Here is a 136,693-nt window from a genome sequence, read left to right as displayed (position 1 = left end):
GATTTAAGAGGACCAATATCAAGGATAAAACCTTCCCCTAGATACCCATCAGATTTTAATTCTGAAGAAAGAACAGAAACCAAGACAGCTGGAAAATTTCCTTCCTCTTCTAGCCAGGTTTTCAGCACGGCCATTTGCAGCTGGGTCCCTGTAGCCCTTCCTGGTGCACACCCCAGGGCCAGGTTGCTGTGATACCTGCAGCCAGGCAGGGACACCCTAAAAGGTAGGACATGGGCTCCCTGTCCCCAGAAAACCACACAAACCTGTTGCCTTGGAACCCATTCAATGCTGTGCCCTGCTTTCCCTGACCCCAGCTGCTGCCCTCCTGCCCCAGGGGAACCATCCACACCCCCTCAGCTCCATGGGGCAGTGAGGAGCTGCGCTTCAACAGACAGGGTTTCAACAGCAGAGGCTGAGGGGAGAGGAAGCAAGTCCAAAGGCAAGCAAACCTAAGCGGTGTATTGCTGACAAAGGGTGCACCTACACTACCATGTGCTCCTGCAGTGTGGGGTCACCCTCTGGCTTTACTTTACTGAGCAGGAGCTTCACTCAGCTGTAAATCCCTGGGACAGACACAGAGTAATTATTATCTGCTGTATATGTACCTGTCACCAGGATCAAATCAGCATCTATTTCACCTGGGAAGTGCAAAACCCCCTTACCAACCCTGCTGGCTGCATACAGCCCTGCATTGCTCCCATTGAACTGTTAGAAAGATTTTCAGGGAAGTCTGATGAGATCCAGGGCAATAACAGGTTATTTTATCAGTGAACTTCACCTGAGGATTTTAGAGTATTTTACATCACCTCTTGTCAGCTTGACAAACTCCTTTAAATGGTCCCCTCATGCCAAAGGTGGGGATGGAGATGACAGAGAGTCAGGGGGTGGCTGTTTTAGGGCAGCAAGGGAGACACTGGGTATCAGGCTTTAACTTCTGTACATAGCCCTGCTGGCATGGGAGCATGGCCCCACTTGGGGCCAGACCCAGCCCCTGTCCTGGGGAATAGCTGGCATCATTCTCAGTGTGTGCTTAGCAAGGTAATAGCGAAGAAAAGAGAGAAATTTCCCCAAGCCTGTTCCCAGCAGCATCTCTAGTGAATTCTACTTTTTTCACTACAGAAAGGGGAATAATCCAGGGAGGGAACATCACCTGTCCCCTGCTGCACAAAGCAGCACTGTGTGTGAGGGCTGAGCCTCTCAGCTCCTGCTGCCTCCACCAGCAGCACTGCTCAGTGAGCTCCTCACCTCAAACCCTGCCCTTCACCCTTATAAGATGTTGTTAGGTGTGTTCCCAGTTTCCCCTGGCCTCTGTAGTATCTGCTGCCTGTCAGTGACACTGTGGAAGAGGCTCACATCCTGAGGTCTCACCTCTCTTTTTCACAGCCATAAAAGGAAAAGCAAAATGTTTAAATTTGAATGCTTTGAAGTTTTGCAGAATAAACAAACTTCTTCATGAAGATTGCAATGGGAAAAAAATTCACAGAATCTTCATAAGCTGTAATAAACCTGGCATCTATTGCATTATCTGTGCATCCATGGCAAATAATACATTAAAGATCTGAAAACAAAGTGCTTGGGGACACCATGTAACTAAAAACCAGGGAATTAGTTTTGCCATCTTGGAAGGCAACCAAAGCATCCAAGGCACATGTAAAGATGAGATCAAAACCTACAGAGAGAGCTGCAGGACTGATAGAAGCATGGCATTAATGGAATTCACTTTAACGGCTCCTAAACTTGAAACTTTTTTTATATAATATATAATGAGAGCTGTTCTCATGCAGGATGCCCTTGGAGGCCTGAAGTGACTGTAAATGTGTACTTACTGAGTGTTATGGGCCGTCTGTGCTGTAGAGAAAAAGGGTGTGAAAAATGGAAATAGGTTTGGCACGGAGGCAGCTTTGGGCCATTTGTTTGTACTCTGTCTGAATTCCTTGCTGGCCTTGTTTCTAAATCATCATTATCACAGATCCCAAACAACTGAGGGATCTCCAATGGAAACATGTCAAGGCAGGCAATGTGTAAGGAAAACACCCTCATACATTAGGCAGATCTCTCCGGCATAACTTCTTCTAAACAAGTACTGGATGAAACTACAGCTCAAATGGATGGATTCAAATGCAGTTTCCAGCTACTTTTATAAACTTTCTTGGATAGCTAGTTAAATGAGATTTAGATAAGGCTAAGGCTCAAATGCATTGCTGTCAAGGGAAAACATCCACACATTATAAATTATTGACTTGGGGAGACATTGCTCACTTTTGTTCGGATAGTGTCTCAGCACATATCAAAATCCTGGCAAAAATTTTTCAGCTGGCCTGTGCTGTATAGAGGGTTTCACTCAACTACTGGGATCAAGCACCCTCGAGTACCCAGGGATGGTGGTATCTGCTGGAAGTCATTTGGGTAGGTCCCACCTCTTGTTAGCTGCTTGGGATGGAACGTCACACTGTTACTCTTCGCCTTCCAACTCCAGCCAAAGGATGCAGAAAGAGCTGAAGGAGGAGGAAGCAGCCTGTGCCACATGAGGGGTCTGAGGCAGTGACCTAACTATACCATTGAACATCCTATCCTGGAGCCTACTGATTAGTTCAGCCAGCAATTATTCCTTTTCCTCCAGTCCCTGTTTAAAACATCCTGGGCCAAATACTAAGACAGATGGAACCTGTTCTTGTCAGGGCTGAGCACATCTGCAGCACAGGGAGGAGAGCTATCAGTGACATTGGGAGCACCCTAACTGGCCTCACTTGCCCTCTGCCACATGTCCCTGTTCCTGGTGCTTTAGAGCTTGTTGCCCTCTCTGGTGAGGTGATGCATAGGGACTCTTGGTGCCCTGTGCTCCAGCCTTGGGGTCCAAAGAGAACAAGGGGAAGTTTTGGGAAACTCACCACTTCAGTCGTCTACTGACCCACTAATTTTTTTTTCTGGAAAAAAAAAATCAATAAATATTTTGCAAGACCTGGGACACAGAGATGATCAGGTCTGGAATCTGATCTGCAAGTTCTGAGCAGACATGTTTTTCATATTTAGGCGTAACTTCCCTCAAAGAGTCTGACTTACCTCTTGCCCCCTTATGAATGAGGACCCTTGAAGCCTCTTAATACGAAGTGGAGAGATGAAGCTGAGGAAAAAAAAAGATATTTAAGTAAGCAAAGGCTTTTTATTTTTAATGAAAGGCCCAAGTGTCCTAGTGGCAAACCTGCTGCTGGTGGGTGTCAGGGGGAGCCCAGCTGGTGGTGTGGGTGCTGCAGTCACCCCATCCCACCCTGTTGTCTGGGGTCAGTGGGGTCAGAGGGTGCCTGTGAGCCTGCAGGGCTGACTGTCCCTCATGTGGGCTCTCAGTGTGGGCTGGAATGCAGAAAAGGAGGCTTGTGCCCATGGCAGCTGCTCCCTGCATTGCCATGGCAACACATCTGTTTCCTCCATTTCCCCATTCCCTGCCAAGGGAGAGCCCCAGCCCTTCTGGCATCAACACAAGCCCAGGAGAAATCCAAGTCCCAACAAAACACCTTTTCACCGGTCCCTCACTCCCCAGGCCACAGCCCTTTCTTCAGTGACTGTAGAAGCCTTTACTCTGTCATAGACATAACATTCTCTTACAAAGAGTTTGCCTTGCTGCTGCAGCCCTGTTTTTGAAAAAGCACCATAACCCCTGAGCCCTTGGAGCATCAGGGCCAGCAGAACCTTAACACTCCTCCCCACCTTGGGTATCATCACACCTCCCAGGATGCAGCAGCCCCCTGCCCCATCACCTCACTTTTTTCAGGCCTGCAAGATTTTATTTGCCCCTCTCGGAGGCTTGATAAGCACTGAATTTTCTTTTCAGGTTTCCCACTAAAAAATCTTTTGCTTTGCAAAATTTATGGCAAAGCTCCACTTGCAGCAGGTACAAGCTCAAGCTCCTGTTGATGCACAAGTTGGTCACTCACCAAGTCCCAGCCTCACTTCTCTGAAGAAAACAACTACAAGTACTTGGGTGATCACAGGGGAGTGTAGGTTATGATGCTAAGGAAAGAGTCACAGAGCTCTGCAGGAGCTGTGAGCAGCACAGGTACCGTGGCAGAGCTGGACCTTTGATGCTTAAGGTGCCTGGATGCTGATGCTAGGACAAGGGAGGGATGAGCCCCTTGTGCAGCTGGTTCCCTATACCGGATGCTATCAGCAGCTTGGAAGCAGTAGCTCTCCACTTTCACAACCTCTGCAGAAATACTTGCTGGCAAAGGGAAAGCATGTGCTCTGCAGCTCCTCCGGCAGTTTATCAGGGTGTCCATGCCAAGCTCCTGGGAGAGGCTGCCTGGGCAGGAGGAACCAGCACTACCTGCTTGGCCAATCCAGCCCGGAACTGGCAGGACCACTTGGTTGCTCTTCCACTGCACAAGTGCCAGGCCTTGCAAAGCCATTTCCATCAGCTCAGAAAGCTACTTTTCTTGTCTATTCTACTAATTCATGCCCCTGATAGGCTAAGGGGTTTGAAACAAATGTCCACGCCCCTGGCTTTATAGAAGCTCTCAGTTCATTCAAGCCACAGGGGCAAACCCCTGCAAAGGTTAGGCTGTGTTCCCAGCGAGCATTGTAGCCACCATCTAGGAGCACAGCTGGGATGGTATTCATTTCCCATGTCTTACCACACTCAGAGTCCATTTGTGCATTCTGATGTGCTGCTGCAGACAGTGAAAAGGGTTGGCGTTTCCAAATTCACCCAGGTGGCACACTGAGACCCTGTGGTGAGGATGTAGCAATGGATTACTTATATTTAAAGAAAGCAAGAAATTCTGTCCCTTTGAGGCTGTCAGTCCTCCTCAGCACATCCAGCACAGAGATGCTGCAGTCAAGGGGGCAAATAAACTGCCTTATAGGTAGCATCACCTTAAAAACACAGGTGAGAAGCGCTCTGCTACTTCCAGCTCTTGCATCCAACCACAGTAATGCTTCCTCTCTTACTCTCCACCCCTGCAGTGCAGTGGATCATGTGCCTTGGGAGAGGGACAAATGAGTAAAAGAGGTCACAAGTCTCCTGAGCACTAATCCTGCCTGTATTTGCTCCTCCACTTCAGCTTCCCAAAGTCACTCTTTGCTGAGGGTATTACTATGCTCTGTGGTATTACTTTGTTTGCAACTTGTTCTGAACTTGTAAAAATCTCATCTAGCTCCGAGCTGTAGCCAGCAGTTTGCTCCTAAGGGTAACCTTGTGACTGTATTGAAGTTTTGTGCTGCTTTAACTACTTTCTCCTCTCTGCTCACAGCAAGGAAACAGGATGCTAGAGCTTTGCCAAAATATTTTACTAAATAAATAGAACTGCAGGCAGTCTCCACAAGCCAGTCCAACAGTGCCACATGACCCCAGCTGGCAAGAGACAAGGGTTACATTTAAATTCAGTTTTAATTCAGAAAAATATCAACACTTATTTACCACACTTCATAAAATTCATGTGACAAAATTCCTCTGACAGACAGTTTAGTAGCCCTCTTACTCCAGCTATGTGAAAAGCACAACAAACCAAGTCAGCCTCTGCTCTGGAGTATCATACCAGGCTGGCAGCAACACATGCACCAGTAAGTGACTCCGTGCTGAAATCTCTGGGTGCTCAGGGGTTCTTGGTGCATCTGGAAGTCCCAAATCCCCTTGCCACCTCCATCTGGTTCCTGGGAGACCTTACAGTTATCTGAAGTAGCTCAGGTCTGCCTTTTGTACAACCTAGATATTGCAGAGCTGTAATGGCACAAGGTCATGCATGTCCCATTTGGCCATTGAGAGAGGTTTGGAAGGAAGCACCATCTTGCCATTACCATTCTCAATGTCCATGCCACTGCCATCTCACCACAAGAAGGACACTGCTGGATGTGGTCCCCATACACACTGCTTTAGGTGCATCTTCATCAGCTTGGCAGCAGGGGAGAGGATGAACTGATAAAATCATTCTTGACAGTAGAACAGTTCAAGCCTGCCTGTAATGCAGGTGTTTTACTCCACACCCTTGGGATCACACACCTTGCCAGTGCTGCCCATGGTGGTATGTGGGAATCTAATCCACACCAAAAGCCACCAAACCCCACTGCCCATGATTAATTCACTCCTTGAGGGTACTGTATTTTTGAAAACAACTTCTCTGCCAGCAGAAGCTCCTTCAAATGTGTGCCTGGAGCCAGAGGACTGGAGTGAGGTCCTCATGCTGGTCTGGGCTTCCTTATGTGGAAGCTCTAGGACTGTGCTTACCACTCTCCTCCCTCCAATGGTACCAGAAGCACCAGAGAGAAGTAATTCTTGCTCCATCTTGGCAGGACAGTGCTGTCTTGGTATGGAACACCAAAACTGAAACACATTATTACTTACAACTTAAAGAAACAGAAATGAGGAAAATGTCCCATACCAAATGCAGGCAGCCCAACTGCCTTTGGAGCAATCTCCAAATCTCGTCAGGAGATTTATAGGGGAGTATGTCAGAGGCAAGGACTAACAGCATCATTTCCCTTGGCAGTGCAGGCACATGACAGGGGGGAGGAAGGAGCCCTCACACCCCTGCCTGTGGGCTGGCAGGGCTCCCAGAATCCCCCCAGTCCCTGGCAGAGCACAGGAACCGGAGCGGGGGAGCTGCTCCAGCGGGAATGGCTTTTATCCTGGCCATTTTGCTGGCTTTTGGAGAGAGGGAATGGAAGGAGGTGCACAGGAGGTGAGACCAAGCAGCTGTAAATCTTGTCAAGTATAGCAATGTTTTTTTAAGCACTTTTTTGATTTCCCTCCCAAGGGACCAAACCCAAAAGATGGTTATGTTTGATCTTTGGGTAACCCAGAAACAAAGTGTTTCCCAAACAAATAATCACATTGCAGTCTGACAATGGTCGTTATTACAAAAGAGCATTTTATTTCTGTTTTTTTCTGGGTGCACTATATTGCAACGTAACACTATGCAGGTCTATTATCATATTAAGAATCTTGCTACAGAATTAAGTTTGTCCATTTGGTCAAATTCAAAGTTTTTTCTTGGCATTCCTACAGGACTCGTCACCACTTAAGCACATGAATTATTGAAGTGCCAGAAATGTGATATAAGACTTGGCGCAGGCGCTTGCCAATCAGAATTTGCAAAAGTTGTTGGGCTGGCTGGATACACATGGTCAGCACAAATATCCATTCTAATTTTGACAAAGAGGGAGATGCACATCTCCAAATTTTGATCACAAAGTAGATTTGCTTGTCAGGCTCAATGTACTAAGAAGGTTGTTTTCTTACTTCTGATGCAATCTTTGTCATCTCTAATTCCGTTACCAAGGAAGATTTTTACTATTTTTGAGCAATAATGAAAAAATGCCTTGCTTAAATTCTGGAATTGTCATACTTGTTAGGCACCTGATTAATATAAGTAGTTACATAAACTCTTTGTATATATACAAACCATGCTAAAGTATTGTCCACAAAATGTCCATTCATTCTAAGTCAAACACTATTGGTCACAGAAAAGTCTAGTATGAATTGCAAGTGAATATACATATGAGCAGTACATGATTCACTGAGTAAATATGGCACTTTTACATATTTTCCTGGATGTCATAGAGAATTAGGAAACAATCTTCCCTCAACTGACTCATTTCTAGGTCACTGTAATATGGGTTTGGAAAATACACCCCAGACTAGACAGTAAGAAGTTTAGAAAAGTCAACAGTGCAGCTACCTGAGTTTGTTTCATTAAGAAATTAACAGTAATGTGATATTTTATCACCCACTGCAAGCCTGAGGGCTGTCTACTCAAAAAAGCCAAGCTGCCTAACCCTGCTATAGATAAAACAGCACAGCTCTTCAAGCATGGGGCTCAGCAAGATGATGAACTGACCTAGCACCTCCAAAGTGACTTGCTCCGCCTTGTCCTTGCACAGACCCCAGCTGCAGAGTGCTGTCCCCTTGTTACTCACACCCTAGTGTCCATCCAATCCTTTAGAGAGCTTGTTCAGCAGAAAATTAGTCCCTTTTTTAGACTGGCATAGTTTTCTGCTGGTTTAAAAAGTTGTTTTTTCCTGTGGAGGGATCAGACCAGCACCAGACCTGTAAAGGTACATGAGAAGCAGCTGGAATGTGTTGGCAGGAATAGGCAGCACGGGAGCAGGAAGGAGCTGCCCCTTTTTGGTGACAGTGAGCTGTCAGACTGAGGAAGCTGTCCCAGCTGACCAAACCCTTGGAGAAGATACAGTTATTAGCGTGAAAGTGCTTAGACCGGTATAGTTTATTCCTAGCAAAGTGAATAAAGATATGCCAGCACAAGGCACTTTATACTCATGTAACTGTGTCCGCATGAGGGGTTGCACTGGTATAATCAGTCACAAACAAAACCCCCACATCCCCTAAGTGATGTATTTACAAAACTGGCATAGAACAAGCCTCCAACCTTCAGTTATGAGGTGTGCATAACTTCCATTCAGAAATCAGGCCACAAACTACACATGAAACAACATTAGACACAAAATAAATTAGGGATTTAAAATGCTACATCTAGGAATATAAAGACTTTTTAAAAAAACTTTAAATGTAATCCCATATTTAAAATCTAAGTAAGAGAACTATACAGCTCCACCAATTACTTGGACATTTCAAACCGTTTACATTCATCAGGGACAACAGCACTTTGGTTTACATAATTAGGATAATATGAGCAATGAAATGTTTCTCTTCCTCACATAACATCACAGTGAAATACATTTAGAACATATATACTGCCAAGTTGTTCCAGTAAGTGCATTCCACACATAAGTAGGAGTAGCTCTTGCAACAGCTGTTCAGTTATATAGGTCTTCAACAGAACTAAATCAAACCCCTTTTAAAAAGCTTGATTTGATTCCTTCATGCCTGACCCGTTTTTGATTAATCCCATGGATCTTCTCCAGAACCCGTTTTTGATTAATCCCATGGATCTTCTCCAGAACATAGCCAAGTGCAAAAAATAAGTCTGACCTGGTACTGTGGCAACCCCACACACCAGATTGCATAGCACACCCTGGAGTAACGAGGAACTTCTCATTGGAGCTTGTCTCCCCATCTTTATAAGCCATACTCTTAAACCAACCGTTTGCTTTTGGGCCAAGCTCAAGAACTCAGATTAACTGCAGCTCAAGACACACAATGGCAGTTAGAAAACATTTAAGAGCAACCAATCTGAAAACTGTAAAATATTTTACATAACTTTAAACAATCAGCAACTCAACCTCTGCAATTTATGAACAGCATTGCCTCCTAGAGAAGTAAGGCCTTATTCCTAGATATTCTTGCAAAACGTTTATCCAGTGCCTGCATCTGACTCAAATAGGTATTGTTGGATAGGATGAAGAGATGTCCTCCCAGCAAAATATTTTACTACTTTTGATTAGCTTAAATTAGTTTGTGAGCAGCACATCCCTTTCAAACCTGACTAAGAGAAATCAAATGGGTGGATTAAATAAACAGCCAAACACGGCTTCAGAAGATAAAGTTCCCAAGCTGATGCACAAACATCAGAGATCACATTATTTCAAAATGCAGACTTCCAACTGTATGATTTCCAATTTAATTACTCTCCGGGAGATGAAAACATAACCTTCATCACTGTCCTTGGGTAGGCTGAGACTTGTGAGAAGTTAATGTATTCATTTAATCTCTTTTTTTGCAAATCTGCAAATGTTCCTGTGCTGGGCTTGGTTTTACGCTACCCAAGCTCAATTAAGGAGCATATTAGATGCTATTTCCTTGTCAGAAGCTTTACAAACTAAGTATGATTGCACTTTTTCTGGATTCCATTCCTAGAAGGTACCAAGCCATTTGGTGGGGAAGTGGGCTGAGGGGGCAGAGGGCACTTTCCCTCTAGCAGCACAGGGTGTTTAAGGGAGGATGGGGTTTTTCAAGACAGCATTTCATCTTGCTGAGTTGACGTCTCCAATACAGTGAGTTCATTGCACCCCTAACTAATTCAAGTTAGTAGGAAATGGGCAGCCACATCCCTTTGCACTGCTTGGAAAACCTTCAACATGAGTCACTTTGGTCCTGATTCCTCTGTGAACTGTGACCTTATTCTTCCTGCACCAGAGAGGAAATCGCAGTGAGTGCTTCCTGCTCAGTGCCGTGTGTGAATCAGCAGTCAGACTGAACTTGCCAAAAGGCCCTGAAGGAGTTTTGCATACTCCCTCATACCTGTTAAAATACATAAAGAACCCTTCTACTTGCTTTGGCCATCTGAGAAAACCATGTTGTAAGTAAAAAGGGATTGTCAGCCTAGATTTGATCTTGTTAGATGTTGAACACCTTCTACTGCCACTGAAGAAAAGAGGAAACAAGGCATTCAACACCTGCAGCACCACCTGTTGAAGACCATGTCCTAAGGGATTAACTCTAACCAGAAGACAATATAATCATCTATTACAAACTATGCAACCCAAAGCATACATCTTAAACACAGTTTCCCTGGTGGGATTAGGAAATGGAAAGCAAAACCAGCAGATAAAGTCATTTACTTTTACCAGGAAAAATTAAGTTACAGATACCCTTGTTTTCAGGGCAAAACAAACTTTAAAATATCTTAAAACAGTGAAAAAATATGAGAAAATTTTATTTAAAAATATATGTACTCCTTACTCCAAATTTGTTTGTACAGAAAGGATTTGAAAAAGAAAAAATAACGACAAATTAAATGCATATTCAGAGTATGCATTCTCTAGAGCGTTTTTGGTAGAACGGTTACTTCTGTTAAAACTGAGCAAGAAGTTATTCAGCTTTCATTTGCTCCCTGACATCAGAAGGCAAAGTTTCAAACAAGTTGTCCTCTACAATGAAACCAGTCCTCTTCAGAGCTCTACACTCACCGAGCTCAGGTGGGAGGATTTCAAAGTGATTGCCTTTAATATCCAAGTAGGAGAGCAATATCAAATTACCAATTTTAGGTGAAAGGACTGACAAGTTATTTTTCCCAATTTTAAGAGTCTTAAGTTTTTTGCAAAAGTATAGTTCATCTGGCACACTCTCCACTTTGTTGCAAGTAATGGAAAAGTATTGTAAACTCTGCAGAACTCCTATTTCAGGTGGGATAAAGCGGATGTCATTGTAAGACAAATCCAAATATCTGATTTTGTTGCATAGGAATAGGTGGGACGGAAGAACCTCTATTTTGTTATGGCTGAAGGAAAGCCGCTCTAGACTAGTGAGCTTCTTTATATGCTCTGGGATGTAGGTTATACTGTTGTACCACAGCTTTAGAATTGTCAGCTTTCGCAGATGTTGAAAACTTACTATTTCTTCAATGGACTTGAGGTTGTTTTCCTTTAGATCCAATTCCTGAAGACTGAGAAGGCTGAAGACTGCATGAGGTATGCGCTCTAAATCACAATGAACCAATTCCAACTGTGTCAGGTTGACCATCTTCTTCAGATTGTTGAGCATCACTAACTTAGTGCCATCATTATGGATACACAATTTTTGCAGGTGACTTGAAACATCAACTGCAGATTGTGGGATTTTGGACAAATTACTTTTTATGTGAAGAACTTTTAGGCTTTTAAGCTCCCGAAAAGACTCCAGTGTAATGTTTTTAGAAATATCGTGACTTAGGGAGCCAATCAAGTAGAGCTCTTCCAAATTTCTGAGGCCATACATCCAGTGTGGAAGTTCTCTGATGTCATCAAACTTGACGCTCAAGATCTTGAGATTCTCCTTCAGAAAAGCCAAGGCGGCACTGTGGATCTTCACGGAGCACTGGTGCAACGAGAGCTCCTGGAGATTGTCCAACTGTGCAATGGTTGCTGGTATCATTACATTATTAATTATTTCAAGTTTTAAAGACTGCAGCTCAGTAATTTCAAACACCGTGTCTGGTAGTCCAGAAAGCATGAAAAGCTGTAGCTCCAAATGGCTGTGGGAGTTTGTCTGTAGCCTCTGTCGCAGTTTATCTGCAGTCCACTCATTGTTTAGGTTTAGCTGTTTCAGCTTATTTTCACTGACTTCAGACAGGAAGACAGCAAAGCGCTTGGAGTAGAGAGGATCATACTGATCGATCATATGAAGCATAAAAGCAAAGTCATTCTTGACATCTGGGATATCATCAATTCCTGTCTCTTGCCGGACATACTCAAAAGAATATTCTTTCAGGGAACGGTAGAACAACCAGTACAGTGTATAAAGGCATGTCAGGCCATAGATGCTTACAAAGCACAGGTAGCAGTAAGAAAGTTTAGAGAACAGATGTGCCATCGTGTGATTACAGCAAAAATTCTTGTATCCTGTCATGTCTTCAATATCAACGTTACAGACTACTGTAAAATTAACTTCCGAGACAAGTGCTGTGTTGTAAGCAATAATAATAAGGAATTTAATTACCTTAAGTACAGTCTGGCGAACGTACATGACATAGAGTATATCACCCTCCTCAACATGCAGTCTAAATTTCTTCACCTTTTCAAACAGTGCTTTGGCCTGTTCACCTTCTTTTTTGTCTAATGCCCCAGGTGTTCCCTTATCCACAACTAACTTCTCAGGGATTGATTTTAAAGACTGTGTCTTGACCAAAGTGCCTTCAGTGCTTGGCTGAGTAGTATTAGACTTGTTAATGTTGTTCTTCCTGTTATCCTTCTCTTCAGAGTCTTCCCCTGACACTTCAGATAAAGCTCTTGTTGTCCAGGGAGAATCAAAACATTTCCCAAGTATTGAAATGAAGTGTTCAATTTTGGAGCTTGATCCAGGGAATTTGAACCAAAAGTTACTACACAGCATGAAGACCAGCGTGTGTATAAGGACAAGGTAAGGGAAGTACTTGGCATACCAGTGCAGAGCCCGTTCATAGCACACCTGATTTATAAAGCTGTACTGCTGAAGGTCCAAATCAGTCTTGAGTCCTTTCATTTCAACTGTAGCTGGAGGGGTGGATGGCTTTAGTGGTGGAAGGGGGGTAGTATCTGGGATTGCGTTAAACACATTTGAACTATTAGATTGGTTCTGGCAAGGCTGGACACGCTTTGGAAGGCATATTATCTTGTCTTGCATGACCTGGAACACACAAAAAGACATCTTTTGAACTGATGTTCAAACAATGGTGGCATCACCAATGGGTAGCTGTCCTTGGAGTTCCTCCAGCTGCCAGGCATTCCTCCCCACAGCCTGCTACTTGGCCGCACAGGCTCTGCTATTATTATTCTCAACAAGACACTTGTTCTATATGCCAAGAACTAGGCCACCCCTTTCTATCTATGATTAGCTTTCCATAATAAAAGGGAAAAAGAGGGCATTGAGACAATCCAGGAAAAGGAGAAGTGTGGGGAATGCTTCCAGAAAGACCAGGGATCTCCTGCACAGCTCTCCCCAGAGACAGACTGTTACTGCCATGTGTACTCACCCTGGCTACACTATGTTCAGAGACAGCTTAGGCTTGAAAGCAGCACAACTGCATTCATGTGGCTGTACTCTCACACTGTGATGATGTCTTATCACACCAAAAATGGCTGACAAAGGGCTAATTTGAGCATATCTGTGCTGGGACATTATTCATCTTCAGTCTTTATTAAGACAGATAAGGACAGTTCTTTGCTGGCATTTGTGTGTGCATAGACATAAATTTTATTTAGTTTCTCAAACATATACATAGAGTCCTCATAGACTCATAGAATGATCTGGGTTGAAAGGGACCTTAAAGATCATCTACTTCCAACACCCTGCCATGGGCAGGGACATCTTCCACTAGACCAGGTTGCTCAGAGCCACCTCCAGCCTGGCCTCAGACACTTCCAGGTATGGGGCATCCACAATTTCTCTGGGAACTTCAACCTGTTTCAGTGCCTCAACATACTTACAGCAAAGAATTTCTTCCTCATATCTAATCTAAACCTACCCTCTGTCAGCTAAAAGCCCTTACCCCTTTTTCTATCACTACACACCCTTGCCCAAAGTCCCTCTCTATGGGGGACTTCTGCAGGACATACTACACACCTGGGGAAAAAATGTAGCTCTATTCTTGAGTCTGTCTACAATTAAAAAGGGGAAAAAAAGAGAAAAAGGCAATTTCCTTAATTTAGGATGGTAATCCATGTTGACAAATGGAGGTCAGAGTGCCTTTAGGGACCAATCACCTTTGGTTTAATTTGGGATACCAGTTCTGAGTTCAACACAAGACTCCCTATAGGTCTGAATTTAAAATGCTAATCCATGTGATAAACCAAAGAGCTCTCTTACTTGCCCTGAATGACTAACTGGGATTAGCCCAAACTAAGCACGTGTGTGTAGTGTAGATGTAGTCTTTGACATCATGGTTGTTGAAAGCACTAAATATAACAAAACAAGAGCTACCAAGATCAGATAATCCCTGATGATCCACCCTGGTGTAGGGAGATGCTGAGATAAGACCACATATGTTTTGAACAACATCACTGCCATAACTGTTGACACATCAAAAACTTCTGTAGTTAATCTATGTCTGCAAACGCTACTGCGATATATACCCTTACTTTCATCCTGGGCTTATGTATCTAGCAATAAATTGGAATAAAAAAAGGCTGTCTATTATTTCAGTATTTCCACACATTATTTTCCAGTGTGCTTCCACCAATCAAGCAGGTAAACTTAAAAATAACAGATGATTTACTTTGTGTGGTTAAGCAAACACTTATCTACTAATGCAAAACTCAGCTCTATATAAAGAGATTACTAAACACGAACGTTGTATTAACTGAAAATACTTGAGAATAGAGAATACAGGCAAAACTACAGTTGATTTCATGTGAAATTTAAGACACAGTGTATCTGAATCCTAGGCCATGTAAGTGAGCAAATTCCCCTGAAATAAGAGATCTGTCAATGTGTCCCTTTACCTCCATTTCAAAGTTGTGCCAAGAAATGTGAGATCCATGTTTGAACCAGTACTGTAACTTTATATTTTTGTGGAGTCATCCCAGACAGTATTTTTCATTTCTTTTCTGCTTTTGGCTCTTTAGCAAAATCTAACTAACAGTGACTGACACTAACGTCAATTGTTTATGTGTAACCACCCTCAGAGATGTTCAGGAATGGGAGAGACATAATATTAGGAGTGGATGGTGTTAATAAAATAAACACATTAATTTCAAATATCTTTAAAGCATAATGACAGAAATAATATCAACATTTGCCAAAAAAAGAAAAAAAATAATTACAAAACTACATTTTTCAAACTTTCAAACAGCAAAATGGTAACAAATAAGAACTGAAGTTGATAATCTGTTTTGTTATGCCAAACAGAGGTGAAAACAGATCCAGACAACAGCCAAACCAGCAGCTCTTATCTCAGCTGGCACAGCTCCATTGACTCTAGTGCAACTCTGTTGATTCCCATCTGCTAAAAGTCTGGTCTGTGTTATTCGATGTCGCTACTTAAACAGCTTTAATCCTGGGACCAGCACATTTTTGCTTTGTTCATGGTGAGCCCAAGAGACAAACCAAGATGGGACACCATCCTTCCAAGGCCCTTCCTCATTTGTGGTGTTCTTTCAGCAGCCCCAAGAGCACCCGCCACGCCTGTGTCCCCTTGGATTTACCTGTAAGGTGCACCCAAACACTCCAATCATCAGCATGGCGACCGAGAGATAGTCTGTGAACACATCCCACCAGGGCTTCAGCACCCGGAACGCCGGCTGCTGCTCCGAGAACTGCCGGAACTCGGTCACAGGAATCATCCTCCTGCAAAACAGCAAGGCCAGCTCAGTCTCCTGCAGCTCAGACTCCTCACTCTGTGTGAGCAAGTGAACAAACCTGCTCTGTAAATGGAACTGCCAGTGTGTGGCATAAAAATTCCCAGCTACTATAAAAATACCCCACCTCAGAAGAGGGATGCTTGTGCTGTCCCTACACAGCTCCTGTGAGGAAGGGAGAGCCTGGGATCCCATCCATGCAGGCAGGCAAATCCCTCTTTTTGTTGACTCCAGCCATCTCTGATGGGTCAGTGAGGCCTTCTGCATCCCTGAAAATCAGCCCCTTCTGAAGACAGAGATGTTCAGCTTCATACACATCAGCCTTGATCTCAAAGGTCTGACTGAAATGCTTGTCCTGAGTTCAAACTTCGCATGCCCCTTTAGCTATCATATTTCATTCACTTTCATTTTACTCATAGTGGTTTCAGGAATGCTTCGGAATATTTTTGTGCGCCCTCACTGCAATTTTAAATCTACTGTGTTTTGAGTGCAAGTTCCTTAACCAAAACTACAGGCAGATCAAGAGTTTTATCTTCACCTCAGATGTCTAGGCTTACATCATCATGTCCTCTGAAAAATCAGCTAACACATGAGCATGCTCAGGCAAAGCAACTGACTTTAAAGTCTGCAGCATACTGTGTAACTGAATCCCTGAGATCAAACCAGTACTGAAACTCCCTAGTAAGTTACAGTGTAAAGATAAATTCATGTGGGAATGTAACAAAAATATTCCCAAAGGCAATTCACAAAATTTGTCCATTAACTAACATATAAATGCTCACCACAATCACTTCATATCACGTTAATACTGGAAGTCTACAACCCTGATTCAGCTGCACACTGGGACCCATTAATGTGGGCTAGGTGACATCCATATGTGTGCAGGCTTAGTGATAAGCACACACTTGCTGAAAGGCTGCCCAGGAACTTATGGGATTCAGCTCATTCAGAGCAAGAAAGCAGGAAGGGAAGGATTCAAGCCCTAATGGCTGCAAGTCATCGCAAGTCCAGAGCCATCCTAAGGATTAAAAACTGACCTCCACTAACTGGCCATACTCCTGTGGAAGGATGCTCACTTTGGCACCTTCTCGGGGACTGCTGCGTCTCTGCCTGCCCAGCTGATCCTCAGGAGGTACCATAGTCCCCAAAGGCATAAGGTGAAGTCTGTAAATGAATTTGTGGCAGTAGCTAGGCTGGGGCTTTGCAGCTGAGTAGCATAAAAACTCTTTTTCCTTGCCCACCTCTCCTCTTGCAACTCTTTCATGTTGCTTTAAGCACCACTTGGCCATACAGGAGAACCTCTCAGTCTCCTGTCCTTCTAAAGCCTGTCCCCAGGATGTAGCCTACAATGCCAGATGAAACTGCACACACCTTTTACACAACTGGCAATCCCCAAGAGGAACGCAGGCTGTCCTCCATTGCACTTCCAAATTAATAGACCATCAGTAAAAATTATGGCAATGCAAGCCTGACTTCTCACAGGTCAGAGGGTTGGCAGCATCCATGCCAGCAGGCCTGAATTGCTGCAGTGTTGGCAGAGGAAAGCAGCATTTGTTATCAAATGGCAGGCAGCCAGGAACCACAATTCTGCTTTTTGTGTGTTTGTCTTGCAAATGTTAGCAGGCATACCAGGGAAGATATACCTCTACAGCAGAGAAAAGCTGGGGTAGCTGCTGGGACAAATGCTTTTCACTCTTCTTTTATAAATACTGGTTTAAAAAGTGGATCTCATAAATTAGAAGTGCCTCATGTAGCTCTAAGTACATGCCCAGCACTCCCTCAGTTTAACCTCTGCTGGCAGCTCCCAGTGGCACCTGAGCTGAAGAACATCATGCACAATTTCTCTTCCATTCCCATATGCATTTCACTGCCATTGGTAAGGAATTACCCTTCTCTTTTTCATTCCACATGAAATGGAGGTGACCAAGTAGCTGCTGGTAAGCTTCAATTTTTTTCAATCAAGCATTGAAAAACTTAGAAAATTCTCAAAGGAATCCACTAATACAAATGTTAGCTAAGCAGTTGCCATGCAACAGTCCTGCTCAGAGATTTGTAACACATATACTACTGTTGGCTCCGGTTTTGAGGCCAGCTGGCTGACTGGAATGCCTTCAGTACACCCAAGAATACCTATCAACAGATTGCTTAAAATCACGACATTTTCTTCCCACCCCTGCAATAATAGCTTAGGAGCGCTTTTTCATATTCTGATGGCACAGCCTCTAGAGATCCTATTTTTAATTGTTTTTTTCAAGAGTATAAACAGTTTGAGTGTCAGGTAAAGACAGATGTATGTTTCCTGCAGTTGACAAAACACATGTGCTCACATGCATGGAAACATGTGGAGACCCAGGAGTCGCTGGTTAGACACCCAAGCAACTGTGGATCTAAGCCACAGTGTTATGAAAGTCGGCAGCACTGAATCAGGGGCAGTGCCTGACAGTAGATGGGACTGGAAACGATCTTGCAAATTACTGTACAGGGACAGCATTCAAGACCAAAAACCATTTGGCTGTTGGTTTTTATAGGTTTCACTAAGTATTTTTAGTCATCTTTGTTGTATTATAATTTGCTTTATTTCTCCTAAGTGATACGTGGGGAATTTAGATGAAGGCAGATAGGTTCTGATCCCACAAACACATGCTGCCCTTATCCCTTGTTCCCTTCAGAGGCTGTTGTTTGCATAGTGTGACTCCTCATTAGTAGAGTGCACATACTGTTACCCCAATTAATGGGCCAAGCAGAGGGAGAGCTGCACACAGAAAGCCTCTCAGAGCCATCCTGGAAAACCCATCTCTGGGGATGGAAGGTTTGCAGTCCAACACCAGACATCAAAAGCTGTCTGCCACTAACATTTTCCTTTATTGTTAAAAAAAGAAAACAAACAGAACAGAATGATGGCAGTAGTGGTGCATAAAATAACAGTAACAAAACCGACAATGTCTAATGATGCATTATATGTTTTAGCTTTGGGGAAAAAAGACATTCACAAGAAACTTTAAACAGCAGTTGAATGAGAAGAAGTAGGAAAACCATTTTCCAGCACTCACTGGAGGAACCCTATTGCCTCGCCCCTTGCTGTACTAACAATCAAGGAAAATTCTGGAAAGAACTGCAGAGTAGCCTAGGCTTGCCAGTACTGCTGACATCTGCACACAGAACAAAATGACACCAAGTCACTTTTCATTTGTCTCTCGTTCCCCTCTAGCTTCCATTCTGGCTCCTCCAGTGCAGAGAGGACATCTATTAGCTGCACCGCAGACCTCAGAAAAGACACAGCAGATCCACCTGGCTCAGAGCAATCCTGAAAAATCTTTCTTGGGCATGTCCAGAGTCCAGCTCTTCCCCACTGCTACGCCCAAAGCTGCACCTCTGCCAGACTCATCTATAATCACACGCAAACCCGGTCTGCTCAAAATAGAATTATGCAGGCAATCATCAATTTGAACAAATCAAGGGATGCTAAAAAGTCACACTGCAATGTCACAGCACACCATTTACTGTAGGACACCATCACTGGGACAGCACACCATTTACTGTAGTTTCTTATCTCTCCATATAACAAGGAGTTACATTTAAGCTGGTGAAAACTGAGACAGCATTACTCATTTCAGTTCACTCACATTCAAAATGTTATTGAATTGCACAATAGATTGTAGCTGAAATGTGGCATCTGACTTACTGTTAAATGTTATTCTAACCTACTTTAGTAAATACTAGAGTTCTAAATATTGGATTTTTTTCAATCAAAATTAGAACTTGTTCTTTTTATTCTCTCTTGCATTTTTAATAATCCTCAGACCCTAGAGAAAACAGTAAATGAGATAAATCATCTGGTACTCAGCTACCAGAAGGAAATAAAAAAGGAACTTGGATTAAAAAAACAGTTGTACTGGCTGTTAAGCAGTGCTGCAGAAAAGAGTTGTGGGTTTGCCAGATTAAATAAAAGTAATAATTAAAAAACCAAACAGAAAAAAACCCCAGTAAAAAAAATCCCAAAACAAACAAAAGAAAAAGAAAAAACAAAACCAGAAATACCAGAAGGGAGAGAAATTAGTAGGGATTCTTACTTTAAAAATTCTAAGAAATTGAGAAAACTTGGTGAGTGAAAATGAATTATGTCATAGTAAGATGAAATCCTTGAATCCAGGTAAAAGTGTGATACCTACTCCACCAGAAAACCCAACTACAGGAATCAGCTAATGCATGGGAGATTAGAAGTGAGACACAACAAATTAATGTGCCCTAAAAGAGCTAAGGAGAATAAATAGACCCAAAGCAGGGACAAAAGTATTGGAAACAAATTAAACTTAATAAATCAAGAGGTTGAATCAAAGGCTGATGGTGAAATGCCACACCATGGAGCAAACCAGCCTCTCAGCAGTTGGTTTACATCAGAGGGAATAAAGGAAAGCAGGGAGGACAGTTTGGAAGTAATGATGGCTCTTGCCAGTTCGGCCACAGAGAAAAGCAAGGCACCAGGCAATCCGCGTGATGTCCACTGCAGAATAGAAAGGAAATCAATTCATGAGCTTCCTGCCCATGGGGAGCTCAAGAGGCAGCTCGGGCACACAGCCCAGGGGGTTTCAGGGTGCCAGGGGCTGAGCGGCCAAGCCTGTGCCACCAGCGATGGCAATGGGGCCTGTGCCCCACCAGCCACAGCAAACCGAGGGACCAGCGTGCCCTGCCTGGCACTGCTCCTGCCAGGCCTCTGCAGCACTGCTCGCTGGCTCAGCAGGGCCTCAAAGCCCCGGGGACAAGCCCTGGCCTTGGCTTGGTGCTTCACAGGCAGGCACTGTGAGCTGCTCACCGCAGTGCCCTGGTGCTGTGCCCTGCCTCGCAGCAGCACACAAGGGACCCAGTCAGACACAGGACACACCGTGCCACACGGGCAAACACTTGGGGACACGCAACTTGACACGCCCCCTCATTAAACTGTGTTCATCTTGCGTCTTGAGAGACACTTCACAAAGCCAAAACACCAACGCTCAGAGAACTGCCCCTCTGGTACAACCCTGAACAAAGCTGCTTTTGGCTTGTAGCACTTTCCAGGCCCCAGGCTCCAGCTCTTGCTAGGTGACGGGTGCTATTTTTAAGCGGATTCTCAGAGAGTCACTTCATTCATTTTATGGAGCATAACTGCGTGGATTGGCAGCAGCCCTCAGCAGAATTAAAGGGTTCATGCTGCTAGGGAGAGCTCCGTCACCAGTGAGCAGCGCCCGCCGCCCCCACTGCCCCAGCTCAGCTTTCAAGGCACAGCCTGCAGAGACACAGCGTTTGAAATCAGCACAGCGAGCAAAAGAAGGGAATACCTGGGAGGCTCTGCCTGTATCTCAGCCAGGCAGGTGAGATAACATGCATTCCTCACTGAGGCAGAGTCCCAGCAGCTGCCACCATGGCAGGCTGGCCTCTGAGCTGCCAGCTGCTCTCTGCCCTTCCACAGGCACTGCTTGCTGTCACCCCGGGACAGCAGCCAGCCTGTGCCCTGGCTGTGGCCTCCCAAAGCCCAAAAGCCTGTCTCCATGCCTCGCTGACCCTCATGTGACACACAAGTGGAGTCACTGCTGCTTCATGTGCTCAGGCAGGAGACCATGACTTACCAGTGCTGTGTTTGCCAAGCTACAGGTGTTATTCACCAGAGGTCAAGCCCTCTGCTATTCTGTTCTTCCAGTAGTGGTTACTCAATCATGTCACATGTGTTGAAGCAATCAGTGTCATCCATTGTTTGTTTTGGGGGAATGACCAAAGCTACATACCAGAATTGGGACCCCTGCGTGTCAGACATGCAACTAACATGCAGAAAGTAGTGGTTTGGCAGGGCCAGGATATGAATTACACTTTAGAGAGAAAAAGACGAAACATAGCTGGAGGAGAAAGAAATAGGGATATTTACACTGGGAAGCACAAGACATTGGTGAGATTTCTTAAGCTGACTAGAAAAGATGTTTAAATGATTAGCCATTTAACCTCATTTCCCTGACATCCCATCAATCCTCCTCAGCATCACAACCTCCCAAGAATGGCACGGAGTTCAATCAAGCCCCAGATGGTAGGGGAACAGCCCTGGTCCCACCAGGGAAGGAGCTTTGTTCTTGGAATGAAGAACCTTGGGCTAGAGGCTGCAGGACCACAACTGCAGCCCAGCTGAATATGACAGGAAGGGTCAAAGCTGAGACACCCCCAAGAGCCAATTCAGACTGCTGCTGCTTGGTCTTTCACATCAGAGATCGATTGAAAAGAGAAAGCAATAGGCCAATGCTGCTCTCCTGGCTGTTTTAAACATACTGCATGTTAGGATAAATTACGAAATGCCTTTTGGGAATAGCGCTGCAAGAAGGTCTCTGGGTTGGTTCCCACACATGACTTATTGCATATTCATCTTCATTACAGGAACAGAGCACAGCTCATATTTAACACAAAACTAACTTGTGACCTGGCAGCAGGAACTCAGCAGAGCCCAAGGGCTGTGGGCCACTTGTGCAGGGACTGCACGCCCATGGGTTTTTACACGGGACAAGGCACTGCACACTCCAAACCCCACAATCCTTTGTTGTAAATATTTGTTACTCTGCACAAATGCCATAATGTCACTTTTCAAGTGCTGTGCTGTTTGGCCTCAGCCGCCATGAGCCAGGAGGTGAAATTAAGCTGGAGTGCTTTTCAGCACAGGGCCTGAGGCTGCACTAAAAAGCAGAATTTTTCATTTCTATTTTACCTGATTTGGAACTGCACACTGAGACAGCTAAATAAGCATGAGTAAGGGAGTTTTGCAGTCAGGTTGATGGTGATGTATTCTAAAATAGGCTTTTTAAACAAAATCACTGGTCTATGCAGAATCCCAGGGCTTAGGGTGACAGTCTCCTCTAGCCAGAGCTGATAGACAGAGCCTGGCATGAAAATGGCTTTGTGCTATCATCAGCCATATATTCTGTTGGTTATAACTTTGCCAAATTTCTACTTTTAGGTGGGACTGGGCCCCCAAAATGACCATAAGGAAAAACCTGTGTAATTTAATAAAAAATCTGAATGAAGATATGGCCAGAAATTGTTCCAACCATTCTAGAAACAAGCTTAAGAAAACAAATTGAACGTGAACTCTACAAAAATTGTGGTCTTTTTATTTAAAACTTTTCAGATCGCCCATGTCCCCAGCTGTGCACTGGGAACTTTGTTTCTACCGCAGTGTGAAGAACAGCTGTCTACAACTGGCTGATTCATAAACCTTTGTGAATTTGTGTCCTTTGATCTCAGCAGCACAACACTTCATTTTAAGCACATGCCCAGAAACCCCTCACAGCTTCTGGCACTGCCCATGCTGGCAACACAGATGACAGATAATGGACCTGCTTCACTTCATCACCTAAACTGGAGAGGACTAAAAGTAGATGCAGGGACAAGATAACAAGCCTGGGAAACTGAGATTAGACTGAAGGGAAAATATGATAAGGGCTGGAATTAGTAACTCCTAATTCCCAAGGGGTCGATGTTCCATCCTTATCTGTGTATTCGCACACACATTGTATGTACATGCAGCGAAATATTGTCTGAAATACCGTGACATTCAGTTTGGTAATTATTTTGCTACATGTTTGCACTGACCAAAATGTCCAGCATTTTGGTAAGTGTATATGCTTCATCAGTTTCCATGTAACACATGATGAAACCTCTGCTACTGACTTCTTCCTATAGTGCAGCATTTCAGGAAACCAGTTTCCCAGCTGTGCTTTATTGCCATTGGTGTTTCCTGTAATATAAACTTCAATTAAAAAAAACAATTTTATAAAAAATGGTTTTGGCTGGAAAGAACTACTTTGAATGCTGGCTTGTGTTGCCTCTGAAACATGATGGCTCCCTTTTTGTTCCACTGACTGCAACGCAGATTTTCACAGGAAGAAATCCCATCATTCTGAAGTAAGAAATACAAACAAATGATGCTGTTTCTTAAACATAAATCCCATGTAAAGGAACTGGAAAGATATTAAAAACAAACCATTTGCATCCAAACAGTTATTTTTAACAGTCCATGTGTTTACTGTACTTTCAAACAAATTCATGTCCGTGTGGCTGAAGCTGGTGAGGAAATGTGACCTGGAGGAACAACAGAGCATGAGTCAGAAGTCCCCACTGGGACATGGCCATGGACAGCCTGTGCACGCCACACCAACCCACCATGCCACCACTTTTCCAGCTGCAAAACCAGAAGGTATCTACTTTCTTTAGTACCTTTGGTGGGAAATATGAGTGATTAGTACTACAAAATCACAACATATTGCTTTTTTCCATTTTTCCGCAACGGCTGAATCTAAACTGATAGCATGTCAAAACTTCCCTGAAAAGCCGCTGAAGGTAATTCGATTTCATACTACACATTACCAAAAGTAAGTGCCACAGGTGGTATTAGTTTACAACCTGGGGAAGAGACTAAATACAATTAGCTCACAGAAGACATTATTCCATTATTATACTGGAATAATATATAGTAACTAGAATATATATACTGGAATAATAACTGTGTAGAACCACAGTTTTGTGGTTCTATAACACGTGTGCAACCCATGCAGTTTTCACAAGGGCTGCACCTATGCCAATGATGATGTAAGCAGGCTGGCCAGGACTGGGGTGTCCCCTGCGTGACTCAACATAGACAAGGGGTTTCATTTCCAGATGCACTGACTGCGGTTGTGCCACCTGAACTCCAGCAAGGTCACAGCCAACTACTGGAAAGCTGTATTCCATTATGTCAGCTGCCACAACTGAGCTTCCCCAGAGCCCCAGCTCCGCAGGACCACAACCGTGGGCAAGATGCCAACGACTCACTGGGGATTTAGTGCTGGAAAAAACTGGAAAGGGTGTAACTTCCAGAAATATGCTGAATACCTAGTCCATTCCTTTCCCTCTGAGTTCCTGAGCCCCCGCACTGCAAGCATCCAGTGTATATTAGGTTTCAGCTGCCCCTCGGCCTAACAGCCAAGAGGGAGTATGGTGCATTCAGGGGCAGCAGTGAATCCCCCTGCTCTGCTCTTAGTATCATTTGCTGTGGCAAGGGAGATCAAAGACCTGAATCCAGAACTCAGTGGAGACATAAGGGACATAAAGAGGAAGCAGCTTTAATAAACTGCATTTCAAAATATATGTCGCAATATCCACCTACTTATACAGTAAGTGCTGCTTTGGCAATGAATACCAGACAATAACTGCGTTGTTTGTTCCAACTGAGTCATAGCACTTTTTCATGTATTACACACCAAAAAGACTTCCTATTGTCAGCAGCTCTTTGACTTCAACTTGGTTGGAGTAAAGATAAGAAAATGTTCAGGGCTAGAATCTGCCAGATGAAGTCTCAGTGAAATCAACAGGAGTTCTTTCCGTACCAAGCACATGGGCCTCTGTAGAGATTTGGCTTTGCTGAGCTATTCCTCCAAGTCTAAAGAAAAGTACACTCCACACATTTCCATGTCAAAGACTACTTCAAAGGCAATGCTTACCATGTTTCAGCTCAGGGAGTAACATTCTTTGTTTATCAGGGCTATCACTCAAGATGCCTGCCCTCTTTCCAGAGCTGCAAAATGGTTTTAATGTGACCTGAAAGCCTTTAACAGCAAACCAAAGCACTGAGCAAGTAACTACCCAGTAAGTGATATTTTAGTACTCCTGAAATATATCTAAAGGACTGAGAAAAGAAAAATCCCATCAAGTTTTAATCAAAGTTATACCAGGTCTTCCACACTATTTAACATACTCAGATAATGAAGACAGAAACAATGCTGTAAAATGTCAGAAGACAGACAGTATTACACAAATCAGTGCCATTCATCATCAAAGGAATAATCAGGTGCCTGAGGCTAATACAAGTGCTCATATTAAAAAATGTTCGGCTGATATAATTAAAAATTAATTCCTAATTGGGACAGGAAGCACAAAAGGTCCATTCTGAGTCTTAAGCAGCTCAACCATCTGACAAGTTGGTTAAAAACATTTTATGCAGTGACTGAGCCAAAAACATTAAAGAAATGCCTGTTTTCATGATTTGTGAGACTTTTTCATATAAAGAATCTTTTTTGCTCCCACTTGCATGCAACACAAAAGAGCTTTATAAAAATTCATGGTAGTCTCATAAACACGGATTCCAAAACACCTGGATAAACATACAGGTATTCTCAGTCTGAAGCAGCTGATGGATTTTCTTCCCCGAAACAGTCCTTTGTGGCAAAAATCCCTGACAATAAAAATAGAGTTCATGGTGTCATCCATACTCCTGAAAGAATAAGAAAGACTAACAGAGATAGATTCAAGCACATAAACTAGATGTGATTTGCACATACTCAAAGATATACACTAATAACTACAGAATCAGAACTGGTATTCACGTAAGATGACTTCTAAAGATCACAAACTGGAAAACCAGAACTACCTTCTCTATTGGTCCTTTGCAGGACAGTGTCCATCCATAGACTACCAAAGAGGGATTAGCTCTAACCTCGTTCCACCAAAAAAGTCTGTTGCTGCATGAAACAGAAAAAAATGCTGTTTCCATCAAGCCTAAACTGTGAGATCAAAGCAGTTGCCGGGGGGGATTCTGACAACACTATAGCAGGTCTGCAGGATTTGAAATTATGTCATCATGGTTAAATGACTGCAAAGAGCAAATACTCTTTTTAGTCACATTACACTTAGCAAGGGACTTTTCCAAGAGTACTGTCAGTGAACATAGTGGAAACTACCTACCCCTGAGATAGCTCATCAAACATTTACATCAACTGAAAAATGAGATCTGTAATGGTCCTTGCTCAGAGCACCAAGCCCACTTTGTGACAGCAACCTGCACTTCTGAGCTGTCACATTCTGCTGTAAATCACAAGTGTATCAGGATCTTACACTCCTGCATGCTCAGGGCAGGGCTTGACCTGTGCTGTGCTTCACCATATGCTCCAGAGCAAGCAATCAGTCCAAACTCCCATCTTCCTTTCAGTGATGAGTAAATAAAATTGGAAATGTTCTCTGCATGTTGGCAGTCTTATTGCTGACTTGTTGAATTTAGGACTCCCATCAATAAAAAATCACTATGTACTATTGTCACTGAAGGGAGGTGTGAGCTAGCATCTCCATTTTCAGCAGATCATAGCTTAACCCAGGATTAGAAGTTGGTATAAAACGCTGGATTCTGAAGTCAATGGAAAAGTTACAGTTTACTTTGACAGAGAAAGAAATGGATTTGTAATACTACAGTACAGGACCAAATGTTTTTACGTATTCTGGGTCAAATTCAGTGGAACTTTATCTGCTCATCCTAACAGCAGTGTTAGCAACTTTCCATGGAGAACGGTGTCATCCTGTGCTTCAGGGGAGGCCTTGTTTTACTTTAAAACCAAGGAAGAAACATGCTCTGTATTTTAAGGCAGGATTCTCCCAAATAAGTGGGAAATGTGCAAAGCACATGCATGGCATTAGCCTACCTTTTAAAAATCTGACCAGATCAAACACTAGATTGTAAATCAGTCCTTCAAGGGAGAAGGAGACAGTGTACAGAAATTTTGTAGTGGAAAACAATTCAGAATAAACCCTCGTCGTGGTCCAAACCTGCAACTCTCTGGATGATACAGTTATAAAGTTTATGCTGTGTCTGACTAGCTGCATGTGCCAGGCACTAAAATGTAAAATGAATACAGGGAAAGAAAGCTGATTCAGGGTCTGTCAGGTTGAAAGGCAGCTCTAACTCACTTTGCCTGCCTGGGGATGGGAATGCAGCAGTGCCTGCCCTGTGTTATGAATGAAAGCAATGGAACAAATGACAGACTCACACCTGGCCAAGAGGCTGAATACCTAGTATCTTCCTAGCAGGAAAGAGATCCTAGAAACACTATCCCAACAAAAGTCAATGCACTATAGCTTGAATTTGCAAGAGTTTTGTTGCACAAAAGCCCTGGGTAAACAGCTCAGAGACGAAGAAGAGAGTAAAGTTTCCATTATGTTGAGCATGTGAAATCCAACACTTGTTAACATTCTTCTGACAAATCATTTTGGAAGGAGAATGGCTTCTTTGCTTTATTAAGTAAGGTTTTAAAGTATTTAGAAGGTTTCTTTTTTTTTTCCCCTGAGGTCAATTGTTTAATTTTCAGTGTTTTCTTTACTATATAGTCCCTCCCCTGCCCTTCACAACTCTGACAATGAGGACAGCATCTTTCCACTAAGTTTTCTCAAAGAGGAAAAAACTATAAAATTAAACTCTAGCTCCTGTTATTGTGAATTGTTTGGATGGTTATAAATTTTTTTTTTTTTACTTCCCGCAGCACTCAGAAAGCCTAGGGCTGGGAAGTGCCTTTCTGGCGGTGAATAGGGCCTACTTCAACCAGTTGCAACTGAGGTCAATGGACAATCAGGGGAACTGCTCCTCCCAGCACTCTGACCCAGTTCATTATTTTGGGTCTCACTGTGTTGTCCCTCTGGCGCTGAGGCCACCTGAGTATTGTTTAACGCTCCAGACTGCCTGGCCCGGATGCACCCCCCTCCTGGTCAGAGCTCCTTGCTGTGGCCTCAAAAGCCAGATAGGGAGGTGGGATGAGGCTGCCTCAGGAAATCAACTTGAGCTGCTACAGGAACTGATTGCAAGATAGCACAAAGCACTGAGTGAGCACTTGTAAGGAGAATTTAGCAGTCTCTGATTTAATTTTTCACTGAAAACAGCACTAGCCTTTTCCAATACTGGGTGTAAAAAGCAGCTAGATTTTTAGTCTTTCCATCAGAAAGCTTATTTCTAAAACTGCTTACAAGAGTAAATAATAACAAACAAAACACACAGAAAGTTATATTATGGTAAAACCTCTAGCAGGGCCTGTCAGTATTCAGACTGGAAGAACACAGCAGCACGGCTGCCACAAATTTAGCAAACTCAGAAAGTAACTGGAAAAGGAAATGATTCAGAAACCACAGGTGCTCAACACCAGGCTGCTGTGCCTTGCCGGCAGCCCTGGGACACAGGCATTTGTGAGACAGCAGGAATCCAAGGCCAGGTTAAAATTAGGGATCATCTCAGAACTGTGCTCAGCCCAGCTCTCCAGGCTGATCTGCACCACAGGAACAAACAGGTTTTTCCAGGAGAAGAGTGAGCCCAGGGGAGTGCTACCCTCCTGCTACCCTCCTTCAAAAAGAAAAGTAAAAGCAGGTCTAATACACCCAGGAGGGATAGAGGAAATATGCATACTTGGTTAAATTGGAAAGGGATATCTTTTTAATTACTATTTATTTCTAATGTTGTCATGTTTTTCTCCACTGTCTTGCAAAGCACTTTTCTGCCTGTGCAATCTTTTACAGCATCATTCAAACCTACAGTGCTTTGTGGGAGCTAATATTTACATGATTGTCTTCAAACGGCGCTAATAATACTGAGTCTCTTGTCACAGGAATTACTACTCCCACAAGTAAAAAAAAATTTAAAAAGCCAAACCATAACTAACATACTTATCTGAGCAATAAAATTCCTCACTTTTAAACACTTTCTTCCTTCTTCCTCATGAAATTATGGTAGGATACATTAAGTGGTCTTTCATAAACCTCTCATTTTGCTTGGTCAACTCTTTCTAGTGAACTGGACGAACTGCACTTGGTGAATAGTGAACAAAACTGCCCATCACTCTGTGACAAAGCAGAGTTGGTTTTAAAGCGATTTAAAATCAGGATTTTTTTTTTTTTTTTAAACTCTTAAAAAACAAATCTATGGGCTCCGGAGCCTCGCAGTGCTGCCGGGGCTGCGCTGCCCTCCCGGCCCGGCGACAGAGACCCGCCAGGACCCTCCGAGGCTCGGAGAGGCTGCGCAGCCCCGGGAGGGACCGCGGAGGGACCGGCGGGCGCGGCGGGAGCGCGGCTGGACCGCCGCCTCCCAGTCCTGCTCGCATCCTCCCCGTAATGCGGGCTAGCCTCCTGCTTTTTTTTCGGGGAAAACACAGCCACGGGCTTTCCGCAAGCCGTTTCCCCCGCGGGCTTTCCCAAGCCGCCCGTCTCCACGGCGACTGTTTCCCATCACTGCCCCCTCGGCGGCCCCGCTCCCGGGAAGCCGCGCTCGGCTCGGGGCCACCGCCGTGCCGGGCACCCCGGGGCCTCCCGGTAGCGGGGCTGCCCCGCCCGGCAGGGATGCGCTGGGATGGATGGGGCGGGGGGCGGTCCCGCAGCCGCTGCCCGGCGCCCCTCGGCGGGAGAGGAGAAGGCGGCGATCCCAGATAAAGTTTGGCTCCTCCGGCGCTGCCCAGGGTCGGAGGCGGCACAGCGGACGCCGCCGGCGGGCAAAGCGGGGTGCCGGCAGCCGCGGGCCGGGCCGGGCGCGGTCTCTCCTCGCCGCGGGGCGCAGCGCCGGGCCCTGAGGCGCGGCTCCGTCCCCGGCGGCCCCCGGGGCCCCCTCCCCGCGGCCATGCCCCGGCCCCGGCGCGGGCAGCCGAACGCCCCGGGAGAGGCAGCGGGGCGCGGCGGCGCTTACCTGGTGCCCGTCCGGGCGCGCGGCTGGGGGTCACGGGCGGCGGCGGCGGCCGGGCGGGAACGCGAACATCCCGCAGCGCGCTGCGGGGCTCAGCGCGGCGGGCAGGGCCGGGCCGGGCGGGGCGGGGAGGCAGCCCGCAGCCGCGCTCCGCCCGCCGCCGCTCCGCCCCCGCCGCCGCGGGGCCACGTCTCCGGTCTGACGCACGCGGCGAGTGCCGGGGGGCGTCGGTCGGGCCGTGGCCGGCAGCCCCCGGGGGCCCGGCGGCGGCGGTGGGCGGGACGGCCGCGCTCCGCCCGGGCCCGCTGCCGCGGAGGCGCCGGTAACGGGACCCGAGAGCCGCGACCTCCGGGCGCGCCCGCAGCATCCCCGGCCGGAGGAGCGGCGAGGCGGGGGCTGGCGGAGCGGCGGCGGCACGGACGGGCCGGGCTGGGGCTGCTCCGTGGCTCGCACGGAGCGCGGTCGGTGCCGTGGGAAGCGGCGGCGGCGGGGGAACCGCGAGTCGCCGTCCCCGCGCGGGCGGGCGGCTTCGCGCCGCGTCGGGAGGATGACAGCAGCAATTGTGATGGAAAGATGGGGACCTCAACACGCAGGGCCGTGGAACGACTATAAAGAGACCAGGCTGTAAAGCGCCTGGGACTGCATTAACAATGGAAAAGTGTCTCAGAGAGTGACAATTAGAAACACAAACTTCTGGCCCAGCAATTCAAAAAGTGTAGTCTGAAAACTGCTGCTGAAAGAAACCACATGTTTAAAGGGACTTTTGTCCAACATTTCCAGAAAGATTTACATCTCTGGCAGAACGAAGAGACAGGACAGCTTCTGCATCAAGAGTGAGGTACTTGCCCTCCAATAACTTGCCCCTAACCCTAGTGGTAGTGTGGGTATCCCCCAAGGGACAGTACAAGTATGTAAACAAGGAAATACAAATATATAACCCCTCTGGGGAGGAGTTAATGAAAACAAACACAACACGATGCCTCACAGCTGTTTTGCTGCAAAAATGTTAACTACATTGGGATGTGCACCAAGGGTCTGCCAGGGATAGCTGTGGGTAATTCTGACTTTGTGTACTTTGTGACTGTCTGCTTCAGGGACTGCTGAGGGCAAACTCAGGTTCCTCATTTGGGAATCATGGATGTGATTTATAGTTGTGGGAGTTCAGCTCATCATTTGCCTGAAGTGTTTGCTTAAGTGCTTTGCTGTGCAGAGCTGCTTTTCTCAGCTGAAGCCTCAACGCTTTCTGAGACACCTCAAGGAATGAGGGTCTGAGTCTGACAGGAGCCGGAAGAGGTTGTCAGCATAGCTCCCACACAGTCCTTCAGAGCTGCCAGCCCAAAACATTTCAGCAATATTGCTATTACATAATTTCAAGTGTTCCCATCCCCCCCATGCTTTGGGGATATGGCTAAGGAATAAAACAGGACAAATTAGCAAGGTTTCCACATGGACAAAAGCACTGGGTTTCTTTTTTCTGAGCTGAAGAAATAGTTATGGTGACTGCTGTGTTCATTTTATTGGTGTCTTTCCATTACTCTTAACTCCTGGCAGCAGCTTAGAGAATCCCTCCCTGTCCTGGATGGTTTCTTCTTTCAAACATTTGCAGGCAGTTGTTCCGTTCACCCTTTCATCATAGCTTAGCTCATTTAATCTTCCTCATAAGTCAGTCCCTCCCGTTACTTAATTGTGGTGCTGCTTTTCCCTGAACACCCTCTCAGTTGCTCGTTTAGTTTTTGGTGACATGGTGGCCAGTAATCCTGCCATTGTTAACGTTTCCTGTTGTGGACTTTTGGGTTATTTTTGTCCAGAGTTACTGCAGTACTTGGAGGACTGAGCTAAGCTTCCCCTGTGAAGAATAATTACAGGCAAGGTCACTGATACTGCAGTAGAAAACATGGTCCATGGATAAATATAGCTGATGGGTTTGGGGATGGAGGTTTAGTGCAGTTTTGGTATGTGAGCTTCTGGTGGAAGAAGGCCCAAAAATACATCGTTGATAGTAAACACATAACTGGGGCTCCAAATACCTTTGCTCTAGTGGAAAAATTCTGCTGCCTGCAGAAAAGCGTAATTTATTTGCAAATTCCTGCATTATTTTAAGACCATCTAGGCTGGTGAAATCTCAAGTAACTTTAGAGTATTTATTTTACTAAAACTGGATTCGACCATCTGTATGACTGCAAGTTTTTGATATGCTTTGATTTCACTGTTGCCTCTTTTTCATTGACTCCAGAGGAATGTGGGACAGGTCACATAAGAAATGTCATTACCCCAAATTTAGTACATTTGCCTTGTACTGTCAATTGGCCTATTCTGTCATTCATAGCTTACAGATTCTCCAAGTGTTATCGCTGCTACTGAGTGCTACCTTGCAGTACTCACACTGTGACAGAACCAGGAGCAGGGTTTGATTTGCACCCAAGATAAAATTATCACAGACCAGCCTCCAAACTCAGTTGAACACAGGAACGGATGGCACTGTCAGTGCTTACATTGCAGTTATCTTCTGTTCATGGAGCCATGGGCTGATTCTCAAGTGTGATCCAGGTTCAGGATGCTTAACCTGAAGTCCTTGCTCAGCACCAACTTCCAGGATACAGCCCCCATCTTCTATTGATTGCTGCTCAGAGTTCTGTTTGTTTCTTTTTTTTTTTTCCCTCTCCAATCCCTTCATAATTTGAGGATGCACCCCAAAAAAAACCCACAAAGCCATCCCACACCCTGAAGTCTGAGGTCCCAGGACCAGCACTGAAGCTGGGTCTGAGGGGATGGTGCTGCACAGAGCTTGACAGACCACTTACCCTCAGCTTTGGGAGACATCAGGGTAAGAAAACCAGGGTTTGAGTGCCAGAGCTCTGTCTATACTTGGAAACACACCCACAATGAAAATGCTTTTCATCAGTCATCTCTCCAACAACTGTTGAAAACAGCATAATCTGCTAACACAGAAAAGCTAAATTGCTTTCAGACGAAGCAGTGAAAAACTGCTTCTGTGATTTGATTCAGCTCAAATCCAAAATGCATGATTTGACAGCTCTAGTACTTCGTAGCCGCTTGAAGTTTGTCAGAATTTATCTTTTCCCTAGGTTTTTTTTTTTCTCTAGTTTCACATTTTAACCCCTCTCCCTCCAGATTAATGTTTTTGAAATGTTATTTTTAAGTGCATCAGATGTTTAAATAGCAGTGCACTGGGAATATAGACCTCTAAAATAAATTGCATGGATGCTATGGGCTGAGTCTGGGGAGGAGAAGCAAAGTTTTAGAGCAGGATGAAGAATACAGTCATTTCTTAAGCCCACAGCATTTTCTAAGTACTAAAACTTGCTTTCATAAGGAAAACACTGAAAGGATGTTTAATCTCATGAGCTCTTCTGTTGTTCCTAAATGAAGAAGAGTCACATTCATCACTGGTCTGTTTACAATGAAAGCAGTGCAACTACCTCAGGGAAGAATTTGGCCCAAGTAGATGTCTCTAGAGAAGCTATTGACAGCTCTCCCCACATATTGTTGGGAACATACAGAGCTAAAGACATACCAAAAGAAATAGAACCAGCTCCCATTTTTCTGGCCTTTGGCTGAACTGGATCACCTGGATTTGAAGGGTGCTTTACCTCTATAACAGTTCTGATCATCATTAGGTTTTCTTCAGTGATCTATCTGAAAACATCTTCCTAACTGAGGAGCTACGCCGCTGTGCCTGGTCTGGCTATTGTAGCTCTGAGCCACTGAGCCGTGTGCTTCACGGGATCCAGCATCTTATCTAATTTTAGATGTGATGCAACGAGTGGGGGTAGCTCACATGAGGCAGGAGGGATGGAGCCCAGCAGCTTGAGCTCAGAGCAAGCACTTGATAATTACTAACTGCTACATTCAAAATAATAAGAGGCTTTTATTACTACCAATGCACATTTATGGGTGTGATTGAATAAACAAGTAACAAGGACAAACACTTCTGGTGGAGGATATTAGAACAAGAGTCAAGCAGCAGGCTTGCTGTCCTCAGGTCACAGGTGAGGCTGCCCCAGTGCTGCCTCCCAGCCTTCCCCTTCTGATATTCTCTATTGAAATGCTGTAGCTGGAACAGCATAACTCCAGGCTTTCTTCTGCATGGGAACCATCTCTTCCCCTCATTCAAGCACTCACAGAGAAATGGCTTAATTCAAATGTTTGGTTTTCTCAACAGCTTTCTGCCTCTCACCAAGTTAGCCTGCTCATAACCAAATTCATGCACAGAATCTGTACATTAGTACAAAGAAGCTCCACTTTTAGGGGAGTCTCTACTTGCCAGAGCAGTGACCTCTCCTGACCAGTATCCTGGCTCCGTGCTGTACGGGACTGAGTCACTGGTTACATGACCTGCTTCCCTGGCTAACGTCCTGCAAAAAGATAACAGGCTGTTGCTGGTGGTCCAATTTGCATCACGCTTTGGGCTTGGATGTTTCAAAGAGGATTCAAGTCTTTCACTGTCATTAAACCAGCTTAGAATGTCTATGCCTGGTTTCCCCCCTCCAAAATTCCACCACTGAATTACCTACCCTTTTGTAGACTGTCTTTAAACAGTCAATTGCAGATTTACTGGTAGCAAACCTGTGTCAATAAATCATATTCTAAAAAGCACAAACAGCACATTCTTAACAAAAATATCTTTTACACATCTAAATGATAAAGTAAATGTTTAAGAAAGAAGTCCCTACAGTTTTTTCATGTTATTTTAAAACAGTCATCTCAAAATAAACAAGTAGAAATATTTGTTAATCATCTGGAATTTTTAATTTCCTATTTTGCATGGGAACCTGAGTAATCAGACATATGGTATGCTTGTTAGTTGAGAAAGAGTCAGGATTAGAATAGATCCTCAAAATTAGAAAGCACTAAAATACAGCAGCAGTCTTGGCTGCCTAAACTTAAACAATGTTTTGTGTTAATTGCTGAAACAGATCAACACTGAAAAAACACCACACATCTAAATGCTTCCCTGAAATTCCTCTCACCTAGCAGGAGAGAGGAAGTCTTGGGAGACTGGGGATGAGCTAGTCTATAATTTGCCTGCACAAGGGATTATCTGATGCAGACATAGCTGATAAGGAACAAACTGTGTGGTTTGGTGGCTTCTGTATGAGCTCAGTAGCTTGAAGAGTTGTGAGATTCCTAACACAGTAGAGGCTGGTCAGACCAAACTAATAGTATTTTTGGATTAATAGTGCTAAGCATCACTGAGCCAGTCAGCAGTGAAAGCGCGTCCTGGTGTAAGTGTTGCTGCTGGGTGTGAAAGTGCAGTTCATGGGCTGCCTTGCTGCCATCAGGGCAGGTTTGATGGAATGAATGCCCAGCGGTCTGGTTTTGGACTAGTGTCTTTCTGTCAGTCAGGAGCGCAATCAATGGCAGCAGACAGCTCCCAACATTTCCTGCATCATGAGACAAGGCCCACGCAGAGGATGAATGGGTTCGTGTTGTGCTGCTTATCCATGACACAGATTCAGGCCAACTCCACTTCCAGCAGCGGAAGTCGGTGTGGATCCTGCAGTGTGCTTTGTGCACATTCATCAGCCACTTAACATGGAATGCATCTGACCCCACTGCAATTATGTCGGCTATGTTCAGACTTGCCTCCATTTCAGTGCTCACAGGTAAAACAGGTTTTTTCCACTGTTGTTTTTTAGTCATGTATTTGCTCCTTGCACTTTACTAGTAATCAATTTGAATGTAACTATTGGAAAAACACCCCACCAAAAAAAATCTTTGGGATCACTTACAATTTCAACTCTGGCTACATCCCTCTGCTTCAGTAGGGAGGGGAACAGCCCCCCACTGAATGTACACTGCATGTCCTGCACTGCAGTGTTTGGGAAGACTGTTTGGAATAGGGTGCTGTGATGAGGGGGCATAAATAACAGCAAACTGTAGTCTGCACTAATTGTCAGTCCAATGTCCTGCCTATTCTGGCCTCACACACTCAGCATGCACCTGATATTTTCATTTTTACTCTCCCCTTCCCTTGGTTGTCAGTGGTTGGGTCTCCACTGGGACCACACCAAATTCAGCAAAGTCAGTGACTCACATTTAAAAGTCTCGATCGTTATTTCTAGAAGTGCTTTTGTATCCTCCAAGCTCTGGCAGAGAGCCATTCACACAGGTGAAAGATGATAGTCTGAGGGTTCCAATCTTCCCTTCACAGAACTGGAAGTGTTTCTGGTGGGTGTGATTTGCAGAGCTGACCAAGCAGTCCAGGCTGCATTGCCAGAACTTTCTATCAGTATGAACAACCATCACACTAGAGCATTCAGAATTAAGGCTGCGTGTATTTCCATATACATATGCTTACATAAAACAAGCCTGCAGCTGAGATAAGAGATAGAGTTGTTTACTATAGCACAAATGTAAGGGGATGAAACCTCCATGCAAGCTGTTTTGGTCTAGCTGTTGGTTGAAATGTATGTGTCACACTGACTCTTCCTTCCGCAAGAGGCTGATTACATAGTTACACGTGAGACATTTAAGACTCAAATGATGCTTCAAACAACTTCCCCTTTTGACTGGTTAATCATAATTTAAGAAACAGAACTGTGCATTTTTCTTTGCCTGGCTTCATCTGCTGTATTGCGGTTTTAGAACACTGTATATGACAAACCTTCCAGGAATCTCAAACACAAATGGAAGTACCACTGAATCACTTGAAGCAGCTGAAAAACACCATCAGTGAGGCCACACAACTGTGTGGAATGTGATGAATTTCCAGGAATAGGATTGTTTCCTGGAGGTTATTGTGTAAAATACAAGAATAAAGAAGGAACAAAGGTAATGCTGACAGTCTGTGCACCACTAGGCTATTTTAGTTCATGAAAAGAAGGATGAAGAAAATAGACATGCTCTAAGACCTTTGTTTGGCTAACAGGAAGCCTACATGTCAAGAGCAGACTCTGAAACAAAGCAGTACAAAATTATCTCACCATAAAATTTAACTTATCCATGATTTTATCTTACAAAACCAAATCCACTTTTAGCTTGGAGTGCTAATGAAGAGGTTAAGAGCTCTCTGTCCATGCTTCCTTCCAGCAGTAATAAAAGAATGACTAGATAAAAGACCATAATTATATAGAAAGAGGTGAAGTCTGAAGTTTTGAGGAGAAAGGAGAACAGTGTATTTGGGGCATACAAGCAACAGGAAATCTGACCATTCATTTTCATTAAGGAATCAGTTCTGCTAACTAGGACTTACTTTGAAGCAGAGGTTAAGCAGAGCACTTTTAAAGGAAAGTACCACATAGCATGTGCAAAAATTGAGCCTCTGTATGTAATGAAAGCAATCCTTCCAGGAGAGCCTTTTGCTCTTTTCCTTCAGAGAGCCTCTGCTCCAACATGCTGGAAGATGTCTTACTAAAAAATAAGTGGACTCTTACAAGTACAAAATCTGGTATGGTTTCAACTCTGGAAGTGTTTGCTTCTCAGTTTTATCAAGCAGATCGTAGGTCTTGATACTGGTTATTAGTGAGCAAACTCTGCAGCTTCTACTAAGACATCAGGTATCAAACTCAAGTGACGTTGGAGTTACTGTTCAGTGTTTTTTTCCTGTTTCAGGTGGTACTTGAATGTACAAAGATGCTTGGATGGAACACAAAACCAACGTGTAGTCCTTCATGAAACAGGTTTTCAAATGCTCTCATATTTCTCTTACTTATTTACTTTTTGGTCCTGCAAAGAGAGAGATGCAGGAATAAAAAAACCCCACTTATGTGCATCCAAGGAAAAGCAACTAGCCACAGGCAGTCTATCAAAGTTTAAAGAACAAGAATATGATACTGTAGTTACTCTTCTCATCCACTTATTGCAAAGAACAGCCTGTATCCATCCAGCTTAACTCCCTTATTGCCACCAACGGAGCTCCACCCAAACTGCCAGCTGGATGCAATCATTGGCCTCTGTGCCGCAGGGTGTGGCAGGGAAGGGCGCTGACCAGCCCGGAGCTGTGCCATGGATGCATCACAATGTGCAGGATGAATGGAGAGCATGCTACTGTCTGGGCCTGTGCCCAGCGCTGCTTTAGCTTACCCATGCAGACATTTCTGTTCAGCTGCAGAAATATCGGCACATACGCAGGGAGGGGAAGAGGGAGGAGAGGGCAGCAGAGCCACCTCCCTCAGCAGTACCATCAGCTTGTGCCAGCTCATGCTATTCATGGAATTTCAGCTCAGCCCTGACAACAGCACTGTATGCCAGATAGACCTCCTCCAGGCTTACACTGGGAAAACACGCAGCAGTGCCAGCCTACCAAACGTGATACAACAGCTTTGAACAGAGGACAGGAACAGAAATTTTTTGCCCTGCGCCTATATTTTGCCATTACCCCCACAGCATCTCACTAGTGTGGCCTTTAATCTGTGCATTGCAGTATGACTGCCCCACATAAACACAGCACCACTGTGCAGAGATACTTTAGCTAGGCCAGAGGAGCTGGGAGAGCTGCCTGGCACAGCCCACAGGCTTTGCTTATAGCCCAGAAACAGTCAAGCTGCATTAGCTGAAAAGGAAGACAGCAATGCAGGCAGCCCAGCCAGAATGGAGAGCAGTCTGCATTCCCTGTCCTGACACATCTCTTAACAACAATTAAGAGAAATCCTACAGAATCAAAACAGTTGTAAATAAGTGTTTCAGTTTGTTTTTCTTCCAGTCTAACAAATAAATTTATGCTACTGGCTGAAATCCTGTGAATTTTAGAAAAACATAATGTCATTATGAAAAACCAGAAAGACAGGAAATGATGAGCAGCTTTCCAGCAGAAGCAACTGCAACAATGAAAACCCTGATTAGTTAAAGCCTTGGTAATTACAGCCAGGATCACCCAGACAATCTTGTTTTGTGCCTTTGGATAGGTCTGTCTTCCTTTCCTCTCTCCCATCTTCACTGTTCCTCAGACATTGCAGATAAAATTAAAAGGTGAAAGGAGATTTGGAATATATAGATGCACACTTGAAACTCTGGTCCATACTCTCATTAAAAGTATTGCTTTCTTCACCTCTTTCAAAGTTCATTAAATGTGGAGTGGATGGATTGACCCAGAGGTTACCGCATTTGTAGTAACAAATATGGTTTCTGCAGAATTCTTAGGAGGAAGACTATTTACATCATCTTCCCAGAGGTAATTAGGTAAAGCATAAACATTAATGATGCAACCTCTGTCATTCCTCTAGTAAATACTGAATGTGCTGGTTGACTTTAAATATAACAAAAGAAGCCTCAGATAAACAGTTCCTTCAAGTTGAATGAAAAGAGGTAACTGGCTACCTAGGAGAGGAAGATAGTGTTTCCAAGTGTTCCAGCCAAGAAAAAGCCTCAAAGATTAAGTTAAAACACCAGAAAATCTGTAAAAGGGAGGTCACTTTTAAATAACTCAAGTATGAGGAAATCTTTAGGGACACTGATCTGTAGACCAGGCTTCATTCCTTCAGCTGCTTATGAAATGATGCAGTATTAGACTTTTCCTCCCTGGTTTGAGTTTTCTCGACTTCCACCCTGTTATGAAACAGTTTGTCAGACTTCAGACTAACTGGATGCTTCTCCAAGCTGGAAACAGCAAAAATCATCTTCAAGTAGAAATGGAAAGATAATACCTGTGTGTTTTGAAAATCCTGGGGATCCCCAAGAGTCCTGAGGCTGATGAAGCACATGTTGTACTGACAGCAGCCCCTGGCTACACACATTAGCTGGGAGACCGACAACTCTGACACAGCAATGGCTTCAGACAAGTTTTATTGTTCTATCCTTCGGCTTTGCCACTGTTCCCCAAGGCACTCACCAAAAGCTGCCTCAGGCACAGAAAGGCAAAGGCCTTCAGATTTATTATTTTCTCCCTCCTGGTACCCGTAAAAAGCGCAGAGTGAGAAACTACTGTCTCTTGTCTTTCATCTTTTGTCCTAACCTTAGACAGTGGCAGGATCAGGAACATGCCATCATGAACATTCAAAGCATTTGGAGTATGTTCTGCTACAAGCAAGTGACCATCCTATAATGATGTGGTAGTTGGTGCTCCAGCTGGAGAAGGTGATGTTGACCTCTAGTGACTAGTCTGGGGATACCTGGTGGCATGACCACAGTGAAACGTTTCTGGGAACAGCCAGCCAACAATTTCACTGAAGCTGGCACATGAGAACAGTTGCCTTTCTCACAGAAGTGAGCAGTTACACATCCCTTTCATGGAACAGAAACACCCAGCTGAAACAAAGACCCCAAAAAGCTGCTATATATGCTCAATTATGGATGCAGAAAGATTTAACTAGAGGACAACTGCACAGTGGCTGCAAACTCAAGAGAGAAAATGCACCCAGAGTGAAAGGACTGAACAAAGCAGCCCATGGAGACAGATATCACGGTATAATCCAGGAGAAAATCAGAGGGTGAGGAATCAGTTACAAAAGGACCTGAGTTGAAAGCAATATACTAAATAGATTTCTCAAAACACATAAATGAAGCAAAAGGATATAACTGTGATTCATTGCAAATAAGCAAAACAGCAGAGAAAGAACCCAACCAGCCCACAATCTATTTCTTTGCTGACACAACTCAATAGACACAATATTTTGCCAGATTATTAGTAATGGAAAATATTGTTAGATATTTAAATACTTACCATCAGCAAGTTACATATTTGAATTTTAAATCTTATTCTACATAATGAAAACATTTCTTCAATTACATTTGAACATCATGTAGAGTATGTCATATTGCACATTCATAGAATAAAACCAGAAGACAACACATGTTGCCCTAGGAAGTTACTCAGAATTTATCCACAGATTCAAAATAAGTGTTTTATTTTTCCACTTATTCAAAAGAAATGAAGAAAAAACACTTCCCAGCAGAGCCACTCAAGATACCTGAAGAAAATAACATTCAAGAAAAGGTTAAATAACAAAAATTGCTTGAAGATTGGGAACGAGTACATTTCAACCTAGTGACACAGCCTAAGTGACTGTAGTGCCCCATGCAGACAGAGATGCAAGCAAAAGGGAAATTTGGTGAGCAGAGCATGCTTCCAGGTAACTCTTCTGACATGGATTGGAAGTGGGAGATGAACAGAATTTCTATTCCCTCCAGAACTAAACTGTTTCTCAATGGAAAAGGGCTCTCATTTCCTGATACATTTTCCATTTAATACAGGTATTGTAATAGTAACATCCATCTTAATAACCCATCTTATTTCTCAGCTTGGACTGATAAGCGTCAAAACTGGGCAGACACACTGACAGCAAAAAGTAAACTGAAAGTGCATCTTTTGCATTCTAATCCATACATTAAAATAAGGAATTTCTTAGTGTTTTGCTGTTTGGGTAGTGCATTTGCTTTGCACACAGTGAGGATAAACTGGTACTGCTGCCCCCCATAAGCTTTCCATTCCTGGTTTCTTGTGTATTGCTCCATACTGCAGAGACTGAAACTCAAGGGTGTGTTTAAAGTGAAACCTCAAGGAGCTTAACTTGTAATTAGTATTTAATTCATTTAAATACTTTTTTCAAACGGTCTTTGCAAAGCGGATGTCAGTCTGACAGATGACCTGGAGCCCAGTAACAGCTCCAGGCAGTCAGGCAATAGCGCCGTCAGGGGGAGATGGACGGAACAATTGCCGGAGGTGGTGGAAAGTATGAGAATGCAGTAGAAATACCTTATGCAAGTTCTTGGAGCAGTTAAAAACTGATATAAATTGATATCAATAGGAGATCTTAAAAAAACCCAAAACCAACCAACCAAACAAAAACCACCAAAACCAAACACACAAAATCAAATGAAAAAAATAATTAAAAAAACCAACCCAAACAAAACAAAACAAACAAACAAAAAAACCAAATTACAAAACAAACTGCAGAGCTTTACAAATGCTCACTTTAGCTTCCTGGGCAATAGCTGACCATTTCTGAACACTTAGCCCATAGCTTAATTTTTGAATCTTTAATTATCATACACACATACCTTTTACATTTGCGTAACTGTCCGTAAAGGACTGCAGTCCTTTTGTTAGCGTTCCTCAGCACATATTCTCTGGAGATGATCTCAGGACATTATCATTTTGGGAGGGAAAGGCAAAGACATGATTTGACAAATATGTCAGGTCTTCAGTTGCACAGGATGAATTTTCCATGCTTTACCGGCAATCTGATTTAGCATCAGTATATTGAGCTTACACTAAAAAAGCTCCCTGATTTTTTCGCATATTACTTTGACTGAGAAAAAGTTCAGGTAAATACTACTCCCTCCCCACTCACCTATGAACTTAACTGCCAAAGGAGCCACTGACTTTATAAAGATGGCAAAAATACAGCTGTTAGCTAAACAAATGCTAAGGATGCAAGGAGAAATGCTGGTAAGAGGAGAGACTCAGACCTACAACCAAAGCTTACCCTTCCAAACAGTATTTTTCCAGTACTCTTTGCCAGCTCAATTCTTTCAACATACAGCAGGGACAGCCTATAGAATTACTGAGTTTGCATCCCAATCTGTTTCTTACTCCATGTTTTATAGTTGGATATGGCCTCTATGTAGGTCACACATCTATTTACAGATGATCAAAAGTGGCACAGCCACTGAAATAATCAGCCCTACTGTGTCCTTCCCAGCTCTTTCTCTCATGCCAGCACAAGCCTGAATTTTCCTACATACCAGGCTGTAATTTTGTCATCAGTTGGACCCTAAGGGGAAGGCAGCAACCACAGTGATTTAGCATCTCCCTGACCTCAATACAGAAACTGAAGGAATGTTTACCTAGACACACAGGAGATAATTCTGTCATCTAGAAGCTTTATGGGGATCCTTTGCCCTGTGGAATTATTACTATGATTAAAACTTACTTAGGAGTGGGCTATTAATGAAAAAAGCAGTTGAAATTAGCAGGCACACAGTTAAAGACAAACTTCTGAAAAATGCAAGAGGATTTTGCAACTTAATGGAGCTCAAAGCCTTATTAACTATAGCAGATTTTTGCAGCACAGCTTTGTTATTTTCCTTAAAAAAACCCAAAAAAACCCCAAAAACCAAACCAGCCCAAAAGAGAACAAAACAGCAGCTTTTTTTTTCAGGGAAAAAAAATTCCTAAACCTCGACTTGTACTCTGCTCCACTTCTGGTTTGAGTCTGCAGCGTCCTGGAGCAATACTCCAAGGAAGCAAATGACAGAGATCTGAACTGATGAGGCCTGAAGTCTTAAAAGACAAGTTTTCATGCACTATTTGCTACTTCACTGCTGACTCAAGAACATTCAGCTCATGTGCATATCCCACTTCCCCATCTGCTTACTGCTTCAGCGTCTCTCTGACAGTTGTGCATTTCCAGTACAAACATCTTTGATATATTAAGAACTAAGTGCAGGGCAGCATAAAACATGCAGCACTTTTCATCAAGGTATCAGAAACACTACTCTATTGACTATTAATCTTTATTTGTGAGCTTAACTTATTAAAAGCCTCCATTTTAACATAATAAATAATGTAACTATGTATGGGAGCCTCCTGCAACCTGAAACATTACATACAATTTCAGTCTCCTTTGCTATGGAATATGAGGCTCTGTTTATATCTTGGTGGATCTGTGTAAATCTATGGCAATGAAAATCAATCCATCTTTATAAGGTGCTAGCATTCTTAAATCCAGAAAAACAGGCAGCTATAGCTGAAAGCAAGACTGAGTAAATTTAAAACTTTGTACCTTAGTTTATCAGTTTTTTTCTGAAGCAATGCAGGAAAGAATATGTTATCAGTTCATACTGTTTAGTGGATTTATTTCTCAAGCCAGCAAAACCACACAGACTTGGCATAAAAACAGATTTAAATCAAGTCAGAGTCATATGTACTTGCCTTTGACATTGTTGCTTGTTTCTAGCCATATTTTATACCAGAAAACTTATCTATTTCCTTTTCATGCATATGTTATAATTTATATTCACAGAACTGAAAGAAAACAAATCATTGTTTTACAAGATTGTTTTATCAAGACATCTTTAAGAATAGAAAGGGTTATTTGGAATGGTATGAATACCCTGAACTTCCACTGGCTTTGAGCTTAGTCAAGCACATTCACTACGCAGTTACTCAAAAACTCAGCACCTTACAGAATCAGTGCCCTGCACAGCCCTCAAGTTACTTCAGCAGTTTTCTTTAATGAGACAGACTGCTTTGAAGGAAAAACTAGCAGTAGCTCTCATCAGCCAGATGAAGGAACTGATTCAGGAGGAAAATGACTTGCTCTACAACAGCTGGACTAGCTCCTGCTTCTAGCTTTTCTCCCCTCTTCAGTCTTCCATCCCCACCCCAGGAGTGGCTCTGTTACTTTGACACAGCCACTTTGTCTACCTCATAGAAAGCAATGCCAGCTTTGGGTCGCCTTAACACACCCTGAAATACAATGATTCAGCAATGGCTGCTGGAGAACCAGAATCATCCCTAAGTAGCAGAAAACCTTCTCCAGAGCACAGAAACTGCTATCTGGGCTTCATAATAGAGCACTAACGTAGATAAAACATAAGCAACCCGAGGAAAACTGATAGTGTTAGGGATTACTGAGCCCATATATTCACCAGTAATCATGGGATAGACATCATGAAATTGAGATTATTTTCCCTTCTATTTCTAAGTTTTCAGGCAACCATTACAGCCACAGCAGCTGAGCATTATCTGTGATCTGATAACAGTTCAAGACATGCTATTTATTAACTCTTGAAGAGTTTTTTTAGATCTTTACACTTCCCACTTACTAATATTTTATTTTAGATAAACATATTTACTATATTACTGTGTCCTAAGCCTGTTTAATACCAGATCTGGATTAATATCTATGTATGTGCATATATGTAGCTATGCAGCTATTATAATCCATGTAAAGAAGTCACAGTCATTTGGTTGTACCAATGTACTATAATAAAAAAAACCACCCCAAACAAAACCGAAGAGGCAGCCAAGGATAATTACTTTGCAAGCAAATATGAAGTTGCACCCTAAGCAGTTATCATAAGGGGAGGTACTGATCTTGTCCTGTTCTACTGACTTTGGTACTTGCCAGACTGTACCAGATTAATTCAGCTTGTTGAACCAGCAGAAAAATACTACTATAAAGTGTTTTGCCATTGAATCAGCTTGGCATAAGGTCCAGCAAAAGTCGAAACAATGGCTAGACCTGAGGGCCAAAGCACAGGGGTCAGAGGATGGAGACATCCCCTATGATGATGTATATCTTCAGCTATAATGAACAACATCACTACAAAAAAAATCCCACCCAACTGTTTAATGCACAATCTTATGCATTTTTGCTACTGAGAAAGGCTGATTTCAAACCACTATTCACTATTTACTTGCAGGTTAGCTATGCTTGCAATGAAGAGTAGAAAGGCACATTCTTTTTTCCCCTTGCCATCCATATAGTAAGCCTGAACCCTGACTTGGAGATTTTCAGGTTGCATTGTCAGGAAGATTGCAGTGACTGGCTTTTCTACATACCTCCTGTTACAGTTTTCATCCCTCCACACTTTCCAAATACTTGCTTTGCAACATCTTTTGACAAGAGTATTGGTTCTGCAATGCATAGATATGCAAGTATGACGGAGATGAAAAGAAAATAAATAACTTTTATTCAGTGTACTATAAGTAACATTTATAAACAGTAGCAGTAAATTTAGAAATAGCATTTTTATAAGAGGAAAAAAGCAACAGCAAGTAAAAAACGTACCTGTTTCACAGCAGGCCCACAAGCACTACAGACTGATATCTCCCTGTGTTAAGCACCACACTGCCAGAACTGCCTACAAGCAAGTTATACTTCCCAAGAGTCTTGCTGGGCTAAGCAGTAATAATGATCTCTCAGATCTCTCCTGTTACTTTGAGCAATTATTCCTCCCCCTAATCTCTGCAGGTAGACCCATTTTCATCCTCTATGCTCCACCTCTCCAAGTGTTAAATGCATACGACTTGCATATCCATACTACCCAAAAGCCTTTCAGCTGGCTCCTATGAAGCAGAGAGTACATTTGTACAAAATAACAACAGATTACTGGTTATTAGAAGTTGAACAAAGAGGGAATAGGTATTCACAGAAATGGATTAACATGAAGCAACAGGACAAGATGTAATGGCTCCTTTACTAAATACATTAGACTGTTTTAATGCCTAAACCCTTTCAAATGCCAGTCCAGCCCCAAAGTGGGTTGCTACTGCCCCCTCCATCACCTATGTGTCCTAGCAATAAAGGACTGGGATAAACTCGATCAATGCCAGGATGGAGACTTCTCCAGACACAGGAATTGCTGAAACACTGCTTTATCCTGCAAGCATATAAGACCATAGTATCACTACTTGCTTCTTCCAATCAACTGACTACTATTCCCCCTCCCTTGCCACAGCCTACATTACTTGCTGTCATGATGGAGCTGACAGCTACCCTGCAGTCTCTACATTCCCTCTAGGAAAAGCACTACCAAGCTTGCACGTTTGAGGGACTTGCCCATCCAACAAGGCCAAATAAAGTATGAGAGCTTGCTTATTCCTGATCTCCAGAAATACTCAAAGTTCTCCAAAATCCTTCCTAGAAGCAATCTATAGGATGATGTGCACTGCCTTCTGCTTTCAGGACTTGCAGCCATGTATTTGCTCCTACATTGTTCTCAATAATCCTGACATTTATTGGGGTAGAAAGGGAAGAGAGAAAGAGTTACTTATTAGAAATTATTACAGAATAAACCTCAAATCACATTCTTGAAGATGGAAAGGCAACATAACCAAGGAATTATGTTAAAATTATGAAAATCTACCCATTAAAAAAATTAAACTATTAGAAGACAGTAAGTTGTCATGCAAACAAAATAAATGAATTTGTAGGAGCACGAAGAAAAGGTTTTAGAAATCATCATCTACCTTATTTTACTAACACCTATCTCCTTGAAACAGGTAAGCTGCGTAATTTTTTATTTTTTCATTTCATCTCCAAGAAGAAAGGGCCACAGTTCTGTAAAACTTACTAGGAAGGTTCTTATTTTGAAAGACAAAAAGCTAGCACTTGAATATGTAACAGTACTTGCACATCTGGGTTTTTTCTTATCTTAAAACCATGGAGTCAAACCCAGTTCCCCAGAAAAAGCTATCATATATCATCTTGCATTTCAAGAGAAGTGAGATCTTTGAGGTAACACCATGTGCAATACTTGAAATACATTCATGATTTACCACAAGCAGCATTATTTATGGCAGTTTAGCCATACCACAGCTGTATGTGCCAAGCTGGGAAGAAAATCATTCCCAATCTGCTTCTCCCAGTACAATTCCAGTATGCATTTGATACTTACCCAGCTCATGAAAATTAAAGTGGGAGACTTGGACAAGGTTCTGTAGCAACAATTAAGATGGAAGTTTAGTTATAAATCAACACAAGAACTTCTCTCCTAGTCCCGAATATAAAAACTGAGTTGACATGGAGCATAATGTTAATTTCCCACTGGTGTTTATTATCGTCACACTTGCCTGTGGAAGACAGACCTGCTACCACACAGATACAGATAGCTGGAAGCAGACTTCTAAGCTTTGCATTAAATGCAACATCTTTCATGAAAAATAAAGAACAGTTCATAGAATTGTAATGCAAACAAAAATTTAATCTTTAAACAAAATGTTCATGATACGGAAGGTCACAATACAAAGTTCTTCAATGCAATACAACACAAACAAGTTGGAAAGCCTTTTTGATTGGAAATGATTATTTATACAAAGACTAGATGCCAACAATACTTATTGTACAAAGTTTGACAGTGGATTCATAAATCAATTCCCTGAAAATGCCCTCATTTTGAAGAAATAATGAATATTAAGGTAATGGCTGAAGTGGATTCAAGGAATTCAGTTGTATTTGTCTCCACCCTCAATTCTAAGCACTTGGATTAGGTTTCATGGTACAAAAGGGATAGCAAAGGCACACTGTGGTTTCAAAGCAAGGCTAGGGATTATAGCCTTTACACTTTCTGGCTTTTGTCTGGGTGCTTTTTAAACACCCAAACATGCAGTGAAAATAATCCAACCCTCCTGAGGGGATGCAGAGTGAACAAATTAAAGTCTGCAAAAAATGTAACCCATTTAGCCTATAAAACTATATTACTATTCTTATGCATTTCTGAGTGATTCCTCAAATCCTTTGAGGCTACCATGTTAGAAATGAAGTACCACTCTCCAAGTTATTTCTGTTACTTCCCTCTCAACAGAATTAGTGTAAAATGCACATATAAGATCACTATTTTCCTTCATCAGTTTGTTTGACTATGAAAAAGGACTGATGCATTCCTAGAAATTTGAAGCTATTGGCTAAGTCAGTTACTTGCTGATTTAACTTTTTCAACAAAGCTTTCCAATTTAGAAAAAAACTTTAAAGAAAATGCTCATTTCATCTGATATAAATTATTAGACTGCAAGTCTTGTGTCAAATTCTGGCATAAAGTGTTCTTTAATGTTATGAAGTCCAGACAGGCCTATTGCAATTATTAACACAAGTCTTGCCACAGGGGTGTAAATCAATGCACTCTGGTTTAATCACAGGTACCACGACTAGCTCTGTTGGTGAACCACGTCAATTCCTATGGGACTGTTTTAAAACTCAAAATTAGTTGACAGAGTTTGGAGGAGTTATATATGGACACTATGAAACACTGTTCCAGCAGCACTGGTCTGCACACAAACACAGCTAACCAGTTTAAACAAAACATTTCTAGAACTACACAGTAAGCAATAGTTTTACCACATTTTGGTTCCCTGAGAAGAAAAGTGCTCTAACTACAAAGATCTTTGGAATGCCATCAGTACAGTGGATAAACATGCACCTCTTGCACTGCTCCTGCAAAGACATCTCCTCCTTTCATGTTGATCAGACTTGTTTGGGCATTTTCATTCAAAATAAACCCTACACTCTACAAAACTGGCAGTGGAACGGGAGCATGAGACAACTAAAAGTAGTCTTGTACTAAAACTAGTTTTATCTGTGATGATTTGTTATTACAAACTGGAGAGCAGTTTGTCAGCACACTTCTTGAACACAAAGTCATTAAGAGTACAGTTGACTTCATCTGTTTAACCCATAATTGAGATTGGTTTTTGAAAACTTCTTGTATTATATTAAAGTTTTAAAGTATGTTTTTGGAAAGCATGCTAACCTCTTCTTTCCCCAGGGGCATAACATAGGTTTTTAGCGAACATGATAAACATGAGAATTAAGATTTCACATACAATAAAACAGCGCACAGCAGAAGAATGAAGTCAGGAAACATTTTATTTCCATCCAGTTTTGCAAGTATTAAGGATGGCATAAGAGTTTATCCCAGCACTATGATTTATGAAATTATTACATCCCTAGAAGAGGCAAAGCTTATAATGCTTCCTGTCTTTTCCTCCCAAGTGCTTATAAGCTGTGTGATGATTTAGTTTGTTTTATTTGTGTCTTTCTGTCCCTATCTAATACAAACCTTAAACCTCCTTCATCCTCTCCCCAAGAAATGGGTGTGGAGAAGCTTCACTGAGGCAGTCAGTAATGAGAAGTTACAAAAATATTAATCAGCAACATACACTACACTAACACCTGGGATGCTCACAACATACAGAAGACAATTTTGCAACTATATTGTGTTGCTTGCCATAATTTCTGAAGATCAGTAATGTAAGATTGGTTCTCTAGGACATGCGCACAACAATTACTTCAGATTCTTCTGATTCATCCCAATTTCTAGGCAACAATTAATTTTGTGTTTACTATTTTTAAGACAAAATGCTGAAACCAGTTCTAGGTATTTAATAGCAAGATTCAAATGGCATCTTCCACAATTATAGAATTAATGCTTAGTATTTGTCAAAAGCTTTTAAAAATTAAGTTATGTTGAAAAATTACTTTCAGTATACCCCATGCAATTAAACTGCTCAAATAGTTTGAACTCTTAATTTAATACATCCTAAATTAGAGAAGAGTTCATATTTAGAAACTAATTCCAGAGAGTTCCTAGACCTCATATGGCAGGAGATTAAACTGTTCAAAATCATCACTACCAACACAAAAAATTCTCATAGCAAAAAAGTATATACACTCTCACTATAGCCAGGCTATCACCTCCTCCATTTCAATTCTACCATAAACATTTAGGTGAATTATTTCAATCAGTAGAACCTAGCCAACAACTCATGCTCCAAAATTTTCAAACATGTTTACCTGTAAAAGGCTGCATGTTTTCTTTGAATCTAAATAAATTTTTCTTTCCCAATACAAGCAACTCAGTTCAATGCAATTAAGTTTAAGACTGATGTGTAAGTTGCTCTCTCTCCTTCACTCCTCTCTACTTAAACATATTTTTAGAAAGACATTAAGCAAGGCTTGTAGAATGCAATGATGCAGAATTTCATTTTAAACTTAGGACTTATCTGAGCATGCCTGCAAGCGCTCTCTTACACGAGGTGGAAGTGTTTTCAACAACCTTTCTTCCACAATTAGATTATTTCGCTTTAAGAACTGACATTCTTCCAGTTCAGCAGGAAGTGATTCAAGATAGTTTCCAATGAGCTCTAACTGAACAAGATTCAGTAGCTGACCCACAAAAGGGGACAAATTCATCAGACTGTTATTTCCCAGAAGAAGATATTGCAGCTTTTTGCACTGAAATAATCCATCAGGCAGCATTTCAATCTAGAAAAAGGAAAGAGAAGAACAAAAATAAAGTGCATTAGAAGTTGTTAGCCTATGTGCAGCTGCATATTTTGACATTTCACATTTTTATTTTAGGGTACAAAAACCTCTTAGTTTATGAAAGGAAAAGAGGGACTTTTCCTTTATCATTATGTGATCAAGTGCTTGAGAGCACGACAATGGTTTTATTATACCAGTTTTGTTACAAAGCTGCTTAGCTCCTGGCACAAGTCAAGCATGGAAGGGGGAGCACATCCATAGGTGCATGCAGAAGTGCATGCAGACGTGTGCAGGCAGCAGGGGAGAGGAAGAGCCTACAGTCTCCTAAGAATCACTTAATGAAGAACAAGCACAGATTGTGGAGAGACTCAGGATTAGTAGCGCCTGTGTCATGAAACCTGTGCAGTACAGTAGTCCTGGCACACTCTACGGACATGTAACATCCAAAACCAGTCTCCCCAATGAAAACAATGATAAACCTCAAAAGAAGTCACAAGCCTGAGTCCCACATTAACAAGCCAGACAGTTTAGTACCGCTGATGAGGTTACCAACCATAATATTTCCCTCTTCCCAATCATACACCTGAGCTGCTCATCAAGCAGCTGTTAATTCACTTTAGCTTTTAGTTTGACATTTTAAGGTAAAAATTAAACACTGTTCACTTCCATTAAAACACTACATGGGATAGACAGCTGCAGGGAAAGGGAAGACATGTTTATCCAGCCATGCTAACCTATACTATCTCTGGGTCAAAGCCCTTAAGCTGCTACAGACCAGGATAGTACTTATTCAGTATAATGTGAGCTTTGCTGATTCCAAAGCTTTAGTAATTAAACAAGCACCACCCCTTTTTTCTGGATTTACTTTAATCTTGAACACCACAAAAGCACTTCAAAGTAGAGGCTGTTACAGAAGAAATAGTAGGTTAAGCCTATTTTTTTTTTTTAGTAGCAATTCAAAGTTCTACTTACATGGTTTTTTGTCAAAGCCAAGTACTGCAGATTGGACAGATAACCAATTTCTTCGGGGATGGAGGTTAGCTTATTATAGCTAAGATCCAAATAGTGTAATTTTCTACAAAGAAATAGCTGCAATGGAACATGTTTAATATTATTATAATTTAGGTACAACTGTTCCAGGTTTGATAATGCACCAATCTGCACTGGAACATATGAAATACTGTTGTGCCACAATTTTAAGCAAGAAAGATTCTTAAGATGTTGGAAACTAATAATTTCTTCCACTGTTCTGAGATTATTTTCTTTTAAGTCAATTTCATGCAAATTGTTTAGGGTAAAAATGGAATGGGGAATGCGCTCTAAATCACAGCAGATTAATTCCAGGGTTCTCAGGTTTACCAGCTTCTTCAGATTATTTAGCACTATCAGTTTATTTCCCTCATTGTTTACAGACAAGTGTTGTAAAGAAGGCAGAAGATCTGTAATCACTTGAGGTATACGGGAAAGGTTGTTTTTTAAGTGAATTGATCTCAGATTTTTTAGCCCCTGAAAGCCATCATTGTATATGGAGTTGTGATGATCTAGCATGAAATATCCTGATAAGCACAATTCTTGTAGGTTTTTTAGATGAAAGACCCAAAATGGAATTCTTCCCATCTCGCTAGATTTCAAACGCAAGGTTTTCAGATTTTCTTCTAGAAAGTTCACTGCTGGATAATCCATCGTTAGTGATGAGTGATAAACATTGAGTTCTTTGAGATTGACAAGTTGGGTCACAGCTGAAGGAAGTTTGGCTTCAGGAATAAGTTCCAAGCTTAGGACTTCTATTTCTGTCAGTTCAAAGACACTGTCTGGAAGACCATTTAACATGAAAAGGTGAAGCTCAGTCTTCTCTTGGGAATTTCTTACTAGTTTATTTTTCAGTTTTTCCACTGACCATTCATTGTTAAGATTTATCTGTTTGAGTTCGTTTTCACTCAAATCAGACAGGAATATTGAGAATCGTTGGGAATAAAGAGGATCATACTGATCTGCCAAGTGAAGGATAAATGCAAAGTCATTCTTTACATCAGGTATATCAGTGTAATTACTTTTCTCTCTCAACTTCTCAAAAGAGTATTGCTTAAGTGAACTTCTTAACATCCACCACAAACTGTAAGTACAAGTTAATCCATAGAAGATCACTAAAACAACATAAAACGAAGCCAAAACTTTAAAAATTTCTGCTAGCGAATAAACACACTGGTACCTTTTGTAGCCGGTAAAGGCTTGGACATTAACTACACAATCAATTTCAAGTGTAATAAATGATAAATAGTAGGGGACATAAATTACTATTATGACAACGACAAAGACTTTCACTATAATCTGTTTCATATACACTGTGTATACGACATCCTTTTCTTCAGCATGTACTCTGAATTTCTTCACTTTTTCAAATATAGCTTTAGCTTGTTCCCCTTCCTTTTTGTCAAGAACACTTGAATTTTCTCTTCCAGTTGTTTCCAAGCCAGGTTGTGAATATGGCAGTGACTGTCTGCTGGCCCCTATGTCTCCTGAACACTGAGGTGAAGAAATCACTGTTTTTGATTTGGCTATCGGCAACTTCCTCGCAGACTGCTCAGCGACTGTTTCTGAGAGGGCACGTGTTGTCCACGGAGAGTCAAAACACTTCTGCAGAACAGCTACAAAGTGCTCAAGCCTGGAATTTGTACTAGGATAGTAAAGCCAGAAATTACTGCAAGCTGCAAAAATAAAGGTATGCAAAAGCACTAGGTATGGAAAAAATTTGGCAAACCAGTGAAGCTGTCGCTCATAACATACTGCATCAATGTAGGAGTACTGCTGCCGATGGAGATAATTCTGGATTTTAAGCGGGATGATTATTGGTGCTGTCGAGCTAGCTGACATGTTAAGGTTGGCTTTAACTAAATCCCAAGGCACAGCACAATGATTGTCAAATTCTAGCTTGCAAGGAAGACAACACAATACTCTGGTTTGAGTAAGCTGGAGAGCCCCAGCGAGCACAGCAACTAGCAGCATTATCATGGTGAGGTAATACCAGAAGACATCCCACCATGGTTTTAGTATGTGGTAGGATGACTGGGCATCTGCTAAGCATTTGAGTTCTGTTAGCGTGATCATGACTTTCACCTGTGAGAGAACAGCAGCTGGTAGAAGAAAAAAGAAAACAAAATACATTCTTAGAGAATTGTTAAAAACAATTTGTCTCACCATTAAATACTTGAAGCTTATTACTATTTTCACAGTTTTAAATAAATATAACATGTGGCCTGGACCCCAGAGCGTAGCAAAAGGATACAAGAACTTCTGGGACCTGACCCCAGCTATCACCTCATGGAGTTATTTTAAGGAAAGGTACTTGGAATGCAAAGCCTTGAAGAGTGAAACTAGCATGAGAGATTAGGAGAAGGTATATTTTAACCAAACATTTGGGTACTGCTCCAGTAGAAGCAACAAACAGGTATAACTTAAAGAAGTGGTTAATGTATAATTAGCAATCCTTCACTACCATCATAAACTTACATAAGTGATTTATTTATGAAGAATTCCAAAATCAGAGTGATACATTAACATGATGGCTTTTGTAATTTAGAACTTTCTACCAGATTAAATAATTCTACCCAATTAAAAATGTAAAAATTCCCAAAAAGCCATTTTGTATTAGATATTCTTATAGATAATTCCCCATCTTCTCCCATCAAGGGAATTAAGCATATTGGCAGAAATAAAATTAAGGTAACACAACTTATTGCTTAATATTGTTATATATATACATATATGACACATTTAACTCCCAGAAGCAGAGGTTTGATTCATACTTACTTTACTAATTAAAGAGAATAAAATACACAACACTGCTCAGTCAGGAGGTCTACACCGTTTAAAATTCCTTGGACATGCCATCTTTACATTTGTCTTCATTCTGGATGGAGAAAACATTGAATATTCTTATTTTTAATGGCTTAACCCAAATAAAGAGCAAACATTTCAGCTTTCATTATAACTGCTGCCTCATTGTGGATCCATTAAGCTCTGCACTGCTACAGCTACATGACATGGAACAGTACATACTCATACATGGTCATGCAGAATATGAAGTCAAAGTTTTGCAGTCCCATCAACACAAAAATCCCCAAACACCCAGGGAAACTGCCTACAGCTAGCCCTATTTCAACGAGGAAGTAGGTTTTTTCCCCAAATAACTACAAACTTGTTAGTTGGGAAAATGACCCCTGCCTGGCTACACCCTCCTTTCAGGCAGTTGCAGAGGCTGATAATTCCCCCTGAGCCTCCTTTGCTCCAGGCTGAGCTCCCCCAGCTCCCTCAGCCCCTTCTCACAGAACTTGTGCTTCCAGACCCTTCATCAGCTCTGTTGCCCTTCTCTAGCACTTCAATCTCTTTCATATTATGAGGGGCCCAGAACTGGACACAGCACTCAAGGCATGGCCTCACCAGTGGCTGGTACAGGAGAACAACCACTGTCCTGGTCCCACTGGCCACACTATTGCTGATACAGGCCAGGATGCCATTGGCCTTCTTGGCCACCTGGGCACATGCTGGCCCTTGTTTATAATATATTGGTACTGTACATTTCAATTTTAAACACAGCTGACAAACTGTTATAAAAAGTCAAACAAGAGCTGAACCTTTTTCTTACTCCACATTCAAGTGGAAAGAATGACTGAAAATAAATTAACCCTCCTTGCACTGACAGAGCTATTTATAATACAATGTAAAAGCTTACCAGGCCCACCCAAAGGAAAGCAGCTAAAGAAGGACTGGATGGTTATAAAACACTCCTGGAAGAAAAATAAATTGTCATCAGATTATGAAATATTTGGACTCCAAAACCTGTGAGTATTAGAACAGTCATTACTCCTTCCATATTTTAAAGAGCCAACATTATGAGTAAAAGATCTAGGGATCTACAGGATGCCACCCCTTCAAATTATTTACTTGTTCAACATCTGAAAGTTGCTGTTCCTAAAGTAGAGATAAAATAATGGCCTCTTTCATTGTCCCCTTTCTAAGCACTAAAAACCATTCAAGCTCAATGGTTTTCGTATTTACACAAAGTTACAGGTTCTGCAGCTGAGATGCTATACACAGCTGACAAATAGCAATTTCTTCAATCACTCCACCTCAACTTCATAAGCACATCTCAAATGCCTTTAAAATGAGTTCTTTTGGTATAACTCTTGTGGTTTGAATATAAATTTGTTGGTATAAAAGCACAAAGAGATACTAAACCCATTCAAATTAAGGCTTTCATTCTGCAAAGAATACTTGGATCACACCTTGACTCAAGCCAAACGTGCTTGATTTGAATGTAAACAGAAAAAAATAAACTTTTTTTTACTTCCAAGCTTAAATTAAAACCAGTCAATTCTTCTCACTTGAACTTTGTTATAAATATGAAAGATTTGTGACCTTTGTTAAAGTTGTGAAGAATGCACTAAGAGATTAATATATTGAATAATGCAACAAAGTAACATAGAGATTAAAATAGCAAATTTTGAATACAGAAAAACATTTGAAAAGTCAAAATTATCACTAAATTATCTGAGTTTAAAATAGTGTGAAAGGTCTAATGAGCATGCAGATGGGAGCAATTATTTTCCTGACAAACATGTAAACCTCATCAGGGACTTGGGGAGACACTAATGTTTTAATATGTTTCATTTAACTAAATGTTTTTAGAGTATTCTTGGGGAATAAAGCATATCTGTTCAGTACAAAGAACAAAATTCAGAGTAAAACAAAACAGTTAACACTCTTTGATAAAGTATCTTCCCAAAAGTTTAAAAAAGGAAAACAGAAGATGAAACTTAAGCCAATTCTGTGAAAAGCATACTGGTATATTTGAGAGTATGCATCACTCAGTACACCTTTTTCAACCAATGACACAATGCTAAAAAAAAAAAGTGGTTTGTTTTTGTACAGATTGAGAACTCAAGGTGAGACTGACCCATGTAACTTTGTGAGCTCTGTTTTCATAAAATGCTTTGTCACATCTCTGCCTTGCAATGGAAAACTGTTAGTCCCCACCATAGATTCTAGATAAAAGACTACATTCTTGCTGTAGTTTTACAACACATTCTAGCAGAAAACAAATATCACAATATTAAGTATTTAAATACTTCAAATCTGGTCTAGTGAATGGCTACCTTTTGAAGCTTTCCAATGAAGCATATGTATCCATTATAATTATATGTATATGAAATAAAGCTTCCCATTGAAGGAGTATACAATATATACAATTGTAATGTAAACATGTGAATTATTGATGATAATTTTGCTGAAGCTATTTTTTTTCAAATCCTATCTGTATGCCAAGAGTGACTAATCAAATGGAATAATGCTGAACTGTAATGGATTTGATAAACCTCAGCTCCAACAGCTTTTAACCCATATCAAAGCCATAAAAGCTTTTCAAAGTGGCCTAACTCAATTGGCAATCTTTCTTAGAAGAAAAGAGAATGAAGTTTAGCCCTAGGCAAAATGATGACTTCAGGAGAGTTACTCCAGACCAATACAGAGACACAGGCCAGAAAATAAAGTAATAAAGATCACTAATATCTAGGTAATTTTTAGTTACTTCAAGACTTATCAAATCTGGTCAACAGAAACATACCCAGAAAGTGAATAAAAGGCTCTCATTTTGAAAAGTATTATCTATAAGCATCAGACACCCACCACCACCCCCAGCTGCCAAAAGGCTACTTAGCATTGCATTACTCTGTCATTTGGTCATTGCTTACATAATTTTAGACACATTTAGTCAGGGATGGCTTTGCAGGAAAACAACTGCCTTACTTGTCCTCCCCAAAGGGTATTCAACTGGTGTTTCTGACACATTCATTCCATCAAAATAGATTTATACAATTAAAGCATGCCTTGACAGGTATTCCTGTGGCCCCTCTGTCTCCCTTTTTTTCCCTCCCCCTTAAAGAAACACAGCCACCAAATTTTCAGCCAGCCTCTTTAGACTCTTGCACTTGCTTCTCAACTTAGATAAGGAGATGCTGACATGCTAAATAATGTGTCTGTTTCATCAATTTTCTATCAAAAGTCATTCCTGAACTACAGTACCAACTTAGCTTCTAGCCAATTTAAATATATCACTTTTTCATCTCAAGTTTTGGATGGAAAATAAAGTTCAAAAACAAACTAAACATGTGATCAGCTTTGCTTCATAGGCAGTTTTGAGACTCCCCTATGAGATTCTCAGTACTGGCTTATGGTTTCACATGCACAGCCTGAACCTCCACTTGCAAACAAACGCTCATGGTAATTCCCAAAAGAAAAAAAAACCAAACCAAAAATCTTTACCCATACACACACTCATCACCCAAAAGAGATCTTTCCTGGCAAAAACTTCTATTGGCATGTTACTGCTTCCTTTCTCAAGCATTCTGTAAACAAACAGCAAGGTACTGAAGAGTCCTGGTGCGAGTGACTCCATAAAGGATGAAACTGCCATACTTATTCTTAGCAGAAGCATTTACATGATCTCCCTTTTTCACCTCTCCCTTTTTCAAGCAGTGATATATGGTCTTTCAGAATCTGTACTTTGGTCACCTGTGTGCATACTCAGATTCAGCTGTAGGACCTTTTTGATAGGGATAGTGGTTTTGAATCTGTATTCCACTGAATGCAGAACAACTCAAACAAGATTAGAGAAAGCTTCTTTCCAATTCCTTATGAAGATCACAGGTGACAATTAAACATGTATAAGTGAGTATCCTTCTGTATTTAAAACAAACCGGAAGACATTCCCACACTCTACAGTAACCAGCAAATTCCTCAAGCACTGGATCTTCAAGACTACACTATTCAAGTTTGCCATGTCAACCTTCCAAATAATCAAAGACCTAAAGTCCTTCCAAATACCCAGAAATTACAACTACAGATAATCTCAACCATATGTACATGGACTGACTAGAGGTCTTTGCCTTTCTTAAACACTCCTGCTCTCAAGACAACAGAACATAAGGTGTAGAACAGTAGTAGCAAAGTTTTATGCAGTTGAAGAATCAGTCCTTGTTCTCTAAAGAAGACTTATGTGAGTCTGTATTAGCCAAGTAATTTCTGGGACAAAAAAAAAGTAAATATAGTTTGAAATTTAATAAGTTAGGCTATGCTAACATTTTTACTTCACAAGGTTTACTCTTCTCTGCTACTGCTTCAGAGTTAACTGCAAAGCACATAAGTTGCTTAAAAAAAAAATAATCTTAAAATCAAGCAACTACTACCTTATTCTACCACTACCATATCTTCAGCAAGCTGAGGAAAACAGGAGTAGAACATGGCAAGTGTATTTCAGTTTCCTCAGCTACCTAAAAGCTTGAGCATTCCCAGGTTCAATACAAAAGGCCTTAGGCAGGAAAAAAACCAACTTAAAGGCAGTTTCATCTTTCTTTCTCTCTCTGGGACACTTTATGCAAGAAAAATTCTCTACAAAATCTAAAGTCTTTATAAAGTTGCAGTCCAGTCTAAATTGAAAATATGCTTTGCTGCAATTCGATTTGCTTTACAAGCACAAGACTTACTCTTTAAATCTGTGCAGGATTAGATATGATACATTATGCATTTCCATCCTATGCCTGCAGTACTCAAAAAAAGACCACTGTCTTCCTTGAGCCATATTAGTTTCTCATTAAATATCATTGTTATCCAAGTATTGAGCCTTTTCTCTATTCAAGGAATTGTGACTTAAGAAAGCAGACTAAAGGAGGGGGCTTTCTAGCATATGAAGGAGAATATACAGGGGATGGAGAGGAGGGGAGAAAATTGCATTGGAAATGTATCTGCCTCCTTAGGACAGAAGCACATAGTCCATTGGTGCTCAGCTAATGCTCATTCAAACCAGAGGAGGAGACAACTCTCTGCAGAGATGACTGCAGGCATGCCATGCTGTCAAATATTCCAGCCCAAAGGTGTCAAGAAAGATACCACAGATTACAGATTACACTCTCAAATGATACCTGGAAGAACAGGCCTCCCTTGTTGTTCCCCCATCTCCCAACCAGGTTTTAAAGTCAGTAACTCAGTTCTGAAGATGCTACAGTCCTTACTTCCAAGTTCCAAAGAAATCTTGGAGCAAGTTTGGAACATTAAACATTAAAAGTCTCCTTGGTTCTTCTATTTTTTCCTAAACAAGCAAGATGACACCAAAAGCAATCTCACCAGTCCCAGCCTGGATCTTTTATCTGTGGCACACTGCCCCTTTTGTAGCTCTCCCAGAAACCATTTTACACAACACTACACCAAATCTTTTATCCCAGTACTTACATAGCTAACACATACACCTTCCAACTGCATGAAATAAGATTTTCAAGCTTGCTTATTATACCTTTTTATTCTTGTAACCATGTTTTTGAGTCTTTCTCATGCTGGGAAATATTACTACATAACCATTAGACAATGGTATCAGCAGTGTCCCTCCAGCATTTTAAATGAGCATCAATGGTATCTATTTTATTTTGCATACCAAGATAAGTATTACAATAGAAAATTAATTTTTATCCCTTTAGTTTCCATAAGTCAGAGAGATACTATGTCAATTCATTGTGCTGCCATGCTCAGGATATCAGAAAGCAAAGCAGACAGAACACTAGAGAATATTCACAACTTAAATGCTACAAGGTTTTTTCTACAAGCAGATTCTTTAATTATAGCATAGTTTATTATCTTCAGTCTTCAAGAGCAGTAACAGTACAAAGGAGCCAGCAGCATAAAACAGAATTATTTAACAAGAGACCCTCTTTCCTTGGGAAAAGGCAAGGAATTGCTCACACACCCCTTTCCATCTTCAGTGTCCTTCTCAATAAAATCATAAATGGCCAAAGACATTTTAAATAGCCAAGACAACTTTTGTAACCTCACTGAAAACAAGTCTGAAATAAGAGAATATTCTCAGAAGGAGGAGCTTTGGAACATGTCCACAAAACAGCTCTGAATTAATTTCTCAAGCATCATCAAGAGTGCTGCTGTCACAGCAGAATAAAGTACACTGACTACAAATCCTACTTAAGAAGTCAGGTAAGCATTTGGGTCAATATTGTCATTCACAAGATATCATGCTGCTACAACTAGGCTACAAACATCATTTGTTACATGGTAATGTAATACCATATGTACTCAGGTATTAGCTAAAGCATGTTCATATAATTATTTGCTACTTCTAAATAAAGGAATAAGGAATTCCACCACACTACATTTAGACAAAGATGGAAGGTGCTAACACTCTTCATACGACAGAAAATCCTGGCAATTTTGTAGAGAGCAGAATACTGAAATCCAGTGGTTTTAGTCATTCAGAACCTCCATTTTACATGAATTTCCTAGCTCAAACATTGGTTTCCAATACAATACCCATACCTAACCTAGTTAGTAATTTACTTCTGACAGCTGAATCGCTCCATGCCAGTAATTTTATTCTTTCTAATTCAAACTTCTCAACTGTAAAATCATGGTAATGTTTCCACTATTCTCTAAAACTTATTTAAATTATGAATATTATACAGTAATAATTTCTTACTAGGTAATCAGAGAGGCTATTCTGAATTGTACTAAGCTTTTGCCAGCTTTTGAGAGCTGGAAGCACACATGCTATTCCTTTTCCTAACAGTGGTCAGACAGTTATCACCTTTGCCTGATCTCAGAAACATTAATTTGTATTTGTAGTCCTAATTCTACCTAGAATCACTGTTATGTTTCTAAAATAGGAACAGTTATCTAGTACAATTACTTAAAATTTCAACATTCAGCCAAAAAAAAGATATTGATACTTTTTCAACATTTATAGATAGCTAAGACCAAGCAGCATTCTCTCAGGACAGCAGATGTTGAAAACAGAAACAGCAACTGAGGTCACAAAATATATATACCAAATGTATTCTGTCTCTGCAAGATAATTATTACCATGTAAAAATATAGCTACAAGATTTAAGAATAGTCAAAAAATAGTGTTTTGGTTTTAAGTTTTCCTGATGCTGTGTAAGAATAATGAAGAACTTTCTAGAAGAGAATATTATTACTTCCACAGGCAAGAACTTAATTGCATCTAGGAAAATATAATTATCAGGGCAGCAATACAGAAACACATCTGATTTCACTCTATTAGCTCTGACATTGGAAAGCTGATTCGGATTTTCAGTAGTGGCTTATATGTCCTCTCAGAAGCAGCAGGTTTTCATCTTGTTTAACAGGAAAGACAGTTACTCTTGAAAGCCAGCCTGGCAAGCTGAAACACTTGATTCTAGATGTTTGGTCTAAACAGCAAAAATAGAATAATGAGAACAGATACATTTCCAATTGATATCTGATGTAAACTAAGGTGCTCTTTTTGTATGTCAGCTATCCTGAAACCCATCTTAGTATCTTTTTAAAGAATCTCCCCACCTCAAAGTAAGAAAAGGAGAACCTTGAGACTCTGGCATCAAATACAAGCCTGCTTGAAATGGAAATTGAATAGGCTTTAGCACTCGCCCAGCAGTGTGCAATCTGGCTGCACAACCACCTCAACCTCTTAAGGATCTTCCTATTCATATTACTCTACATTATATGTATGTACTAATTGGACAAAGCAACCAGCTACATCACCTTTTCTCTTAATAAAATGAAAGGACTTAAAGAGAAATTTCACCTTGTATATACTGTGTGATAGTGTATGTACAAATCACACACCTAAACACAGCTCTGCAGTTCAGAGCTGCTCATATGCATGGGATCAAGAGAGTTGAAAGCCGTGTTGTGCTTATCAGAAGCATCTCCTAGGACAATGCTAAGTTTCAGAACCACAAGCAAGTAATCAGACTTGAATTCTGCAGTAAATCCACAGTAATCCTGCTTTGTTTCCTGAACAAACACAGAGTTAGTTTAGGACCCATGTTCACGCGTTGTACTTCCATCAAACCCAAGTGTGCTGTGCAAGTCTCCTACTGAGCAAAATCTCCTTTTTTGAGTAGGCTGTCTGAAGAGACCCAACAGCTGGTAAGGTTTTTCAGATAGCAGTATTATCAGAAACACACTTTGGTATGAAGCCAAGTTTAAGAACTTCAAAAACAAGAGTCAAGGTTTTATCATCAGCTAAATCAATTAAGAATTTTAAAGTAAAAAATCTCTAGCCCCATATTTGTAAGAAACTGAATAACAGTTTGAAACAAAGCAGACACTGCTTTTAACTCTTGTTCAGTAAAGCACTTGAGTATTGACATATCCCATCTCATATCAATTAAGCAATAATGTGGTGCTTTCCTGACTTTGTAGTCAGTGTCACTGCAAAGTTAGTATTTAAACAATGTTAGTGTTTAATAAAAAGTGTTTACTTGGAAAAGAGTTTTCCTGTACCACAGAGGCACTGGAAAAGTAATATTCAGTTTCACACTTGCATTGGCATGGGTTGGAAATTGGAGTTTATCTTGTAAATAATTTAAACACAGCCTAGAAACAGACAGTTTTTAGTTAAAAATTTTCAAATTCCCTCCCTTCTTCAATTATTTTGGATTATGCAACAAATATATATCAAGATTTTGCTTTCATTCAGATGCAAAGATTAGTTCAAAGGACAAATACTTTGCACTAAAATCACAGTGCACAATTATTAAATTCCAGCTCAGTAGATCCTCATATTTGGATGCAGATGATTTATTTAGCTACCAGAAAATAGCTAAATAAATATTTCACAACCTGAACTACTCACAGAATACTGATATTTTCCCCAGGAAACCTAGGCAGTAATGTCTGGGAAATAAGGGGTTACATTTTCTGGGGTTTGAAGTAAGAGCTCTAAAAATCAATGTCACTTTAATTAAGCCTGAGTAAACTACATGACCACAGTTTTGTAGCTGTTGTGCCACAGGACTGAAACTCTGCTAACTAAAATCACAATTCAAACTATTACCTCACAAAGAAACAAAGAGTTTGTAACAATGTCTAAAGTCTACTAACAATTAGTAGCAACCAGATTGTGTTACTACCATATTCTTATTGGTCTCACTGGACCCTTTACCAGCATTTTTAATCACTTCAGTTTCTCACAGTCAACTAAATTCTCAATTTCAGTATAAGAAATTGCATTCCAGTTTACAGCATCCAAACACACTTAGAAGCTGAGCCCTTATGGTGGAAATGCTGTCACATAATTTACTTCAGTGTGTATAAATACATTATTTTGAAACAGGACAGCACCAATGAGAATTAAATTGAAAACAGTCCATTAAAAGTTCTCCACAATTCACTTCTGATTGTTGAAAGACCCTATAATCCTCTTCAGTGTACATCAGCAGAGGGTGTGTCAGCACTGTACCTCACTGCATTTGTAACAGCTTTACTGAGAGCTGTATCAGTTGCCTTTCTTCCAAGGTACTACTCCACTACAAACCACAGCCTTCTCACATCAGTAAGTTTAAATCAAATAGCTGGGGAAAGTATTTGTATTATGACACTTTAGCTCAATATTGAATTACAATTTGATTTCAACTAGCTAAAAATTAAATACAGAACTCATTTGTATCACAGTAACAACTCTTGGGGAAAATAATCCCCAAACCCAAGCATAAGTAGAATAAACTGAATCCAACTCATCAAGTTTGGTAAAACTCTAATAGGAATTATATAACCTATGCCACTTAAACATTAAAAAGACAGCACATGTAAATATTAAAATATTAATTCCACTTTACATTCCTCGCCCTTCTACACAGCTGCCTGTGATATCTGAATCAAATGGCTTCATAACCACAGCACAGACTGCTAAATTGTCTTTAAAAAGAGTAACTGCACGAACAACTGGCAGAAAACCACTATTTGCAAGACAACAGCTGAACAGCTGTTATAAGGATGCCTAAGGATAGATACAGCCCACAGGTTAGCGCTTGGAATACAGACAGCAGTGTGAAATGTTTAGATAGGCAGCACAGAGACCCATATAAACCACACCTTATCCCCTTAGTCACATGAAACATCCGTTTCTAATCCTAGCTGAGCAAAGCTTTATGGTTTTAGCAGTAGGTATTGTAAGCTGAACTAGTAGTATTAGTGCTCCAGTCTCTTTTGCTACCTGTAGCTCAACAGGCAGAGCAGGCACAGCAGCAGCTAAAGCAAGACAAGATTTCTGCCTCCACCTCCCTTCAGAAACCCCTTAGAAAAATATTTGTTTGACAGTGACATACTGCTCTACAAGGTTCATTTTACATTGCTGAAATACTGATGGATGTTTCTTTAGCACTGTTGGTCCCTCTCTAAAATTATTCAACATGCTTTCATTAACTTCAAACAACAGCTGTATTGGTAACTTGCAACAAACAAAAGGCAATTTTCTTTTTCTCCCTTTCAAAATCCTGTTTTCCTGAAAGGGAAACAAATATAAGTCAGAACAACAATTCCCTTCTCTCAAAAGTATAGGGTAACAAGCAAGTTAATATTGCAAATTTTCTCTAAGTTACATGAATCCTGCTGAAGTTAAATGCCAATTGCATTATGTGAATGCAAAATTCAGTAGAGTGTAAAACTCTGATAAACATTTTGTTATCTGGCTATAACAGAATGCTTTAAACATTCAAGAAGACCCTTAAAAAAAAAAAACCAACCACACAAAACCCTGTATCACATACTAACAACAGCTAATACAATCCCTTTCCTTTCCGCTCTCATTTCATTTCATGTTCTTTGCTCTGCTCAGGGCCACAGATACTGAAGAAAAGTTACCTACGATAACTCTTCTATTCCCCACACAGTCAGCTGAGCTACACAGAGTGAAGAGAACACATACTATAGATAGACAATACTTAAGAAATTCTACAAGTACTGTAAGATTTCACTACTTAACCCTCATGGGCTTCGCCTTCACCATTCTCTTGAAAGTTTAAGTTAAACAAGACAGATTAATAAGGCCTGATCTGTTTGTTGACCTCCCTGCTAGGAAGGTACATAAGGAAAAATTCCAAGACACGTCAAACAACTGATGCCTTACCCTCTCCTTTCAGCAAGCAGACAGAGAAAGCTGGCAGTCAGCAGCACATATAGCTTAAATACTTGAAACTGTAAGTGACCACGTGGCTTCTAGCTTCTTCCAGGACTATCTCACAGGTATAGTTTTAAATGACCACACTAGAGGCCAATTCAAATATGGTTTACTTTATCAGCCTAATTAATTATGTTCTTAATACAAAATCAAGCTTTAGGGAAGTCCACATTAATCAATCCTACAGAACTTGTCAACTGCAGTATTTACTACGGACAAATTCTGATCCAAAGTCAGGAAGCTGCCTCAGTTTCACCACTGAGCAGACGGGTACAAAGTCAGCTTGACGCCACTCGAGCAACTCAGCCACGGCACAACGAGAGGCCTGCCACGCAAGGGGCTGCTACAAGATCACTGACTTGCTAGAATGAGAAACGCATTAGCCAGACAGGAGAGAGAAAGACAACAGATAGGACAGTTTATGTTCGACACGCAGAACTGTCAGGCCTCAACTCTGAGTTTAACTCTTCTCTCCGTCCCGGAGAGGCGGGGACGTGGCGCCCGCCTGCCCCTTGCTCGAGGGCAGGTGTCGCCTCCACGCCCGGGGCCGAAGGGTGGCAGCTGCCCCCCGCCAGGCGAGCCCGGGGCGGAGGAAAGCGGCCCCAGGCGACCTGTAGCGCCCGGGTCACCCGAGGACACGCGCGGATATCGGTTACGCAAACCGCAGAGCGGTTTTGCCGAGCCCCACCCGCGTACCCCGGGGCGGCCACAGACCCCGCTCGGCACCCCGCGCCCGGTCCCTGCCGGCCCGGCCCGCCGCGGGGCCACGGCAGGTGAGCGGCCCCATGCCGGGCGCCGCCGAAGGAAAGGGCGGACGCCGCGCAAGCTCACCGAGCCGCCGGACGAGCGGCACCGGGCACCTCGCGGGACGGCAGCGCCCTCCCGCTCCGCCGGCGGAGGGGCAACCCCGGGAAAAGCGGGGACGGCGAGAGCCGCCCGCAGGAAAGCCCCGCTCCGAGCCGCTCCCTCTCCTTCCGCCCGCGCCTCCCTCGCAGCCGGGGCCGCGGGGCACCTGTCAGCGGCAGCCGCCCCTCCCTTACCTGCCGCCACCGCCCCCCGGCCCGCCCGCGCAGCGGCGCTGGGTCCGCGCGCTCCGTCCGCGCGGCAGCCGGCGGCGCAGCGCGAGGCACCGGCTCCAACCGGCGCGTCTGGGGCGGGCCCGCCCGCCGCCGGTGTCACGTTACCGCCCGCGCAGCCAATGGGGCGCGGCCGGCGGCGCCGCTGACGGGCCGGGGGCGGGGGAGTGCGGCGGACAAAAGCGCCGCGCCCGGCCCTAGCCCGGCCCTGCCGCTCACCTGCGGAGCTCTCTGACCGCCCCTCCCGGCAGCGCGGGTAGCTACCGACACCGTGCCCGTCCGCCTCACGGACCCTCGGTGCGGCGCCGCGGCCGTGCCGGCCCGCAGGCAGCAACCCCCGCCCCGCTCGGTGCCGGCACTTAAATAACCCGAGCCGTTGGAGGAGGTGGAGGAAGTGAGAAAGGCTTTATCGCCGGCCGTTATAAAATAAAAATAGGGAAGGTGACACTTGCGAAAGGCAATTCAATCCCACCAGAGGCTTCGGCTGGGTGGAGGTGTAGGTCCCGGAGCGGCCCCGAGCCCGCTGGGGCGAGCGGAAGGAGCGGTACCGGGGATGCTGCGGAGCTGCGGCACCGGGCGGTACATTGCCAATGAGCTCCCACCCCGCTGCGGCCCGGCCGCCGCACCGCCGCTGCGAGTGTCCTGCAGCACCGCGGCTCCCGTTCCGGGGCCAGGAGCACCCGACACCCTTGCTGACGGGAACAGCCAAAAGTCTGTGCGGCAGAACTCTTCTATGGCTCTTCAGTTCCACTGAAAACCCGATAGCGATATAATAACGTTTACAAATACACGGAGTGTTTTAAAACAACTCAATCATACATTAATTTGACTTTCCTACTTCACCTCCTCTTTCTCCAGTGGACAGTGCGGCTCCGTCCCCCAGATGTCTGAAGTGGCCGGTTCTGCTGGGTAAACGCATGAAAGCCTGAAGGAAAATTTTGATTCCCACCTAGATTTCTGCAAAGAACTGGGACAAATGGGCTCTGTCTCCCTCCTCTTAGTCGTGCAAACAGCTCAATCTATTAAAGTAATTGTCCTGACATATTTTCATTATTAGTAATTCCACTGCAAGGACCTAACTACAGTCTAAACTCTACTTACAGTATAATTATACTCCTTACATTCACCCTGCTATGGCAATGTTTATTGTTTGCCCAGTCATTGCTGTCGTGGGAAAAGGGACTATTTTCAAAATATTGCTTTTCCTCCATAAAACACAAAAATCCTTTTCTTCACAGTTGTATAAAACTGCCTTCATTTTAAACAGTGCAGACACTAAATGTTGCAAAAGTTAACAATTTTCAAATTGTATTCACCACACATTTAGCAATTAGTATTAGTTTCAACTTAAAAGAGAGATTAAAATCTAACATACTTTTGTGGAAGCACAAGCATTGCACTGGATCCAAAAGTGAAACTGATTAAAACAAAAGGGAATGTCACTTTTAAATTCAAACGCGAAGAAATACCAATGCAAAAGTGTGTTGGAAAAAAAAAAAAAAAAAGAAGACCGTTTGCGTTCCTAGTTTGCAGACGCCGCCCTGGTAGCCTAGTAGAGAATGTATTTGTTTTAGGCTGATAGTTTCTACTTAGGGTGATGTACGTTGATAGTAATCTAACCTCAGAGAAGCCACTATTGTCACCACAAGGATGTCAACATCGTGGCATTGTCTACAGTTACCGCTCCAAGAGTCGTTGGTGAGGTTTGGTAAACAGCAGAGAGCAGGCCAGCCTCTTCCCTGGAGACCAATTCCCTTTTGTCTCATGAACTGCAGCCTCCTTAGCTGGCTGTATCGTCGAGACAAATTTTCTGCTCTATTAGGGTTTCCCTGAGGAATTATTTAATGCATTTTACTGGGACTATTTCCCCTGTCTGTGAACAAAATAAATAAAAGTACATCTCACTTTATAATCTTGCTTTCTACTAGCTCAGAAATGAAAAGTCTGTCTACAGGATCTGCCACGTTTTCTTTTTGTCAGCAATATGCTAGGAAGACAAATTAATGTTTGACTAAGTTATAAAACCAAGAACTATTTGTGCTAAAAATCAAAGTACTGAATTAAGTGAGAACACGGAAGCTAAGGTTCATAAGGATCGTGATCGCTTGAGCAGAAGATTGCAACACAATTATCTAGGTTCAGTTCTTTACTCTGCTACTGAGTAGCTCCTGGGGCAGTGCAAAGGGGGGGACTCAACCTGTCAGTCACACCCCAGCAACCTCCGAGCAATGGTACCTGAGCGAAGGAAATATTTTGCTGACTTCTGACTCAAAACCAACACTGTTTTAGCAGTGCAGCTCCTGACTCTATACCTAGCAGATCAAACTAATCTTTAAAGTTAGCTTAGTGACAATTATTTCAGGATTAATTTCTTCCAGTCTTTTTCAAGCAACATTATCTGGAAAACGTTCCTCAAGCTCCAACACCCTTTCTATCTGTTTGTGACAGCCATTTATAAGATACTGAAAAACAACAGCTTGACAATACAGTGAAAGCTGAGCTTCATTTCACACATCATGCCATCCCCTGATCTTTTTTAACTTGATATTTAGATGTCACAAACACAACTTTGAATATATATATATATAAACAACTATTTCAAATTTTATGCTCAGTGTGACTTTTGGGTACCCAGAGCATCTGCTTCAACCCCTTCACTTGTACAAGTTTGGGAAATCTCATGCAGTAAGAAAGGGAAAGTTATACAGCAAAATGCTATATACTTAAAAGGATAATACAGTCAAAATTTCAGTTTAAAATATTTTCTATTGGAAATTCTTTTTAATATCAGAGTGATGATATTACACTTGTCTTTTAACACTCTAGCAGTGCTTGGAGTTGTGGGAGCAGCAGCATCTTGATCAGCAATCATGCTGGCAGCAGTATCTGAAGCTGAACCAGTTCTGTAAATAAACCACCCTATGACAACTTGTCTTGTGATCACCAAGTGTGATCACTCAAGATCCTGTCTTTTGATATGAAAGGCTACAGCTTCATAGTTAGGTGAAGCATGAACAAGCAGATCACAACTCTTTAACCCCTAAAATTTCATACTACTATTTCTTCTCCTAAAGAGAATAAAAAACCATGTAAGACTCATAATTATCCATATAATTGAAATTCAGTCCCTGGCACACGCTGATTATTATCTCACTTGCTCTCTCTGGCATTTGCTAAAGCTTCTTTGTCTTCTACTGACAATTTGTAAATCACATGATCCATACGCTCCAGATCATTGATTTCCTGGTGCAATAACGTGGCTCTCAGTGACCGACAAAGGCTTTCCCTGCAGGGGCGGGTATTTTAGAACAACACTTCCCTCTGCTGGATCTGTGGGCAGTCACAGCTCTGCCTTCCTGCAGGGACCTGCACACAGCCTCTGCCTCTCGCTCCGACAAGACCCCTACTCCTCTCAGACTGGGTGGGACAGTACGAAACTAGCAAAGTTCTTACTCATTCATCGGATGAATAGGATAATCATAAAAGTTTAATCCAGGATCATTTGGACAGAAATATCAGTTTACTTTCCACTCAAGACAGGAGTATCTGAAAGCCATAAATAATGTGAAAATTGGGAGTCTCAATGTTTGGCACTTCATATTCACTCCAAAATCTTGACAGCTTTGTGCCAGATGAAATTAGAACAATATTTAAAAACACCTTTTGCCCAGATCAGCAGGCATTTATTTATAGAGTGTAAACATATAGGGCCTCACAGAAAAAAAAAAATTAAAGAAGAATTGCCTCCACCTCTTGTGACTCTAATGAAAACTATGATGCTATAGTGAATTTTAAATGAGTGCTACACATCCTACCTGGCTATCTGTTCCAATCTGCTAGCAACAACCAGAGTATGGCATTTTACAGGGGGATGGATGGAAACTACAATATTCAGATACAGCTGTCTTGCCTTCAAATCATACAGTGTTTGGAATATTGTCCTCCGTTGAGAGTGAGTGTTAAGAGGAAGGGGAGAGAGAACTGCAGAGATACATGAATAAGACTGTGCTTAATTCTTGCCCTTCACAAGGACAGGAACTGGTCTCAGTGCAGTACTACACGTACTCCTAACTCATTTGTAAGAACACCACTGAAAAACATAATTAAGCATTTTGCTGAACAAAGATTCTGTTCACATACTCTGCTGAATGAAGGCTTTTGGTGGACTTCAAAACACAGGAAGAAGATGAATAAGCTGAAGATATAAGAATGGGAGTAGAAAATACAGATATAATTCTAAACCAATATTCCCCATCAGGAAAATTTAATTTGAAAAGGCAGGCAGAGAGACAGAGACTTTTTCTGTTTCACAGAAAAACTGTCAAAAGATTGGATTGAGGTGGTACTCAATGTTGAAAGGTAGAAGAGGTAAGAGTGCTGAAAGCCATACTGAGGTTAAATGGAATGAACCACCACTAGAAAACAGGAAACAGCAAGGTGGTTCTTGATCTGCACTCAAAGCATAGCCTCTGCTAAGCACACAGAAGGTCTAGTTAGAAAATATCATATGAGAAATATTTTGCATGAAAGACAAAAGGTATTCAAATAGTTTGCAGAGGAAAAAAAAGGCTTAAGTAAAGTAACCAGAATGTCAGGATTAAGGAGACATCCTGAGTAACAACAACAGGGAAAGGAAATAAAACCCAAAACCCAACAGCATAAGGTAGCATAAGCAATGCTTTTCTGAGCAGGATGTTTTCAACTCCTTGCCTTGTTTTTTAATGTTGAAGAATAGGATTCTCTGTGTCATGTATTGCATTCTTGCCTCCTGGTGATCCTCGCATCTTGTTGATTAATTGTAAAGCCTCTGAGACTTTCCAAGAAACTTCTAAGGTGGACTCCAAGTAGGCAGCATGAGTATTTGTCTTCCAAGACCTTTCAACACAAAAGAAATGTTTGTTGGCTCTAGTAGCCCTACAGGCATTTTCAGCTCACAGTTGACACTTAATATTGCATTACTAATAATTGCTGTGTGTCTGCTAGAACGCCACTAACAAATAATAATAAAAAAATAATTAGTGCTTTGGGATTCTAATACCATTCACTCCTATTGTTCACAGAAGCTTTGACTCCACCATACAATTCTAGTATTGCAAGTACAAGTAATAAAAAAGCAATTAAGAATCCAGCACTTGAAACAGTACATCACATAATTTTCTGCAGAAAACACAGGAAATACACTTCAGTGTATTCTTATGCAGATCCTGGTTTGTCTCAACTGTCCTAGGCCTTTCTTTCACTCATACTATCTAACATTCTACATTTCACTCACCTTGCAGAGGGGTGAAAGAATTTTACACCTAGTAAATATTTTATTAATGCCAGCTTCTGTTTGCTCAGCACTCTTGCAAAGCCTTCAATTTCTTGAATTCAGCACTTGTCTGAGGACAACTTTATGTTTGCTAGAAATCAGGAGTCCTCCAGTAGGGAATTCCTTATTTTGTTGTTTTATGTCATCAGTGCTGCTTTTATGTCTCTTGAGCCTCAGACATGCAGCCCTGATTTCAACCAGGACAGCCCAAGAGGATCACTCCCTTCAAATTTTCTCCTGTTGCTGATTATAATCCCCAGCTAATTTTTCACCAGAAGGTGCTGCCCCCTCAGAACTGCAGCCTGGTTTATGTGTGATGTTGATCTCCTCTTTGAGGCTACCCAAACTAACCAGTTTAACACTTTTGGTTAAAGGGTTTCTCTCTGCATCATTTTGAAACACACAAATTGGGATCAACCAGTATAAGCTCTTTCCCATTTAACTTGCCCTTATGTCCTAGGTTGCAATATAGATGTAGTTAAGTATTCTATTACCACCAGTTGTGGGCCGTTAGCTGCTATCACCTGCTAATGACCCACTCCGGATGACAGGCAATGGGCCATCAGGGACCCACCGTGTGACTCATGGACTTATCTCATCCCATTGTGAGATGCTCTGCCCAGGAGGGAGGAACCAGGTGTTCCCACCTGGATATAACCTGGCCTTGGAACTGCCTGAGCTAGCCCTGTCTACTGGGTTCCCAGAGGACCAGAGCTACTACGGGACCTTCAGCTGGAGACTAGACCTTCACAGGATCACCGCTTCAACTGGACTACTTCAGTTGGACTGCTACCACCACCCTAACAGGGTGTTAGGTTGTATCTGACTTTGTCAGTGCTTTTCCTTGTATTATTTCACTTATTTTTAATTTCAATCTTGACTTGTGATCTCCCACTGGTTTGTTTTCAAACCAATACATATTTTGGCGCCCAATGTGGGGCTCGACCTGGGGAAACTCAGAAATCCTATCACCACGATGCTCAGCTTATCTACATGGGTGCTTTATCTCGCTCTCTATATCTTTCCTCAAATGGGAAACTATCTGCCCGTCGTATTGCTCTTGTTACGATCAGGGCATGGCATGAAAATTGCTCTATTGGTTTATTATGCCTATTGCATAGTAACCTGTGAGGCGATGAACACCATTCGGTATATTTACTCAACTTTGTCTGCCTGGCCTAACCTGAGCTGCTCCATCTGGGACCTCCTCAGCAATCGCACCCACCCTCTGGGGCTAGGAGGAGAGAGCGGTTTCTTCCAGCATTTCAGGCCAGGCACAGCCATCTTTGACAATATTGAGTTCTCTCTGGATGCTAAGGATGGCATAATCTTCCTGTTAGTTCTGTTTTCTTTCTTCTCTGCGACCAGCACAGTGTACCTCATGCTGAGAAACAGAACAATACTTGGTATTGTACAGCGTCTTCTCGAAGAGGAGGAGAAAAGAAACAAGTCAGCAGGCAAGAGGAAAAGAACCAAAGGAGCAGTCAATGTCTCAACACAGACCATTGCCGAATCAGAACAGCCAAAGCCAGTAGCGGTTGCCCCCGTCCAGAAAAAGAAATCCAAGAGCAAGTCAGTCCGCACAGCGACTGATGAGGATGCGGCAGGACCATCTCACCAAGCAGAAGAGACAGAGCCAGAGATCATCATTCGCTCTCTATCCCTGGGGGAGCTGCGTGACCTACGGAGGGAATTCACCCGGCAGGCGAATGAGTCCATCTTGACCTGGCTGCTCCGTATCTGGGACGCCGCAGCTAATGACACTATTCTGGATGGAAGTGAGCCAGACAACTGGGATCCCTGTCTCAGGATGTGGTCATTGACCAAGGGATTGGGAAAACCCAGGAAACTCTCAGCCTCTGGCGGCAATTGCTGCTGAGTGTACGGGACAGATACCTGTGCAAAGAAGACCTCCAGATGCACCAAAGGAAATGGAACACAATAGAACAAGGTATCCGATGCCTGAGGGAATTGGCCGTGCTAGAGATCATTTTCTCAGACAACGAGAGATTCCCCAAGAGCCCAGATAATGTCCGGTGCACTTCATAAATGTGGCTAAGATTCGCGCGGCTCGGACCGGAGATATACTCTCGTTACCTGGCAACATTGCAGTGGAGGGAAGGCGAAGACCAGGTGGGCGAGTTAGCAAACAAACTGAGAATTTATGAGGACACTGTCACCGCCCCACTACGCACCCAGGTCTCATCGGTAGAAACAAACCTGGCCGAGCAAGTCCAGAGATTGATTGAAGAGAGCCATCAGAAACTAAGGAAAGAGCTCACAGAAAGATTTTTCCATGCCACACCAAAACCAACCCGAGTCTCTGCCATCAGGAGCAGACGTACTCCAGTCAGGGAAAGAAAACAAACTCCACGTCGTGACCTCTGGTTTTTCCTTCAAGAGCATGGGGAAGACATGAGGAAGTGGGATAGGAAACCCACCTCCACCTTAGCAGCCCGGGTACGTGAATTGAAAACAGAAACATCCACCTCAAGAAGCTCATCTAGGTATAACACTGCCCCAGTCTCTTGTGGACAGAACCCCCGACAGAATGGAAATGATAATATGACTGATCCTCTTGAAGGAACCTCAGGAACACATTTACAGAAGAACATCGTGCACCAAAAACAGGATTAGAGGAGCCCTGCCTCTAGCCAGGTAGAGGAAAGGGATAATCGGATCTATTGGACTGTGTGGATCCGATGGCCTGGCACGGCTGACCCACAAAGATACACGGCTTTGGTTGACACCGGCGCTCAGTGCACCCTGATGCCATCCAGGTATGTGGGGACCGAATCCATTTCTATTTCTGGGGTGACAGGAGGATCCCAGCAGCTGACTGTACTGGAAGCTGAAGTGAGTTGAACTGGGAATGAGTGGCAGAAACACCCCATTGTGACTGGTCCAGACGCCCCATGCATCCTCGGCATAGATTATCTCAGGAGTGGATATTTCAAGGACCCAAAGGGACATCGCTGGGCTTTTGGGATAGCAGCCGTAGAGACAGAAGACATAAGACAACTGAATAGCCTGCCTGGTCTCTCAGATAACCCGTCTGCTGTAGGACTACTGAGAATTGAAGAACAGCGGGTACCAATTTCTACAGCAACAGTGCATCGCCGGCAATACCGCACTGACAGAGACTCTGTGGCCCCCATCCATAAGATGATTCGGGAACTGGAGAGCCAAGGGGTGGTCAGCAAGGCTCACTCACCCTTTAACAGCCCTATATGGCCGGTGCGTAAGTCCAGTGAAGAATGGAGACTGACAGTGGATTACCGTGGCCTGAATGAAGTCACACCACCACTGAGTGCTGCTGTACCAGACATGTTGGAACTTCAGTACGAGCTGGAATCCAAGGCAGCAAAGTGGTATGCGACCATTGATATTGCCAATGCCTTTTTCTCCATTCCTCTGGCAGCAGAGTGCAGGCCTCAGTTTGCTTTCACCTGGAGAGGTGTGCAGTACACGTGGAACCGACTGCCCCAGGGGTGGAAGCACAGTCCTACCATCTGCCATGGACTGATCCAGGCTGCACTGGAAAAGGGTGAGGCTCCAGAACATCTGCAGTATATTGATGACATCATTGTGTGGGGGGACACAGCAACGGAAGTATTTGGGAAAGGAGAGAAAATCATCAGAATTCTCCTGGAAGCCGGTTTTGCCATCAAGAAGAGTAAAGTCAAGGGACTGTCAGAGACTGAAATAGTTCATGCCTCAAACATTGATATAAAGTTTTGCTCATTATAACAAAAAGTGTATAAAAAAGCTACAATCAAAGAAGCCTCCCTGAAGATACCTGACTGGGACTTTGGACTGAGTCAAACTGCTGAGATTAGATAAAGGGAAACCTATTGTTCAATCATCTCAAGCTGAGGGAAAGACATGCATACACAAAAGCCAAAGCCACCAGCTGTGCTGAGAATCATCCCTGGCTGAGTTTGGGGTGGGGGCAGAGCACAGCTCACAGAAGCTAGGTTTGCACAGACTGGTCCAGCTGTGGAACCCCCAACCCCACAGGCCACATCCATGGGACTTTCACGTAAGAGGCAGCTGAGGGGGAGTCACAATCCATCACAGACCCCCCAGAGTGCTAGGCCTGGCACCACAGGAGTACACGTGATGCAAGCAGAGTCTGCAGCTAGAGGCTGCCCCCTCCCCCGGGGGGACATGCCTGGACATAGCCCCTGGTCTGAGTGTATATTAACCCATGGCATTCTGTGCTTTTCGGGGGGACCACCACCACCGAGAAGACCGGCTGGAGAGGATCAACGCAACATCGTTGGGATCCACGGATGGTGATATTTTCTCTTTCCCTCTTTCTGTCCCCCCCACCTCTTTTCTTACTTCTCTTTTTCTCTCTTTTCTTCTCTCTCTCTCTCTTATTTTCTATCAAATAAAACTCATACTATTGATTGGCATATGGTCTCGTTTGTACCTTAATTCGGGCAGAGATATTTCCAAAGAACCTTAATAATTAGATCATAACATTTTATTGGCGTAGTCGGCAGGATAACATTCTCTAACCCGAAATGCCTTTCACAATACTATTGTCTTCTCTCATCAAATAATTTCACGTTCTTCCTTTTATACTATTTAATTATTAATTATTATAATAATTATACTTTATCATAATTAATTATACTATACTATGTTAGTATACTATATACTAACAAATATAAACACTACCTTTTTTTTTTAAAGGGTGGTAAGAGTTGTTATAACTCCATCCATAACAATTCTCTTATACCAACTTTCTTTGACGGGTTGTGCATATTCTAGTTTGTTTAAACACTTAGAAATTTGACTGCAATTTTCTCTGAGTACATTGTGAAAATTATAGTGTCATCTCTGGGGGCCAGAAGTTATAGTAAACTGATATGGGGGTTCTAGTTCCCTTTAGTGTCTTTTGTTGTGCGAGTCCAGAATTGGCAGGTTTCAGTCCTGAAGCCAATTCTGCTGCTTGTGTCTAGTGGGGAGGCCTTCCTGTCTGTAGTTTGTAGTAAAAGCCTCACCTTGGTGTTTTGTGCGGAGCTAGCGAAGCTCCTGTTCGTGGTGTTGTGCGGAGCCTAAAAACTCCTGTTTGGAGGGGACCCACGCCCCTACTTTGTGCGGAGTTGTGAAGCTCCTGTTCGTGGTGTTGTGCGGAGCCTAAAAACTCCTGTTTGGAGGGGACCCACGCCCCTACTTTGTGTTTTTTGTGTGTGTGTGTATTTTGTTGTAAAAAGCCAGAATTGACAGGTTTCACTCCTGAAGTCACTTCTGCAACTCTTGTCTTTTAGGGAACACCCCCCACCACCCTCCCCCCCCAGTCTGTGGTTTGTGTGGAAAACTAGAATTGGTTCTAACCCTGAAGCCCATTATAAAGCTGCTGCCTTGTAAAGATAGTATTGTCCCTGTACAAGCTTACGTATTTTTCATGCAACTTCCCCTGTTGGGAGGCTGTAGAAAAAGTTTAGGGGAAAATTCCTATCCCAAGCAACCAATAAAAAAATAATATTGTATTGTCTTTCTTTAGTTAATTTGTTACTTGCCTGTCTACCCTAGCTTAGACTTAGTGCAAGAAAAAGTGGAATAAACAGCAATTGGTTACTAAAAATATGCTTGGTTACTAAAAAGGTGATTAATTCTTCAAAATGTTTTAAACAATGGCATTGTTTGTCACTAAATTTAATAATGTCCAAAAAAAGTATTGCCGGGGAAGCTTGTTTCTTTTCTTTTCCAGGAATGTCAAACACTCTTGCATTGAAGATAAGGAAAACGAGTTTGAGAGCAGAGAATCTGCAAACAGCAAAATCATGCCTAAATGTGATGACCTTTTCTTCATGTAAACTCTGTCGCTTAGTGTTAGCAACAAGAAGTTTTGTTTCCTTCTAATAATTGGCCTGGTGGGCCACATTTTCACTTTTCTTTTATAAGAACCTACCAACACATGAAATGATGCTGCATGAGAGTCAGTGAAAATTTAAAATGTCACCACAATTGCTTGCATTGTCAGTTTATTAACATTTGTAATTTATTTGTGTTGTCATTGCAAGTAACTTGCTAGAAGATCAAATATTAGTTAAAATATTTTATATATTCTTATGTTTGATTTTTATCTAACTTATTTTGTCTTTTTACTGAAAAATAATGTGGCAAAAGTTGTTATAGATGCATAATTTGTCTCAACCAATTTAATCCTGAGAGTTGGTATAAGAATTTATACAAAATGCACTAATCATCTCGGTTCTGCCTTAGAAAAATTTAAAATTATTATAATTTGGCTAAATTTTTCAAATTTACTAAGTAGTGAATTAAAAAATCTTAACAAAACACAAACGTTATATGGAATGACGTAAATAAAATACAGAAAAGCCTTCTACCAGCTCTCAAACCAATGGCTGTTAAATCTCCTGCCATATATCCTAAGAGAGTATTTTAACTCTGCCTCAAAAATTCATGAGAAAAAACTAGTTAAAATAATACAACTGAATTTAAAAAGGAATCAATTTCATTTTTTAATTACACTGATTGTAAAGCTATAATTTCTAATTTGTTTCAAGGCTAAATTACAACAGTGCTATAATCTGAATCTTAAAAAACAGAGCATAGCCCTCATGTAAAGATAAGATTACTTAACAATAATTTTTATAAAATCTTTTGTATGTTAATTTTGTATCATAAAAGTAATTTTCATGATGTATAGAATTATCCAGCGAAAAAGAAATATTACCTATAAAATTCTACCAATTATATGTAAATGTAGTTGAGAAAGAAACATACATCCCTGCTAAATCCATCCACATTTATACCAAAACAAAAAAAAATGAAAACCAGCTGTATAATTCTATAACCAATTTCCAAACATATTAAGCTAACATCTAAGAGATACAATATAAAAATACCCCTCACACCCACCACCCATTTAAAAACACTAATTCCTGAAGTCGCGGGGTGGAGGTACTGACTAATGAAAATTAAATTGATGATTACAATTAAATTTATGCTTTGAACTATTATACCTATTAGTATAATTGCTCATGTTATTGCTTCTACTATTTCTATCTTTTCTCCCATTATCTTTTTTTTCCATCACCTCCGTGGACAACCCATAGACTAAAGAAGATTGCTAAAAAAGAGACATTTATTACAATGTTTGAGTCACGGGGTGGCTGTCAGAGACTGAAATAGTTCATGCCTCAAACATTGATATAAAGTTTTGCTCATTATAACAAAAAGTGTATAAAAAAGCTACAATCAAAGAAGCCTCCCTGAAGATACCTGACTGGGACTTTGGACTGAGTCAAACTGCTGAGATTAGATAAAGGGAAACCTATTGTTCAATCATCTCAAGCTGAGGGAAAGACATGCATACACAAAAGCCAAAGCCACCAGCTGTGCTGAGAATCATCCCTGGCTGAGTTTGGGGTGGGGGCAGAGCACAGCTCACAGAAGCTAGGTTTGCACAGACTGGTCCAGCTGTGGAACCCCCAACCCCACAGGCCACATCCATGGGACTTTCACGTAAGAGGCAGCTGAGGGGGAGTCACAATCCATCACAGACCCCCCAGAGTGCTAGGCCTGGCACCACAGGAGTACACGTGATGCAAGCAGAGTCTGCAGCTAGAGGCTGCCCCCTCCCCCGGGGGGACATGCCTGGACATAGCCCCTGGTCTGAGTGTATATTAACCCATGGCATTCTGTGCTTTTCGGGGGGACCACCACCACCGAGAAGACCGGCTGGAGAGGATCAACGCAACATCGTTGGGATCCACGGATGGTGATATTTTCTCTTTCCCTCTTTCTGTCCCCCCCACCTCTTTTCTTACTTCTCTTTTTCTCTCTTTTCTTCTCTCTCTCTCTCTTATTTTCTATCAAATAAAACTCATACTATTGATTGGCATATGGTCTCGTTTGTACCTTAATTCGGGCAGAGATATTTCCAAAGAACCTTAATAATTAGATCATAACAGGGACCTGCCCGAGAGATCCAGTTCCTGGGAGTAAAGTGGCAAGACGGACGGCGTCAGATTCCTTCTGAGGTCATCAATAAGATCATCGCGATGTCTCCACCAACAAACAAGAAGGAGACGCAAGCTTTCCTAGGCGCCATAGGTTTTTGGAGAATGCACATCCCTGAGTACAGCCAGATCGTGAGTCCTCTCTACCTCATAACCCGCAAGAAGAACGATTTCCACTGGGGCCCTGAACAGCAGCAAGCCTTCACCCAGATCAAACAGGAGATCGCTCATGCGGTAGCCCTGGGACCAGTCAGGACAGGACCAGAGGTAAAGAATGTGCTTTACTCTGCAGCCGGGAGCCATGGTCTGTCCTGGAGCCTTTGGCAGAAGGTGCCTGGCGAGACCCGAGGTCGACCACTGGGATTCTGGAGTCGAAGTTACAGAGGGTCTGAAGTCAACTACACTCCCACCGAGAAAGAAATCTTGGCAGCTTACGAAGGAGTCCAAGCCGCCTCAGAGGTGATCGGCACAGAAACACAACTTCTCCTTGCACCCCGACTGCCAGTGCTGGGGTGGATGTTCAAGGGAAGGGTTCCCTCTACTCACCATGCCACTGATGCCACGTGGAGCAAATGGATTGCCCTCATCACACAGTGCGCCCGTATTGGAAACCCAAATCGCCCTGGGATTCTGGAAATCATAACAAACTGGCCTGAAGGTGAGACTTTTAAATTATCTTCAGAAGATGCAGAGGAGCAAGTAGCACGTGCTGAGGAAGCACCCCCGTATAATGAACTGCCAGAGAGTGAAAGACGCTATGCCCTCTTCACCGATGGTTCCTGCCGAATTGTAGGCGCAGATCGGAAATGGAAAGCTGCAGTATGGAGCCCCACACGACAAGCTGTACCGGCTACTGAGGGACAAGGTGGATCGAGCCAGGTCGCGGAGCTTAAAGCCATCCAACTGGCTTTGGATATTGCCGAACGAGAGAAATGGCCAAGGCTTTATCTCTACACCGACTCTTGGATGGTAGCCAATGCACTGTGGGGATGGTTAGATCGCTGGAGAAAGGCTAACTGGCAGCGCAGAGGAAAACCCATCTGGGCCGCTGAGATTTGGCAGGACATCGCCGCCCGGGCAGAAAAGCTGACCGTGAAAGTTCGACACGTGGATGCACATGTACCTAAGAGTCGGGCTAATGAAGAGCATCGTAACAACGAGCAGGTGGACCGAGCTGCCAAGGTGGAAGTGTCACAGGTGGATCTGGACTGGCAGCACAAAGGAGAATTATTTCTAGCTCGTTGGGCCCATGATGCCTCTGGTCATCAAGGGAGAGATGCGACATACAGGTGGGCTCGTGACCGAGGGGTGGACTTGACCATGGACAACATCTCACAGGTCATCCACAGCTGTGAGACTTGTGCTGTAATAAAACAGGCCAAGCGGGTGAAGCCTCTGTGGTATGGTGGACGATGGTCAAAGTACAGGTATGGGGAAGTATGGCAAGTTGACTACATCACACTTCCCCAAACCCGCCAAGGAAAGCGCTACGTGTTGACCATGGTGGAAGCAACCACAGGATGGTTAGAGACCTACCCTGTGCCTCATGCTACTCCCCGGAACACCATCTTGGGTCTGGAAAAGCAAGTCCTGTGGAGACATGGTACCCCTGAGAGAATCGAGTCTGACAATGGAACCCATTTCAAGAATGGCCTCATAAGCACCTGGGCTAGAGAACACGGAATTGAATGGATATACCACATCCCCTATCATGCACCAGCTGCTGGGAAAGTTGAACGATGCAACGGAATACTTAAGACAACTTTGAAGGCACTTGGCGGGGGAACCTTCAAAAATTGGGAACTGAACTTAGCAAAGGCCACCTGGATGGTTAACACAAGGGGTTCTATCAATCGAGCCGGTCCTGCCGAGTCCGAACCTTTGCACACAGTGGATGGAGATAAAGTCCCTGTGGTACACGTAAGAGGTTTCTTAGGAAAGACTGTTTGGATTAGTCCCACCTCAGGCAAAGGCAAACCCATCTGTGGAGTGGTTTTTGCCCAAGGACCTGGTTATACTTGGTGGGTGATGAAGGCAGATGGGGAAACCCGTTGTGTACCACAAGGAGACCTTATCTTGAGTGAGAACTCTGTAGATGGTAATAGAATAAGGGGTGGATAATGTCCTAGGTTGCAATATAGATGTAGTTAAGTATTCTATTACCACCAGCTGTGGGCCGTTAGCTGCTATCACCTGCTAATGACCCACTCCGGATGACAGGCAATGGGCCATCCGTTAGCTGTTACCAGCTGCTAATGACCCACCCCGCATGACATGCAATGGGCCATCAGGGACCCACCGTGTGACTCATGGACTTACCATCCCATTGTGGGATGCTCTGCCCAGGAGGGAGGAACCAGGTGTTCCCACCTGGATATAACCTGGCCTTGGAACTGCCTGAGCTAGCCCTGTCTACTGGGTTCCCAGAGGACCAGAGCTACTACGGGACCTTCAGCTGGAGACTAGACCTTCACAGGATCACCGCTTCAACTGGACTACTTCAGTTGGACTGCTACCACCACCCTAACAGGGTGTTAGGTTGTATCTGACTTTGTCAGTGCTTTTCCTTGTATTATTTCACTTATTTTTAATTTCAATCTTGACTTGTGATCTCCCACTGGTTTGTTTTCAAACCAATACACCTTACAAAAAAATGGTATCTGCTCTGCACCTTGCAGACTTGGATCCTCAGAGAAGCTTTTAAATCAAAAGACCAAAGGCAAATTGTTTGTCTTACAGCACACATTCAATCTGGACTGTTTTATCATTCCCTTCAGTCTTCTTTCTGAATGTATATTTTGACGCTGAGCAGTAATTTATCTGAAAAAAATTATTCCAAATATCCCTTCAGAGAGTGTAAACATCAGTTCTTTACCATCTGTAGCCCCTGCCAGAAAAAATGTCACAGAATCACTTTCTGCTAATTTGAGAAGTGCGTAAGAAAAAATGTCTCTGCAACAACTCAAGCAGAATCTTGCTTTCTGTTTTCTAGAGAACATGGAAAAAATAAGACAAGAAGGTCTGTAATACCAAAGTATCTTTACCTCAATTCAAATACAAAGAAGGTACCTCTGGAATCTGTCAGAAAATACTTCGATTGTCAGAACCTTTGATTGTTAATGGCATGATTCTACGGGGGGAAAAACCTAATTTTGTCTACAAATCCTCAAAACATAAAAATATTTAATTTTATAAAGAAGTCAAAGATATATAGACACAATTTAGGATCAGCATTGGTAGTACAAAAATATCCAAATAAACTGATATTCATTTATTTATGGATACTGCTAAGAAACACTAGAGCTTTCCAACACCTGCTTCACTCTGCAGTTGCATTCAGTTTTTTTCCTCATACTTTCATTCAAAATGTATGAGGTCATTTAAAATTTGAGTCCTCTCAGCACCTTCTAAGATTAGATCTTTAGAGGCAATAAAGCAAGTATAATCGGAATTCCAGGATCACATTAATTGGCTATGATGCCTTTTTTAAAATAGTGCCAAGCATAGACAGTAACTACTATCTGATAAGCAAATTGTAACAGTGCAGCCTACCAGGAAAGAAAAGAAAAACTCATTATTTTTGAATGAGAATCAAAATAAACGCTTACAGCACAGCCTATTATGGGTAGTTCCTTGGCACATATTTGGAATGTTTAATCACAAAACAATGTAGTCAGACACGAGTCATACAGCTCACCCCATATGACTGAAAAGTCCTGTGCATTTGTTTAATATTCCATACTCTGAGTAATATAGGAAATTCTCACCGAAGTGTTTCCAGTTTCCTAGACTTCCATTATGCAATCCAGTGTTAGTCACACAGCGTGGGAGCAGATAGTCACATCCTCTGTCCCGATCCAGATGCTGGCAGGACTCAGCCTTTAGGAATAAAGTTAGGCTTGTGAGACTTTTGGGCTGTACCTCATCTGTATTATCAGGAATTCTATTTAACATGGAACACTAATTCCTCAGAACACCTCTTCAATAAGGATTTGCAAAAGACAAGATTCAGATTCTTCCTTGAGCAGGGCTTACAGCCACAACATGGCAGACTGTGAAGTGGCAGGACGGCCATGGGCTAGGGGTAAGGATGGTCCCTCCCACCCGGGAGATTCCAAATTATCCATTGCTGAGAGGTGTGTGGGTGTCCTGACTAACCTCTTGCACAGCTATGAGTACAGGACACTGAACTGCTGTACACACCAGCATGTCTTTCTGTGCTTTTGCTTGAAAAGCAGGACTTGAAAAACATAGCTGTGCAGTTCTGAGGCAGTAAAGAAATAGAGGAAGACACTAAGAAGAGGAATTGTGAGCAAAGAGATTCTCTCATCTGTCCAGTTGATTTTGTGATCAGAAAAATAGGCTTTTGTCCATTTCTTGTTCGTAAACAAGTCTATGACAAAGACTTGTATGTCCTATCAGTAATTAAATGTCTTTTCTTGTTGATAAAAAAAATCTTCAGGGTCTTACATTCATATTAAAAGGAAATTACAACACATACTTGCCTTTTGGAACTGCCACATATAAGGTTTTATTTTGATGACTTGTATAATATCACTTTGGGAAGTATTGGCTATATGCCAAGGGAAAGCTGATTTAAATTTTATGGTTTTCATCTCTATTTTGATTTGACCAAGATACAGGTTTATTAGAGTTTTATCTACTGCAGCTAGGGTAGACAATTTTGATGGACAAAAGAGAGCTGAAGTCAGCTGATTTTCTATGGACTATGTTAACAGTGTCGTCGGGCACCCAAAATCTGCCAAGTAATTTTCTCCTCTTCAATTGAACTGCCTCAGTAATCTGTTTTGAAGTGTAGAAACTCCTGACCACCACTCCTACTGAAAAAAAAGATGGAGCTGGATGATATGAAAAGAAATTGGCCTAAAAATGCACTAATTCTTACTTCTAATGAATGCGAATGTGTTAAGCTGCCATGGTAGACTTTTATAAAAAATTGAGGAGGCATTGCTCTGCAGTTATGAAATGAGTGAGATGCTTCTAAACTGAAATTCAGTATGAGATACTTGGGGTACTTAATAAAGGTCAGAAAAGTTCAATCTGTGTGCTGGAAAAGTTACTTTTCAAATATAGAAATAAATATTACTTATATGCATGAAAAACAAATCCGAAAAAGCAAATACCTTGCAACACCTAAATTTATTACTTTAGCTGAGCCCTCGGTTTCAGGACTGATTTAATTTTATAAAAACTGTTGAATGCTGCATTCATAAGATTAATTTAATTAATTTAATCATTACGGTCTGTGTTCCTCTTTTCCCTGCTGTGCCCGAACTTTTAAAATTCTGTTAAATTAGGGATCTTTGAAACAGATATTTTGGACACTGCTCAAAGTGTAGGAAGGCTGGACTGCTTACTCAGTTTCTCTAACACTGATGAGACAGGTCTCCTTCGAGACCTTCTGACAGGTATGCAAAGTGAGGATTTCCTGCTTAAAGCACAAAATACCATTACATTAAAAAAATTTGCAGTTTTGAGGGGAAGAATTTGAAAAATTGCTACTGCACATAGGTAGCAGCTACAATTTTCATAGTCATCCACTACTACAGCAGACTGACGGTTGCAAAAGTCGGACTTCTTATATGTCTTTCATATTACTTCAGTATAAATTTAGACCAAAAGTGTTACACCAGATGCTACAGAATTGTAACTAAAAGAACAGACACTACTGCCTTTGCCACATTAGTTAAACTGCAGTGGATCCTATTAACTCACATGATCAAAAGTTTCTGTTTCACCAACAGGAGTCACAGTGTTGCAAGAGAGGAAATGTCAGTGCCAGTTGGAGCAGACAAGATTCAAAACACCCTGTATTCTTGATTATCTCTGCTGATCTGGTAAACACTGAGCATCTCTTAGAGTGAGAACTCAAATAGCGCTTGCTTCATCTGAGGATGAATCAGGAGTACCTTACCAACATTGCTTCAGCTATCTGTACTACAGACCTAGAGTAGAAGGGTGGTGCAGAAGCCTGGAAACATCACACCACATTGGTTACCCCATGACATCTGCTTTGTACACAAGTCTGTGAAAAATACGTGCATCAATGGAACAAAAGGCCAATGGCAGGCTAAAGTTTCTTTTTTTCCACTTTTTGAAGCGCCTTATGACATGGCAGAGGTTGGGATTTGCTGCCCTCCAGTGCATTCTTGCAGAGGTCCTCTCTGCCAGAGGACTGCATTTTAAGACCATGAGAATTCTCAAGAAGCATGACCAAAAAGAAAAGGAATAAAGTATTCAATTCCTTGTGTCTCTTATTCAGGATCTAAAATAATTGCTGGGACTTGTTTCCTAATTTTTTTCTGGCTTTGTCAGAGTATTTCTACATTCAAGTACAGTGGTCTAGTTTGTTCTATGAAATTGGTTCTCTTCAATCAGCTTGTACTCTTTCATTTTCTATGAATATACACCATGATTATACACATAACACAATACATATGGTAATGATATGCAAGTAGTGTATCTACTCCATTTCATATCTGCATTCTGCCTGTAATCCTTGTCTTTGTGATTCTTACTGACACATCAGAGCTCTTTCTTGTATATGCATTAAAAAAAAAAGACTTGCTATAGAAAGTGTTTTCTCATTGGCTTGTACGGTTCTTTAAAAAATATTTATCTGGTTTTTTGACCATTTTTGAACATGAAATGCATTTGACACAATGTCATGCCAGGCCTTGTAAAATCTGCTTTCAGCTCTGCAGAATCACAATGGGACTCAGTATACAAAATGAATTGGTGTTGTATAGTCTCTTAATGATGTCAACAATTTGTACAATGACGTTGATATTGAGGCAAACCAGTTTTGTAAAGACTTATAAGAGGGGGGAATGTAGACTGCAAAGACATTTCAAATATATATACATGTTTCTAACTGAATAATCAAATTTAGTGGTGATGAGGGGCTGATTAAAGGGAACCTGTTCATTTACAAATTGACTAAGTCTCTCCTGATTGTGAAGGGGAACCTTAAAAATGCAGATTCTGTGAGTTTACGGAATACCTCAAGAAAGCCGGAAAATCTCACTCTTCTCCGGATAATTGTTTACGACATTGACACTTTATTCCCTCCAGAGAGGCCAAAGCTCAAAGAAGGTAACCAGTTAGCCCAGTTTACCCCAAGTTTTATGACACTTGGGAGGTGCTACGTACATGTGTGTGCAGCTCCATATCAAGATGCAGTCGAGCACGAAGAGATGAGAACAAAATATTAATTCAAATGTAACCAATCCACCACAGTTGTGTCTCGCGGGGTCATTTCTAAGCCCCGGTTCAGGCGCGCCGCCGCACCTCAGCATCCCCTCAGCCCACGGCGGGACAGCAGGGCCAGGCCTTCCCCGGGCCTCGGGATGGCGGCGGCGCAGGGAAGGGCGCTCTCCGCCCTCAGGGCAGCGGGACGGGAGGGCCGGGCGCTCTGCGGCGCTCGGGACTGGAGGAGCAGGAGGGATGGGCGCTCCCCGCCCCTCAGAGCGGCGGGACGGGCGGCCCCGGCCCCGCCCCAGCGCAGCGATCGCGGCGGGCGGCGGAGGCGGTGTCGGGCGGCGAGTTGGGGCGGTGAGTGTGGCGGTGCCGGCCGGGGCGGAGGCGCTGCCCGCGGGGCCTCTCTCTGCCCAGCGCCCGTGGGGAGGCGGCTCCCAGCCCGAGCTCGGCGTGGCCGCGCTTGCTGTCCCGCGGAGCGCCGGGCCGGGCCCGTGGGTGAGGGCGGGCGGGGCTGGTCCCCGCAGGTTCCCAGCTCGGCCTCCCCAGCTCTGTGCTGCACACGCGGAGCGCTGCAGGCTGAAACCACACGTGGGTGGGAGCGTCAGTGCAACAGCGTGGCAAAATGGCAGAGCTGCTCTACCAGGGGAAAAAAGTAAGAAAAAACCCCACAACGTCATTCCTCTCCTTAAACCATATGGTAAAATTTACTTCTTCCTTGTAGCTTAGGAAGAAGAAATGACAAAATGTTGAATACTGTGATAAATCTTTCTCATACAGTAGGCTTTAAGTTCAGTGCCCTTGCCCAACTTCCCTGAGTACAGTGATTCTGGCAACAGTTCTATTGGCCCAATAAGCCATCTGATGCTCATAGATGGTAGCAAAAATGTTCTAGAGGCACTTTCCCTGGTAAGATGGCACCTTTTCTTTCTCCAAAGCTTTCATCCTCTAGACAATAGGAAGAGACAGTCCTTCATAGGCTTGACAGCACTTAGCTGAGATGTAACATTTTCCAGGTTTGCATATCCAAAAATATTAAGCACAACACAAATATAACAGATTATATTTACATTATGATGTTATTTTGGTGGCAGACAGGCTTTCAGTGCTCCTAGCAATGTTTGTCACTGAGACTGCACAGAAAAATGAGACTATTTCTTACCTGAAGAAATGCAGCAGTTTAAGGGGTTTGACCAAAAGTCACTCAAGCTCTGCAATATAATGTCTACAGAGATGGAATAACTGAAGCTCAAAAATGAAGGAACAGCAGCCTTTGGCCTTTTGTTTCAAAGGAGACTTGCAAAATTGTAACTTTTCATAAAATGCCCCACATGTTCAGCAGCATCCCAAGGTCAGTGTACTGTATGACCAGGAGGTTGGGTGGCTGTGAAGGGAGCAGAAGAGCCTATAACTCACAGATTTTTATCTGTGCTAGAACAGTTATAAAGCACAGCATGAACCAAATGATTGTTAGTATACAGATGTATTCATGTATTTCCCATGACAAAGTCCAAATGTATTTTCCAGTATAGTTTAAGTCACCAAACCTGAGTTTCAACTCAATTAGCAACCAGAATATGTGTTCCTACCAGTTCCACTAAAAAGCATTTACTACAGTGACCTTTCTGGTAGCCTTGCTTACTTCTCACTCACCTCAAAATATAGAAAGCTGCAGGAGTAGTCATTTGTTATCCCTTTTCCTCTAACATGTTAATTTTCCTGTTTTCTCTATGGATATGGAAGCCTGAACTCCACGGGGACTGACTACATGAATGCTTCAGCGCACTGAAAATTAGAATGGGATGAAAAGGATTCTTGAGTTAATTTCTGAGTTTAGCAGACATGACTCTTGATGAGAAAGCTGATGTCTGACTCCAAGAGTGAAAAAAGAAAGATGAATAAGACAAAGAAATAAATATTACCCCTTAAATCCCCCACAAAGATCAGTGCATTTTCTGTGTTTGAAGAACCTTGCAAATTTTGAACAGTTGAAACGGGGTTTCCAGTACTTCTGTAGCTGCCCAGCATTGTGTAAATTCCCTGATCTGGAAGAAACTTAGTCTCCTGATGATAAGAACTCAGCTTAGGACAATATAAACCATCTCACTGATGTCCTTACACATACTTGGTTGTTGCTAAAATACATACAGTGGTAATAATTGAAAGTGCATTCACCCTAAAAGTAATAATTCTCTTGACTCTGTGGTATGTCTCAACATGTCATATAAAATTATGGTGGGAATGTGTGTGTTTGAGAAAAAAAAGAGTAGGCCTTGCTTTTTTCTTTTTTCTTTTCTTTTTTTTTTTTTTTGAGTGTGTGGGAGAGTATCTGGTTATATTAAGGAGGTCTTTCCCCATCCTAGAGTAGCTTAAGTGGAGATACTCAGAGTTGCAAATGATAGAAAAGGCATTTTTGGAAATAAAAAAGAAGTCATAAAAGTTATTTATAGGAGGCTTTTTCATTTAATGGCCAGTAGTCTTGTCTCTTGAGTCTGAACAAATGTTGATCAGTTTTCACTGGAGATGTGTCACAAAGATAGAAACAGTGGGAGAAGTGTTACATGCCAGTGCCCTTTCTTACTGAGGCTGTTCAGCAAAGTAATTTCCAGTATGTTCCTGATAAAGTTTTCACAGTTTCTACATTTCTGTGGTATTAAAGGATATATTTTTTTCTTCACATATTTTAGGTCCTTGCAGAGATTGACTACGCCACAGTTACACAGGTCTGCTGCTGCTGCTGCTCATGCAATGTGGTGGTTTTGTCTAATTGCCTTGTGTCAAATCATGGTTCTGCTTTTCAGTGCACCATGGCACTAATGCTGGAAGTAGTTTCAACTGCCAGTAATTTTTCTTACAAAACTTGCAAGTTAGTTTTGCACGTAAGGCTTGCAAGTTTTTGATTTAATTTTCCTGTTTCTCAATACAAAATGAAACATGCAAAGATATGCATGTTTGTCTCTCAGTGCTAACTAACTACTGCATGTGTTCACAGCTGGCTGCAACAGTAACGCTGTTTTTGGTCTGACCCTGGGGAATAGCACCATTGTCATGGTCATGTTTTAAGATAGTATCAGTATGTTACACAAGTAGTTTTTGTAAGCGTAAACAAGGAGAGAAATAGAGACCTTCATAATCTTTTTGATTTTGCATAGTTATTCTCAAAGATAACCTTGAATATACTAAGTGGTATTATCAGAGCTAATTGAAAATTTATTTTCTGGTCTTTTTTAAACACATGTATTCCTTATGTGTCTTTCAGAGTATCTGATGACTAGTGTAAAAGATTTAATTGCTGTTTACTTTAGTTAGTCCTCGGACTAGCAGAGTTTTTTCTTGTAAATGAACATCAGTTGTTTACACATTGCTAAGTGCGATGGGATTGTAGGGGTATTTTTGAAGGTCTAATTGAGTTAGCCACATCTCAGTACTGTGTGAGAAAGACACTAATTTCAGAACTGAGACTGAATTTGTAGCACTGGAATAAGAGAAAGGCAAAATCAGCATACTTTTAAAACTTATTCAATGAGGCATCTTTGACTGGCCTAGTCTATTAGTTAGTAAGTGTAAAGGACACTTTCTTGTTGGACTAAAAGCATTCCTTGTAATGAAAACATCATATTTTGCTTTGGTATTGGTATACCTTTTTTCTTTCTGTTTGCAAGGCTTGCATAGTATTGTTTTATGAGGCAATGGCATGCCTTTGTTTCTATGACAAATAGTATCACTTTTTCTTTCTTTCTTCTCCTTTTGAGGTAGCCAAGTAAGGGAGAAAGCAGGAGTTATCTACCCTCTAATAAGTATACTATGGAAAGCAAAGTTAATAATTATACTGCTGTGGCCACTGTGTTTCTGACAGATTTGTGGGATACATGTTTCTCTCTAACATTTCAGTCATTGTGGCAATGTCATCTAATATATGTTTTAAAATACATTCTGGTACTGAAGTACCAGTTCTTAGTTCTTTTTTTATAGTTACTAATTAACAGGACACATTTTCTCGAGTCAGTGAACAATCTGTTACTCTGCATAGAGTGTCTTTTTTAGCTGTTTTCAGCCATGGGATATATTTGATGTTTGCCAAGTCACTGTGACAACACTTACTGTAGTTATATAAAGTGCATAGGGTTCTCTCTCCAGTGTGACTCGTGATCTTAATTGTCCTGACTTCAGTACACCTGATTTAAACACTTGGAAATGGAGACCAGTTTTAAAGATGTGTAATTTTTTTAAAATTGGGCTCTTTTTCTATTCTATCTACATTGGCAATTTTGATAGCAATTTTATTACACAAACACATTTTCACAACAATTCTAACAGACTTTGAAGCTTGAATTACATTTAGTCTCAGCTGTTATTCAAAGAAAAGAAGATCACTGTTGTCAAATAAAAGAAACCTTCATTTGAGATGACATTCTGAAACATTTTGCAGCCCTGTCAGTTAGAGAGTTTCATCCTCTATGCTTACAACTGTGATAAGGTAATAGTTTACTAGCACTTACTTAATTGAAACAAAATCACTGGAAGGAAGAGGAGAGGATCTTATCTTAAAATTGCTTAGTGATGTGTAGGAACTCATTCCTAGACTCTCTAAAGTTTTTCAGGTCATTTATTTATTATGCAGGCATGTTTCTTGCTTCACGAAACTTCTGTTGCCATGGCATTAGATCATGCCAGCTAAGAACAGATTTACTTTCCAGATCCATCAAACATTCAGCCTCTGCAGTAAGTATTCCTTCAGATTCTTAGAGAAAACTATTTCATGTAATGTTTTAGAGATGCACTAATTTTGCAATATTGTAAATATATATGCATTAGCTATGTTTTCTTTATTTCTTGTTATAGAGAAAAACATTTACTGTCAAGAACAAAACAAGATATTTGAATAAGCCAAATATTAACCACACTAGCGTAACAGAATTTGGTGATTATTGCTTTGTGTATCCTTTTCAGTCTTTAAAGTCACATCTAGCACATATCACACCAGAAAGATTGCCTAGTTTTTAGAGAGAAGCTTGAGATACAGGAGACAGGTTCAATCTCAACTTTATCATAGGCTTTTGGTAAGACAATTTATTTCTTTTTATCTCAGTTTTCTTTTAATCATATGAGAGTATAGTTGCTTCTTCATGTTGCAATAACAAGGGGTCTATAAGTACCTCAATTTTATATAGATTCTTCTTTTATATAGAATTTCCCAGTTACACTGCTTATAAGACTGTGTAACTTCATTTTAAGTCTTCCCATTTTGTTGAGAGAAAACAGCTTTGCAACATGGCAGGCAGTTGGAGGTCACACTCTGCATTCCATATAGAACACTGGAATGTAAATGCTGTTCCCAATTCATCTGGTCAGCAAACTGGGTCAACTAAGGCACATGCCAGATCCGTCAAAACAGATGTTCAAACCATTATACTGGAGAGTTGTAACATATTTTGCCCACATGAGAAAGTCTTTTAGTGTGCAAGTCACTTTGCAGGTCAGCTTTTGCCTGAGTCAGTTCTTCACATGCTGTATGTATTTCTATCCTATTTTATGGAGTTGTATATTCACATTAAATGTCCTCAAATGTAATACTGGCTGTTTTGAATTTTTTAAAAAATTTTTGTAAGAGCTTGGCTTAAGCTGTACCTTCTGACATTGAATTCTACACTTTATTTATGTACCATGTAAGAGTATTTGCCTCCAACATTATTAAACTTACTGCCATTCAATTTCATTACAAGTTTCTCTCTATTAAGAAACAAGATAAATACAAGCAGCACCTGGCTTTCTATCAGGTGTTTCCCTTGTTAGAAAATGTTAGGGAAAGTAGGAGGTCAGTAAGAGCTTGATGAAGACCTACCTCTCCTGCTTCACACCCATCTTCCACTCATTGGAAATACTAGCCCTGCCCCTCGAAATGGCTTAGAAACTATCAGGTGATGACATAACTGGGCTGAAAGAAAAAAGAGTCTTAAGATATGTCATGACATTCTGGGAAAAATGAAGCCAATGAAGGTTTAATTTTAAAATCTCACTTACTTAGTTGGCTTCCCCAAAGTAGTAAGATTGACCTGAACCTCACTGTAATCTGAATCTGTGAAAACCTGAAAACTAATGCAGGTCCTGCTATTCTGTTTTAAAACTACTTCCAAGGCACAAGAAAGAAAGAAATAGAAAGACTTCAGTTGCTAAATATTTAAACTTACATAATATGGAGCTGTAAGGTGAAGGCTTATTTTACTGTCAATACATTTTTAGCTAGGGAAGGTTACTCAATGCAGTTAAGATTTACATTATAGTTAATTTTATAAAAGTCCTTATAAAAGTTAGCTTTTAGCAAATTGAAACAGTTTAAGAAGAGGTAGTTCATGGAACAAATTTACTCATGGCAGCATACAGAATTCTCATTGTTAATTAGCAAGAGTCCAGGTGAGCCTTACTCCTTCCACTACAAGAAGTAGTCTAGCATGTAAAAAAAGATGTGTGTGTCTCAGTGTAAGTAGTACCTGTGTTGTTTGTATTTTTAAAATACAGCCAAACATTACTAAAATTTAACAAAACATACAATGTAAAATTGGATTAATTTTCTAAGCAATATGTGTGTTTTTAAATAAATGTAATACAGATTACCTAGTTAGGACTCCCTTAACTCCCTCTTATTCTGTGTTAGGAGCTCTCACTTGACCTGTCTAGTTATCTTAAAGGTTTTCTTCCTGAGGACAAATGAAAGGTATTCTGTGTTTGATTCCTCTGGTGTTCATGTCACACAGATGAGATCAGAATCAGATCTGTCAGAAGACACCTGAACGGAGAAGCATCTGTTTAATAGTATAGCTTCCCCTTCTTCAAATCCCAACATATGTAATGGCTTCATTACTGTAAGCAGGTCAAATGCAAACATGTACCTGCTGCATACTGTGTCATTTCCATGGATTCACAGTTATAACTTGAGTGTAATGGTAATGCAGACATACTCGTCTCAGAGTATGGTGGCTAAAATATGTTTTTTTAATCTTTCTGGTAATAACAATAGCTGGCAGTGGTAAAAGTAATTAAAAATCAGTAGCCTGACTTAAAGAAACAGGAGTGTCTGGACTGCTGAGGGACTGTGTAATTTCTGTGTAATTTTTTCTGGTATCATGCTAATTTGCAAAGATAGATATGAACTTGTACTTTTTTTGTTTGCACATAGAAATAAATTTGGTTTTCTTTTTCCTAACTTCCTTTCAATTTTTAGCTTAAAAATATCACTGCCTCTATATAGAATAGTCATTACAATTCTATTTTGCAGAAATTTTCCAATACCTTGATTTAAGGTCTGAATATACAGCAAAAACATATTCTGATGAGGTTTTGCTGTGCTCTAAGTAGATACTTTAAAGTTTTAAAAATCTGAATGAAAATAGGAAATGTCTTTGCTATTTTCCTCTTACCCATCAATTTAACAAATAAAATTACATTGCAAATGCACTCTTTCCAAACTGGATTGAGCAGGAATTGGACTGGAAATAGCATAGTCTTTAAGCTGTTAGCCTATCATAGAACAGAAAGTATGTACACTATTTTTTTTTCTTTTTAGGTCATCTTTTAAAGCTATTGAGCTAAATTATGCCCCTCCTCCATCCTTACTGAAAGTTTAGTGGATTTAGATAATGATGAATGAGAATTTAGGACGTTTTTGTGTATTTTCTTGTTAGTCTGAATTCAAGCTATTATGGAAGCTTTAATGAAAGAACATGTCTGTAATTTTGTGTAACTGCTGAATTCGGCTGGCAGTGGTATATTTGAGAAAGCATGAATGAGGGTTTTCATGCAGAATCCAACAATATCATACTTTGTCTTTCTTAACAAAACCCTTCTGTCTGTATATTTTGATCTTGCAGACAATGGCCTTCAGACACAAAAATACAAGACGAATTGAAGGCCTTGATAGCAATGTGTGGTAAGTAAGAGGAAAATATCTGCAAATTTCAGAAAATGTCCTTGGCTGGTGTATTTTCTTTCCAAAAATATAATTATTGCCAATAATAAGGTACATGGCAGTTGCTATCTCTGCTGGAATGTATTTGGCACCTGTTTAGAAGCAGTGAATGAAATTCAGTTGAAGTGATTAATTGTTATTTTTGAGCTTTTAATATTAAGCTTGGGCTTGTCTTCATTTTATAAACCACATAAGACAAGTATAACTCATGGGCATGGTAGTATAGCTGATTTTCAAATTTAAATGTTAATTCTGTTGAGTAATGTATTTCAATTACACCTGATTTATTTACCACACAAGTCAGGTTTTGTTTTTTTTTCTGAAAACCATTATATTTGTCTTTATAATTTAGCTCATTATTTTTAATACATCTTTTTCTAGGGATTAAATGGGTCTTAAAGCAATATTGCCATCACTGATAAATATGGAATTTTCTTAGTTGATGAAAACACTATTTTGAGCTTACATTAGTTGTATGGATATATACATGTGTACATATACATAAGGAGTTTTGATTATTCAGACTCAAGCTAATTTTTAGCAATTTGTATTAATTTTTGACACAACTGTGATGCTGTATGGGGAGGGTTATGATGGGGGGAGAGTTTTTTGTTTTTTAAATCTTGTTAACATTTTGGTAGGGAGGAAAGAAAGAGTCAAATGTAAAGCTGACCTGTGAATGGAGGAAGGAAAAATTGTTCAAGAATCCTGCAGGCTACTAGGGACAGTTAATAACCAGCCTGGAACTGTCTGTTGCCTAAAATTACTTAAAAAAACTATAGCACTCAGAGGTGACTGGTAGTTTTAAATGACACCTTAAATTGACTGAATTTAACCTTTAAGAAATTTAATGTGTCTGGTATTCCATTTCTGCCTATATCCAGAATAACTCTGTGTGTGTGCATGTGCACATCTGAGCACACTTCTGCTGGCAGAAACATTATTCTGTGGGTGCAGAACATAAACTTTTTCTTGTGTGCCTCTGACTCCTGTAGTCACCATTGTTTCAGCCCTCAGCTCTCCATGTGAGCATTCCAACTTGTGTCCACTGCTGTAAATTTGGCAAACAGAAATAACTTTTTTTTTGCCTTTTAATGTTAATGAATGAAAAGATCATTTTATCGGTAAGTTAATTTTAAGATTTTTTCCCTCTAGGGTTGAATTTACAAAAGTGGCAGCAGATCCCTCAATTGTTAATCTTGGACAAGGCCTTCCTGATATATCCCCTCCCAGCTATGTTAAAGAAGAGCTGGCAAAGGCAGCAGCAGTTGACAGACTGAACCAGTACACCCGAGGCTTTGTAAGTATTGTGGAACTTGAGAGCCCAAGTTCAATGGAAAATGTGCCACAGGGAAAAAATTGACTTTAAATTGGTTTTATCTGTAATCGTAGTGTTATGTCCCAAATTAAGTTGATCTAGTAGCCTTATCTGTTACTAATGAACTTCCTCTGTGTAAGCTTCTTCAAGGCAGAATCCTTCAGCAAGAGCAAAATGGTAGAGCAGGTCTGGGATAGACTGTCTCTGAGGAGTTAATTCAGTTTAAAGAGTGTAGGTTATACATTTACCTCTGACTTTGGCCAGTGTAAATGTGAATCAGGCAGTACAATGGGAGAATGAGAAAGAAATACTTGAGACAGTACCTCTAGGATGAAGAAGAGATTCACACACAGAACTTTGTAGGTTTCAGTGACTAGAAAGAGATGAAATCAGCTGCTAAAAGCATTAACTCTATCCCAGCTGAAACCAGGCCGATTCTACCTTCTGACAGATATTTGCAGACTGATTCTCTAAAACTAATTGTAAATCAAGCATAAAGATAATATTCCTAATTCATACAATTATTTGGTATTTATTTCTGTCACTTTGTTCTTTATATCCAAATGGTTTGATACTTCCCATGATAATTATGAATGTTGACAGATATATTATACTGCAGATAGAAATTACAGAGGAATTTTTACTAATATTTCCATCTTCAGCCTTCGTACTTCCTCTACAAACTTCTACACTTCTAATGTTTTTGAGCACAAGTATTTGTGGTAGCACACGTGGGAGGGATGAGAATGAATGATGCCCATCCCTCTGATAATTGAGCCATTGTCTCAGCTACACTTGGAGCTCTCAATGACTGTAGCGCCATAGAGTGGACTGATGTGACTCGGGTATTGCAGCATTCCTGTCTTGCTGACTGGCTCGTGACATGGCTGTCATTTGAATCAGCAATGACTTGTGAGCCTTAATTTATGGTAATGTTTTTGTTTACAGAAGGGTTCATGATTTAATGCCTTATGCATAGAGGTATAATGTTCTGCATTTTAGAGGATATTTGTTACATAGTTGCATTTTCTCAAGGAGCTGTTTTCTATTCCTACCAGATATACCAAAAGAAAAAAAGATTTTTACAGTAGGAATCATGCAATTTTCCTGAGTAAACAGAATTGTGCCTTCTTATGTCCATGTTGTATATGATCCTTGTTGCATGTTTGTTTTCTTGTTCTTTGCACATTTTGAGAAGAGTGTGTTAACTGCCATGTCCCCGGATGGGACACAAATGGTGAATTGTACCCTGAGATTTGGGATGTGACTACATGAATAACTATTTTGATCATAAGTGCTATTTATCAGCAATATATAAATACAATAAAAATACTTCCCTTGCACCAAATACTTTTTAGTTGAAAGATAAGGAAGGAAACAGGAGCTGAAAGAGACTCAAAAGGAGGTGAGGGTGAATTGGTGTCAGAATATGCCTTTCTCTTCTCCTGTCTCTTGTCCTAGCTCTGCTATAGTCTACCTGAACCTACTCCAGAGATGTGATAATAAGAAAGAAATTAAAAAGCACCAGATAGAAAAAGTATTTACTAGTAGATATAAATAAATTGAAGACACTCTTCTTTCCTAATATGCAAAAAGTTTAAATCCTGCTACCTGTTAACAGCCATTAACAGATGGCTAATGTTGTATTTTTCTATTTCAAAATGTAGTATTTTGATACATGTGGAAAAAGGCCCAAACACAGGCTTTATACATTGTCATGAATACACCAATCAGTTACTTTCTTTTGTTCTGAACAGGGACATCCATCACTGGTGAAAGCCTTGTCTCAAGTGTATGAGAGAGTTTGTGGAAGAAAGATTGATCCTCTCACAGATATCCTGGTGACTGTGGGAGCTTATGGATCTCTCTTTAGTACAATACAGGCACTAATTGAAGAGGGAGATGAAGTAAGTTTTTATTGGAAATATTCATGTATACTCACAGAAATAAGAATCTTTCTCTTTTTTCTTATTTGTCCATTTTTAAATATAAGTTAATGTTGGGGCTTCTTTCTATCCCCATTAGTTTGTTGTGGTTGTACATCTGACTTACTGTTTCAAAAGCTGCGATTAGGAGACCATCCTTTGGATGTCTTCCTATCATTCATCAACTTACAAACACTTTTTTTTTGTACTTAGGGTATCTGTAGCAGTTTCTTTATCACTGCTAGGTGACACAATACACACTGATTTCTTTTTTGAAAAAACATGTGGGCTGTTGTCTGCAACAGACAACTAAAGGTGACACAAAGAATTGTTGGTGTTTGGATAACCATTGTGTATCATGTTCTGGTTTGGGTCATTGCATGGTAGCAGCATAGGTAGCAGAAACGCTTGTTAGTTTACTGCACTAGTTCTGATGACTCGTCCCTTCACTGTTTGGGCCTATGTCTGCCTTTTTGACAATGATATTAAAAGTAATTTTACAGGAATATTTCTATCCATAGGGGACAAAACTTTTTTGTGTTGTCTTGTATTTTGCTTTCAGTGTTTTGTTTTACTTGTATATTGTATTCTTATCCTGGTTTTCTGTTGCTCTGATAGTAATTTCTCTTTTGTTTTGAATAGTTCTATTAGCCTTTGCTTTTGGTGGGGTTTTTTGTTTGGTCTTCCTATTATCTAGCCTCTATGCAGTTTTTCTTGAATTTGTCCTCTTTCTTTACCTGAGAATTTTCATCTGATAACATTTGAGGACTTAACTGTTCTTCTGAGATTTCTAGATACTTCGAAATCTTGGAATTTCATGGGCAGAATTAGAGCAGCTGTGCTGTGGTTCAACAATTTGCCATTGTTATTTCCCATCTTTGCTTGCACCTTCAAATCTGTGTGTAGAACTCAAACATACTTATCATTATAAGTCAGTAGCTGTAATGTGTAACTATAGAAGAACAGCCTGTGTATGTTGTCAAAAATGTGTAGTGCTTATCCTACTTAGCCTGAGGGCATTGTTGTGTGATACTCTAAAAGAAGGAGTATTCTGCAATGTTGTATCATTACATCTGAAGTGCCAGAAACATTATCAAGTTATACCACCATGGTAAATGTAGAAATATGATGGAATCATGCACGGTAAATTCTTTGTTTCTCATATTGATGATTGTCATTTCAGGTAATAATAATAGAGCCGTTTTATGACTGTTACGAGCCAATGGTAAAGATGGCAGGTGCAAAGCCTGTTTTTATCCCACTAAGATGTGTGAGTAACTTTTTAAAAATTATTAATTAAAGTTTCTCATCTATATTCAATACATATTTGATGAACACCTTCTGTATGTTGCTTTTCTGTATAATTTTTCATAATATCAAAATATATAAAAATGAGATAGATTGCTATAGTGCAAGTCTGAGACAATGATAATCCAAAACAGATGGAATGTTTTATTAGTGTTGGAGGAGCTGCAACAATGTTTCTTATTTGCTTTAATTTGTGCACTCTGAAAGCTGATTAAAATTTCTTTGTTCAGTTTTCGGTGCAAATTATGGAAGGGGATCATATATCAGTGCAATTTCTCTGTCAGTTGGTTTTCAAAAGATTTGGTTTCTGATCCCTTCAACAATTCCTGCAGTGACAGAATACAGTTTCTTTTCCAAAATATGCTTGCTAAATAAGGACACGATAGTCATGATCACGCAGTATTTGCTATACATACAAGAATTACTGTTTGCTTTATTGTTAAAAAGGACTAATTCTGCTATGGATTAATTGTCAAATTGGTACTGCTGGCATTATGCCCACAGCTTGCAAGGATTGTTCTGGATGCAAACTGTGCCTTGCGCAACTGGCAGCCTTGCGTGGGGAGGGCTGAGGGGCTCTTTGGGCAGGACTGTTGCATGAACACCATGAAATCAAAACAACACAGAGTGACAAAACCTCCAGGGCTGCAGTGGGAGTAGCTGAGACTGTTCCTCTGGATGCCCTCCTTCTAGGGATGCTTCGAATGACAGGGCACTTCCAAGTATTTTCTGTTTCACACCCTTGTTTTCAGTCGGGCCCTCTCCCAGTCCTTGCAGGTGTCAGAAGGGTAGTGTGGCTATGCTCCATGTTCTCTGCACCAACTGGCCCAAACTTCTGTTATCCATCTGTAATACCTCAGGGATACTTGCATTGTGTACTATACAAACTGCAGTCTCAGTAGTGCAGATTTTTAACTCTTTGGCCATTTTCATATGTTCAAAGAGGAGGAAAAGAACTTGAATGTCCAATGGTGATCAGTCTTTCCAGTCAAGCATGCGCACACTTGCTCTACTGTCAAGCAAGGCTGTAAACTCTCCTGCCATGTGACTGGCATTCTGCATTACACACTGTATTAATCAGCATGTGCAACAAGATCCCAGAAACCAATTCCTGCAGGGGCTTTAAGACAGTCAGTGGCCAGGAGAGAGAGCCACTCTCATGATAGTTTTCCTTGCTCTTAGCCCACTTGCCTGTTCCTAGAACTATTTTCTCTCAGGTGGGCAGGACAGATGGAATAGGTTGTCCAGTATGGTTATGAAAGTGTTTGATAAGTTGAGCAGCTCTCTTTAGGCAACATGTATTAAAGTAATTTATAAATTTATTGTGGTTTTTGTTTTTGTTTTGTTTTTAGAAAAAGGATGGAAACTCTGCATCTAGTGCTGACTGGGTCTTAGATCCTGCTGAACTTGCAAATAAATTTAATTCCAAAACAAAAGCAATTATTCTGAATACCCCACACAACCCTATAGGCAAGGTAAGAGTCCTGCTTTAACACCACTTCAATTTCAAAGAATGCCTTAAATATTGTGATTAATGCACTGTCCCTGACTTTTTCTGTATCCCAGGTGTTTACCCAAGAAGAGCTCCAAGTAATAGCTGATCTCTGTATTAAACATGACACCCTGTGCATCAGCGATGAGGTGTACGAATGGCTGGTGTATAAAGGGAATAAACACATTAAAATAGGTACTGATTTTTTGTGGCATCTTAGAAGTGATCGTGGAATTATGCTGTAAACTTGCCTCCCAGGGATGATGCTTGCTGGAAGAAGCTCAGACATCAAGCTTTTAGTATTTTTCAATGTTTAGACTCTAAGGAGGAGAGCCCCTCCCTTTTCTAAAAGAATTTTAAAGAATAATTTCCAAATAGAATTTCCAAAGCTCTTAAGTGACTTTGGAGCAGATATCCAAAGAAACTAGTGGGATTGATGCTCGTAAGTCAGTTATGATAATATGAATGTCCCATCCTTATTCAGTTACTTTTTTGGCCATGACAAGCATAGATGCTGTTACTGTAGGTGTATTAGACCGTGTTTTGCTGAAGAACTAATAAAAGGACCAGGAGTTAGACCTTTCTTTTCAAAGCTTTGTAGAGATAATCAGTGAGGGAAATGGACAATGAGGAACACAATTATTTTTGCTCCACTAATTCTAAAAAGTAAAAAAAAGTATAAAGGTCATTGTGAAGATAGTGCATTTTTGTATTTAAAAATAGACATTGAAGTAAGTCATTGCAAGTGCAGTGTGAAAGCCTGTTAAATCTTCAGGCAGTTTTGCTACAAAGGTAAAGCACTCTTGTGAGAACAAATCAGAAAAACAAATAATGATGCTATGTTCCTGATCCTCTTGTTTTACTTGATCCGAGTTTCACTGAAGTTAGTGGAATCACTCCCACTTGTCTCAGAACAATTTAACCTGGTGCAAGTTACTGAACTCCTTCACCAGTTTTATAATGCTACAGTTAAGTATTTCTGTGAAAGTTTCTAGTGTGGTGGCCTTGGGTTGGCTCTGCTGATGTATTTGAAAAGTCCAGAACTTCTTTGTCACATGTACAGGTATTTTGTTTCTGATGGTAGCATCTTGTGTGACCTACCTGTTCTGATGTACTTATTGTCGTATTGAAGGCACATTTCAGTTGTGTGCAATAGAGGTGTGTAGTTAATAGAGATTAAACAATGAAATCAAGACACATAAATATAAATTAGACATGAAAAGACACTGCTTTTTTCCTGGCTCTGCCACTGGTTGAATGCTGAGTAACTTTGCTTCTATGCTTCAATTCCATATTCGTAGAGTGGCAATAAAAGAAACTATCCATTGGTGCTGCCTACATAATTGTAAAAACTGAATCTTATAAATAATAGAAAGAAAATTATATCTAAATGACCTTGTAATACTTACTAGCTCAGCTGCACAGTTGTTGATCCTCCAGCTGCAGTACATTGATTGCATTGGCCATGTGTAGGCTGTGAGTCTATTTTGAGGGTGACCTAATTCCATGGCTGTTTTGGTTGCCTTGACAGTGATACCTTCTCGAAGACCTTCAGACAGGGAGGAAGGAGAAAATTTTGGGTACATTATTGTGATAGTAATCTGAGTCACTGCATCCTAACAAGTTACCTAACAGTAACCGATCATGTGTCCCAGCTGCAAAGTCAGTTAGATTAAAGATTTCTACATGGGCTTAGCAGGTGTTTCATGGCCTTAGCAGGTGTTTCATGCAAACAGCTGTCTTCAGAATCAAAATCTCTGTGTGTGGTGTAAGGTAATCCCCTTTCCTTTTCCCCAGCAGGTCCAAACACGTTGTCAGTTACACTTCATCTAAGGGACAGGTGGTGAATTCTTAAGATGCAGTAACTCTATTGTCATCAGCATCTTAATGCTGCAAACCAAAACATTTCCCGTTGAACAAAAGACATTCTGTAATTTAGCATAAAATGTAAAAATATTGTATAAAGAAAATGCAAATTAAAGCCTAGGAAGTTAGATTTAAGTACATCTTCTCTAACAGATCCCACAATATAATCTTTAAATTTAGTGTTAAAAGTGCTATAAAACTTTCATGGTAACACTGAAAACAATAACATTATTTCAGTGAAAGAAACAAGATCTGCTCTATTTTTACTTAAATTTCTCAGATTTCTTACTACTTTTAAGTCTACAAAAATAATACAATAAAAATGTTATTATGTTATTATGAGTATGTTATTTCACTATTTATAGACTCTTGTGTTTCTATAACAAGCTACCTATTCTATCCAATGCAGTGACACTATTTTTGTGGGAGATACAAAATGGATATTGCATCAATTTACAGGATCTGATAGTAGTTCCTTGATACAATTCAGCAGGGTTGCTAGCTACAGATCATAAAATTAGTACTGTCGCTGTTGAGCAGCTAGCAGAGTAATGAATGCATCGGTTCTCAGTGGCAAGAAGGAATGACCTTTATTGTTTTGATTTCATCACATTTATAGAGTTCTCAAAAGTCACCCAGATTGGTCAGTCAGAAGCCTTCCCCAGGCCTGATTGGCCAGGCCTGCACTGCCCAAGTTCTGGGACACTGTTCCAAAACATCCAAACTTTATCTTTATTTACAAAACACAAGAAAACCTCTCATGGGAAAAACTGTGCTAGCCACATTAGTACAGTCTTTGTGCTGTCACTGAAGCAGTTTTCTGTAGTGTAGAACACTTCATCATGTTTCTCATCATCTGACTTCTGTAAAAATGTGGACTTCTGCATAATGATTAGGGTTGCACTGACAGACTTAGAGATTGCACCTCATAACTGAGGATCCTGAACAAGCCACTCAACAAGCTGAGTGCCATCCCAGGTAACAGGCTTATTATATGTGTTAGTTTGCACTTCATTAATTTTAAAATTGTAGTCAGACTTGGTTATGGTGTCATATCATGTCATATATGGTTGCCATATGGCATGGAGAAATTTCCCTCTGTATTTAAAACTTGTTTGTAAAAGCAATGGAGCTACTTCTATCTCTGTGCCCTTGTACTGCTGCTGCTGTTTGAAATGCTGTCACATTCTATCTCCAAGGTTGAATTCCTGTGACTTGGCGGCAAAACAATCTTACTAGAGGTCATTAGCTTTGAAAGCAATTCCTTTTGCAGTCTGAGAGAGCTAGTTTGGGTGCCTTTAGGAAGTGATCTATACTCTTGCTCTATCTTGGTAGAAGGTACATCTGTTCAAACTCCTTTTTTCTTTTCAAGGTCACAGAGTAATTGAGTATGGGTAGGCTAATTGGAAAAGCAATTTCTTTTATGCTGTTTGGTTTCTCTTCTTGGCAGGTTTGCTCAAAAAATGCAATACATGTTTTCAAAGCATTGAAAGACTTATACCATGTCTAATCCTGACAACTGCTGCAAAAACTTCCTTGTGAAATTCAGTGGTTTATTTTGGAAAATCTTTGTTCATTGGTCTCACTAGACAGAGGATTTAACAACTGACAGATTCATTGGTAGAGGTTCTTGTATACAAATGAGGTGAAGACATGTTGGTGACCACGGCAATTGCAACCTTGTCCAACTTTGTGTCTCTGACTTACGTGTGTCTGGAATTATCTGTTTCTCTTGAAATTAATTAAGTTAGAGTCCAAGTAGAGCTTTGCAGAAGCTGTATATAGAAAAAAATTTGCAGACTACAGGAAGAAGACCTTTGCTTGGTCATTTCCTTGGAAAGGAAACAAAGGATTTTGGTCTCCTGTCAGATACAACTGCAGAGACAGAGACAGGCCTCTGTGGATCCTTTAATCCTTGCAGACATTTTAACTAACTGCTATTGTCAGTCAGTCTCAGGCCTGCCCAAATTGTACAACACAGCATAATTTACTTCCTCACTCTGCTAGTTTTCTGTTGTTCTGTTGTTTGGTTCTGCGTTAGAAGTCTTAGTAGTTATTTTCTTTTTCTGATGACACTGAACTGGACAATTCTAGTAAAGTGGGTTGCAGTGCCTGAGTTAATGTTGTGTACAGTGCTGTTACAAGCATCAGAAAGAAGCTCTCCTGAGGTGAATGGGTGGCTACTCCTTAGATCATATTGTTCTTACAGATAATGGTGTGTTTTTGCTGAGGATAACTAATGTAGTTTTCAAGCTGTACTTCTTATTTTCTGCCTCTTCTTTCTCCTTTCATTAATCCTTACCTTCTTTTCATGCTTAAACACATTGGCCCATGTATCTTTTCTCATTTGTTAAAATTGCTGTAATTTTAGAATATTTTCATTATTTGCTTAAGATGCTGCAATGATACATGAACATACAGTTCTGAGCTAGGGGCAGCACAGTTCTTGAAACTACATGGAATATGTAAGTGCACTTGTACCAAATTAATTTTATTTTATATACAGCTACATTGCCAGGTATGTGGGAAAGAACAATTACTATAGGAAGTGCTGGGAAAACATACAGTGTAACTGGCTGGAAGGTAAGAAGAACCAATATAAATGAGCTAAGTTATATGAATAACAGAATGCATTTATTACTCAAAAAAAGCCTGTGTTTTTATGACCTGTGTTCTGAAAGCTTGTGGCAAATCTCCATGTCTCCAAACTGTGACAATACCATTCAGCTGGAGCAGTTACCTATCTTTAACACCCATGTCTTAATTATCTTCTTGTCTCTTAGTTGATAAACTCTTGTGAGCATAAATTACTAAAAAAACCACCACAGTATGATTTGTTCAAAATCAGTAAAGATTCGTGTATAAAACATGGATATTATGGTATCTTAACTTCCCAGTTTTCCCATCTTTACTTTTAAATACATATGAGAATGTAAACAAAAAATACTTAATGATTTGGCATCTAAATTCTTCTTCATTGCCTGTGTTCAAGCTGAACCACAGCGTATATGATTCAGTAGTGAGCTTTTGTTTTATGTTCAAACTGGCTTTGACACAGGAGCTTACAAGATGGAAAGGTTCTAAACCAATTAGAAATAACATTCCTAATAAATGCTCAGTTTGATTTCTAACCTTTGTTGTATGTGGAGTTAAAAGTTTGCTCAGTATCCTATAAGAGATATGGATAAGGGAAACTATAACTGCTGTCTCCTCAAATCTACAATTTTTAAAAGGTATCATACACTAAACTTTGTGTAAACCAGCTCTTTTCTTAATTATTTATCAAAACAAATTCTTAAAATAGAAAAACTTGAGACATTGGCTAATTTTTATTATTTGTTAACTTTTAGTAACACCACTGCTGTAAGTGTAATATATGCATGCTCTCCTCCCTTAGCTTGGTTGGTCCATTGGTCCTGAGTACCTGATTAAGCATTTGCAAGTTGTTCACCAAAATACACTTTATACTTGCCCAACTCCATTACAGGTAGGTACAGATGGGGCAGAGAAGGTTGTTTTCTAGTATAAGAAAGCTGTTGGCCTCACTGTAATAAAACAATCACAACACTGAATGTTTAGTTGTCAAAATACATGCTCTGGGGTGTAAGAAAAGGAAACAAATTTGATCAATGCACCACACATTAAAAAAAATCAGTCTTGCAGATTATTTCATCTTTCACTTACAAACTACTTCTTGCATAAAACATGGCAATCTGAACGGTTTCCTAGCAAATATAAATGAAAGTTATGTTTACTAGTGTCTAGTGTTCTATGGTACATTATTATAAAACATTTAAATTTAACTTCAATTTAGATTGTAAACCCTTGTGTCAAGGACTGTGACTTCTGTATATGAGTAGTTCCTAGCATGAGATTGAGAGTTTTGGGTGTTGCCACAGCACAAAGTAACAGATTACAGATGTAGCTTGTGCAATTTGTGTGCTGATTTGCTTAATAAGGGCTAGGACTGAACAAAAATCCATGTGATTTCAGTAGGAAGTATGTGAGTGCCTGTGAGTTTACTGAGGGCTCACAAGTACTTTGGACCTTATGTTTCCAGGAGGCTTTGGCACAAGCATTTTGGATAGACTATAAACGCATGGAAGACCCAGACTGCTATTTTTACTCCCTGTCTCGAGAGCTGGAAAGCAAGCGTGATCGGATGGCTCTGCTACTGAAAGAGGCTGGACTAAAGCCTGTCATTCCAGATGGAGGATACTTCATGATTGTTGATGTTTCTACATTAAGTCAGTAAAAAGTTTATTAAATAGGGTGTGGAAAGTAAATTTGGTTAATTTGAAAATGCAACTTTCATTTAAACTATATTCTCATTTTATGTGTGCATAACATTGTCAGGAATACTAACTGAAATTTTCGGTTTCACCTTAGCTGCTAAAGTATATTTTATGAGCTTCGGCAAAGCATTTGTAATCCTAACTATTGTCCATGTTTTGCAATGCTTTGACAAGTTTTTAGAGAGGATAAAGAAGGTGGATAAACATTTCTATTTTCAAGATATCTATGATTAGGAAAATGTTTGAGAGCCAAGCATCTGGTAATATCCTGAATTCATGCAATTTTTATTTTCCTCTTTCTGGGCTTTGTTTGTTTCTCTTAATCCAAAGTCACACCCTAAAGGCTCTTTGAAGCATTCTCATCTCTAAACACTGTAAAATGCTACCAAAATTTACAAAACCTTTTGAAAATTCAGGTTATGGTAACTTCGGAGGAAGAATTCCCACAGGGGAACATTTTCTAGTTCCACGTTTTTTCACTAACTGGTCTCAATGGCACTTGTCATTCAGACAGATATGTTTAAACCCAACTGGATCTCACAGTTTGATCATGTGTCAGAAAGTTTTAGGTACCCCAGTTTCATAGATGAGAAAATGGCATTTTCAGGGATTATTGCTGTCCATGCAATAAATGCACTCTTCAGTACCCTCCCATAGCCCTGATCCCCCAGTAGGCCAGACTTAAGGCTTTCTTGGAGTATTGCATGGCTTTCTTTCAAGCTACATGTCTGAATTTGCTTTGGATGGAAAGCAAGTGTTCAGGTCAGAATGGAAAGGTTTGATCTGTTGGCCTATTTTAATTCTTACAGTAGAACTTTAAAATTATATATTAAAAATATGTATCTTCATTCTTAAGTATTAACTATAATAAAATGCTGTTAATGCCTTCTCATTGGAGTCTAGGAAATCTTACAACATATTTGTTTTAAATTTAGATGTGGATCTCTCTGATGTAGATGAGAAACAACCTTATGATTATAAATTTGTCAAATGGATGATAGCATCTAAGGTAAGAGGTCTTAGTCATACTCTATTTTTAGAAATGCTTTTCTATTGAAAGCAAGAGCAGTGCAACTGTGGTTATTAAATAATGTCGTGGAGATGTTCCATTCAAAATATTATTTGGTGTTGCTGATAATGGTGTGACTAAAATACTGCTAAATATGTTAAAAATGTATCCTCTAGGTTTGTGCTATATCCCAGCACTTTTCTTTCAGCATGCTTAAGTGTTAGTTGTACAAAAGTACCTTTCAAATGTTTTGCCTAAGCAAAGTAATTTGAATTTTGTAAAATCTATCTAGTGCATACAAAACTGAATCTTGTCTTTCCCTCATGTGTTGGGAGGGAGAATCTAGAAATAGAATGGTAAAATTATCATAACTTAAACTGGATTTTCTACACACATTTAAATAAGCAAATGCAATTTCTGTTTTGTCTTTCAGAAGCTATCAGCAATTCCTCTTTCAGCATTCTGTGGTCCTGAGACAAAGAAACAGTTTGAAAAATATATACGGTTTTGCTTCATTAAGGTAAATTTGTGTCCTGACAATCAATGCAGTACAGAAATCTGCAAGAGACCAACTCTAACATTTTTCCCAGGATCTCTTGTGTTGAATGGTTTTAGGAAAAGAAAGCTAGCTTGGTAAAATTCAGCACAATGTACCTTCAATTGTCTTCTTGCTGAGGGGCTCTAGACCATCAATGTGGGTGGCATGGCTAAAAAGGGCAACTGGCAGAAAACAGCTGGATGGGTAGCACTTTTTTAGTTTACTGTATTGATTTTTAAAAGCATTCTTAACCAGTGGTGACAGTGGAAATTACTGAGACAGGTAAGATATAAATTAATGTGATATCTATAATCCAGAGCAGAGAAAAACTGCCTGGCAGAGTGTGTGCCCCATGCTCATTCAGTGCCCAACAGCAGAAACAGTGAAGAGGCTACCTTCAAGTGCAGCTCCCTTGTCTGAAAATACACAGAGTTTCACATGAGCTCCAAATTACAAAAAAACCATGTTTTTTTGTGAATTTGCTGATTTTGCCATTTTGTGAGCACCTCCATTACACACATTCTTCCCCCTGTTAAGTCTGTTCTTGAAAAGAATTTGGTCTTGGAAGACTTTGAGGACAGAGATGTAAACTTTGATAAGCCCGAAGCCCTAAGATGTTTCCCTATTGTTCTGTAATAGAGTCAGCATAATGGAACATGTGCAAATCCTGAACTGTTCTGTGTAAAGATAAGAGCCTTAGCCTGAACTAGTAATGATGGGGAGTTTCTCCTTGTGTTACTTACTTCTTTTGATGAGGTGTAAAGTCTGTGGTATAAACTGAACCAGTAACAACCAGGATGAAACTTGCTGGTTGTAAATGTGGCTTGCCTGTGATGAACAGCACTAATCATTTCAAGTTAGACTACTTGTATGACTCAGCAGGCTGGAGCCAAGCTACACAGTTTGGAGGGGTTATGTTTAAGTAATTCATAGCACAACATGGTTTCATGGAGATTAAAAAATCCCAACTGTACTCATAGGGATTAGGAAAGTGTGCTAGCATGTCTCTAAACGAGAGTTGCCAAATTACATCATTGCATTAATGCCATGAATTTATGTAAGTATTGCTTTCATTAAATGTGATAGTATGAATGCTGAGACGATACATTATCTTTTAAATATATCTAATAAATATTTTCAAGGAATCAGCATTGAATTCTTTGTATAGTCCAGATCTGTACCTAATAACTGTTAATGAAAAGCTGGCTGACAAGATATTTACAGGATGCAGCTGAAACAACCAAATAGTGATTTGAGATGATATAATCATGACTAACTCTTTTCAAGAACTCAATACTTGCAGTAATAGTGTTGTTCCTTGTTTTGCAGAAAGACAGCACACTAGATGCAGCTGAAGTGATCCTGAAGAACTGGAATAAACAGACAGGCTGATTTTTCTTATTAACTCTTCCATATGGTATAATTATCTAATAGTAGGGGTTTTTTATTGGAAATTTAATACAGTACAGAATTAATATGGCATTGTAATTAACTTTTTGGTGCCACCTGCTGAGGAGTTAAAACAATGATTTATTGAAATATATGTAATGTGACTCAAAGATTATTTTCAGTCTTTTAAAAATAATTTGCTTTTCTCCTAAAAAAGCCCCTATGGGATTCACTTCTTTTACTGAAATAAAAGATTTTTAGGACTCTCTGTAAAATAAATAAATGATATAGGTATTTTAAACCTTACAAGAAAAAAAGTTGGGAGGTGTTTTTGGTATGAGATAATATGGGAATTAGAGAGAGACTTAGAAACATCATGGCTTGTGAAACCAAGTAACTTGCAGTAGAGGAAGATTAAGACATGGCTCACACCAGATAATTCCAGTGATTTTCTCCACACCTGCCTAGCTACTCTGTCTGCAGAAATTGCATCAGTTTAAATTCCTTCAATTCTATTAAATGAGAATAAGGTTAGGACGGTTGACATTGATTGCCAGCAGATGACTTTTTTGTAGAACAGAATGTAGGAGAAAGCAAGACAAACCTGGAAAGCTTGATGGGACTGATGATGGTGATGGGGCACATCTGTTGCAGTCACTGCTCCATACACATTTCAGAGGTTGTGGAGAAACTTAATACCACATTCTGTGTTCACAGTGACAGTTATCGTGATTTGTTTTACATTACTCTTTCATCTTTTGGGTTCATGTTTCAGCATTTCTGAAAAAGATCATTGCAAGTGGAAAAAAAAAGCTTTAAATTTGTATCTCAGCATCTCTATTTTCTAATAGTTCAGCTTTCTTATATTCCGAAAGGTTTATATCTCTTTTTTAATCCTAAGGAATTTGTTGCCAAGTTTAAACTACCACATTTGCAACCAGCACACAGCACTTCAGTTGGTAGAGAAGAGTTTGGAGGTTGTGTGATAATTAATTTGGCTCAATATTAGCAAATATTAGAGAACTTTTAAACCACAAGGAATTTCTTCCTGTGAGCTAACAAATGGACAAATATTCTTGTTATATAGTGGAGACATGGGCTTAACTGGTGTGAAAAGTCCTGTGTATCTGTTTAATAGATAGATAATAAGTTCATAACTGTTGAGAGACTTCAATACCAATCACTTTAAAGTATTGAAATAATGGCACTTACCAAAATCTGCAGACTCTCCTGTCCTGTTTGTCCTTCTCTTTTAATGAGAATAGGCTTATACTGAAGGAATACATTTTTTTCGCGCTGTTTTATAGCTTGGGCTGGAAAACCTGTTGTTGCTGGTCATTATGAAGACTAATTTTGCATATGGATAATCTCTTGGGTAGGGAAAGCCAGGACTCGAGTACAGTGCTGGAAGGCTTTGGTTTTGCAACAGTTTTTGTGGTTTCTCCTCCTCTTTGGCCTGATGTTTGCTGCCAAGGTGGATGAGAGGGGAACAGACAAAAGGGGAGCTGGTCACAGCATGCAGGCGTGTGCGGGGTAGCAAGGGAAGCCCACGGAAACCAGCGGGCTTTGTGCCCGAGCGGCTGGGCGCGGCCTGTCTGCCCAGGGCTGCCCTGAGTCACAGCCGGCCGACACCTGCGGCTCTGCCCACACGGGCTCATCTCGTCATCCCCTCAGACCACTGCCGAACCTCAACAGCCGCAGCAGGCCATGGCAGGAAGAAGGAACTAAACTTTTCTTCCCCTTTCTGCGAGCTGGTCTCTCTTAGTTTCAGAGCCAAGAATGTATTGTACCCTGTATACTTCTGTGCAAACTTGGGACAGTTTTGGCTGTTTTCTGTGGGATTTCGCGGAACTGCTGGAGTGCGCACAAGAGCAGCTGAACCGGAGTCAGCCCCGGGGCGGCACGGTGGGCTCTGAGCAGGGGGCCTGCGGGCTGCTACCTGTGCCAAGGGGCAGACTGCAGCCCGTGGACCGAAGGCCCTGGGCCGGCTCTCCCCGGGCGCTGCCCTGAGGGCACAGCAGCCCCGCCCCGCCCCGCCCCTCAGCCGCACAGCGCTCGCCGTGAGCCCGCACAGCACCCGCTACAGGCGGCTCCGCCCGCGCTCCGCCCCTTCGCGGCACCCGTAGGAGCGCTCGGTGGCCCCGCCCGCCGCTCGGCATTTAATACCAGCGCCGCTCCGCCCGCCGCCTCCGGCACAGCTGCGGCACCGGCCGAGATGGCGTCCACGAGCCGGTACGGGCGCGGCGCGGGGGGTCCCGGGGAGGAGCGGGAGCGGCTCCGGCATCGCTCCGGCCCGCGGCACACGAAGAAAATGGCCGCGTCGCCCCCGCTGCCGCCCGGGGACGGGCCGGCGGCCATCGCTGCGCTTGCCCGGTCCCGGTGCCCCCGGTTTAGCGCGGGTCTCTCTCACAGAGTAGGGCGCACCGGCCCCTCTCCGGTGTCCGCTCCGCTGGGGCCGCTGCTGGGGCGGTGGCGGGCCGGGCCTCGGGGCGCCCGCGCCTGTTTGTGCGCGCCGGGCCGGGCCGGGCGGCCCCCGGCTGAGCGGCCTCTGAGGGGCCGAACTCGCCGCCTTTGCGTGTTCGTGTCGCTATTGCTGGGCAGCGCTCCGAGGGGACGCCGATGTTTTTGAGGGATTGACGGCCTGAACGCGGGGCTCCTCGTTAGCGACAGCTCGGTGCGAGCGGGGAGCCGGCCCGCTTCCTCCCCGCGGCGGGGCTCCGGCCTGGCCGCGCCGTGCCGTGCCCTGAGGGCCTGGGGCGGTACCGAGCTCGTCCCGCCGAGTCCCCCGCGTCCCTCCCGCTCAGCACCGCCCGGAGCCGAGCTGCAGCTCCCTGGCCTGCCTCCACCTTATCGGGCCCTGGAAACTGCTTTCAGGCTCCCACCCTAAATCCGTACGGCACCAGTCACTGACCAGACGGGTTTCGGGCTCGGAATTCTTTTCTCCTGGAGACATTTCGAGTTTTTCTTTCCAGTCAGGAATGAAGAAAGGCCCATGGAGCAGAGCGGAGTGACTCTGTAACTCCTGCTAAACCTGTCCTAGGATCTAGGAAGTGCTTCCCATTAGCCTTGCTGCAGCTTGGGAGTTACTTGCTGAGATGGGCCTTTACACACGTGCCTTGCATTTTCCTGCGATGTAGGTGGCCTAGTAAATTGAACTCAGTGCGAGGCGTACAGGGTGTTTGTCTAGATAAACGAGTTAAATTTGGGATTGGAAGACAAAAATTTGCCATGTTTTATGAAGGTAAAGTCTGAAACAACATAATGTTGGTATTCTTTGAGGTTTCTGGATATTTTCTTTTCTTTTGCTTAGCGTGTCGCTAGCTTTTTGGGTAATGCTAAATGTATGATGATCGTGAATTCTTTGTCAACAGTGCTGTCATATTAAACTACTGGCTGGGAATAGTGAGCAGGAAAACAGTTTACATATAGCTGTATATATGTATGTATATATGTGTGTATATATATAGAGCTGTAATATGGTGTTTTGAAGATAATTTGTTGCATTTGATCGTCTGAAGATCTTGTGTTGACATGTGCTTTTTAGAGGTTTTAATATTCATAGCGATGTTGATGTTCAGTTTTGGTTTCAAGTTGTAGATATTTTTGTGAATACTCAATGAATTAAAATGTTTGGATTATTTGCATTGTAGACTCCTCAGAAATATCTAATGCACAGGTTAGGCTGAAATAATGGCAGAAATAATAGTGGAAAATGAGGGAACTCAGAATTATTATCTTAGGAAATCTTTGACAATTGAAAGGACTACAACTTATTTTTTTATTTAATCAGTGAGTAGTCATGATGAATTTTTTGTGATCAACTTCTGTACTCTGCTTTCCAGTTTGAGCAAAATGGCTTTGTGGAATACACAGATCTCAATTGTAAACACTTACTGCTCCATTTTTAAAAATAATTGGCTTTAGAATTACTGAACAGTTGCAGTATGAGGTATTTGCTTTTAAAATGCTTGGTTAAAAACAATTGATTGTTACTTTAATCAGTAACTAAAAGCTGTTATATTAAGTAATGCTAATGCTTTTGGGGAAGTTGTACTTCTTGAAGATCCATGGGTATGAAAGAGACAGATCCTTGTTATCAGAAGCTGTTGTCATGTAATTGCCTCATGAGCTGATTCTTTTTGGTTAAGATCTCACAATTAATGAATTGCTTAATTTAAAATGGGATTTAGTCTTCAAATACTTGAAAATAAACCAGTGTTTGTATGGAGAATTTTCTAAACGTGTGTGTTGTATGTGCACTACTTCCTGAATTAAGGACCTGGTAAATAATACTGTTCTGATTAGGAGTGAAAATGCTCATTTGGAATGAAGAAATCACTAACTTCTTGGGAAACTTCATTTAGCAGTAGTTTGTGAGTTACACTACATTTACCCAAGTCTGCTATGTAGATTTTTGATGTTTTAATTTAATTTGGTACAAGATAAAAAAAAATTAGAATTTAAAGTGACTTGAAGGTCTTGATTGTCAAATGTAGTATTACAGCATTTAAATAAATGGTGCAGCTAGGGTAGTAAGGTTAATATTCTATAATTCAAATCACTAAATGCTGTATTATTAAAGTGTTCTTATCAGCAAGGACCTCTTATGCTTTTGATATGCAGCCTCCTTGTTTAATAGTAATTAATACTTCTCATTTGTTTCTTAGTTTGGATGTACTTCCGAGGGTGACTTGCCCGAATCATCCAGATTCCATTTTAGTGGAGGATTACAGAGCTGGTGATATGATTTGTTCTGAGTGTGGGCTAGTAGTAGGTAAGTAGTTATTTATATTTTTATATATTACCATATAACCTAAATGGTGTGTGTAGGTTTGCTCTCTCTTGATGCCCAAGTGTGGGTGGTAGATTTGGTGGGGTGTTTATTTGTTTTTGGGGTTTTGTGGCTTTTTTTGTGTGGGGTTTGGGGTTTTTTTCATGATTGTTGGCTAAAAGCTTACTGATTTAAATAGTCTGTCTTCTGGTAAGTTCTTGCACTGTGAAAAAAATCAAACTCTCTTTAGGGAAAGACTGAAAATTTAAAATATACTGTAGTATGAATTAGAGTATTGTGCTGTCCAGTCCAGTATTGTCTTTAATCATGATTCTTCTTTCATTCAGGAAAGTATAAGAAATATTATAAAAGCTCTCTGCGAAATAACTTGCTTACAAGAAACAAAAAAATCACAACACAAAACCAAACAACCTCAGTTTCCCGTTAGCTAGAGGTTATCTTCTGCCCTGAAGGATTTACCTTTATATGGTTGCCAGCACCTGTGTTTTTTAATTGCTTCTCCCAAAGCTTTTAAGATTAGCCCAAATTCTTCCACTGGAATTTTGCCGAGCACTTTTACTTGGTTTGTGTAGCAACAACTTCCGCAGACTAAACTGTATTTCAGCGTATAATGGAATATTTCAAATAAAAGGCCTTTCAGACATTGCCTTTTGCTTGAAAGAGAGAGGAAGTTGTCATAGAACCTGCTGCATATATATTTTTGATGTATCTTTTCTAGGATGAGCATCTTCTGTGCACCTTATTCCTTTTATCCTTTTATCCTGGGATAAAAATTTTTTATTCCTTTTATCATGGGAAGCTTTCCATGCTTGTATTATGATAATTCTTTAAACTTCAGTGATTTCTGATAATTTTTTTTGGGCATGCTATTATGAGAAAAAAGCTCATCCTTGAGGGTGCATGTTTGGGTGATTCATTCAGTGGTGTTAATTATTTCAAATTGTTAATATCCCTCTTTCCTGTACTGTGGTGGTTTTGTTTTGCCTTGCTGAATTTAGAAATTCTCATAAAAAGCTGAAAGTTTAGGAATTTGTGGCAAAGGTAGTACTAATTTAACCGAGTGACTAAAATAGATGTATTTTGTTTATGCAAAAGCAAACTTCTACATAGCTTGGTAAAGTAAATGTTAAAATATTTAAACATGAGTACTAGTTTCCTTTAAAATTATTGAACCATTTAAAACATAAAGGGAGGATCATAACTGCATTATTAAAAGAAGGGCTGGTTTAAATTGCATAAATTCTGATAAAGGTCAATGGATCAGAATAAATTTGTTGGTTAAAAATTTAAATATCCACAGGAGTATTTCCTACTGAAATATGATCGTAAGCTTCTAAGTTACTGCTTATAAATAGTTTGGTGCATGTTCAGCTCTTTGCATGGCTGTCACAGAGGTTGAGCGAAAGTTTAGAAAAGCCCATCTCGATCAGTTTGTAATTTTTAAATTTGGTGTTAGGAGAAGAGGAAAAGGTTTTTCTTCATAAATGTAATTTTTAGGAACTTGGAATTTGTCAGAAGTCTGACTTCATGTACTTTCTGTTACCTAGTCACAAGGTATTCTTGCCTTAAGAGTTTATCCTCTGGATTTTCTGAATTAATAGCATTGGTGATTTCTTTAGTTGAAGTTGTTAGCATTTTCAATAAGCAGAATTATTAGAATATTAATAGAAACTATTGCTGAGTTGACTTTTTAAAATGTGTTTGAGATTGTCTTAGTGCAGTTTACAGCCAACATTACTGATAGATAAAAAAACGTTTTCTAAGTTAGCGTTTGTGGCTTTGTCACCAAAAGGCTTTAACAGCATTGTGCTGATTGTTCTCATTCTGTGTTGCATTCCTTCAGCTGTTTAGCTTACCTGTATGTATCCAAATGCTCAGCTAGGGTATCCAGCAGGTAGTTTGGAAAACCCTGTAAACAGGATGAAGATAAATAGTTGAAGAGTATGTGATCAAAGAGAAGTGTGAGCCCTCAATATTTTCTTTCCTGGTCTGATAAGAAATTTAGAGGAGGTGTAAACCTGATCCAATTCTTGGTGCCTGTTTTCTGGAGATGCTTGTGAAGTAGGGATCTTTTAAAGGAGTGAAGACAAAATTGTTTTTATGTGTTCCAAATGCAACTTTTCTGTATTTGTTGCAGATTCCATGATACCTGTTCCCCTTAAGAGAGTAAAGATTTCATTTCCTGTTTTTACATAGAGAAGTTTTATTTTAAGGCTTGCATACCATGATCACATGTGAACAGAGGCCACTGAAAATACATTTTGGGGTGGACTAAAGGTTACTGAGGTCTTTATCATTGAAATGGATCATTAGAACAGTTAATCTCCCCCATCCAAAAATCAATGATTAGCCGAAGAACTATTACAGGTTTATTTAAAAATACTATGATATTAATGTTGGCAGACCACTGTTGGTGTATGTGGGACAGAATGGTAAGTGCTGAATTTGTGCTCTTATTTTACTGTTGTAAAATACATACTGGTGTGACTTGACTGGTTTTTTTGTTTGTTTTTGTTCTGTTTGTTGTTGTTTTTGGGGGTTTTTTGGTTTGTACTGTTTAGCTGTAGACAGAGCTGAGAGTCTTTGACTAAACTAAGTGTATTTGCATTTGATGCTTTTCTTGCTATGGCAGAGTACTGAAGTTTCACATTTATGGAAAAAGTATAAGTTTATTAAATGTAGAACTGTGTCAGGATAAAATAGCTGGTGCATAGATAGCTTTCAGGTTTGTGATCAATTTTATGGGGTAGGAGATTAAATCAATATTAGTATTATGACTGATCTTGCATTTATCAGGTCAGCAATTGAAAGGGTAAAGCAATAGAAAAGTTTGGGGGAGCAGGAGGCTTGGAGAAGGAGGAGGTGATCTCTATCAGGTGAATTCCGTGTTTTAGGCAGCACTGTATGTTGGAAGTACTACTTTTTAAAGGGATTTTTGAGAAAAAAATCAGTTTTTTCAGTTTTTTTCTACTTGAAGTTTTATTTTTAGTCTCAATAAAATTGAAGTTTAAGTTAAATCTAGGATGCTGCTTTTTTTTTTTTGCACAGCATTTTCCATGTTCTAAATAAACTGGTATTTTCTGGGCAGTATTAAAATAATTAAATCTTGTGATGTCAGTATGACAGCAGCTGATGTTGAGTGTATTATTGTTTCAAAATACTGATTCAGTCTACTAAAAACTCTCATCTGCCTTTTCACTATTACTTTTTGTGGATTAGCCTGTGTTCTGTCTTTTCATTGCAGTTATTTACAACTTGCTAACTTTTCCTTCTGCTAATTGCTTTTTGCATGAAAGGCACTTGGAGACCTAAATTACAGTTATCCATGGAATTTGATATCAGTCTGGATTGACATGCATTTGAGACTTTACAACTCTGTCCAGGTTTATTTGCTGTCACCAGAATTGTGTTTTATTATCCATACCTTTCTCCAGTCATTCTGACATATGTGCTCCAGTAAGGGTTCATGGGCTGGTGGGAGAGAGTTCATGGACAGAGTTCTTAGGGCTGGACAAGTACTTAGTTCTGTGTTCATTTAAAATATTCACCGTATCTCATTCTTCAGACAGACTTGGTGGGGGGGGGAAAGCATGTTGTTCAAGAACAGAAGGCTAGTAAATCCTCTTTCTTGACAGGTAAATAATTTGCTTACTACCTTATAGGCAGTAAAAAAGGCTGAGAGTCAGCTGGTGTGCCAGAAAGGGCTGAAGAAAGCAGAGTGAAAGTGGAAGACAAAGCACAGAATTGTCTTGATGTAGTGAGGTGGTGACCTGAATTTCAGAGGAGGATAAGAGCAAGTCAGGTGGTGTGTACTGCTGTGTAGTATCTCAGGTGTTAGGAGTATCTCAGGTTAGGAATAACCTTTCTAAGACATTCCTTAAATTTCTGTATAGCTTCATTAAATGTTGTCTTAGTGTGCAGGAGTTAAGTGGTGAGGAGTTTATTTTCAGCATGTAGTAAATTACTTTCTCTAACTGGTTAGCTCTGTCTGCTTCAGTAGGCAGGTGTGGCAGAGAGAGGAACAGTGCTCTTATATGGACCTTTTTTGGGTAGCCTTCTTTGATAAAAAAGCAGAAGTCTGTCTCCAGCTGATGAGGATCCTTGGGCACGTATCAACTTGTGAAAGCTTTGAATCAGACTGTGACCAATATTCAGATATTTATGCTATGTTCTGTGTATACCTGAGTGTTCAGATGAAGAATTTTAGGGAAAAATATTCAGTAGCCTGTGGTCAGCAGTAAGGCTATTACAAAATTCTGAATGTTTGTTTGGCTGATACTTCTGAAGAGTTTGAGATCAAAATGGTTCATTGTAAATTCAAGTGGTCCATGAAAAATAGGTAAGATTTGACTATACTACAGGTATTTTTTTTCATGGCAGTATAATAAATGAGTAGGACGGGCTTCACAATTGCCTCTCAACTGGCCAGTTAATTACTCAGGATGTCTGTCATTAAGGATAAGATTGCTTGCTTCTGTATAGGTGCTTGTTTTTTCTGAAAACCAAAGAAACTATTTTTTTTCAGCTGTTTGTAGTATCCTGTTAGTGGGAAAGGTGCTACAGTACTTCTGATTTGGATCCAGTAGAGGGCAGTTATATCCATAGGGAAAAACCCTTTAATATTTGGGTGTATGTTCAGATTTACTCCTTTCTGCAAGTATTGTCAATCTTTAAAACTGAAATATGAATTCTTAATTCAAAGTATTGCTTGAAAAATAGATAAAAATCTTTAGATATGGATGTGTATTAGCAGCTTTTACTTGATTGCTTTCATGCTTGGTGTCCAGACTACTAAAAATGTCTGACAAAAGGTGGTCCATGCAAAAAACCTCTTTGCACTCGCAGAAAAGCTAATTATGAAGGATACTAATGCTTAAAGACATTCTGAATAGTTAACTCTTGCATGAGCATTCATGGCTACTTTATACAGGGAATTTATAATATGAAGAAAGTAACCTAATTGCCTTTCTCAGCAAGCATTTCAAACAGTCTGTTTTATTTCTAACCTTTTTCAGCTTTAAAGGTAAGGGTGATGGTTCTAGGTGTTCAGCTTGTAAGAGACTTTAGATGTTAAAAGTTAGCATCTTTGGTCAGGCTTTGTAATAAGCTCTGCTCTTAGCATGAAATTTTCTGGAGGGTGGAGGAAGCTTTCTGGTTAGTGGGTTCTTGGCTGGGGACCAAAGATGTTTGACAGCCACTGATGCTTCCATTAGGTGAAGTACTAGATTTATCTAGTAGAGTAACAGTAACATTTTGAAGCATCCTATTTAGGGAATGGTTTATTAGTTGTGTCCTTACCAGGCTGACAAAGTGAGTTAGGCAAATGAGGGCTAGAAACAATCTGAGCTCCTCTGACCAGATGAGAGTCTCTAATGTTTGTGATGTAGGGTAGCTCATGCACTACATTTTCAGTTGACATTCTGCAGTTTGGAGCATCTTTCACAAGTACTTGAGCTGTTAATCTTTTAAAGGCCTCAAGTCCTGGAAAGGTGTAACTTCAGCTGACCAGATTTGTCCACCTGATCATTTAACATTTCTACTCTCATTTGCTTCCTCCAAAATTATTATGCAAGCTGATGGCTTAGGAAGCCTGTAAGTCTCTTTAGATTTGTCAAAATTTTGATATGCAGGAGCTGCTAAGCCTTTGTTCTTGTAGTGGTCATTTGCCTGAAGTGCTGTACTGTCTGTTTCAATCCATAGTTGCCTTTTGGTACTGGTGTGATGATGTTGATGTCTGGCAGCTAGTTAAAATCATCTGTGGCTTTTTTGTTTGTTTGCTTGTGGGGCTTTTATGTTTTGTGCAGCATCTGAAAGCCTGCTTTAGTTGTTTTAGCTGTCTTGTGAATAGACTGGTGTTGCTGGTTGTTATGATGCATTTAGGGTGTTGAAAGTTCATTGAAAACAAGATAACTTTTACAAAGAATATTACTGTCTTACTAAAGGCTGGAAAATTTGTAGAAAAAGCTGAGACTAAAATTGTGTGGGTTTTTTGTTTTCCTCCCCATGAGTTTATTTTTTGGTAACGTTTAATACATCTGGTCCTTAGTAGAAGTTCTAAAGCGGCAAAGTGGGGAAAAAATGATTGAGTGCTACTGTATGGGGCCGCATGTAAGCTAATGAAAGGTGGAGTAGATGCCTGGAGTACTGTGTCTAACTCTGGGTTTTTGTGTACCAGGAAGAGAGAGACTTGCTGGAGCAAGTCCAGCAGAAGGTTGCAAAAGTGGTTTAGGAGTTAGGAGAGGCTGAGAGCTGAGACTTAACCTCAGACTCTTCAACCTGGCTCTGTGCAGTTTCATGTTTTCATGGTTCTCCCCAGCTTGTAGTCTGCTCCTTAGCTTTTTCACTGGAGTTTATCGCAGCATCTCATTACTCTGCTTAATAAGGAGCTGACTGAAACTTAAGTGTAATCCTATATATATATATATTTAAATTTGGCATTGTCAAATGCTTATAATTAAAATTATAATATATATGCTCACTAGATGGCAGCAGATTCCTTAATTAACTGTAAGAATGAAACAGTCTCTACTTACAGTAGGTATTTTGGGATTTAGGAGTGCAAATAAACTAATACTGTATTTATGTTAAAATTAACAGATGAGTTAATAATATATAGAACTTGATGCAATGTACAGCTAACATTAGAGTTCCTCTGAAAAGAACTTATACTTTCTCAGAACTCTTTCAAGACTGGATATGGAAGATTTCATTGCTCATGAATGTCATCATATTTCTTGTTTTGGTTAGACATCTTCAATTGTAATTGTCTTCTCTTAACATATATTACAAAATGCAGAAGGAGAAGAAAATACATATGTTTTATGAGTTACTGCGAGTGGAGTGCAACATTAAAATAGCTGGTATTATTTCTGTGTGAATATGTAACTGAAAATTCAGGACTTGTTGACTGAAAATATTTTCCTCTGAGAAATCACTTCATTTTTAGGGGAGGAGTAAACATACATAAATTTTGATGTATAGATGTTTAAAGCTGTTTTTTGAAAACTGCTCAAAATTCTGTTTTAGTTTTTGAGTCTGACCTGAGTTTGCTCTTGCATTTCTGTAGCACATGCTCTTTGCATTTGTCAGTTGTGAAGAAAAGTAACCTTGGCCTGAGGTTTTCCGTTCTGAGTAGCACTTCTGCATTTTACTAAATGAGCTTTTCAGATGATGGGTAACCCGAATCAGGGAAGTTGGCAGTGTGTGTTTGTACTGGAGCCTGTGTGTTGGTCTGTTAGACTGTATTTTAAAGAGGAACTGAATACTGGAAGAATAGTTTATGAAATGGCGCAGTGGAGAAAAATTCATCTGTTCAGAAAGATGCTTTAGGATACAGCCTGGAGATGCATTTCACAAGGATTTGGTACTGTAAACTGTTGTTTTTGTGTGTACTTCAGAAGAGGAAGCTGAGAAGATGAACTCATTTGTTTGAGGAAAATTAAATAAAGGAGTATCTAATGTATCTAGTGAATCCCTTTTGTTCAAAAGGACTGCATCAGAAGGAAGTAGTGAAGGGAATATGCTGCCTCTCCCATCCTTATTGCAGCTTTTTAGAGTTGCCAAAACTAATGTAATAATGTGAGAAAGCGGAGACAACTTTATAGTGTATTTATTGGGAGCTTTTTTACTCTCGTGTTCGGCTGTTGGACCCATATTCCAGCTTGTTGAGGAAAGCGAGTCAGTAGTGTATGACCTGGCAAATTCAGTTTAGAACTTGAAATCTTAATTCAGGACCAGTTTTCAAGGCTGCTTTCTTACACTGCTTTTTGTAAGACTACATTTAGTATTTTGAAGTTTTGCTTTGACCACTTAGGGTGGGGCTTAATTGCATCTGTACTAATATCACAGTTCCAAAGTGCTTTTTATGTTTTGAAGAATTAAAAATAATGCCACATTTTGTGTTTTGTTTTCATTTCTTGTTGAATGGGATAATCCAACTAATTATGCTTGTAGCTGAATATATTTTCCATCTATGGAAACCTCTGGGCTTCTTTTTTCCATTTTCATTAATACTTCTAGCTTGTCACACTTTTATAGAAGTCTTTTGAAAGGTGGAATGTGCCACCTAGGACCTCTGAATATTTTCAATGACACAGTGTACAGAAAAACTTCTCTTTTGCAGTAGCAGATTTCTTGGCAAAATGAAGATATTTGCATACTGAGTCTTAATTACAAATGCTTTCTATTCAGTGATTTACGTAATCTTTTCTCACTCTGAAATAGTAGTCTCAATCTTCTGTTTGTAATGTGTTTGCCAAAGCAGGCAGTGATATAAAACTTTTTTGTTAGAGGAGGAATGGTTCATAACTCTCACAAGAGGCAGATCCCCGAGTGAGTCATTTAGGTCATTCCCACTTGTGTGGAAAAATATTACATCATTGCTCTGTACTCAGTGTTCTATTTATACCATGCCAGAATTTTAAGTACATTTTGCTTTTTTTAGATGCTGTAAACAGTATTGGGGGTTTGTCTAAAAGTAAAGTTACTGCTAGGCCATAGAAGGAGCATTACTGAATCAAATATTTACAGAGCATCCAGGAGCCAGAGGAGCACACTGTCTGCAAATTTAAGCTTGCCAAGGGTGTGGGGGTTGACCTTTGTAGCAGAAAAAGTAAAAGGCAGCACAGATCCATTCTGTCCTTAACGCTGTAGCTTTTCATGGTGGGTTTTTTGTTCTGTTTTTTTTTAATTTTTTTTTTCCTTTTTCCTGTTGGTTCTTATGAGAGCAGTAAATAAAGGTGGAGCCATAGCTGTAAGCATGTCTGACAGATATTGATGAGAACAGCTCTAACCTAAAGGTACTCTTTTTTGTTATAGCAATTTATTTTGGTTCATTCACAGTTTTCAATTTCAGGCATTCTCCTTGCATAGTTTTATGTTAAAAATTGAGTTATTCTGTCAGAATAGATTCCCCTTATATCCCTCAGGTAACTCTGCACTTGCACCACTCTGTCCACACCTTCTGCATTTCCTTCATCTTCGGATCTTGTATTATCATTGTTTGCAGAGTGCTTTTTCTATCTGTTTATGTTTTCACCAGGTTAAATCAGCCTCTGTGGTTTCATTCTAAGGCTTCCATACCAGAAATTGCGCAGTTAATGCTCCTTATTTTTTGCAGATGTTTCTTTCACTACACAGTTAAACACTGATAAAGGTGGTGAATTTTTCCACAGGTTTAGCAAAAAAAGGGTGCCAATTATTCTGAAATTTCTTCTGACATCCTATACAGGGATATATTCGACTTTACTGCAGAACACTAAGAAAAGTGTTCTTTTTGTATTCTTCTGTACATGTATTCTTGAAAATTCTGTAGTATTGCCTCTGGAGGAGGCAACACCTTTGATATACAGCTTTTATCAGATCTATAAATAAATACAATGACCTACACTGCTAGCAGAGGATTTGGGGCTGGGGTTTGTGTGTTTTCTTTTGTTTCTTCCCCCCCGCCAAGTTTCTACTATTGTGTTTACTGTAGGGCTTTTGCCTGCATCAGAATGTTGGTGAGAATTATTTTTCAAACTGCTAAGTTGCTGTAGGGAAGGTTTAAGTAACAGAGGACTTCAAGGAAGGTTGTTGCATTCAGAGAATGTGGTGCTTTTCCTGATTATTCTGAATCTGTACTGAAATTCTTCCAGGTATAATAGGGTATATTGTGTTTAAGAAGAAGTGGTTGAGTATATATATTTTATGTTGATACTGTCAAGCATCATGGAGTTGGGCAGGGTCAAAACTGTCTTCAAGAACAAAAATTGAGCTGCAAAATGTCGTTATGATGGGTTAGAAGGTACAAAATTAAGAGTACAAAGGACCTGGAAATGATGCAAGAGAAGTAATTTACTACAGCTTAATGGGATTGTGCATGATAAATAATTCACACGTGCACTATGAACACATGGCAAATGTAACAGAACTTAAGTTACAACAACTGACTCATTTGGAGCAATCCATAGGCAGTCCTGACTTCAGCTTGAAATGGAGGTCTTGATTCCTTTTGTGTATTGGAAATGCCATGATACTCTTTATGGATAACTGTAATCTGGATGCGTTTCTTTAGTTATTTATGTCTTCTGTGCAGCTCTAGTTGCATTTTTTTCCATGGCTTTAACTTGTAGATCCTAAACATTCTGGTTCCTTGTCCTGCCAGTTACTGTTGTGTTTGGGAATGCCAGCAGACTGCCTTTTACAGTGCAGAGCTTAGATGTCTGACTGGATGTTCCATGCAGTATTTTAAAGTGCTCTGTTAATGCAGACTTTATGTTGCTTTCTGTGGTCTCAGGTGACCGGGTGATAGACGTGGGCTCAGAGTGGAGAACGTTCAGCAATGACAAAGCAACCAAAGACCCATCTCGAGTCGGGGATACCCAGAATCCTTTGCTGAGTGATGGCGACTTGAGTACAATGATTGGCAAGGTAACACTGAAAATACTGGGTTTTACTAAGCTTGAGTGTTTTTATGTCAAGTACCAGATTGTACGTCCATAGAGAAACTATTCAGCGTATGTATTTATGAAGAGATTTTGCCTGAACTGAATGGTATGTTTCAACAGTGTGTGAAATATGGCCCTTTCCTGGGGATGGAAGGAAAGGGCCAAGCTTTGCAAAAAGTAGTAAAATCTGTATCAGGTTCATATTGGAGACCTGGAGATCTCATGTTGTACATGTTCTTCCAATTAATGTTAGAGCACTAAATGTAGAATTCTTTCATGGTGTGAGTGCCCCAGAGGAAAGTATTCAATCTATATTAGGGTTGAAATTTTGTGGTGCAGTCATATCCTGTTGTCTCCCATGAGAGCAAGCAAGATGAGTCACACAAATGCATTCCCCTTAATGAAGTAGTGACCCAGGTAAGTTTTCATTGTCCTTTCTGCTTAATTTTTTACTGCGAGATCCAAATTAATTTTTGTGGATTTCCTGAATGTTTCATGAAAAGTGGTGCAGTTGCTGATGACTATTACAAATGTTTTGCTGTCTTGTGTGCAGTCCATGCACAGCAGGATTTCTCAAAAGTTTTTGTTTAGTGATGTTGCTAGGATGAAGTGCCTAAATGAGTATAGGGAAGTGTGCAACATGCTTTTCATCCAAGAATTCTTCAAAGCAAGGAAGTAGAGTAGTGGATACTGATGGGTAGCTAATCTTTCACCCTTAGTGAAAAAGAAACCACCTCTTTGAGGAATTGTTCAAGTAGGTGCTTGTGTTTTGGACAACTCCAAGCATTTCTGCCTGTCGGATTTTAGGTAGTTTTTGGAGTCCATTCAGGCAAAAAAAATTCTTCACTGCTCCATTAAAAATACTGGCATTGCTAATTGCCTGTGTGAAGCAGTGCTGTAGAAGTCACTAGAATTTTAATGGCACCTGTATAGGATCAGAAAGATTGTAGTTCAGAGGGCTTGGACTTCTGTTGCTGATTTGGTCAGCTGTGATAAAGATCTATACCTTTATAGACAGATGAAGAAATGGACTGTTTGCTCCAGTTCACATTGTTTCTCATTTTGGGGGTGTGTAAATACAAGGTTTGTTTCTGGGAGAGCTCAGTTTGATTCAATCAATGAAATGACCTGAGCTTCTTTAGAACCTGTGTGTTGGAAAAAAACAAGATATTTTAGCTAAAGATAGGTTTTTGTATCCAGGTGATCAGTGACTTGTGCTGTTAACCATCTTCCCTTTGGCGGTTCAGATCCTAATTTAGAATAAAGAGGGGTGACAGCCTTAGTGAGAGAATTAAAGACACAAAGAAATTTTTATGGAAAGTTTGTTTGCCTGTGAAAACTAAAAATTTTTGGAGATGGACATTCAACAAATGAAACAGTTTTTCTATGAACTGGAACATCCCAGAATAGGCATGATGAAACTTGCTGTAGCAAAGAGTGCCATTCCATGAAGACAAGGTGCAGGAGTGTTACTGTGGCATGCTTTAACCTGTGAGAACTGAGTAAAAAGTACTGGAACTGCCAGGATTATGTTGGGGAATGTAGAAGGGGCAGTCAGTCCAGCTGTTGATACTTTATTTGCACAGAGAGGAATTGCAGAAGAGAAGCATTATTTTCTATGGGAAATTGAGAGTCCCTTTGACAAACCAGGATGTTTTCTGTACAAGAGTTCCTGTGTTTGTCTTGCTAGTAAGCAGGGACTCTGGGATGTCAGCTCATTGATGTAAACTCTGTATCAGGGTTTGCTTTTTTTTTCCAGTCATTTGGAAGGAAGAGAATGGCTTGTATCAGAAGATGCCGAAGAAATCTCCTGTTAGTGCAGAAAGGGCATGAATTTTTCAGCAAAAATAACTAGCCCAAGAAAGTAGTGTGTTTCTCAAGCAGTCATCTGAAGTCCTTGCCAGCAGTAGGCTGGGATGTGGATTGACCTAGATATGCACAGTGGTTAAACAAGGGTGAAATTGGTGTAGTCATGAGGTGGGTAAGTAGTATCTGACAGAGTACAGAACAACCTTTGTGAATTCCAGAGAATGCAGCAAGGTAAGATTATTATTTTCCCAGCTCACAACAGTTCTTAGAATGGCCTGGAGTGGACCCTGTATTTGTGTGCCAGAGATAAGTTTTAGTCTTTCACATGGGGCAGGACCAGGGCTATTTCTTTCTACTTGAGGTAGGACTCCAGATAATAAAATCTTTATAGCTGACCTGCTTCACCCGCCCAAAACCACCCCCACCAGAAGAACGCCTAAAACCCAAGCCGTGTTTTGGGAAATCCAAAAGAGAAGGACATTGATCATTTTCATGGCACATCATGTTAGACATCTCTTGTAAACTCCTGGGAATGTTGGTGGAAGTGGAGTCTGAACCAATTACAACAGTATTGCCTTGTAGCAGTAAAGGAAGTAAAGGTCAGTTCTGCTTCACAGAGTGGTTTGTCACTCTTTCCTCTGGGAAGGCAGGAGGTGCTGCTCTGAGGCTCCTTCCTGCGGGGGTGTGTGGTCTCTGTGTGTTAGCAGCAAAGGAGAGGCTGCTCTGCCTGTGCAAAGGGATTAATTCCTAATTGGTTTTAATGCTTAAGGAACCCATCTGTCTGAGGCAGCAGCAGCAGCCTGCATTGGAACCAAGATTAATTTGCTTGTGAAGAGGAGGGTGAATAGCATAGTTGGCTGTGGTGGAAGTAGTTTGAATTCCACAGGCAGGTCTTCAGGGTACTGGCACAGAGCTGTAACTCTGAAATTAGATACCGTGTGCTGCAGTGATCTGATTACAGTGCAGATCAATTGGAGGCATGGTGAAGTCTCATGTTAATTGTGACTTGATTGCCAGAATGTTATAGTTATTTCTAAAATTCTAACGTGAAATTAAAAAAAAAACCTGAACAAACAGCTTTTAGTTGTGCTGTGGTATAGGGAACTCTTTTTTACGAATCTAGAAGAAAACACTAAGTTTTGTTTCCTGTCTTGTGGAAAATGTCTTTTGTCGCCTTTGGTAGTTAATTGATTCCTTTTTGTACTAACTGCAGCTCCAAGAGAATTTAGATTGGTTGAACTAAGATCCAATGCAATATCTTGGCATAGAATTCCTATCCTTTGATCAGATATTTCTGAACAGAAGCTGCTTGTTGTTGTCAAACTGCATGGCCTGAATTGGGAAATGCTATATTGATAAACAATGAGAAGATATCAGGGGCTGATGATTGAAAAAGAAGAAAGGACCCATCAGACTCATCCATATGAGCTGATTGTACTGGGCAAGACTGCTGGATCTGGGGGAATGCTTTGATGGTGTGGTTAACCACAAATCAGTGATGTGGACAATGCTGGTGATACTTTCTGGTGCTGTGGAGAAATACTGGGGTACAAAGCTGTTGGCTGGCTGCCAGCGCTGTAAAATTGCCTCCACTGAGCCTCTTTGGAGATTGTTACTGTTTACTTGGCTGCATTTTCTCACTTTAGCTACCTTGAAGGCTGTTTCCAAGACTGGATCCATGAGGTTTCTGTTCTGTTTGAAAGCCAAACAGGTAGAACTCCTGACAGATTCCTTACTTGCTGAGATGGGAAAGATAAGTAGTTGATGTCTCTCAAATGCCACAACAGTAAACTATATGATTTATAAATTCAATTTAATTTCAGTTAAAACTGTGTGGCTTCTGTTTTTTTCCATGAAGGTGACAGGATCGCTTCTATGTTCTTACTTTGTATGAAAGGATGTTTGAAGTAGTAGGAAAAAACCAGGAATGGTTCTGGAATCTGTTGCAGAGGCCTGTGGATGGAGCTAGGGAGACTTGTGAGGGAGGGTTGTTTGCTGGAATCCTCTGTTGTCACAGTGGATGGAGGTGTGTGAGCACCAGAGATGGTGACTCAGCAGGAAGGGATCCACTGGGGCTGCTGGAAACAGGGTGTCATTGAGGCCTTGGGCGTGGGAAGGGGAGCAGTGCAAGTGAATGGTCAAGAGCGAGTGTTATTAGTATAAGCCAGAGGACGTGTATTAAATACAGAGGTACCCCTCAGATTATAGTCAGAGCCTGTGTTAAAATAGAAGGGCAACTTCCAAGAACATGGATCAGGAAGGAAGAAACTGGGCAGCTCAGAAGAAAGAGGTGATGCCAGGGCATGTCCTTACCCAGCTTTGTAGGGGCTGGACATCTTGATACATTGTTGAGTATTCAGTTTGAGAACTCTGTGTGGAAGTGCTTAGCCAGGCTATTATAGTCACAGGTCAAGACCTGCTTTATATTTACTGTTTTTGGCAAAGTGACAGTGCAGTAGTCAGTGTCTGCAGTGGCTTGTTGAAATTACCAAATCTGTCTGCAGTGAAAGTCTGATGCCCCTGCCCAGGTAAATTGTTTGAAGGTACCAGCAAGGAATAAATGATTGCAGATTCAGGAAATCCAGGTTTCTCCACATGATGGAACTGTTAAGAAGTGTTTTCCACCCAAAAGAACTTGGGGCCCCTTGCAAGCTGTGACAGCAAACGTATATAGATATGTAGACAACATAAATTACAGACGTTGCTCTTCTGAACTTATGGAACATGTTGTCATCAGCTATCACTAATCTGACAATGCATTATTTGGTAAAGACTTTTGGTTTTGGACTGCTGGCATATTGCAAACCTTAAACATTTTAGACCCTCTTGGTTGGGCAAATTTGCGTATTTAATAGAAGTATGCAATTTACACTATCAGTTGTAAGGTACAAATAAAAGACATGTCTGAAGCTTGTTTTGAAGTTGCCAGGTTGAGTTTGAGGCTCTTAATTCTCCGGTGCACTCAAGCTTTTCTTTTAAGAAGCTCGTGGTTTTCCCATAAAGTAAAATTACATGGATATTTCCATTTTCTGATTAAGGCTTGCAGCCTGTAACAGGCATGGTATCAAGTTGGGTTTGGGTGTTGTCTTTGCCCCTGCCTTCACTATGACGGTGATCATTGTAACAGCTGGTCTCCAGCTGGCCATAAAATTGTTTTTCTGACTTGCCAGTCTGCCATAGATCCAGCCTAAAGAACACAAAAGAGTTGCATAGAATATCATCTTGGACCTCAGCATTGGTGACAGGAGTACTGAGATGCACACATTGGCTGTATATTATCTTACTCTTTTTCACTCTGATTATTGTTACTTGAGGGGAGAAAAAGCCCCATGTAATCTGCAGTCTTTGGAAAGCAATTCATGATTTGAGAGTAGAACGTGTTGTGTGGAACAATGCTCAATTGAATGGGTTACTTTCAGTGATGTTTATTTGCATGACTGTTGGAACTGATGCCTTGAATTAAACTATAAACCTGGAAGATGTTTGCTCTTAAAGTGAGCAGGAAGTTGCTTGTGTTATTGATGATACAGATTTCTCTTTTCAGGGCACAGGTGCAGCAAGTTTTGATGAATTTGGGAATTCAAAGTACCAGAATCGCAGAACTATGAGCAGCTCTGATCGTGCAATGATGAATGCTTTTAAAGAAATCACAAACATGGCAGACAGAATCAACCTCCCTAGAAATATAGTTGTAAGTTCATGTGTCCCTTCCTTAAATTGTTCTGGCATTGACTTAGTTAGCATAATATAATGAGCACATGAATTTTTGATATTGCTGCTAATTAAATGGCCTAGAGTTAATTAAATTTCATCTTTTTGCATTGAAGGATCGAACAAATAATTTATTCAAGCAAGTGTATGAGCAAAAGAGCCTGAAGGGGAGGAGTAATGACGCTATTGCTTCTGCTTGTCTCTACATAGCCTGTAGGCAAGAGGGGGTTCCAAGAACATTTAAAGGTAAGTTTTCAGTGATACAGAGTCAGTTTTGCTATGAAGTAAAGGTTTAGTTACTGTCACTGTAGGAGGTTGGTTTTCTTACCCCTGGACTCTGTCAAATTGGTTATTCTCAGCAGTAGCTCACCTTTGAGGGGAGGGTGGAAAGGTCTCTGGGAATTTGTTACATTTGTGGAGTAGGCTCTTGGTCATGGGGGTTTTAGCATTTGAAATTTATTCTGAGTGTTGGTTAAAAGGCATTGCTTTGATCAGAGGATGGTGGGGACTGTTGTAAGTGAATTTAACTTACTTTGAACCAGCAGTTCTATTGCAACTTCTCCCTGACAGAAATGCAACTCTAGCATTAAGTAACAAATTTCCCTAAGTGAGCTGTATTAATTAGCTCCTTCTGATAAATGTGCCTTGGCTGAAGTTTTGCAAGTTTTCAGAACTTACTTTAGTCATGGTGGCATACAGGACATTGGCCTTCTTTGTGGGTCTTGAGAATCAAATTTGCTTATTTTGAGGGAGCAAATGCTGTGAAGCCTAAAATTTAATTTATACTCTTTCTTCAGAAATATGTGCAGTGTCCAGGATTTCAAAGAAGGAAATAGGCCGGTGTTTTAAGCTTATATTGAAAGCTCTGGAAACCAGTGTTGATTTGATTACAACTGGAGACTTCATGTCACGATTCTGTTCTAATCTGGGTCTTCCCAAACAAGTACAAATGGCAGCAACACACATTGCTCGTAAAGCTGTGGAATTAGATTTGGTTCCTGGGAGAAGCCCTATTTCTGTAGCAGCTGCAGCTATTTACATGGCATCACAAGCTTCTTCAGAGAAAAGGACACAAAAAGGTAAAACTTGACTTTTTTGGTTGTTTTTAGTTTGCCATGTCTTCCTGCTTGAAAGAAAATTCAGTGTTACTGTAAAACTTGGATGAGGTCTGTGCAAACAGTGGTAAGCTCCATTCTAACTGCATAGACCAAACCAGGATCTCCCAGTCCCCAAAATGAACATGGAGTGATTGGCTATGCTCAGTGTAAACTAAGTTAATTTTCTTCCAGCTTTAGGAGTTGAATTCTTGAATGCCTTGGACCAATGCATTCAAATGAGGATAATACTTTAAGTTCACATATGCTAATATTTGCATGTGGTACATTCTGCTGCTCTAAAATACTCCAAACACAAACTTGGGGGCAGTTGCAGGGAGCCCTTGGGCTTTGGATTACATTGAAGCCTTAATCATTCCTGCAGCCAGGGAATCACCTGCATTAGTACATGGTCCTTGGCATACTGTGAGCCTGTGATAAAGATGGAAAGCGTGGGATAGCAGGGTTGCTGTGGATCAGCTGGGGCTGGTTCCCTGTGGGGAGCCAGTAAGGAGTTCAGGACTTTTCTTGAGCCTCAGAGCAGTATGGATCAGCCCCTGGGGCTCAAGGAATGAGGTCTACAGGGCAGCAATGCCCGGGGAAAGAAGTTTGCTAAGGCTGCAGGGGGTAGAACTTAATGTGAGAAATGGATCCAAGTGCTCCTCTGAACCGTCCGGTCCAGTTCAGATAGGAAATGTTAAGAACGTAGCAATTTTTTAGTGAAGAGTTGCTTTTGGATAAAGAATAGCCTTTATTTGTCAGGTTGTGGTGTTTTGTTCTTCATTTGTAACTGCTTATGTCCCTGGAGCTTTCGTGCTGTTGGCACTTTCACGGCCCTGTGAGTGATTTGGAGCCCAGGAAGTTCAGTGCCTTCATCCTTCCTTGTTGTGAGCTACTGGATTTTATCTCTTAAGAGTGATTGTTAAAATACAGCTGCCTGCCGTGGACACCATGACTCCACACTGCTCCAATGTTCTTGGACAATGCTGAAGGCTCTCATGCAGTTCAAGGTTTAAATTCCTACCTTGACTAAATCTTGAATAAATTTAGCTTTCTGTGCATCTCAAACAAGTGTTCTCTCAGCTCATTAGACGATGCTCTGTGCCTCTGCCTTATTTCATGGTGCATTTTAAGGTAAACGTATTTCGTGCTTAACTGGAAGGTATTGCTTTTTGTCTGTGACTCAGTTTTTTGGTTATATTTAATCAAAACATAAAAATGAAGATACAGAAGTTGATTTATTAAAATATTGCTGGTCATATGTAGAGTTTGTGGTAGAAGTTTCTAATGACTTTTGCACTCTTAGCTCTTTGCCAATTTGAAATGTTATTCCAAGATTGATAGGTTAAGTTGAACTGTGGCACATGAGAAGACAGATTTATGTATGCAAAAATAAGAGTCACCACAGTTAAAATAATTTCTACCAGGCTTTTGGGAGAGCTGCAAATGAAGCAAGCATCTAGTGTCTCTTGATAAATTATGCTTGCTGGTTTCTTCAATACAAATGGCAATAGTAAAAACTAATTACTTCTTTGCTTTTTGTTGTAGAAATTGGTGATATTGCTGGTGTGGCTGATGTTACGATTAGACAGTCATACAGGCTGATCTACCCTCGAGCTCCAGATCTTTTCCCAGCAGACTTCAAGTTTGATACCCCGGTAGACAAACTACCACAGCTGTGAGATTCTAGAGGGTTAATTTCTGTTAACTCCTCACCCCCACCCCCCCCCCAAACCAACAAACTCTTTATTTTTTGCCTATAATAAAGGATGTACAAAGTGTTAATATTGGGTCTTCGTGTTGTGGAACTGGAGGATATGGAGATGGATAATAACTGCTGGAAGGCAGGACACATTCCAAGGATAAACAAGCTCATTGTGTGGCATTTTGTATGTATATATTAGTGGAAGTAAATATTTAATAACTGTTGCAACAAACTTAATTTCATATTGTTGTACTTATTTAGATTTCTTTTGTAGGGATCTAGTAAGATGTATTTTGGAGAATTTAAAATATTGTGTAATTCCCAAATAAACTGTTTTCCAAAAACACCATCTTGTGGGTATGACTGCAATGTGACATGCACGTACTGTTGTACTTGCTGAGAACTGGAATGCAGTCCTTGGAATGGTGGAGTGAGCTTCATACTTGTGGGCTTGGTCACAAGGCTGCTTAAATGCTCACTTTCTGGACAATTTCTGATCTCTAGAGTGCTCTAGTAGTTGTAGCTGTAGTGTGGGTGCTTGCACCCAGAATGTAAGCAGTTGCTGAAAAGCTGTTCCAGGTTTTGCTCAGCTGCTGCAGGGTATTTCCAAACTGGTTGCAAAAGGATTGTCCCATCCTTGGCACAGTCTCCCTGATCATCACTGATGTCTCTGCTTTTGTTCTGTGAGTTTGACATAATTACAAAGCAGCTAAAGAGAAGCTCGTGTACTCACTTCAGTTGAATTCCTGGTAACTTCATGGTGCTTGGTACTGTACAAAGGAAGGTAAAAAGTGTTTCTAGTATAAGTTTCTGTTGAATTTCTGACCTGCCAGCCCATCCTGCAGTCTGGCTGGCCTGTGGTTATGTTCCATGTGAGTACTTGCTGTTTGAAATGATGTGCCAGGTGCTGAGTGAAGGCCTGAAGTTGTTCAGCCATGCCCAGACTAAGAGCTTTGAACACTGGTGGTCTCCTGACAGTGTCTCTTTGTGTACAAAGCAACAAATGTGCTTAACTGGGAGTCTTCTGGTTCCTGAGTTCATTTTGTACCACAGGTGCAAATTCAATTTAACCAACCAAATGAACAGCTGAGGGGTCAGCTTGCTGCACATCTGGTCCTAAGCTATCCAGAGGGAAGGCTTTGTCCAGTGCTAATAGCACTAACTGCCAGTAGCCCTCACTGTTTTCTTGCTAGTTGAGCTTTAATGTTCTTCTCCAGTAGAGACTGGAAGTGTGGCAACTCAGCATTTTTGTTTTCTGTAAACAAATGACAACAGTTGTGCAGTCCTGTTACACTGCTGAAGCTGTTGATTGCAGCCATGAAAGATTCTGGTGCAGGTGTTAGAAGAGGTATATTAAATAGTTTGGAGGGTGCACATTCAGTGTCTGATGTATTGCCTTCAGCTTTGTTGCAACGTTTGCTATTACCTGGGCATTCCTGGTCTTGGTCTGACCACCTGCCTTCTCTGTGGGTGAAGGTGGGATGCTTTGAATGGGCAGGGCCCAACCTTTAATGCACTGTTACAGCTTGGGAATGCAAAAGTGGAATTGTTCTACTGTGAGTACTGCTTTCCAGCATAGATCAGTGGGTTAAATCTACTACATGAAGGTTAAAAGTGACTGAAATGTACTCATACTTAATGAGATATGCTCATATGAAATGCTCATACTTAAATCCTTTCAGGCATTGTGCACAAGCACTTGACACATGAGGGATGAGCGAAATTGTTACATACAGCAGAGGCTGTCTGGACAGGAATTTAAATACGTCTGTGCAAAGCTTTGAAGTGCAGCAGATGGAGGCAGGGATGTGCAGTCCTGCCTTGACCCTGCAGTTCCACAAGCAGTTCCTCTATCTCCTGTGGTGTGGGGGTGGCAGTAACTGTGCTGCACAAAGAGGCAGAACTAGGAATATGCTTGAAGGGGCAGGTATATTCAGTATATATATACAGTAGACTGTAGTTAATGTGAAGCATTCCAGGGAAAAAAATGGCCTAGCTTTGAATTAATTTATAGGCAGCTGTGACCCCTTTGGTAGCTCCTGCCCTGCCAGTGTCAGCCAGGCCCAGGGGCAGCAGAGCCAGCATGGGCTGCACTTGGGCTGGGGCAGGCTTTGGGCTCTCTGCTCACTGGGGGATGCACTTGGGGGAGGCAGCTCAGCAGCCAGCTCAGGAGAACGCAGGAGGTTAAAGGGTTGCATTCCCCACACACAAGTGCAAGGGCAGAATACATTCAAGCACTTCCTATGTTCCTTCAACTGCAGTTCAGACTATATCCTTGAAACTCTGGAGCCAGCCCTTTCTGGAGCAATTGTTTAGGCAGGTATGAAGTGAAGTGTCTTGTCTCTGGGCAAAATGGCCTTATGAAATTCCACATGGCTCTTAAGAGTAAAGAATTCTGTTCTAAATGCATTCAGAAAAGAAAGCTTCATCCTCTGCCTAAAGCAGCAGCTCAGTGTGGGGTAGGTAGGTATAGATTCTGGTTTGGTTACACAGCTTGCTATGGAATGGTGGGTAGGAAAGAGACTGTAATGAAGCAGTATCCAGGACTGGGTTGAGAGCTGTCTCCCCCCTGCCCCCAAAGGAAGGGAGATTGCTGATTCAAGCAGGCCAGACTCCAGCTGACAGGGTCTGCTCCTGACAGGAC

At 41.0% G+C, this 136,693-nt stretch overlaps 4 protein-coding genes across 16 annotated transcripts; 2 read left to right on the top strand and 2 right to left on the bottom strand.

Moving 5' to 3' along the window:
- Window positions 1-6,836: 6,836 nt before the first annotated feature.
- Window positions 6,837-30,249, bottom strand: LRRC8C (leucine rich repeat containing 8 VRAC subunit C). Its single transcript, XM_085068028.1, has 3 exons — window positions 30,122-30,249; window positions 15,505-15,646; window positions 6,837-12,988 (listed from the first exon to the last, which is right to left on the bottom strand). The coding sequence occupies exons 2-3, from the start codon at window positions 15,640-15,642 to the stop codon at window positions 10,718-10,720; spliced, it is 2,409 nt and encodes an 802-aa protein (XP_084924154.1). The 5' UTR covers window positions 15,643-15,646; window positions 30,122-30,249; the 3' UTR covers window positions 6,837-10,717.
- A 19,122-nt stretch (window positions 30,250-49,371) lies between these two features.
- On the bottom strand, window positions 49,372-87,499 carry LRRC8B (leucine rich repeat containing 8 VRAC subunit B). Of its 3 annotated transcripts, none has more exons than XM_085068009.1 (5): window positions 87,364-87,499; window positions 55,517-55,571; window positions 54,595-54,694; window positions 51,760-53,918; window positions 49,372-50,787 (listed from the first exon to the last, which is right to left on the bottom strand). In XM_085068009.1, exons 4-5 carry the CDS (start codon window positions 53,890-53,892, stop codon window positions 50,515-50,517), a joined length of 2,406 nt encoding a protein of 801 aa, XP_084924135.1. In that variant the 5' UTR covers window positions 53,893-53,918; window positions 54,595-54,694; window positions 55,517-55,571; window positions 87,364-87,499; the 3' UTR covers window positions 49,372-50,514. The 3 variants fall into 3 exon arrangements, with proteins under 3 accessions (XP_084924135.1, XP_084924134.1, XP_084924136.1); XM_085068008.1 differs by lacking the exon at window positions 87,364-87,499 and adding an exon at window positions 66,841-66,955; XM_085068010.1 differs by lacking the exon at window positions 87,364-87,499 and adding an exon at window positions 65,750-66,015.
- A 170-nt stretch (window positions 87,500-87,669) lies between these two features.
- KYAT3 (kynurenine aminotransferase 3) lies at window positions 87,670-110,681 on the top strand. Of its 10 annotated transcripts, none has more exons than XM_085068014.1 (15): window positions 87,684-87,765; window positions 90,096-90,131; window positions 95,274-95,332; window positions 96,527-96,671; window positions 98,447-98,596; window positions 99,798-99,884; window positions 101,275-101,397; window positions 101,489-101,609; window positions 105,787-105,863; window positions 106,678-106,767; window positions 107,341-107,527; window positions 108,511-108,584; window positions 109,018-109,104; window positions 110,103-110,179; window positions 110,452-110,681. In XM_085068014.1, the coding sequence occupies exons 3-14, from the start codon at window positions 95,277-95,279 to the stop codon at window positions 110,163-110,165; spliced, it is 1,260 nt and encodes a 419-aa protein (XP_084924140.1). In that variant the 5' UTR covers window positions 87,684-87,765; window positions 90,096-90,131; window positions 95,274-95,276; the 3' UTR covers window positions 110,166-110,179; window positions 110,452-110,681. The 10 variants fall into 10 exon arrangements, with proteins under 10 accessions (XP_084924141.1, XP_084924140.1, XP_084924139.1 ...); XM_085068016.1 differs by lacking the exon at window positions 110,103-110,179 and adding an exon at window positions 92,030-92,130 and having other exon boundaries at window positions 87,690-87,765; XM_085068017.1 differs by lacking the exons at window positions 87,684-87,765; window positions 110,103-110,179 and adding exons at window positions 87,967-88,063; window positions 92,030-92,130.
- A 1,909-nt stretch (window positions 110,682-112,590) lies between these two features.
- Window positions 112,591-134,129, top strand: GTF2B (general transcription factor IIB). 2 transcript variants are annotated; one of them, XM_085068023.1, is made up of 7 exons: window positions 112,591-112,743; window positions 115,179-115,285; window positions 125,580-125,713; window positions 131,084-131,230; window positions 131,367-131,496; window positions 132,048-132,329; window positions 133,893-134,129. In XM_085068023.1, exons 1-7 carry the CDS (start codon window positions 112,727-112,729, stop codon window positions 134,024-134,026), a joined length of 951 nt encoding a protein of 316 aa, XP_084924149.1. In that variant the 5' UTR covers window positions 112,591-112,726; the 3' UTR covers window positions 134,027-134,129. The 2 variants fall into 2 exon arrangements, with proteins under 2 accessions (XP_084924149.1, XP_084924150.1); XM_085068024.1 differs by lacking the exon at window positions 112,591-112,743 and adding an exon at window positions 113,488-113,752.
- Window positions 134,130-136,693: the final 2,564 nt, after the last annotated feature.

Source organism: Lichenostomus cassidix, chromosome 8 (genome assembly GCF_008360975.1).
Source record: "Lichenostomus cassidix isolate B80296 chromosome 8, HeHo_3.0, whole genome shotgun sequence".
Classification (NCBI taxonomy): Eukaryota; Metazoa; Chordata; class Aves; order Passeriformes; family Meliphagidae; genus Lichenostomus; species Lichenostomus cassidix.
Note: the sequence above shows the minus strand (reverse complement) of the source record. Positions and strands in the feature narration are given on the sequence as shown.

What these genes read in the sequence shown, in the direction of transcription:
- LRRC8B (XM_085068009.1), bottom strand. Translation starts at nt 53,892, where the DNA reads ATGATCACGCTAACAGAACTCAAATGCTTAGCAGATGCCCAGTCATCC. An exon ending in TGGCTTTGACAAAAAACCAT is followed by an intron (nt 50,788 to 51,759) that starts GTAAGTAGAACT and finishes TCCTTTTTCTAG; the next exon opens with ATTGAAATGCTGCCTGATGG.
- LRRC8C (XM_085068028.1), bottom strand. Translation starts at nt 15,642, where the DNA reads ATGATTCCTGTGACCGAGTTCCGGCAGTTCTCGGAGCAGCAGCCGGCG. An exon ending in TGTTTGGGTGCACCTTACAG is followed by an intron (nt 12,989 to 15,504) that starts GTAAATCCAAGG and finishes TGTGTGTTCCAG; the next exon opens with GTCATGCAAGACAAGATAAT.
- GTF2B (XM_085068023.1), top strand. An exon ending in TGAGTACAATGATTGGCAAG is followed by an intron (nt 125,714 to 131,083) that starts GTAACACTGAAA and finishes TTCTCTTTTCAG; the next exon opens with GGCACAGGTGCAGCAAGTTT. An exon ending in ACCTCCCTAGAAATATAGTT is followed by an intron (nt 131,231 to 131,366) that starts GTAAGTTCATGT and finishes TTTGCATTGAAG; the next exon opens with GATCGAACAAATAATTTATT.
- KYAT3 (XM_085068011.1), top strand. Translation starts at nt 91,969, where the DNA reads ATGTGTAGGAACTCATTCCTAGACTCTCTAAAGTTTTTCAGGTCATTT. An exon ending in GAATAAACACATTAAAATAG is followed by an intron (nt 101,610 to 105,786) that starts GTACTGATTTTT and finishes TTTTATATACAG; the next exon opens with CTACATTGCCAGGTATGTGG. An exon ending in ACAGTGTAACTGGCTGGAAG is followed by an intron (nt 105,864 to 106,677) that starts GTAAGAAGAACC and finishes CTCCTCCCTTAG; the next exon opens with CTTGGTTGGTCCATTGGTCC.